Source organism: Myxocyprinus asiaticus, chromosome 15 (genome assembly GCF_019703515.2).
Source record: "Myxocyprinus asiaticus isolate MX2 ecotype Aquarium Trade chromosome 15, UBuf_Myxa_2, whole genome shotgun sequence".
Classification (NCBI taxonomy): Eukaryota; Metazoa; Chordata; class Actinopteri; order Cypriniformes; family Catostomidae; genus Myxocyprinus; species Myxocyprinus asiaticus.
Window position 1 is genome coordinate 32,620,580 of NC_059358.1, and position 111,891 is coordinate 32,732,470.

At 38.4% G+C, this 111,891-nt stretch overlaps 4 protein-coding genes and 1 long non-coding RNA gene across 7 annotated transcripts; 4 read left to right on the plus strand and 1 right to left on the minus strand.

Moving 5' to 3' along the window:
• The first annotated feature begins 2,928 nt into the window (after positions 1–2,928).
• LOC127452588 (inward rectifier potassium channel 2-like) lies at positions 2,929–33,064 on the plus strand. 2 transcript variants are annotated; one of them, XM_051718169.1, is made up of 6 exons: positions 2,929–3,111; positions 20,366–20,433; positions 20,997–21,039; positions 21,256–23,858; positions 28,448–28,765; positions 28,967–33,064. In XM_051718169.1, exons 4-6 carry the CDS (start codon positions 22,806–22,808, stop codon positions 29,237–29,239), a joined length of 1,644 nt encoding a protein of 547 aa, XP_051574129.1. In that variant the 5' UTR covers positions 2,929–3,111; positions 20,366–20,433; positions 20,997–21,039; positions 21,256–22,805; the 3' UTR covers positions 29,240–33,064. The 2 variants fall into 2 exon arrangements, with proteins under 2 accessions (XP_051574129.1, XP_051574130.1); XM_051718170.1 differs by having other exon boundaries at positions 20,369–20,433.
• Positions 33,065–33,879: 815 nt separating this feature from the next.
• On the plus strand, positions 33,880–90,462 carry myh14 (myosin, heavy chain 14, non-muscle). Of its 2 annotated transcripts, XM_051718914.1 has the most exons (44): positions 33,880–34,023; positions 41,893–42,061; positions 45,980–46,186; positions 48,959–49,115; positions 50,158–50,185; positions 52,748–52,859; positions 53,503–53,550; positions 56,350–56,442; positions 56,539–56,602; positions 56,782–56,880; positions 57,087–57,230; positions 57,327–57,541; positions 58,240–58,392; positions 58,480–58,653; positions 58,802–58,975; positions 59,900–60,014; positions 60,535–60,606; positions 61,268–61,473; positions 61,561–61,682; positions 62,475–62,544; positions 62,763–62,923; positions 63,006–63,114; positions 65,382–65,513; positions 67,639–67,845; positions 67,934–68,071; positions 68,183–68,306; positions 69,520–69,691; positions 69,795–70,007; positions 70,715–70,859; positions 70,991–71,197; positions 72,308–72,412; positions 72,683–72,835; positions 72,922–73,170; positions 73,268–73,480; positions 75,497–75,709; positions 75,785–75,946; positions 78,306–78,434; positions 79,236–79,324; positions 80,596–80,719; positions 81,809–82,017; positions 82,480–82,588; positions 83,646–83,818; positions 84,077–84,103; positions 85,208–90,462. In XM_051718914.1, the coding sequence occupies exons 2-44, from the start codon at positions 41,903–41,905 to the stop codon at positions 85,395–85,397; spliced, it is 6,165 nt and encodes a 2,054-aa protein (XP_051574874.1). In that variant the 5' UTR covers positions 33,880–34,023; positions 41,893–41,902; the 3' UTR covers positions 85,398–90,462. The 2 variants fall into 2 exon arrangements, with proteins under 2 accessions (XP_051574874.1, XP_051574875.1); XM_051718915.1 differs by lacking the exon at positions 84,077–84,103 and having other exon boundaries at positions 85,208–90,460.
• On the minus strand, positions 67,861–75,888 carry LOC127452972 (uncharacterized). The gene is made up of 4 exons (XR_007899342.1): positions 75,762–75,888; positions 75,489–75,638; positions 69,500–69,650; positions 67,861–67,999 (listed from the first exon to the last, which is right to left on the minus strand). It is a non-coding gene; the product is annotated as an uncharacterized LOC127452972 (long non-coding RNA).
• Positions 90,463–94,813: 4,351 nt separating the features above from the next.
• On the plus strand, positions 94,814–96,421 carry LOC127453026 (mpv17-like protein). The gene is made up of 5 exons (XM_051719013.1): positions 94,814–94,866; positions 95,030–95,542; positions 95,745–95,815; positions 95,917–95,946; positions 96,054–96,421. Exons 2-5 carry the CDS (start codon positions 95,038–95,040, stop codon positions 96,162–96,164), a joined length of 717 nt encoding a protein of 238 aa, XP_051574973.1. The 5' UTR covers positions 94,814–94,866; positions 95,030–95,037; the 3' UTR covers positions 96,165–96,421.
• A 2,492-nt stretch (positions 96,422–98,913) lies between these two features.
• Positions 98,914–108,054, plus strand: LOC127452683 (60S ribosomal protein L18-like; the record flags this gene model as incomplete). The annotated part of the gene is made up of 6 exons (XM_051718305.1): positions 98,914–99,006; positions 99,116–99,223; positions 100,115–100,213; positions 107,003–107,126; positions 107,736–107,805; positions 107,911–108,054. Coding segments are annotated over 6 exons (570 nt in total), but the record flags the coding sequence as incomplete, so codon positions are not given.
• Between the last annotated feature and the right edge of the window lie 3,837 nt (positions 108,055–111,891).

Here is a 111,891-nt window from a genome sequence, read left to right on the forward strand (position 1 = left end):
GTAGAGTTATAGTAAAATAGGACGTAAATTTTGACCTGTTTTTTTTGCCCACACTTGTCATATCGCTTCTGAAGACATGGATTAAACCACTGGAGTCTAATGGATTACTTTTAAATGCTTTGTGGAGCTTCAAAATTTTGGTACCCATACACTTGCATTGTATGGACCTACAGAGCTGAAATATTCTTTTAAAAATCTTTGTTTCTGTTCAGCAGAAGAAAAAAGTCATACATAGATGGGATGGAATGAGGGTGAGTAAATGATGAGAGAATGAATTCTGTGTGAACTATCACTTTAACACAGAAACTTTGTCTTTTGAAGAACATCTTTATATGTCACATCAAGTTAAGTTCACAATGCAATAAGCCTACATATTGTTTCAAACCAGCATTACAGAAAGTCATGCCTTAATGCCCCCAGTGAGCAAGCCAAAGGCGACTAGGGAAAAGGAAAAAAACCAAAAAAACAACAACTCTAAAAGATATTTAGGTAGTGGAAGGAGAAAAAGCCTGGAAAGAATCAGACTTAACTGTGGAAGCCCATCCTCTTTTAGTAAGGAGCACATTGTCATAAATGTACATATGCCTTCTATAGTAACATAGTATGTGTAATCCATGTGTGCACATAATAAAGCATTTATAAGCATTTATAAATCTTTGCTAATGTTAGTTAATAAAAATACAATTGTTCATTGTTAGTTCATGTTAGTTCATAGTGCATTAACTAATGTTAACAAATACAACTTTTGATTTTCAAAATGTATTAGTATATGTTGAAATTAAAATGAACTAAGATTCATAAATGCTTAATAAGTATTGTTCATTGTTAGTTCAGGTTGTTAACTAATGTTAACAAATGGAATCTCATTGTAAAGTGTTACCACAACATGTTATGTTATACAAATATACAAAATAGAGCATGCAAAAAAACAAAACAAAAAAAAAACATTTTGATGTTAAGAAATTGGTTGACGGTTAAAGGTAATTGTACACTTGTATTTGACTGTAATCTGTCTCTTTTTTTACCCCCAAACTGTGTAGTTTTGGAAGTGTGTTCCACTGCATGAGCACTAGTGATGAAAAGCCAAACCCTTTGTAAATCTGACTTTCAGTTCAGCGTTTTACAGATCTGGCAACCCAAGTATACAGCCAGTGGATCAGACTCCAGTTGAGATTGGCATTTGTACAGTTGGATGTTTATCTCCAGGACCACACTGAACATGTGTGCTGAAAGGTAACATGATTAACTCTGCATTCATGAAAGTTAAATTATATACAGTAATTCCAGTTTCCATGAATATTGCCAATCATGCTTCCAAAGAACTGAGACATATGTTGCAACACGTGGTTGATAGAACCTAAAACTGGTCTTTTGTTGAACACTGAATGTGTAATTCCTCTCTGATTTATTACAGTAATTGGTTATTTTCAAATCGTGTATTGATTCGTATCCTTTCTTTGACGCTAGAGACATAATACCCAAAAGCAATCTGTATGTGTGCCCTTGTCTGACATCACTGTACTTAAGCACATCCAGAAAGAACAAAGTGTTCAGACAATCCTGAGTAGGAAGGATGCTTTGTTCCATGCCCCTTCAGGGATGAAAAATAGTATTGTAACATCATAATAATGTATTCTTTTAAACAATGATTTAATATAATCTTCCTTATATTAAACTGATATAGGAAATAATTCCAAAGCTTTCCAATCAGGAAGAATTAATTAGATTGATGAGACCACAAAGATAAACAACAAGCCGAAAATTGTACAAAATTACGAAGGAGAGAATTTCTTAGCAAAAAAAAAAAAAAAAAAAAAAATTAAACAACAAAGCCAGATGTCCTAAAGTTTAAAAAGCTAATAAAAATTACAGTGCGTGGTAACATTATAAATGGGTGTTTAAAACTGCACAAGATGGTTAATAAGGCCTCCTTTGAATCTAAGCCAGTCACAGCACGAGCATAACCATCTCCATGCGTGTTTCTTTTCACGCTTATATGATGAGACACTTTTTTCCCATTTACATTGGAACGTGTAAGCTGTCAACATTTACATCGGTTCATCTGAGTGGCCAACTTCTCTGTATGAAAACAGAATGAGAACCCTAACAATGCTTCCAGTGTGAAAAAATAGAAACATTCTGCCATCTAGTGGTTGATTTGTTCAATGACATGAAAATAAATGAAGCTGACTTTAGGGTGACCTAACCCAGACTTAATTTAGTTAATTAAATTTAATTTAATTAAACTTAATTTAATTCAACTCATCCAATCACTTCATAAATGTGAGCAATACATGTGGACCATACCATAATAACCACATATGTTATCAGTCATCAACATACAGTATGCGAATGCGAAATATTACTGAACATATGGTTACCAATCTCTCTCTCTCTCTCTCTCTCTCTCTCTCTCTCTCTCTCTCTCTCTCTCTCTCTCTCTCTCTCTGTTTCCGTGCCTGGAGAGCATTTTCCATTGATCAATCTCATTTTTTTTTCTTTTGACACGTGCAAGAAAAAGGGAAAAGGGCATCTTACTACTCATTTCAAGCGAAATTAATTATTATTATTTATTATTATTCCTTTTTTTCACTTACACATTACCACTTGCTGTTATACTTTGTACAAGTGCTGCATATGTCATATCCAGTTGCCAGTTTTAAAGCACTAATTCTGAAACTTACTTATCATGGTGTTTTTGATCCATATCATGAAACAGTGTTTTATTTAAATTATTTCTGTTCAAATATAGGTTTGAGTGCTGCAATGACACGAACCCGAGTAAAGCATCACACAAAGGGAGAGTCAGATTGAGCGGATGCAGAGGGAGAGAGGATGATGCATCTCTCTCGCATCATCACGCAGCTCTCACTGAAGTTTGTTCCTGCCTGCTGGTGAGCGCGCGTGGAGCAGAGCACGAGGAAAGCACCCACGCAAGTCCACTTTCACGCGCCGCTAAGCGTTTTAATGCGACGCAGCCTCAAACAGCATTTGATCGGAGTTGTGCTTTAAAAATGAATGGAGGTAAAACAATTTAGTGGAATGAAACTGACATGGAGTATAAACCACTTTCAGCCGGACTATAATGTGATGACAGTTGTGCACGAGCCGGTGAGTGTTTTGATTTTGGTTCTTGAAACTTAAAATTTGACTTCAAATGGTGTAATGTCAGTGCTTTTCATGTAGGAACACATACATTTGCCATGTGGGCTAATTTAGTTCTGAAAATCTGATGTAGTTCATTATAACACAAAACTAACTCAGATGTGTCTATGATTATCGACTGGCCTATATAAAAGGTCTGATATCACGAACATTAAATACACAAAACAGTATTTGACTATGACTAACTCAAAATGTAGCCAAATCTAAAACACTTGTGTGATATTAAATAGTAGGCTACAAAAATATACAATTAATATCGACACTTTTTTAGTTTAGATTCCATAATGGTCTTTATTAGATCACAAAGATAAATGGTTTATGTGAATATCGATAAAATTTGTTAAAAATCAGCTGTTACTAAGTTGACCTGTGACCAGGTCAAGGTGACACATGGCATTTCAATCAGGCCTCATGCACAGCAACTAATGTCAGAGCAAAACAACAAGACTTGATAACACTTTATAACAACTAACATACACCGATCAGCCACAACATTAAAACCACCTGCCTAATATTGTGTAGGTTCCCCCCGTGCTGCCAAAACAGCACCAGAATAGGATTCTGAGATTATATTCTTCTCACCACAGTTGTACAGAGCGGTTATCTGAGTTACCGTAGACTTTGTCAGTTCGAACCGGTCTGGCCATTCTCTGTTGACCTCTCTCATCAACAAGGCATTTCCATCCACAGAACTGCCGCTCACTGGATCTTTTTTGTTTTTGGCACCATTCGGAGTAAATTCTAGAGACTGTTGTGCATGAAAATCCCAGAAGATCAGCAGTTACAGAACCAACAATCATCCATACGATTATCTAATCAGCCAATCATGTGGCAACAGTGCATAAAATCATGCAGATAGGGGTCAGGAGTTTCAGTTAATGTTCACATCAACCATCAGAATGGGGAATGACATGATTGTTGGTGCCAGACAGCTGGTTTGAATTGACAAAGTCTACGGTAACTCAGATAACCGCTCTGTACAATTGTAGTGAGAAGAATATAATCTCAGAAAGCTATTCTGAGATGCGGGTTGGCGCTGTTTTTGCAGCACGAGGGGGATCTACACAATATTAGACATATAGGTGGTTTTAATGTTGTGGTTGATCGGCGTATAGGCCTAAGTGATATAACTATAATATAATACATTACTAACAAACAAACAAAATATGTGTGATAGTTTAGAAGCAGGCACTGAAAATGTTTCATCAGCAAGTCATGAACAAACATTATTCAAATATGAATATGAAAATGTATGATTCAAACTTTCATGACAGTTCTAACCATTTGAATATATTTTAAGTAATATATTTAACATTAGGGCTATACATTGTAATAATGTTTGTTGATTATATAATTGAAAGTTATTAAAATGTGTTACCCAAGGCATATACCGGTACATATAACAATGGCTAATTTTTATACATGAATAGCTGAAGAGAGTGCAGATTTTTGGTTAACAGTGGTCTTTGAATTTAATCCTGCATTAATGTCATAGTCTCACTGCAAAATTGTTAACCTACAAATTGTGTTTCAAGTGGTGACATCTAAATTAACTGTTTTGATTCAAGCCTATATATTGTTTATAATTTTAAACACAGAATAAACCTGAATACAAAAACTAATTTTAAGGGTTTGATCAGTTAGAAATAGCTACATTTGCAGGTTACCATTTTACAGTGTGTAGCATTACATTACAGTACAGACATTTCAATGTCTATCAGTGGTGGGTTAAAAAAATTAACAACCCAAAGCAGGTTATTGTTTTAAGACAGCTACCTTAAGTTCTTAGCAAACCACAAGGAGAGGCGATTGTATGCTAAATTGGTATTTTTTTGTGATAAGATCGATGTAACAGTCCTCCTTTCGAGTCACCGCAAAGAGGATTTTCGTTTAATTTCTTTTTCTTTCAACTAGTGCTGTTTGGAGTATTACTATTTTGTAGTTAAGTGAGATTATCCTTGGGGTCATTAGTTCAGTTCTTTTTTCACGAGGAGAGTGAATAGGTTGATTTAATGCAGTTATTTCTGTATAAATGACACTACAGCAACATCATGATCACTTTCTCTAGGAATATCAGTGTTTAAGTGAATGTAGTGATGTGCAAATGAACAGTTAATCTTAAACTGAAGGACTGTCTTTTTATTTTTCATCCTCCATGTAATGGATTGGAGAGAGAGAGAGAGAGAGGGGGGGGGGTCTTGAGAGAGAGAGAGAGAGAGAGATCCCATTAAATCTAAAGGGTTACATTTTTCATTATGTACCAATTTAACTTTGGATGCATCATTGGAAAGTGAATCTTTCATATGTGTCTGATAAACTACATTTTATTTATTTTTCTTGAGTGCAGAGGTTGAAAGGGGGAAAGACTGGGGGAGAGAAAAGGGAGACATAACAATGAGATAAAAAGATTTATGCATTATTCCAGTCCAGTGATTAATCTTCAAGAAAGAGAGAGAGAGGCAGTGCTGTAGGAGGTATAGAGAAAATGGAGTCAGAAATGATGGATATTTGAAAAGAGATATTTCCATTAAAACATGCTTGAGGAGACTCAGCAAATTATCTCAGATGTCTGGACTGTGGAAAGATATTATCCACTCCAAATATCATCAAACAAATTTACATACTAGAGGGTAGTTGCCATAAAATACTGTGGGAAAAGTTGATGGCCTGTGTTGTAACCTGTTGCACTGAAAAAGATGTTAACCTTAAAAATGTGCTTCATGTCACATCTAAATTAACTGGTTTGATTTAAGTCCAAAATGTTATTTAACATAACTGAATGTTATTTAACAACATGAATACATTAGGTTACACCAACAAAACAAAATCTTTAAGGGTACATTGATGAAAAAGAAATAGCTCCTTAAAGTAGCTAACAATTGCAGGTTGTCACTTTTTGCTGTGTACTGTAATCTTAAACTATTTTAAACAGCATTTTGCTTATTACTTTATAGTGATTAGAAATGGTTGGAAAACTGCACAGCACCTTAAATATACACTTTCCCTTACAAGCATTTAAAAAAAAACATAAACCCCCCCCCCCCCCCCCAAGATGAACCCAAGTGCAGTTGAATTTACAACTGTGGAAACCAAAAAAAAGAAACCTGACTACAAACGTGAAACATAAACATGAACTTGAATATAAACTTGACTTAACATAAACCAAACTAAACTTGGCTTGGCTTGGTTAGAACAAAAATTACAAAAAAGTTACATAAAAAATACCTGATGAGAGGCAATGGCAAACATGAGGGCTTAAATACACAGACATGGGTAACAAGACAACCAATGAACAGACAGAACTATAAACAATATAACAAGACTAATAAACTTAAACTAATGACAAACTAGAACTGATAACAAAGTAATCAAACAATGAACCAATGAAAACAAGACACATGAACAGGGGAAAACACATGACAAGATCACATGAGGGAACAGGAAATCACATGACAGCAACTAAACTTGAAATTAAAAGACATGAATAAACATGAACAAAACACATAAACGTGACATATCCCCCCTCTCTAGGGGTGGCTCCCGACGCCCCAAAACATCATTGCAAAGTTAATAGGGAGCTGGGCAAGAGGGGGGTGGTTGGGTCCTTGAAACGTGGCCTGGCAAGATATGGCATGGGCATGGCCTGGCGAGACAGGGCATGGAACATGGGAACAGGGCAAAGTCAATGGAAAGTTGGGGCCCTGAGAGGCTTGAGGGGCGGAGCAGATGGGGATGAGGACCAAGGCAGAGCCGCAGGGATGGAGGTCCCCGGTGGAGCAGAGGCGGGCCTGGACCGTGGAGCAGAGGCTTGCTTGTGACATGGCATGGAGCAGTCTGGGGCTTGGCTGAGACATGGCATGGAGCAGACTGAGGCTTGGCTATGACATGGCATGGAGCAGACTGAAGCTTGGCTGTGACATGGCATGGAGCAGACTGAAGCTTGGCTGTGACATGGCATGGAGCAGTCTGGGGCTTGGCTGAGACATGGCATGGAGCAGACTGAGGCTTGGCTATGACATGGCATGGAGCAGACTGAAGCTTGGCTGTGACATGGCATGGAGCAGACTGAAGCTTGGCTGTGACATGGCATGGAGCAGACTGAAGCTTGGCTGTGACATGGCATGGAGCAGACTGAAGCTTGGCTGTGACATGGCATGGAGCAGACTGAGGCTTGGCTATGACATGGCATGGAGCAGACTGAAGCTTGGCTGTGACATGGCATGGAGCAGACTGAAGCTTGGCTGAGACATGGCATGGAGCAGACTGAGGCTTGGCTATGACATGGCATGGAGCAGACTGAAGCTTGGCTGTGACATGGCATGGAGCAGACTGAAGCTTGGCTGTGACATGGCATGGAGCAGACTGAAGCTTGGCTGTGACATGGCATGGAGCAGTCTGGGGCTTGGCTGAGACATGGCATGGAGCAGGCTGAGGTTCGGCTGTGACATGACATGGAGCAGGCTGAGGCGTGGCTGTGACATGGCATGGAGCAGTCTGGGGCTTGGCTGAAACATGGCATGGAGCAGGCTGAGGTTCGGCTGTGACATGGCATGGAGCAGGCTGAGGTTTAGCCGTGACATGGCATGGAGCAGGCTGAGGCGTGGCTGTGACATGGCATGGAGCAGGCTGAGGCGTGGCTATGACATGGCATGGAGCAGGCTGAGGCGTAACATGTCATGGGGCAGACTCAGGCGTGGCTGTGGCTGTGACGTGGCCTGGAGCTGACTCTGGCGTGGCGGTGACGTGGCCTGGAGCTGACTCTGGCGTGGGGGTGACGTGGCCTGGAGCTGACTCTGGCATGGCTGTGACGTGGCTGTGACGTGGCCTGGAGCTGACTCTGCTGTGGCTGTGACATGGCCTGGAGCTGACTCTGCTGTGGCTGTGACGTGGCCTGGAGCTGACTCTGCCATGGCTGTGACATGGCCTGGAGCTGACTCCAGGCGTGGAACTCTGGCTTGGCGGCCATGACGTGGGGCAAAGTCGTGGATGGCGGCGCTGTGGTAGACTCGAGGAGCAAAGCCGTAGAAGGAAGAGCCATGGTAGGCTCGAGATTAAGAGTCCTGGATGATTGGGAAAAGACCTCAGTGGTCGTGAACATGAACAGAGTCTTGGGAGCAACCTCTGTGGTTGTAAACATGGGCAGAGACTCGGAGACGACCTCTGTGGTTGTGAACATGGGCAGAGACTTGGAAACGACCTCCGTGGTTGTGTACATGGGCAGAGACTTGGAAAAGACCTCCGTGGTTGGGTACATGGGCAGAGACTTGGAAACAAAAGCCTTTCTCCTCCTCTGGGAGGCCGAAGTTGCAGGCTCTGGGATGGACGAGGCTGGCGGTGCAGGGTCTGAGATGGACTAGGCTGGCGGTGCAGGCTCTGGGATGGACAAGTCTGGCAACGCAGGCTCTGGGATGGACGAGGGTGGCAACGCAGGCTCTGGGACGGACATTGTGAATAAATCCAATTTAGCAGAGTAGCAAACAGCAGGGGAGTAATATCCAGAGTTCCAGACAGGGTATAGACACGATGAACAGATAACTCACAACAGTCTTATGATACTTGCAGGCAATAATGAAGACACGGGTATGTTTGACATAGTAGAAAGGTCTGGAGTCTCAGAGATACTATTGATGAGAACAGACAAAGAATGTGTGTGAAAGCTGGGTATATATGCAGTCCTTGATTAGCCACTAATGATATGCAGGTGTGTGTAATCAGAACTCAGGGGAGAGTGAGCCTGTGACTGCAGTGAGGAAGAAAGAGAGGCAAAAGGTGCACGATTGAGATATATTACTATATATTACTATTATAATATATTATTATTATTATCATTTGTTTACAAAATGATATCTTACAACTAAATTGAACAAAAAAGAGATCTGAATCCTTTAATTTCCAGATACAAGTTGGAAATTTTTTTCTTCAAGTTTCCTACTGATGACTTATACTGGAATTACTGTTAATTTTGCTGCTACATTATCCAGTATACTAGTTAATAATAAAGTGTTTCTTAATAAGTTATACATTTATATTGAAATAATGTGTAGTTAGAGGTTTGTGTTTCTTTACATATTAAAGAGCACACCCAATTAGTTCCACACAGTAATGTAAAGATATTCTAAACTGATTATGCAAAAAAAAAACACTGGGATCAGATCGGCCGATATTGAGATTTCCGATATCGGAATCAGATCGGAAGAGAAAAAGTGGTATCGGTGCATCCCTAATTTAGATATAGCAAATCCCCACAAGGTGTCAGTGAATGTTTCTATTTCACTTGTAGAAGCCGCTTTCATACTGTAGAACGAAGCTGTTCTAACTGTAGAATCATCCAGTATAGTAAAATAATACAAAAAATAAAAATCACCATAGATTTGTCAATAACCATGGATAGTTTCAAAAAGGAACTATCGGCACTGATTAATCAGTAAAACTGATATATCAATCTACCTCTATTTTTTTATACATTCTCATTGGCAGAGAGAGGTCACATGTGCCAATCATTATTATCATTAAGGTACAACGGGGCTAAAGGCACTTGTAATGGACTCGATATGGAGATGAAGGTAGAATCCATATGCAAGACGTTTATTACAATCAGCAGACAAATCCAAGACACAAGGCAGAGACGTAATCGTTGAAGCAGGCAAAGTAGTCGTTACACAGGTAATCAGTCCAACCAGGCAAACAGAGCAAAACAGTAATCCAAAATCAGTAATCCAGTAAAGCAGGCACAATGGTCATAACAAGTAGGCAATAAAAAGGCAATGAGAATAACGCTTGGTAAGGCAGTGAAACTGGCAATACTTCGCAAAGTCATAATGGAAGAGCATGGCTATTTATATGGTTCAAACAGGAAGTAACCACAGAAGAAATGGTACAGTGTCAGTATTCGGGAGAGGGTTCCCTCTGGTGGTCGGCTGAAGGGATACCAGCCTCATTCGTTGGCCTCTGGTCCATAACCTTCCCAGTCTACCAGATACTGCATCTGGCCCCCTTGACGACGTGAGTCAATGATCTCTCTGACCATGTAAGCAGGTGATTCGTCTATCTCCAATGGAGTAGGAGGCTCAGGATCTGTGGTTCCGGGGCCAGATGTCGGGTGGACAGGTTTCAACAATGACACATGAAAGGAAGGAGAGATGCGATAGTTAGCAGGTAGCTCCAGTCGGTAAGTTACAGAATTAATTTGTCTTACAATTCTGAATGGACCAACATACCTGGGGCTGAGTTTCCTGCAGGGTAGCCGCAACTTAAGGTCTTGTGTAGATAGCCAGACTATCTGGCCAGGTTGATAGTCGGGGTGGGGACGCCTCCGTCGATCAGCTTGGATCTGTTGGGCCCAAATGGCCTGCTGCAATCTGACGTGCACACTATCCCACACTTGCTCTCTCCGCCTGATCCAATCATCCACCGCTGGCACCATAGAGGGTTCACCCGACCAAGGGAACATAGGAGGTTGGTAGCCCAACACACACTGGAAGGGAGTGAGTCCAGTAGATGAGTGCGTGAGGGAGTTCTGGGTGTATTCAGCCCATGGGAGGAAGTCGCTCCACCTCTGTTGTTCTCGACTGCAGTAAGACCTGAGGTATCTGCCGATTTCCTGGTTTAGTCTCTCCACCTGTCCATTTGCCTGAGGATGACAACCAGACGTGAGGCTGATGTTGATGTCCAGCTGTTTACAGAAAGCCTGCCAGACTCTGGAAGTGAACTGTGGTCCCCAGTCAGACAGTGTCTTCTGGCAGACCATAGATCCTGAAAACTTGGTGGAACAGAGCATTAGCGGTTTCCATGGCAGTGGGTAGACCTTTCATGCGGATTAGTCTGCATGACTTAGAGAAACAATCAGTGATAACAAAGATGGTGGTATACCTATTGGAGTTTGGTAGATCGGTGATGAATTCGACGGACAGGTGGGACCAGGGTCTCTGAGGGATAGGCAGTGGCTATAGCAGGCCGACTGGCAATTTTCTGGGGGTTTTAGACTTTGCACAAACTTGACATGCTTTAACGTATGCAGTGACATCATTAATGATTGAAGGCCACCAAAATGAGTTATGTACCAGGCTTATAGTTTTCTGGATGCCAGGGTGTCTAGTGCTGAGGGAGGTATGGATCCATTGGATTATTCTATGGTGTAGAGTGCGTGGTACATACTGTTTTGTTGGAGGGCATTCAGGTGGTGCAGGGTCTGCTTGTTGGGCTCTTTGGATCTCTTCCATGATGTCCCAGCTTATGGGTGCAATGATGACACAAGGTGGGAGTATAGATTCATTTTGACGTGTGTTGTGAAGGGGATCATGATGACGGGAGAGAGCATCAGCTTTGCAGTTCTTACTGCCAGGGCGGTAGGTGACTGTGAATTGGAACCTTGTGAAGAAGAGTGACCATCGGGCTTGTCGTGGATTAAGACGTTTTGCTCCCTTGATGTAATCGAGGTTCTTATGGTCGGTGATTACTTGGAATGGATGGACAGAACCTTCAAGCCAGTGGCACCACTCTTCTAGCGCAGCCATCATGGAGAGTAGTTCTTTGTTTCCAACATCATAGTTCCTTTCAGCTGAGTTCAGTTTACGGGAAAAGAAAGCACAAGGATAAAGTTTTCCAGGGTTACTGTGGCATTGAGAGAGAACCGCCCCTATGCCGTAGTCTAAGGCATCCACTTCCACAATGAACGGTTGGTTAGGATCTGGGTGCTTGAGAATGTGGGCGGTCGTGAAACTTGTCTTGAGGGTGTCGAAGGCTTTTTTGAGCAGAGTCACTCCATGGTAGCTTGGATGGTTTTCCTTTGAGCAAAGACGTTAAGGGGGCAGAGATGAGACTGTAGTTGTGGATAAACCTCCTGTAGAAGTTTGCAAAACCCAGGAAACGTTGTAGCTCCTTAACAGTGTTGGGTCTTGGCCACTCCGTGACTGCCTTGATCTTGGAGTCATCCATCTCAACACCTCTATGGCTAATGATATACCCTAAGAACATTGTATGGGTAACATGGAACTCACATTTCTCTGCTTCCACGTAGAGTTGGTGTTTCCGCAGGCGGGAGAGAACCATTTTAAAGTCTTTGTGTTGTGCTTTATCTTGAGAGTAAATTAGTATATTGTCAATGTAGGCGATGACACATCTGTTGAGGAGGTCTCTGAAGATCTCATTGATGAATGACTGGAACACAGCTGGTGCGTTGACCAGGCCATAAGGCATCACCTGGTATTCATAGTGCCCCCTAGTGGTGATAAATGCGGTTTTCCACTCGTCTCCCTCTCTGATACGAATCAGGTTGTATGCACTTCTCAGATCCAGTTTTGTGTAGATGTGTGCTTCACGTAGTTGTTCCAGGCAGACAGAACAAGAGGGAGTGGGTACCTGTACTTGATTGTAACTGTATCCAATCCACGGTAGTCAATGCATGGACGGAGCCCTCTATCTTTCTTCTCAACGAAGAAGAAGCCTGCTGCAGCTGGTGAGGTGGAAGGACGAATGAACCCCGAAGCTAAAGCCTCTTCGACATAAGTCTCCATGGCCATGGTTTCAGGTCTTGACAATGGTTAGGCTTTGTTCCTAGGAGGTGCCATATTAGGTAGTAACTCAACAGCGCAGTCCCATGGACGATGAGGGGGTAATTGTGTAGCCTTGATTTTGCTGAATACCTCTGAGAATTCAGAATATTCCCTCGGGACCTGGATCTGAGCTTGGTTCTCAGGACTTTTGACGCTGGTAGTCCAACATGGCATGGTGACTATGACATGAAGACAATTAGACTGACAATAATCTGACCATTGTTTTAACTCACCCTGGTTCCAGAAGATGATGGGATCATGGATAGCCAGCCATGGATGACCCAGGATGAGAGGATACTTGGGTGAGTTGATGATATTAAGAGATGTGATCTCTGTATGAAACAATCCAATCCGTAGTGTCACTGGAACTGTTTGGTGAGTGATGCCTGTGCCTATAAGTGCATTATTCACAGCAGTAATGTTAATGGTGGGTATACAAGGTACTGTAGGGATATGGAGTTCCCGTACTAGACCTTGGTGAATTAAATTCGCCAAGAGTCGACGAGTGCAGAAACACATTTCAGTGTATCACCAAAGGAGAGCTCAATGGGAAAAGTGAAACTGTGTTGTGTGGGAGATGAAATATTCATGGTATTCACAATAGTCCTGGACTCTTGATATTTCTTGCCTTTGTGAGGGCATGTGGAGTTTCGATGATTCCTTTCACCACATTAATAACACAGTCGCTCCTTATGACGACGATCGTGTTCTTCATCAGAATCTCTGGTATAGGTGATCTGCATTGGTTCAGGAGCTTCGGGGCATGCCTGGACTTGACTATGGACTGATGGTTGTGACTTGGAGCTTATCCTTGTGCGTGGTGAATTACGCAGTAAATTATCAATCCTTACTGCCAATGAAATGAATTCAGTGAGTGTTGAATCCTCAACCTTACATGCGAGTTCAGCCTGCAGATTGTAGTTCAGTCCCTCTCTGAACACAGTCTTGATTGCAATCTCATTACATCCACTTTGGGCTGCTAATGTCCTGAAGTGTATGGCAAAGTCAGCTGCAGAACGTGAACACTGGCGTACATGAAGCAGCTGAACAGAGACATCTTTACCTCCCTCTGTGTATTCAAACACTTCATGGATCTGGGAAGCGTAGTAATCAAATGACATTTGAAGCCGATTATCACTCTCCCAAACAGCTGAGGCCCAGTCTAGTGCTTTACCGGTAAGTAATGTCATCATAAATGCACATTTCTTGGACTCCTGACTGAATGACTCTTGTTGATTGGAGAAATATACTTTACATTGACGTAAAAATCCCTTACATTTCTCTGGCGAGCCATCAAACTTATCAGGAAGAGCGAATCTTACCGGTGTAGCTTGTGGAGATGGAAGAGAACGGAGATAGCCGGTGAGGTTCTCATTTTCAGCTCTTAGGTAGTTCACAAAATGTATCGAGGTCAAATTTTTTTCTTTTTTTAAAATTGAAAATTGATGGAGCACCATAAATTGTGTGAAAAGAAATAACAGAAATTTAAATTTAGTTTTTTTTTAAAAAGGTGAAAATAAATTTGAGACACCAAGATGCTTTTTTGAGTGACAATCAAAAGATGATGTTTACTCAAAATAACTACTTCAGAAAAAGTCAACCATTTCCTGTTCATTTCAAACACATTTGGCATTTTATTACATCTAAAGTATTCTATAAACAAACTTTCTCTATTATGCTTGGATGAGTCAATGTGAGCCCACTTTGAAAATTTTTCATTACAAATCAATTTGCCCCACGTAAAAAAAAAACAAAAACCTGTGTTTAATAGGGGTCTTTAGCCCCTGCAACGGGGGCTTTTTACCCCAAAAACTGTCCTCACACTTACTGGACAGTTATTGGAAAATGTTTCCTTAATGACCTTAAACAAAACTGAAAATGATAAATGAGTATTTCATCTCAAAAGAAATATGTTAATTTCAGGGATTTTCATTAGCTACATAAATTTACAACATTTAAAAAAAAATTATATCAAATTGCCTTAAAATCAACCTATAGACACCACATGTGAAGATCTCATGGATCAGGACAATTTTGCAGTGTATAGTGACAAACAGGTGTTTAGGAAGGTGCTGTGGTAGTTTTGTTGCTATTTAGTGTTTTTGGAGAAAATAAAATCAATGGAGCCTTTAGCCCTGTTGTATCCTATATGTTGCTTAATCTTTACATGTGCCAAGTTCTGCCAACCATACTTAAGTCAAGTTATGTATACCATAGACAGATGCTTTAGATCTGTCTACTCTGACACTGTCACAAATGATGCACTTTATGTGGACTTAATGTGGTCTTGTAGACTTCACAAGACCGTATATGGTGTCCCATTTGTCATTTTATGATTCAGAAGAATGCTCATGAGTTTTTCCTTTGCAGTCGGGGTATTCCCTCGATATCACCTTTTGCAAAGCCCGCACTAGGGTGGACTTCACCATGGACCACTACCCAACATTATTGAGCTTATAACCCATAACTGGTCAAAGAGTCATTATAGTGTCCTATAGAAATGGACAGGATCAGGGTGAATAGAACAAGTTCTATAAGTGCATACTATCTAATGTCTGTAAATGCTGGCTCATCAATGGTACTGCAACAACAGGTAATTTCAAACAAATAAGGCACTCCCACGCATGTTTAGGTAACACAACACTTTATTAGCTCTTGAGGTTGAAGTGTTGCTGTCTCAGCAGTGAGAAACCAGTGATTCATAAGAGTATGGGGCTGAGTGTGATATTATTTTCAGGATTTTGGCTGGAGACAGCACATGTCACAATCTGAAGAAAAACAGGCATACAGATTGATAAAAGAAGGTTACTAGACCAACGTCTCTTTAAGTAGTGTAGGTTGATTCCCCTGAAAAGTGTAAACAACACCATAGCTAAGTTCAGTATATACAGTAGTAAGAGTAGAGTATATGCTGTTCCGAACAAAGCTTGTGGCTCTGTTTGTTTGACTAGTTCAACATAGTTGTATCGGTTCAACCAAGTTTGCCACTGTGTGTTTGGCTGACCAACGACAGAAAGGGGCGTTGCTCGGGAAACCTGTTGTAAAACAGTTGTAATTTTTTGCACAATTATGTTTGGTAATGCTAGTGGTGCAGAAATTACACACTTCAGCTTTAGGTGAAATCCCTGTTAAATAGGACATAACTTTTGTCTTTCTGCTTCACACACATTTGTGGGGGATTGTACTGAAGTCTATTTTGGAGAGATGCAGTGATGTTATCTGTTGTTAATACTTTGTAATTTCTGCACTCAGATTAACATGAGTTAGTTTTAAGGACTGAGGAGGAAGGCTGATTCACAATATTCTCATCTCATGCCTCTGGCATACCTAGAGATATAGGAGACAGAATACCAGACAATAAAAGGGAGAGAGAGTACTAAAGATATATGGGGAGAATGAGCCAATTGAGAGCTCGGCCATGTAAATGCATGGACATGAAGACACACTTTGTGGCCCCATTTTGTGGCATAGGGGAATCGATGACACTATGGATTGGTTGTGCAGTATGTGGGCTGTTGTATTATTGCCTGAATTCTGCTGCTGGTGGCATAGCATACACTTCCACCACTGTACATAGACTACAGTATATGCAAGCAGTCACTGGGATCGTTAGCTTACATCAGAATTATAATTGAAAACAGTAACTTGTGTTGTGTTGTGTTAATGTTGATAAGAAGATTATTCTCAGAATGAGACTATATTTTTCACATTCATCAATTTATTTTTCTTATAGACTTTTTGTCTTTTATGGGATATGACAGGAGAAATGTTGTATGTATGTATGTTTTTTGTTTATTCAATTATTTATTCAGTAATCTTGCATTTTAGGTACATATTCATAGCTAATCTGATTTTATGTGCTGCCCAATCATATTAAGTGTAAATACTGTATAGAAAAGATATAAAACATTTGTATTTTCTTTTACTAAAGACTAAAAATCTTTTAACATTTACTAAAGTTTACCATTTAGAATGGTAAATTGTCTGTATATTGACAACAGGCACAAGAAATTCGTTTACAGTTCTGTGCACAGTAAAAAGTTGTAACATGTCACAAGTACCAAGGTTGTGCACCATTCAGAACTGAATTGAGAATGCCTTATAAATTCCAGTTCAGTTTCTGAATTTTAATGGATGTAAAAAAATTTTTTTAATAATATACAGTAATTGATGTGTACTCTAATAATCCATATTAACCAGTGACAATAGAAATGTTATCATGCATAGAACATATGATATGTTTGATGATGAGTTGATAGTATTCCATTATAAATGTTTGAAATTGAAGTATTGCACCTATACATTTTTTATTTAATTGTATATGTTATATACTCCATTATATTTAATAAACTGTCTTTAATTTTATGAACCATTGTGGAAGAACACTTCTTTTTCCAATACGCTCTAATTCAGGGGTTTTCATTCACTCACAATGTGTGAGTTTCAGACACAGGACTATCTGTTTGAGTGACCAGTGGCAGAAGGGGTGTTCAGCAAACCTGAATTTTGGCCAACTTTGACACTTGCCCATATAAATCAGCATGACATCAGCCTTGTGATGCTGTGGTGTAATAACAGAGTATGTCAAGACTTTCTAGATAAGATTATCCCCATCAGATTTCTGAAAAGGTGAAACATAGAGCGTGTGTGAGAGGAAGAGATCGAAAGGTTATTCACTGCATTGCATGTAATTGAAATGATTTTCATAGGGAACTTTAATCTGCCTTCATAACATTTGAACATTGAAATACTGAATAATCTGGGAATGGGATGGAAAAAGACAAGGAGAGAGAGAGAGAATACAGGATGGATAGAGTTGACGGACAAACACAATCTGTCTATTGGTGAGTCCGAAAGATAGAGTTAAAGTTCAAATCCGGGACATATTTTTAAAGAACAATGATGGTGATATTAGTGCAATAGTTTACACTTCCAGTACATTTTCACTTTCATCCTACATCCTTCCTTTATTTAAATAGTCTGGAGTCATATGGAGGATGAAGGTTAAGCTTTTAACCCTGTTATGTAGATTGACAATGTTGATCTTTTGTTTCATCTTGTTGTGTAACTTTTAACCTGATTTGGATAGACTTCGATAGTTGTCTGTTAATTGCAGTCTGTGAGAGGTACACCCTTAAATAAGCCTGGCACTGCTGCTCTGGCTCTTTGCCAGCAATTATTCTAGAGTGTCCCCATATCACACTGACCTTGAATCTGTGGCGGTCTCTTATCTCACAACTCTGAATGCTGCACACGCTGGAGAAGATCAGCGGTGTTTGAGTAGCACTCAGTTCTCATAAGCACCATGGGAGCTTTCACCTGACACCTCCAACATGAAGACGAGAAAGAGATAAGGAGGGAGAATTTAAGAGAGAGGGAGAGAGAGACATGTACACACTATTAATACACGTGAATTCCACTGTTGATAACTCCAACAAGTTTTATAGGTGGTTGACATATTAAAATTAAATTAAAATTAAATTTCAAAAAAATAATAAATTAATAGAAATGCATGTTTCTGTGTGTTTCTCAATTAAGAATACATTGCTTAAGTATTTTTAAAAAGGGCACTACTGAAATCTGTTTTATTTTTTCCCATATCCTTTATTTTTTCCTTTTAAAGTTTTAAGTTTAATTTCATTTCATCATCAAAATGGTGTCTATCAAATTCATTCTTAAAACTTTTAAAACGTAAAAATAGAACAGTTAAAACATACCATTGCATTTTTTAACAAACTTTTATTTAGTACAAAAGCACTCTTTCTTGTGATATATTGCTTATTTTTTTATACTTTTTTATCATTATTCATTAATCATTATTATTTATTATTATTAATATTACTAAATTGAATACTACATTTTACTATACAGTTGTAATATATTTCTGTTGCAATTTCTTCAATTTCAGGCATTTAGCTTTTATTTTGAATCATGCTTTTATTTTGACGAGAACATTTATTTTGATGTGTGGTTTTGATGGAAGCTTCACTTCTGACGGATAAACTGTTTGCTACATGGCTCAGTCAGTGTGATCATTAAAGCGCAAATGCTGTGATTTAATTATATACATTTACTACATGTCTACATGTAATACGCGCTTCAAAGTGAATGAGTGCTCTGCTTTGTCATTTCATACAATGCAAATGATTCTCAATGTCTGTGGAGTTTCCAGTGTATCAGTGGTATGCTTCACACATTAATTTAAAGCACACAGCTCGAATGCAGACGAAGATTGCAGCCTTTTGCAGTTTAATAATTACACTAGGACATATCACTGTGTTAATTTGATTAATTGTCCATTTCAATGTTAAAAGAGTAATAGAGCGAACGCTCAAATAAGCGTTTGAGCATTTGAAAGCAGTCGTGTGTCAGTCAGACAATGTGCGGGTATTGGATTAAGTTTGTTCTCTGTACTACCAGTACTGTAGAAACACACTGGTATCGTGACATCTTTTTTATTTTAGTACAGACTTGGTACCAAAGTACTGGTACTTTTGACAACACTACATCCAATTAAAGCTGAAGTGTGTCATTTCTACACCACTTAACAGATTTTCAAAAAAAAATGGCTGTTTTCAAACATATTCCAGAAAACTCTCTGTGTCCCCAAACTGAGTTTTGAAAATGATTTTCAGACAAGTTTCCAGAACACTCCCTCTGTCTTCCATTGGATAAACCTACAAATTCCATTCCATCAACCTACAAATGACTTACAATTGTCTCTGCATATTATTGGAAACAAGCGACTTTTTATCTTTTTATTGGGGTCTGATCTATGGAGTTGTTTTATTACAAGAAATATGAAATGGTGATAACTGGTGATAAATATAGAATCATGACAGCTGCATGTTTCAAAAAAACAACCAAGAGCATACAACACAAGGGAAATGAGGGAAATATGAATGATGTCATTCAGCTGAATGGCTCCTAGTCAGTGGTGTATTTACAGCAGTGCTGGTTTATGTGTTAATCAATAAGGTCGGTGCTCTAATGAGATCCAGGCAGACATAGATAAACAGAATATTTATACACAGACAGTCCTGCATTAGTTTTATAGTATGTTGAGTTTAAAGTCAGAAGCCACAGGCTGGTGGTGAAGTAAGGTATGATACAAACAATACATGGTGTCCAGATCGCTCAGTGAGGAACACAATTTCTGACTTCTAAGCTTCTGAAAAGCTTTACATTTTTGGTTTAGCGAGCATAATATGTATTTCACTCTATTTATTTACCTTATTATTAATTGTTCAAGGCAAAAGCCAGTGCAGGTTCCAAATGGAAAAGAAATTAACAAAATATTAGGGGTTATGAGATTTTCAGAGGTTCTTGCTATGAGTCTTTCTTAGTTTTGGAAAATGTGTTGCATGTTGATGTTAACTGTTTCCAATAGAGAAAATGTTTTTGAATTAATTTAATAGTTTTATATTTAGCAGCATTTTACCATGATGCTTCCATAAATTTCTCAGCTTAATAATTTGATTATTTGGGGCTTTGATTTAATGCTCTCCCACTCTGTTCATGTATGGCTACATGGATGGGTAGCAAGTTTGCCTAGAACAGAACCACATTGCTTAAATAGTCAGTGGTGAATATAGTTAAACATTTGACAAAAGTCATCCTGACTGAACTTTTATTGATCTCTTTTGTAGCAGATTTCTGCTGACTAAAAGGGGAAAGACAGAAGATGACCTGTGCCTTTCGTTAACTGCCAGGATTGGTAATTACCCATATGTCTAAATTAGAGGTCGACCGATAGTGGATTTTGCCGATATCAATAACTAAGGTGGTGGGAAAGACCAATAACCGATTAATTGGCCGATAGTTTTTAAAATCGATTTATAGAATGGCAAAAAAAATAAAAATAAAAATAATAATAATTCTATGGCGGGCACAGAAAAAGAGTCCAAAATGAATAAAATCCCAGATGCGGTTTATTGTTCCAAAATCCCAATAATAACCAGACACAATTAAGATTTGGTGCATAAAGTGGGACTTTTATGTATATACAAGCCCGAAACACACCAGGGACTCTTATTTTGAAATGACTAAATTATGAAAAAACAAGCAGCTATTGGCATAGATTTTTGACCGATAACTAATAGTTCCAAAAAGCAACTATTGGCACTGATTAATCGGTAAAACCGATATATCGGTCTACCTCTAGTCTAAATATCAATCTTATTTTCTCTTCTCATCCTTTGCATCTGTTCCTTTGAAAGTGGACTTTTCACAGTACAAACCACTTTCTGAAAAAGATTCTCTTTTTTTTCATTCATTCAGTGAGCTTCAAACGGCAGGTTTCCAAAAGGAGATACATGAAAAGGTAACATCATATATCCAGACTGAGCTTTAGTTTCCTCTCCCAAATCACTGTATTTTAATCCTGATATAATCCTATCAAATGCATACATGAAAAGTTTAATATCCTATAAAGGTCTTCTTGAGTACAGTAGAGAAAATACAGAACTAAATACTGTTTATAAATCTGTAAAGTTAATGATTTGTACTTCAGCTAACACTGCCTAATGTTCACTTTTAGAGATATTTCAAAACCATGTTTTGTTGACATCCAAACTGGACTTGGATTTGAGGAAAATCTTAAATGCCATGGAGACAGCCAATGAAAATCACCACCGTGGTTCTATTTTCTTAAGGTCAAGGTTCATCTAAATATCATAATTCAACCTCACTCTAAACCTCTTCCCACAGTAAAGTATGCATGGAGTCTTGCACTGCATTATTCCTTTAGCACTTCAATCAGAAGTGCTTTCTAAAGCAAAATTACCCATTTATGTGGAGAACTAAGCTCATGCTATGAGACTGGGAAATCTGTTGAAACCACCTGAACGAGGACAGTAATCCACTGGACATGAAAATGAGACTGTGACAGAATGTCACTTGAGACTGCTTGAATTGTTTTCTAAGTGTGTTATTGGATCATTTGATTATTGAAATGGACCTGTCTTGTGTTCTAGGGTTATATTTGCTCTATAATGAAGACAAATACATGCAAGACACAGTTGTGGACATTTTTTAAATGTTGGCACATACAGTCATTAAGGGTTTTCATATTAACGTCATGTCTCTCTTGTGTCTTTAAACATCCCTCCATTTAAATAAGGAAATGTGAAGAAGTCCTAAAGGGAAAGATTGGTCTGTATATGCATGCTATTATTTTCATTTGCTTCATAATTTGCTATAGATGTGTAATAGACTGTTTTTAAGCATGTCAAACATTTGCTCTATTTAATTACTTTGACTTTCCCCTACTTGTTCTAAAACTTAAGACTAATTTCTGCATTTGCTTATGTTTTTCCTTTATGTTATATAAGTTTTCAGCTAAACTTTTCCCCTGCATTCTAGACTCTCTGCACTCTAAGCTTTGCCTTTTTTTTTTTTTGGTACCTTTTAGTTGCTTGCTTTCTTGTTTGGATATAAGTTACACATAGGCATAAAGCAGTCTCTACAATTTTCCTCTCTCAGCTTTGAAAATCCTCACAGCCCTTCCCACCATATGACCTCATCAAAACTGTTGCTAAAGCTAAGAAAATGCATTGACTGATGATGATCAATAATATTTTCTTCATTTACTGCATCTAACAATTCTGGAAAATTACGTTTCATAAAATCAGTCAAGGACTGACAACTGGTTAATCTTTATTGATAGTTGGACAGTTATCTAACAAGTAGAGACACTACTCGAATCTTCAAAAGAGGCACAATTATCGTCATTGCTACTTTACAGATGATGTCAGAGATGATCTCTATTGCGATTGTGTTCCATTTCTGGGCAATGATTGGCTGCCGGGATTTGAATGACAAACAGGACTCTTTCGGGCCAAAAGGCTTGCTGTGGAACAGAAGTTAAGACTCATATTAAGCATATATCACTGGAGAATTCTCACAAAAGCATATTTTCATCATACAGTTTTTGTATCATTTCTACACTGGATTTATCAGACAGTGTCTCTGTCTGGCAAACTCTTGAACTGAGCTCTTTTTGACACCAACTCTAAGAAGTGTTTGCATTAGACAGCTGCTTAGTTGGTTGTCTAAACACTCAAACACGGACGTCTGTAGTCACCAGTTATGGGCGCTGCTCGGGTGAAGCGACGCTTCAGTGCAGTTGTGGACACCCCCCTGGATGAGGAGGAAGTCATAAGGCTGGCCCAAAGCGAAGAAGTTACTTCCTCCCATGCAGGAGCGCTTCCCTCTCACAGCTGCAACGGCGAAGTGCTTAACTTTCAACATAGCAATGGAGGAAGGAGTGAAGAGAGGGATGAGGAAGATGGTGATGATGATGATGAGGAGGAGGAGGAGGATGATGTTGGAGAAGGGGGAGGAAGGAGTAGAGGAGGAAAACGTGGCTCAGTGCTCAGGGGTGAGGCTGGGGCAGAAGGGAGATGGGAGAAGAACAAGAGAGCACCCTGTCCTTCTCTCTTGCTCTCACCACTCCGTGATCGCCGTGGCCAGGGCTGCCGGCCCCGACGGCGCTTTGTAGGCAAGGACGGGCGCTGCAACGTCAGCTTTGTCAACATGAGCGACAGGGGCCAGCGCTACCTCACCGACCTCTTCACCACCTGCGTGGACATCCGCTGGCGCTGGATGCTAGTTGTCTTCACCCTCTCCTTCTTGCTCTCCTGGCTTCTCTTTGGTTTCACTTTCTGGCTCATCGCCACTGCTCATGGGGATCTGGCTCTCCCACCATCATCCTCTTCCTCTTCATCTATTCCTTCTTCTCTGGCTCCTATGGAACCTGCAGAGGATTCTGGCCCAGTGCAGACTGTAGTAGAGACAGAGGAACGCTGCTTTCAGCAGGTGAACAGCTTTATGGCAGCCTTCCTCTTTTCTCTGGAGACGCAAACGTCTATAGGCTATGGCTTCCGGAGTGTTACCGAAGCCTGCCCCCTGGCGGTGCTGGCTGTCGTCTTGCAGTGCATTGTGGGCTGCATCATCGACGCTTTCATCATCGGGGCGGTAATGGCTAAGATCGCCAAGCCCAAGAAGCGCAATGAGACACTGGTGTTCTCTGACATGGCCATAGTGGCAATGAGGGACGGGAAACTCTGCATGATGTGGCGAGTGGGAAACCTGCGCAAGAGCCACCTGGTGGAGGCCCATGTACGAGCACAGCTACTGAAGGTGAGCAATATTGACAGTGTGTTTGTGTCTTGTTAATGTTGTGCTGGCTGATATGGCAGTTGTTACTTATATTGACACCTTGGGTTGTGAATGCAGTATCACGCTAAAGCAAAGGTTTTCACTTACTGATATGATTGTAGATATGCAGTGTAGACATGCAGTGAGCCATGACTGATTTATTCCACAAGTCCAGTAACAGTGTAATAACATGTTTTGTTTTTTGTTTTTGTTTTTTTCACCCAATTTGGAATACCCAATTCCCAATGCGCTTTTAAGTCCTCATGGTCGCGGAGTGATTCGCCTCAATCCGGGTGGCGGAGGACAAATCCCAGCTGAGACCATCAACCCGCGCATCTTATCACGTGGCTTGTTGAGCGCATTGCCATGTAGACATAGCGCGTGTGGAGGCTTCACGCCATCCACCGCGGCATCCACGCTCAACTCACCACGCGCCCCACCGAGAACGAACCACATTATAGCAACCACGAGGAGGTTACCCCATGTGACTCTACCTTCCCTAGCAACCGGGCCAATTTGGTTGCGTAGGAGACCTGGCTGGAGTCACTCAGCACGCCCTGGGATTCAAATTCGTGAACTAGCGAACTCCAGGGGTGATAGCTAGCATCTTTACCACTGAGCTACCCAGGCCCCCTGAGCTACCCAGGCCCCTCAACTGAGATTAAGGGCCCTTTTTTTCGTTTCTGTGGTAGGCGCAGGGCTATGTTCTATGACAGTGTGCTACGTCCATTCCAATATTCATGAAAAACACAAAATCAAAGTGCATTTTTCATGCCTGGGAAATGCACAATTGGGTGGAAGTAGTTCCCGCTGTCTGTGGGCAAACATTCAGTGTGTTTGCAAAAATATATAGGAGGTCCAAATGGATGAAGTGGCGCAAGGCTTTATTTGCTATTTTTGTGAGAAATAAGTCAGTGTGCTTATGATGTTTGAAAACCACATCTGTTTTCAGCATAAACTTATCTAAAGTTTGTGTATTTGCAGTTTGGGAATTTTACCAGCAGATGCTATCAAAGTGCATGTCCAAACAAATTAGTCGAACAAGGAATTGTTCACCCAAAAATGAAAATTCTCTCAACATTTACTCACCCTTATGCCATCCCAGATGTGTATGACTTTCTTTCATCTGCTGAACTCAAATGAAGATTTTTAGAAGAATTTCTCAGCTCTTTTGGTCCATACAATGCAAAATTTTGAAGCTCCAAAAATCACAGAAGTCAGCATAATAGTAATCTATACGACTCCAGTAGTTAAATCCATGTCTTCAGAAGTGATATGATAAGTGTGGGTGAGAAACAGATCAATATTTAAGTTTTTTTTACTATAAATTCTCCTCCCTGCTCATTCAATCTCCACTTTAACTTTCACATTCTTCTTCTTGTGTTTTTGGTGATTCACATTCTTCATGAATATCGCCCCTACTGGGCAGGGAGAAGAATTTCTATAGAAAAAAGACTTAAATATTTATCTGTTTCTCACCCACACCTATTATATCACCTCTGAAGATATGGATTAAAACACTGGAGTTAATGTGTATTACTTTTATGATGCCTTTATGTGCTTTTTGGAGTGTCAAAGTTTTGGCATCCATTCACTTGCATTTTATGGACCTACAGAGCTGAAATATTCTTCTAAAAACCATCATTTGTGTTCTGCAGAAGAAAGAAAGTCATACACATCTGGGATGGCATGATGGTGAGTAAATGATGAGAGAATGTTAATTTTTTGGTGAACTAACCCTCTAATATTGTTGTGTGTCAGTGGATCAGTATGATTAATCTTATTACATTTTAACGGAGCCAAATTTAAGTAGTCCTGATGAGCACCACCATTTCCATGTATATATTAAGAGTATGTCATAGAGGTTTACCTGACATTCTAAATAACACAGTTACTTTTCAAAATAAAATGTGTAAGACACAAATGGCCGATGTTTCTATTGTCACCTAATGTATTGCATACAGCCCATTTGGCACCAGCTACCAACTTCTTATAAATGGTCTATATTAATTTATATCACTTGCACTTTGTGCGCACAATTTCGCCAACCCACTTACGCCTAGACTAAGTGCATGCTTACATTAAAATATATGTATTTTTTAAAACGGCGATCCCCACTGACTTTGCACATGTGGTGTAATGCATAACACTGCGCTTAAAACATAGTGGTCTTAAAGTAGGGCCCAAAGTGAGTAGTACTTGGCTGGTCATGTGATCTCAACATGTTGGCTTCATGTAAAATAATTTGCTTTTATTAGGCTATTAATATGACTGGAGTCTCATGTGAGGGTACATGCTTTTATACTGTATATGTTTTTCTGTTTCATAATACATATTTATATACAAATTTACTGAGTGTACTTTTATTTTAGGGATTTTATAGATAAAATGAGCAAGAGACCGGTTGTTTCATTGAAATTAAGAGCATGTAAGCAGTTTCTTTTAGTAACATGCTTAACTTACCACAATTCTGTAGGAAATGTTATGATGGCTGTTAATTTTGCCTTTAGAACAGAGAGGGCCTGAGTAGCTCAGCGAGTAAAGATGCTGACTACTACCCATGGAGTCACAAGTTCAAATCCAGGGTGTGCTGAGTGACTCCAGCCAGGTCTCCTAAGCAACCAAATTGGCCCGGAGTCACATGGGGTAACCTCCTCGTGGTCGCTATAATGTGGTTCTCGTTCTCGGTGGGGTGCGTGGTGAGTTGTGCATGGATGCCACGGAGAATAGCTTGGGCCTCCACACGCGCTATGTCTCCGCGGTAATGCGCTCAACAAGCCACGTGTTAAGATGCGTGGATTGATGGTCTCAGACGCGGAGGCAACTGAGATTTGTCCTCCGCCACCCGGATTGAGGTGAGTCACTACGCCACCAAAAGGACTTAGAGCACATTGGGAATTGGGGAGAAAAGGGGAGAAAAAAAAAAAAGAAGAGGAACAGAAAAGTCTTTAAAAAAGGACAGTACCATGGTACAGTGATTGCAACAGATGGTAATACTATGGTATTTTGATATATACTATGGTGAATGATTAACATATTCATGTACCATGCTATACGCTATGCACATGGTACTTCCATGGTACTACCACTTGCCATTGCACATGTCCAAAACAATACCATGGTACCATGAAAATAAATACCAGGCATAAAGGTAGAATACATAACAGGATGGGAGGGAGAGAGAGAGAGAGAGTACTAGAGTAAATTCGAGAAAGATGGACATCTGGACAGTTGGTTTGTTTAATGAGGGCTTATTTTGTTCCGCTTCATATCAAAGGTTTATAAGATTTGCAGAGAGGATTAATTTTACCAGGGCAAACCATTGTCTTTCTAAGCTTTCCTGTGCATGTGTGTTTATTTGACTTAATTTAATGGTCTGATTAAATGTATTTGTGTCATTATGTTTTTACTCAACGGTGACTGAAATTCTTTTGTCTTAAACATGGATGAGTGATCTGTATGTTTCTCAGTGTGATGCGCATGAAAGTCTCTGACTCTCTATGGCGGCTGTAGGAATGGAAGTCCCACCTTGCAGTTAAAAAAAAAACAATCACCTTTTTATAGAGACATTGCCTGTCAGTTTTCTTCTAGAACGTGCTGCGCATTAGCTAACCCAGCCTGAAAAATAGCGCCTCTTACCTTGATGTGATCTAAAGAAGCACAATTTATGATACGATTGTTGTATTTTATTGCTGATTAAATATGTTATTTGCTCATGATCTTGACCAACTGCACAGAGGCTTTACATACATGGTCACCTAGTGAAATGACTTGCCTTAAGGGGCCAATGGTTATGTGTGCGTGTGCCTGAAAATCCATCTGATCACAATAAATTGTTTTATGACAATGACACGCTATAGTTGTGTTGCAAGTTCAGTCTTGATAATTTGTTTCATCATTGGAAAGATGTTATATTATTTTTAAAATGTAGTGGGCTAGTAGGCACTGGGCAGGTTAAAAACCACTGTGATAGAGGTTAGTCAGGGGTTGAACATGGATATGAAGACTTATCCATTTCCCTTGTTATTGCTAAGTCTGGATAAAATACTGGAGACTAAAGACATAAAGACATGTCATGTCACACAACCATAAACATATTGTTATGTATAAAGACTTGACTTACAGCAGTGTTTCTACAATGTAGTAAATTTTTTGTCACTGTCATTTTACTGATATGCGAAACAATAGAATGAAACCAGGAGCAAAATGACAAGATTCCAGCAACAAGTCTGCAGTCACTGATAGCCAAATTACAGCAAATAAGAAATATTTTATGTTTTAGTTATTTGGAGGTGGATTTTGGACCAATGAGATGTCACTGTGGGTGGGGATACCCTGCACCTGCTACCCTGGTAAAAAAAACTGACAAAACAGTTGGTTGCTCATCACTTATCACAACTATGCCCTTACTAACTTTATCTAGTTAGGACATGAAGTGAGAATTACATTGAAGAAATTTTATCATAAGGCGTTTTATCGCATCATGCCTTGTTAGGACACAGTCATCAAAAAAAATTCTATTACTATGACAGCTACCTGAAACTGCTATAAAACAATAACCTTTCCTGCAGCCACGGTTGACCCCTGAGGGTGAGTTCCTGCCATTGGACAACGAGGACATCAATGTTGGCTTTGACACAGGAACAGATCGCATCTTCTTGGTGTCACCTGTGACCATTGTGCATGAGATCAATGAAGAGAGTCCGTTCTTCGAGATGGACAGATGCACACTAGAGGGAGACAAAGAGCTGGAGGTGGTGGTGATTCTGGAGGGCATGGTGGAGGCCACTGCCATGACAACCCAATGTCGGTCTTCATACCTGGCCTCTGAGATCCTCTGGGGTCACCGCTTTGAGCCTGTGCTCTTCAAAAGGAAGAACTGCTACCAGGTGAGAGACAGGGAGGTAGGGAAAGGGAAATAGGACTATTGAGAGGAAATGCATTGGTTGAAATGTAATGTCTGCTGAATTTCCATTACCTGAACCTTAAACACTATTCTTTTGCTTTCTTTCTAACACTGTTATTTCCTTCAGAAAATGCAAATGTATTAATGCTTGGCACTTGTCATGTCCTCCCCTCCCCACTTCTAGGTGGACTACTCCTACTTCAACAGGACATATGAGGTTACGGACACGCCCACTTGCAGCGCTAAGGAGTTAGCAGAGAAAAAATACATCCAGGGGTCCCGTTCCTCCTTTTGTTATGAGAACGAGGTGGCTCTGCAGCTCTCCTCCTCTGTCCCTTCCTGTCCTGACCGATTCTCTCCATCCCCCTATACTTGCCCATCTCCCTCACCCTCTTTTGTATGCCCGACACCTCCGCCCCAACGGGAGTCCTGTAGTGAGCACGCGCACATACACTGAGCCGTGCGGCTGGCATTAAAGGGCATAGGGCATGGAGAAAGCAGTGGTCAAAGAAAGAAAGAGGGAAAGAGAAAGACAAAATGGCAAGGGGTCAGGATGGAGGGAGGAGTTTGAACAGGGGGTAGGGAGAGAGAGAGAGAACGATGGTATGGACAAAGGGCTGGATAGAGAGACTTGTACAGGGGACTAGGGTAAAGAGGACCATAAAGGGACAATGTAAGACATTGGACTGATTAATGACAATAGGTCATGCTTAAGATAGAGAGGGCTGAGAAAAGAAAGAAAGCACAAAATATGGAGAGTAGGGGAGGGAGAGGGGCCTCTCGCTGCCTGGGACACAGAGAACGAAAAAGATAACGAACGAAAGAGAGACAGAGGGGCGAATTCACTAAACATTTGTGCCACTTTTGTATGCGGTGTTTTGATGCAATCACCTGTGTCTTATGCACTAACCACCCACAATCCAGTTGCACTGTATGGGTTAGTGCCACGCCATGCATATTTAAATTAAGTCATTGTCATTCTTTTCTGAGCAAACACCTCCTTTCTATGTAAATTAGGCTTGTTGTAAATTGTGTCTTATTCACAAAAGTCAGCGCTATTTCACTACTACTCCCCATGGAAAGCAGGCGGTAAGTGGAATTTGATTTAAAAGAGATAGTGTACATTTTCTAATAATCATAGCAGAAGTAATTTATCAAATAATGATGGAGAAGAGCGTTATAAACTGGCGTAAATCTGCACATGTGATATGATTCAGGTGCCTGGATCACAGTGGTGAAGTGATGCAGTACAATCCCAGCAATGTACACCAGATCACAGTAGTCTGCTGCATCAGTGACAACCTAGCACTAAGAACCACAAATGCGAATGGCTTTCAGCACTAAGATATTGGCCGTATTTGCGCCTTCCTTTTGTAAAGATGGGTACTAAAACAACACAGACAGTGCTTGCAAATAAATGATGATCTCATTGTTAGTGAATTCCCCCTATGAACTTAAAAACTAGAAGCTTTGTGGAGAAGGAACTGTTTAGAATGGGGCAAACAAGAGGTAAAGAAATGCTTAGGAAGCTAAAGATTGAGTTGTTGAAGTTTGAGTCAGAGCCAGGGACTGTTTAGCAGAGACGGGTCACTTCTATTTAAATGAATGGGAGAAATTGGAGTGCCCAACCAAGAAGCTCTACTACCCAAAGGATGTAGAGTCTCGCCTTACAGGGAAAAGAGCCAGTCACCTTTTAGATACAGACATCTGTCAATCATGCACATTTGTTATACAAGGCGGGAACATTGCATTTTTTTGGCATAATGTGAGGTAAAGTAGCATAATTTATGATTCCAGTATTAGCAAATTTTATTGCTGATTTGAAATATCTTCTTTGATTGTAATCTTGACCAACCGTTTTTGAGATTTTGGTCTTTCCCCATTCAAGTAGATAGGAGCTGCACTGTCATTACTGGAAATAGCCTCCCGAGTGCGTTTCAAAGATGGCCGACAGGGACTGACTTGCTAGAAAGACTTTGATCAGAGCGCAGGGGAATGTAGTGGCACAGGAGATTCAGGTCAAATGCATTGAATGCGGTCGAAGACCCACTGACCAAAACACAAAGTGAATTAGACATTGGGGAGAGGATCGAACAGAGAAATTGACAGAAAAGCTCATTTTGACATGAGGAGGGCTGCAACACTGATCCAGTGAGCTGACTGGACCTGGCAATCTTTTTGAATCATCCCTGATCTGCAGTGGCTCCAGCATGTACCTGACAGAGACACAACAGTGGTCCCTAGTGGCTGCAACAAATATGAGTGATTTCAGAGTTTAGAATTCAGAGAATGTAGATAGAAACAACTATTAAACATTACGTCCTATGGCAATATCATCAGTCAGTGATTATGAATTTCCTCTCTGAAAATAAATCTAATTACTTGTTGCAAGAATGTTTGTCTTGAATTGAATGTCGGAGTATCTGCTAGAGTCACTGCAAAACAAGAAACTACTGAAAAGATGCAGCGTTTTCAAGTTGTTTCTCTCATGTACTGTATTTTTAATTTTCTATTTATTCAAGTCAAAGTTTTGTATCATGGTACACACAGAAGTCAGGTGACCACAAATTGTGTGAAGCACTTTGTAACATATGACACATTTGTCACAATTACACAAAAAAGAATCACTTAGTTTTTAGTTGTATGTATGGAATATTACATTGCATGACAAATACATTGATATATATATATTTTGAAGGTTGTGGCTTGAAAGTAAGAGAAAATACTGTCTGATCTGGCTGGTTCGACTCATTGGGCAGCATAGCTGTCAGGATCTGTCATCAACACTATTAGGAATGTAGACTTTCATCTTTTGTTTTCCTTCAGTGTTTCATCACTGTGTTAGAAACTTGTAGTAGGAACTATGGTAACTGATTTATTTACACTGTAGTGTACACCCATGACTGAGGCATATATCTTTTTTATGTCTTTCCTTCATTCTTATACAACTACACAACCTACAACATGTTGCTGAACAGGTTTCTTTTTGTTGTTTTTTTGTAATTACTTTGCCAGTGGTGTGCCTTTGAAAGTGAGCCTGCTTGTTTTGAGGTTTTAGGGTATAATGGAGTAATTTAGGATGGTGATATTATACTGATGTTAAAGGGAAAGTTCACCCTAAAACTAAAATTCTGTCATCATTTACTCACCCTTATGTTGTTCCAAACCTGTAAGACTTTTTCTTACATGGAACACAGAGATATTAGGCACCATTGAGACTTTTTTCTCCATACAGTGAAATTGAATGGTGAATAAAGCTGTCATTCCACCAAACATTTGCTTTTGTTCCGTGGAATAATGAAAGTCGAACAGGTTTTGACCAACATGAGGATGAGTAAATGATGACTGAATTTTCATTTTTGGGTGAACTATCCCTTTAAAGTCCTGAAAACTGATGACATGTAGGCTAATGATTCTGTGTTGATATTGACAGAAGAACACCTGTAATGTACTGTGTGCAGTTATGCTTAGATATGCATGGTATTAGTATTAGAGACACCGTTTTGTTGTTGGCTCAGAGGTGTGTATATGGCCAAATTAAAATGCATTTTCTGGGCAGAAGATGAAACGTATTCCGTAACAGTTCAAGACTGTATAAAACTTTCCTATCTGTCCAGTCCAACTGATGGTAGTATTTTGGTGTGGACTAAAATAAACATGCACTGGATTGAACCCTATTCAGATATCACAGGATACATTTAAATCTACATACTGTATAGTTGTTACTATAATAGGAAAGTAATAGTCTTATAGTAATATAATAGTCTTAGATATGTAGCCCTGAGCTCTATTTGAATAAATTATTATTATTTTAAATTATTCACTCAATTTGCTATTGACATCTGTTTTATGTATTCACCTATTTCTATTTGTGTGTGTGTGTGTGTGTGTGTGTGTGTGTGTGTGTGTGTGAGAGAGAGAGAGAGAGAGAGAGAGAGAGAGTGACTGAAGGCTTTTGTGTGTTTCTGGTTACCCAGTTTGACATCTCTGCCATAACTCCACCTCAATCACATGCACTTGGACCTCACCTTTGTTTTTAAACACTTAAAAAAACCATTACCCCGACTAATTATCAGACTTTAAGCACTCCATTATTTGGTAATGCCTGAGATCACCATGGCATCCAGTGGCTCATTTTTATTTTATTTTTTTATTTTTTTCTTAATGCAATGAAGTTATTGGTGAATCAGTGTCCAGGCCTCAGTGCTGTTCCTTTTCTCACATTACTGTGTAAGAAAAAACGTTCTTTATAAACATTTGTAGAATAAACGTGTTTTCTTGACTTGTCTCCATTTCTGTTGCATTGCCATTTTTTTTTATTTTTTATTTATTTATTTATTTTTTTATTTGAGCTTGAAAAGGTAAGAGATTTAAGCAATGATAATTATGGAAGAGTAGTAATAACTGTGAAGCAATTAATGTTTCATAATAATAATAATAATAAAAATACGTTTCCATTTTAAAAATAACAATAGCACTAATATAATAATAATATTTTTTTATTATTATTGCACGTGCTTTTTTCTTTTTTTTAATGCTACACCAAGAACGATAATCCCCTCGTATCCTGTTCTAATTCTGGCAGTTATTGTGAGGTGCGGCCATCCAGACCTCGATCTTCAGATTTCTCGACATTAATGCTGAATCTGGGGCGTCCAGCTTCAGGCATCAATCTCGCGTCAGACTGCGCTGCTGTCAACAAAGAGCGCGCAGCTCTCTACCCCACCGCGCGACAGTCCTGTAGCGGCACCTGCTACTCTTCTTCGATTGGCCTCAATCCACGTCCATTTGGCCAAGCCTCGCCCATTCCACTCGCTTCATTGGTCATTCTGCCCTGTCGATCTTATTATCACGAAAATGATTGGCTGTCAAGTGAGAATCTGCCAGTACAAAGGCGTGTCCTTTCTGCCCTATTCACTGGGCGGGTTTAAAAGGATTCTCCGGACTTTGATTGGCTGCCATTTTCTTTAAGGCGGGACTTTGAGCGTCAGTCCCAAACGCTATTGGTCAATAGTGAGGAAGCTTCTGTGCTGCGGTGAAGTCCTCCGCGTGCCCTCACTTCGCTATACTGTATATTTTATTCCCAGTGTGAATGAGTTTGCGGCTTCACGGGAGCGCTGTAATGTGAAAAGCCGCATTTGCACTATTTATACTCACACACTGAAAAGAAAAACAAGAGGGCACCCTTCCTTTCATCTCACTGCTCTAGTCATATCCAGAGTGTGGATTAACACATTTAAGGTAAGACACGCGTTGTCTTGTATTATGTCCATTATTCTGCGCCGTGCGCGTGATCGTGTTTCAGCGGCTTTAAAAGGCCTCGAAATAAAGCCGAAAATGACACCGGAGAGGGAAAGTCCCCCTAAAAGCGTGTACAGGAGACCTGCACAAAAATGCATTATAGAAAACAGTTACATGCTGGAAGATTGACAGGCATATGCTGTAATACAACGTTTTATAAATTATGCATTAAGTGTTTCCTAACTGCACGTTCTTTAGGATGTCGTACCGCAGTTAAATGCCTTTATTTAGTTGGTCATTATTAACTATATCGACATCTCATTTTTATATAGAAATATAGAAATATAGTAATCACCGTTAAAGGGTGTTTCCCCTGAGCCATCTTAAGAATGTATAGCTAAACGGTGCATGCGGTCTACACCTTAACCTATTGTATGGTATATTAGCCGCGCATTTCACAGCTGCTGCTGCTCTACGTGTTTGCCACATATAGTCTTTTACTACTTCATTGTAAGTCTTCTATTATTGAAATAGATACGCTTTGAAACCACCGCGTTACGCAGAGCAGATACAGACAGTCACCCTGCCCGGCCACCGGCACGATGACACAAGATGTGTCTCAAAACCTAGTGAACTGCCTACCTAGGCAGCATTTTGAAGCATCATGTGCGCATTCTCACAGCTCGGAACGCGCTTATAATACCCAATACGTTTCAAGCAGTATTAATAATGTTACCATGGTAACAGAAGAAGAAAACGGGCTTTGTTTTTTCCGCGTAAGGGGCCGTTTAGACCGAATGTGTTCTTGCGCTAAAATACGAATGGAAAACAACGCTAGTGTCTCGAGACGCGTTTTAAAAAAGCAGAAGTTGTTTTTAGCTAGACGCGCCGTCTAAAAAACACGATCGCAACGGTCAAAGTCGTCCGTCTTGCGCATAATTACGTATGAAAGCGATTAAAAACAGCGCGACAGGACGCTGAAACGCGTCGGTGTGAACGACCCCTAAAGTGGTGTTCCTCGAAATTATGGGCTGCAGGAGTGAAGGAAAAATCAAGACACATACACTATGTTGATTCTTTTTCATTTAGCATTTTCTGTTCATGTGTATGCTTATCTCACTATTTAGGAAAAAAATTTAAAAAAAAATAAATAAACGAAAGATCAGCATTATGCTTCCCTTATTTGTCTGTGAGAGAGGAAGAAAGAGAATAGACCCTCATATATAGACTGTCATATTTCTCAAACACAAGCCCCTCCACACACTCAAGACAGGTTCAGCTCTTCTCAGTAATTTGAGTCACTGAGTGTGTATCTCGTAATCACTGTGACAGTGAAGTTTTTGATGGGTAAGGGGTGCCACCCGTGCCCCTTGCTTTAATGAACACACTCACATGCATACCATCATTGCGTATACTGTAAATACTGAAAAAAGAGGTAACCTGCAATTGTTACTTCAATGATGTATTTCTAATTGATCTAATCTAACCCATTAAATGGGTTTCGTTAGTGTAACCAACGTTGTCAAGTTGATTTAGACAAATTAAATAACATTTTTGACTTGAATTAAACCAGTTAATTTTACGCCACAGGGTCAGAAATGTACTTTTCCATTAAGGGGCAATATTTGCCCTCTGGATTTGATTTTCAGAGACATTTTGTACCTTTTTATTGGCCATTTTTTCCAAAAAAAAAAAAAAAAAAAAAAAAAAAAGATATATATATATATATATATATATATATATATATATATATATATATATATATATATATATATATATATATGTTAGATTTAGAATGTATTACCTCTAGCCCTCTACCATTATTGCTGTCAGGTAGTTTTAGCAAGTCTTAACTTGCTAACTGACACACAGGGTCTAAAATTAATCAAAATATTATTAAACTCATTATAATATTACGAATTATAAAAATATTAATATATATATATATATATATATATATATATATATATATATATATATATATATATATATATATATATATAAATCTTGCCATAAAACTGAGTTTTAGTTAGTTTTATTCAAATGTATTTTTTCCTTATTACTGTGGAATTATTTAGCCGTTTTATCCTTGTAAATCAGTGAAAAACAGCACAGTTTATTCATTTAGTAAATAAACCTCTCTGCACTAAATTCTGCATCTCTCAGAAAAAGTAAGATACATCGTCATCATTTTGTTCCACACATATTCTTTTGGTGGCTTAATCTGAGGAATATTTCACATGTATCTCATGGAGTTCTGGAGGGGAAAAAACTTTAGGCATCAGACATAAATATCTGATGGTATAAAAATGGTAAACTGTAAATGGTAAATACAAAATGGATCATCAAAGTGGTACATTTTCCACTGAGGTAAAAGATGTTTAGTTGCTCAAGTCTTGGCAGATGTTTCCTTTAACAAACAGTTTGATTTGAATCATGCACGTCACTTTATTTTGCAAGGGTGATATTGTTGTTCTCACAGTTCAGTGAGAAGCATGTAATGATGCAGTTGCTAATAATGTTTCCGGCTAACTGGTGAATATTTCAGTTTTTATTTACTTGGTAAAGGAAATTTTTTCTTGCATTTGTCGCATGTCGAGTGTTAATTTTGGACCCTGTTTTCATTGATATAGTATCTAATGAATATTTACATAAGTAGTTACGATGACACGTATGGCTGACTTTTCTTCTGAAACTCGTAAATTATCTGCTGCATCTCACTCTTTCTCCATTCCTTTCTTTTTTGAACATCCATTCTCAGGTTTATTTCTGTAGATACATTAATGGACTAAGTAGTAACGTCCATGACGTGTACTTAGTTTGCACCGCGCAGTGGCTGATGTACCAGACCACTTTTGTTGCGTTGAGAGTAGGGAGGGAGTTGCTAACACTGGAGGAGACAAGGCAGATTATAGGGGGAACTCCCCATCTTTACGAATGGAAAAGAGAGTCTTACAATGTTTTATTCCTACCAATAGCATGTTATTACTAAATATAACGTTTTCATGATAAAACGTGGGATAGTCTTTCTGTGGGCCCCCCTCCAGTGAGGGCCCATGTTACTCAGGTCCACCATTACCCCTGGTCTGATGCCCTTGATGTTACCACATGAACCACATCTTTAAGTTATCTAACAAACACTTTTTTTACAGTGTGCTGCAGGCATTTATGCCTAATACATCTTACCAGTGATATATTCAGTATTGGGTTCTTTTGTTTTCTTCTTTTTATTCTCATGAGTCTCATGAGGTTACAGCAAGATGACATTACAGTAGCTTGTAATGTAATCTAAAATGAACTATTTTACAATGACAAAGCAGGTTAAATATACAGTATAACAGCCTGATCCTGTTTGCAAAACGAAATTACGTGCCTTGCAGTGGCGGTTCTAGCTTGTATGGTGCCCTGGGCGAACCCCGCCTTCAGCTGCCCAAGTCGCCCATGCCTAAATCCGCCACTGGTGTCTTGTTACACGTTTGACTGCAGTTTCCCAGTGAAATGTCCAACGGTGGCCTCGAAACAACATTCTTCAGAGTCCATACTCCAACACTCCATCAGGTTAGCTACCGTGGAAGCTAATCACGTTATAATAAGTGTGTAAATGTAGGTGAGTCTGTAATACAATTGTTAAAATATATAATTTTTCAAATTATGCGTTATAGTAAGTGTTTCAATATCATAACATAGCAGTTTGTGAGTAAAAGTGTGAAAAATAAATGTTTTTAAAGTCATAATCAGCCGTTGTAGTCGTGATTTGTGTGAAAGTGATTAAAAGGCACAGTTGTCATAGCGCCTCTAGTGTTAATTTCACCTAAAATTTGCAGCGAAATGTTGAATTCTGTATGTTAAAGTCAGTTTGCAAAAATGTATTTATAGTAACGTTCATTCTAAGAGACTAGGTTGATATATAAAAATATCAGTTCTCACTTTAAATATATCTTGTAAAAATTATATGTCAGTATTTTCAAAGCTGTGTTTTATATTATGGTGGGCATGAATGGAATGGAATGATGATTGAGAGATATATCTCAAAAGTCTGTTGTATCATATTTGATACAGATGAAGTCAGAAGTTTACATACACTTAGGTTGAAGTCATTAAAACTAATTTTTTAACCACTCCACAGATTTAATATTAGCAAACTATAGTTTTGGCAAGTCGTTTAGGACATCTACTTTGTGCATGACACAAGTTATTTTTCCAACAATTGTTTACAGACAGATTGTTTCACTTTTAATTGACTGTATCACAATTCCAGTGGGTCAGAAATATACATATACAAAGTTAACTGTGCCTTTAAGCAGCTTGGAAAATTCCAGAAAATGATGTCAAGCCTTTAGACATTTAGCCAGTTAGCTTCTGACAGGAGGTGTACTGAATTGGAGGTACCTGTGGATGTATTTAAGGCCTACCTTCAAACTCAGTGCCTCTTATGCTTGAATCAAAAGAAATCAGCTAAGACCTCAGAAAAAAAAAAAAAATTGTGGACCTCCTCAGGTTTGGTTCATCATTGGGAGCAGTTTCCAAACACCTGAAGGTACCACGTTCATCTGTACATACAATAGTACGCAAGTATAAACACCATGGGACCACGCAGCCATCATACTGCTCAGGAACGAGACGCATTCTGTCTCCTGGAGATGAACGTAGTTTGGTGCAAAAAGAGCAAATAAATCACAGAACAACAGCAAAGAACCCTGTGAAGATGCTGGAGGAAACAGGTAGACAAGTATCTATATCCACAGTAAAACAAGTCCTATATCGACATAACCTGAAAGGCTGCTCAGCAAGGAAGAACCCAATGCCCCAAAACTGCCATAAAAAAAGCCAGACTACAGTTTGCAAGTGCACATGGAGAGAAAGATCTTACTTTTTGGAGAAATTTCCTCTGTTCTGATGAAACAAAAATTGAACTTTTTGGCCGTAATGACCATCGTTATGTTTAGAGGAAAAAGGGTGAGGCTTGCAAGTTGAAGAACACCATCCCAACCATGAAGCATGGGGGTGGCAACATCATGTTGTGGGGGCACTTTGCTGCATGAGGGACTGGTGCACTTTACAAAATAGATGGTATCATGAGGATGGAAAATTATGTGGATATTTTGAAGCAACATCTCAAGACATCAGCCAGGAAGTTAAAGCTTGGTCGCAAATGGGTCTTCCAAATAGACAATGACCCCAAGCATAGCTATAAAGTTGTAGCAAAATGGCTTAAGGACAACGAAGTCAAGGTATTGGAGTGGCCATCACAAATCCCTGACCTCAGTCCGATAGAAAATTTGTGGGCAGAACTGAAAAAGCGTGTGCGAGCAAGGAGGCCTACAAACCTGACTCAGTAACACCAGTTCTGTCTGGAGGAATGGATCAAAATTCCAGCAACTTATTGTGAGAAGCTTGTGGAAGGCTACCCAAAATGTTTGACCCAAGTTAAAAAATGTAAAGGCAATGCTACCAAATACTAACAAAGTGTATGTAAACTTCTGACCCACTGGGAATGTGATGAAAGAAATAAAAGCTGAAATAAGTAACTCTCTCTACTATTATTCTGACATTTCACATTCTTATTATAAAGTAGTGAGCCTAACTGACCTAAGACAGGCAATGTATTCTACGATTAAATGTCAGGACTTGTGAAAAACTGTGTTTAAATGTATTTGGATAAGGTGTATGTACATTTCTGACTTCAATTGTACATGCATTTTAACATGATTTTTCTATAAAATAATGAATGCAATTTTAACCAAGCGCACGTTGCTTCAGTTCAGCAAATGCTAATTTTTAAATATCAGTAACATCATAAATTATATTGTTACTGTTACTTTATCAAAATCAGCAAAGATTTCTCAGCAAAAATATATGTGCATGACGTTTATCATTGGGAGGACTTATCCCCCTTTATGGTGGTTATGACTTTGTATCATACACAGGGATAATTTACCAGAAATGTTCCCCACCTCCCCATAATGCAATAATGTAGAACGGCCCGTCTGAAAGTATGTATACCACTTTAGTCAAAGGCATAATGTAGAATGGCCTGTTTTTCCATGTAAGGTTATGTGTGTAGACCTCATTCCCACTCTTTTCTTTCTGGCCTGGTTGTCACTTCACTGATCCATCAAATTCAGAACATGTACATTGTCCTTCTATCCTCTCCAGAAATACACTACATGCTTGCACTGAAGCACATTCACACACAGAGAAACACAGATGCACCAAACACACAGATAAAAAAACAACAACAAAAAAACCCGCATACTTTATGTATTCACACAGTCAGATTTGAACAGCTTATGCACATATGCACACACTCTCACTCTCATCTACATACTGTTTGCTGAGGTTGACTTGCTCAATTTGGCCATCCGTTAGTATAACTGCAGTATTAAATGTCACATTACTGTAATCCTCTCCCGATTTCTCTCTCTAACGCTCTCTGTCTGTCGATTTGTCTCTCACAATCACTCTTTATTTCCCTGTAGCACCTCTGTGATTGATGGACTGCCTGATTGCCTCAGTCGTGTGATATTATTCTGATATTATTGAGAACATTATGATAATGGTTATGATTATATTAAGGGTAATGATCTGTCTCTCTGCTGTGTTTTCTCCTTGAACAGTTACAAAATAGGGCCTACTCTTAAAAAATGAAGATGTTTTTCTTTTTCAACAAATAGTCAGCAAAAGGATGTGCTTAAAGGAATAGTTCACCCAAAAAGGATAATTCTCTCATCATTTACTCACCCTTATTACTTATATTACCTAGTGAAAAAGAGTTACATTTTGGTCTGTTTCTCACCTCAGACTGATCGTATCGCTTCAGAAGGCATGGATTAAACCACTCAAGTATTATGCTGCCATTTTTGGAGCTTGAAAGTTTGGACCCCATTGACTTGTGTGGAAAAAAACACCTCATATCTCCTCCAAAATATCTTAGAAAGTCAAACGAGTTTGAGATGGCATAAAGGTGAGCAAATGATAAGACAGTTTTAATTTTTGGGTAAACAATTCCTTTGATCATTACTGCATAGTTCACCCAAAAATGACAATTCTGTCATCATTAATTCACTTTTATGTTGTTCCAAAGCTGTTATGTCTGTCTTTCTTCCGTGAAACACCAGGCAAGATTTAGCAGAATGTTTAGGTCTCACTGCCTCAGTCCCCTTTCACTTTCATTGTATGGAAAAAAAAGATCAGCATTTCAGAATTTCTCCTTTTGTGTTCCATGGAAGAAAGTCAATAGCAATAAGTAATAGACAAAATGTAGGACTAAAATAAAAATAGATAATTTAAATAAATTATCCTAAATTAAACTGTCACACAGTAGAGGCTAGCTATTGTCACCAAACACATATTTCACATAAATTAAAGGAAAGTATTTGATTGAAATTTTCTTACAATAACTTCAGTAACAGGGTTGAAGCTTAAGAATGACAAATGTAGTCAACACAATTGGATTTTTTGATTATTTACACGTCTTCCTGCCATGCTGTAAAAAGGGTCAATGCTTGTTATTTCTTGGGTGTCAAAATTTAAAGAAATGTTAAATTGATTTGTAATTGAGGGGAAACCATGCAGTAACAGAGTTGCTCTTAAATTATGTGACACTACTAAATATATTGTGTTAGGTAATTCAAATGTTATTAATGAAAAATAGTTTTTACTACAATTAATTAAATGTCAAATAAATAGTTTATGACAAAATGATGACATTGTTGTACAGTATGATTTTAATTGTTGTATGATTGTAATAGTACAATTGAGAATGTAAAAACCTCTGAGGTGGGCCGAAAATCATTATTTTAAGGGGGTGAGGGTGTTGGGTGAATGTGCCAGCTACAACTTTTCTCTCTCTCTCTTTCTGCTACACAGTGCTACAACCATGTCCAAGCCAGCGGGGGGCGGTGCTAATGATGTCACCCGCTTCCTCTCTACGGGGGCGGGGCCTGGGTCACCAACCTCTACGTTCTCTGCCTCCAGCCAAGCTGATTGGGCGGTTAAGAGGCTTGTCTGGGTGCCTTCAGAGAAACATGGGTTTGAGGTAAGATGGGCAGTGAGAGGGAATTTCCTGTCTAACTGGAGTATTTGTCCACCTTTTTTTTTCATTGTGTTCTTGTATCTTTTCACCCAAGGTTCTTACTTGTAAAGTAAAATCATTGGGGCAATTTGACATATTAGACGCCTTTTGACTTTGTTGGGGTGCTTGACTCACGTCACTGTTTCTGTTGCTCATAGTTGAGGTCAGGGGTTTGAACAAACTCATCCTGCATGTTTAGCAATGCCCTGGCAACCACCCAGAACACTCTAGCAACCACGGTGATACCCTGGCAACCATCCAGAGCCCCCTAGAATACCTACAAGACAACATCATTAAGTCATGTGCACCCCACCCACGTGGCTGAATCAGGCCTTGAGTACTTTGATATGACACACTATGAATAGCACAATACACTTGTTGCTGCAGTGGTTGATAAATGCTAAACGGCACTGCAATGCAAATCTAGGCCTCGTTATAATGTGTCCCATGTTGAGATTCAGAATGTGACTGGCAGTGAGAGAGAGTGAGAGAAAGATCTCAGTACTTCCTGTTAGATGTCATTCTCTCTCTCTCTCTCTCTCTCTCTCTCTCTCTCTCTTTCTCAATGTCTCAGAATATCTATTTCTGTTTCTCAACCCCTGACACACTCCCCCTCAGACTCTCTGTCTCCATCAAACATGAATGTATTCTCTGTTTCCTGCAAAGCAAGTGTGTTTGGGTGTGTGTGTATGTGTGTGTGTGTGTGAATGAGAGAGTGAAAGAGGGAGTCAGTGCCCTGTCGAAGAACATTAAAGACCCCAATGAAATCTGTCAAAGGGACATTCACTAACATGTGACTTGCAGTGTCAAAGCAACCAGAAGTCAATAATTTTCAATAAGAGTTGGCGATTACTGGCGACATGAGCGACAGCAACCATTGATGAATCAACAGAGTTGAGCCGAGTTCAACTTTATAAAAATGAGTAGTGAGAAAATGCAGCAACTACCAATGGAAGTGCAGACAGTGACCAGGTAGGAATGCCAACTCGAAACCAACAGCACTTGGCGACCTCCAGCGTTTAATCGCTAAATCGTTTTAATCTTTATGCTAGTTTATTCCTAAAAGCTGACAAAATTAACTTTGAGCAGAAATGTAAAATTTACAGTCTTTCTTTTCCAGGAAAATGGACCGAAAATTTTGATGACTCATCTTTGCACTCACAAATTTTTGTCCAATAGAAAGCTCTCTAGAATGAGAATGTTAGGGTTAAGCCTAATTTATACTATGGAAAACCTAAAGCAGCACTACATGTGCGGACCTCCGCTTTTAATTCCGGGAACGAGGAGGAGCAAAAACAAGCCAGTTATTCCCTCCGTAAAACCATAAGAGCAGCAAAACATCAGGTACAAGGAAAAAGTGGAGGCACCGTTCAACACCAGCAATACTAGAAGCTTGTGGCAGGGAATCAGGAACATCACAGACTTCAAAAAGAATAGACAAAACACTGCCGCCTCTCTTCCGGATGAGCTTAACATGTCTACGTTCACTTTGAGGTGAACAACACCACCATCGTGGAGAGAGCTCCCGCGGCCAACACAGCAGAGGTTAGTTCACTTACTGTATCTGTAGCGGATGTAACCCGATTGCTCAAAAGGTGAACATGTGTAAGGCCGTAGGTCCAGACAGCATCCCGTGTCGCGTCCTCAGAGCATGCGCGAGCTAACTAGCGGGTGTTTTCACAGACATTTTCAACCTCTCCCTACCCCTGTCTACAGTTCCTACATGCTTCGAAATGTCCACCATTGTGCCTGTACTGAAGCAAACTAAAATCACCTGCTTAAATGACGGGGTCCTGTTGCTCTGACTCCCATAATCAGCAAATGCTTTGAGAGACTAATCAGGGATCACATTTGCTCTTTGCTGCCTGCCTCTCTGGATCCTCTACAGTTTGCTTACCGTGGCAACCGCTCCACTGATGATGCCATCGCTTTCACTCTACACTCTCCCACCTGAACAAAAGGAACACATATGTGAGAATGCTGTTTGTAGACTACAATTCAGCATTCAACACCATAGTGCCCTCCGAGCTTGACAATAAGCTCCGGGCTCTGGGCTTGAACAACCTGCTGTGCCGCTGTGTCCTGCCAGGTGGTCAGAATGGGCAGCAACATCTCTACTCCTCTGACCCTCAACACTGGAGCTCTGCAGGGCTGCATTCTCAGCCCACTCCTGTACTCTCTCTACACCCACGACTGCATGGCCACACACAGCTCCAACGTCATCGTCAAGTTTGCAGATGACACAACGGTGGTATGCCTGATCACTGATGATGACGAAATGGCCTACAAAGGGGAGGTGCGTTCCCTAACATGCTGGTGCCAGGAAAACAACCTCTCTCACAACGTTGACAAGACCAAGGAGCTTGTGGTGGGCTTCAGGAGACTGGACAAAGAACACAGGCCCATCACTGTTGATGGAACACCGGTGGAGAGGTTCAGCAGCTTCGAATCCCTGAGTTCACATCTCTGATGACTTCACATGGTCCGTCCACACAGAGGCCGTAGTGAAGAAGACGAATGAGGAAGTTTGGGATGAGTCACAACATCCTCAGATCGGTCTACACATGCAATGTGGAGAGCATTCTGACTGGCTGCATCACCGTCTGGTATGGGAACAGTAATTCTCTCAACCGCAAAGCACTGCAGAGGGTAGTACGAACATCCCAGCATATCATTGGAGGTAAGCTTCCCTCCCTCCAGGACATCTATACAAGGTGATGTGTAAGGAAAGCACAGAGGATCATCAGAGACGCCAACCATCCAAGCCATGGACTGCTATTACTGCTACCATCTCGCAGATGGTACCGCAGCATCAGGGCATGCACCAGCTATATATAGATATCACATCTATCATTATTAATATCTACCCTTTCATACACATCTGAGAATTAATGGCAACACAATAGTATATGCCAAACACCGCTGCACGTTATGTATACTATGTATTCTGTGCATGTATACTGTGCTTAATTCAATTCAGTGCAATTGCCGCTAACTGTTCAGTTTATATATTGTGTAATATGTATTGTGTAACATGCAAACTGTGTAAACATCTGTGTATTGTTATTCTGTATAGTGTTATATTGTTATTCTCTTTACTGTTATATTGTAATTCTGTACATTGTTATTGTGTTGAGTGTACTTATAGTGTACTTATACTTATTGTATTTGCATGTATGGCTGCAATGTCTAGACCACGCACATAAGCTTTTCACACATCATTTCAGTCTTTGTAGAGTTTGTGTTGCAAATCATGTAAAAAAGTATACTTCTGCACAATCTCTGACAGGCAGGCTTCAAAGTTTTAATTTTAACGACAGTAACCTTCTCCTCAGCTGGCACACACGACTGTAAATAAAAAATGTCACATCCAAACCACACACACGATTAGTTTTAACCAGTCATCAACGCTCTTCGACCAGCCGAGTTCTCCTAGGTCAAGAATTTCACAGATGTGCGCGAACAGGAGAAATATCACTAAACGAATACATTGACAGGACATAAAGATCACTGCATTTCGCCATCATTTGAAGGCGAACTAAGCGAAGCGTGTTCGCCCAGTAAGTATAAATTAGCCTATGAGAATGACAATGTCCCTCCCCCTGAGACCACCTGCCTCTAACTTGCAAAAGCACTCTCAATATGGCTTGAGTCCTACTAGAGTTTTTTCATACTGATGTCAGACATTTGACATCAGGGAATATGACTGCAATAATGGATTACTGGTCAGACGAGTAGCAAAATGACGGAAACGCTGTTCACAGTGACACATCGGCTGCAAATGTGGAGTTGATACTATGTGTTTCATTAAAGGCACTAGACAATGAATGCTTTCATTCTGTCTCCATCTTTCATGTTTTTCTCTGTCTCTCCTGCCGTCAGTCTGCAAGTGTGCGTGAGGAGCGGGGTGACGAGGTGGAGGTGGAGCTAACGGACAGTGGGCGTAAACTGACACTTTCGAGGGAGGAGCTCCAGCGGATGAACCCGCCCCGTTTCAGTAAAGTTGAAGACATGGCCGATCTCACATGCCTCAACGAGGCCTCTGTCTTACACAACCTACGAGAGAGATACTATTCAGGACTGATATATGTGAGTGTGTTTTCCCCTCTGGACAAGCTTTGGTTTTGAGTTCTTCCCCACATGTATTAAAGGAACAGGTCTCCCAAAAATGAATATTTTGTCATTATTTACTCACTCTCATGTCATTGCAGTCCTGTATGACTTACTTTCTTCTATTGAACACAAAAGCTGTATTTTTGGAGAATATCTTGGTCACTCTTTTCTATGTAATGAAAGTGAATGAGGACTGGGGGTGTCAAACTCCAAATAAAAAAAAAGAAAAAAAAAAGCACCATAAAAGAGGTCCATATGTCTTCTGAAGCCATTTGATATTTTTTTTTTTGTGAGTAACAGACCAAAATTTAAGTCGTTATTTACTGAAAATCTTGAAATCTGCCTTCGTCCGCCTTTGCAAAGTAGCTGTGTCCAGTTCATGAAAGAATTGCTCTTTTGAGTCCGGTTGTTTCAATTAATTGATTTATCCAATTTGTTAATTGAATAATTCTTTATGAATATGACTGATTCATGGAGGTTCTTGAGTTCTCTGGTTCAGCTCACTGAATCAGTGACCCTATCAGGGAAACTGGAGGGTAAGATTATCAGTAAATAATGATTTAAATTTCTGTCTGTTCCTCACACAAAGCAATTGCATGACTTGAGAAGACTTGGAATGTAGTGCACAAGTTGTATAGACTACTTTTATGATACTTTAATGTTGTTGTTTTTTTATCAGTTTGGACCTTAACAGCCCCCAGCTCTCATTCACTTTCATTACATGGAAAACACTGGCCAGGATATTTTTCAGAAACTCACCTTTTCTGTTCCATGGAAGAAAGAAAGTCATATCGGTTTTGAACGATATGAAGGTGAGTAAATAATTGCAGAACTTTATTTTTTGGGTGATCTATTCCTTTAAGAAATCAACATTTTCTGCACAGAATTTTAAGGAAAAACCTTCGGAACTCTGCAGAAGGTTGTAAACATAAAATGTATTAAATGGACCTCAGAATACTACACACTTATTGATAGCTAAAAGCATAAGTCAATTAACCAAACTATTTCATAAACAAACATACGAGGGACAGGGAATGTGTAGAACTTTCATGATTGACAGATGTCACAATTCTGTGGTTTTCTGTGGATTTCTGCCCACGCAGATACCATCTTGGCCTGAAACACATGACTGTGCCCTGCCATCACATGAGTGTGTGTGTGGTTCTCTCTGAGTAAGCGAGAAGTGTAGTGTTACACACACGCGCACATGTGTTTGTTCATCACATGCTCACGGTTCAAGTTTCTGCTCAGGTTTCATGCAGAAAGCAGCCAAGCAAGTACAAATACACATGCACAGCTACAATCATATACACAAACTCACACACACAGAAGATCAAGGGCCATTATTCATCGCATCTGTCAATCATCTGAGTGACCTGAGTCCAGTTTTTAGTCTGTTTACTACTCTCGACTTGGTTAAGTGATCAAGTTTGAATCAATATATAAGATAATTTGTATGTAAATGTTTGAATATGTTACATGATTTTCAGTTTTTGTTAATTTCTTAATAATTTTCAAAACCAGCAGGGGTTCTTAACTGGTTAGTTGTGACCCAAAAATGTTTTCTGATATGCTTGCAACAGGATGGAAAAGACAACACTAAATGCAAATAATAAAATGCAACTATAGTCATGTACATTTAAGATAGTTTGATGGAACTAATGCCTCCCTTGTCATTTGGAGGGAAGCGTGTGCTTCTGCCGACCCCGTCGATTACCTAGACCAAACCCTCTGAAACTCCTCCACCTTTACCTTTGCTCACCCCACCACAATAGCAAAATAAGTAGCTTAATCAACTTTGAAAGATAACACTGCTCAAACTCATCTGTCAGTTGGTAGACACGTGGCAGCCCATGCTGGCTAGCCAAATTAGGCAGATGCCAACACTAGGCGGTAAGATGGCATACAGGTATGGTAAAATTTTGCTATATTAGGTCGCCACTTGGTGTTAAATGTAAAATGTAGGTCCATGCAGGAATCATTGTTCTGGACAGCTCTAGTTTTTCAAAGCCAGGATTTAATAATTGGCATAACGTCTCGTCCACTTTGCAACTTATTCTGAGTAAGAACCAGCCACTTAGACATGTAAAGGAACCAACAACTGTTTTTTTTGTTTTTTTATGTGCCATTTAGAGGCAGGTAAATCTGAAATCAGTGACATCTCAATAACTGGCCACTGTGGAATAAAAATCTCCAGAAAAAAAAACAATCAAATAATGCCGTAGTAGCCTATGGATAGCAGAAATATTTGTACGCTTTTTTATTTGTCTGTGCAAAAGCAATAAGTACCAATTAATTCACTGGCATAACTCAGCAAAATAAAACATAATATACAGTTCTGCTCATAAATATCAAGTTTACTTGCTTCAGTATTTTTCAAAGATTTATTTAGCATTAACCTTGCAAACTTACAAACGCAACTGACAAATCCACTGATTAGTTCTTTCTTAAAAGAGCTTATTGGATCCACCCATTTCATTTGTTTCAAAAGATAATGTGGTGCTTTGTGTCCAAGCAAACTGATACAATTTTGTTCACCCCTCTCCCAGAAGTTGTGTGAATGCAGCCAATTAATTTGAAACTTGTGATTTTGGCAAGTGCTTGCCAGTTAAGAGTACAAAATGTATCAGACTGTTAGTGATCAGACAGTGGGCATGCGTCTGAAGCTGAAACTAGGGCAGCTATTTCACGAAAAGGACATTATTTCTATCCTTGTGAATTCTTGTGTTTGTGTGTGATGTCCCACAGACGTACTCTGGCCTGTTTTGTGTGGTGATAAACCCCTATAAGAACCTGCCCATGTATACAGAATCCATCATAGAGATGTATCGTGGGAAAAAACGTCATGAGATGCCACCACATATCTATGCCATATCGGAGGCCGCCTACAGGAGCATGCTGCAAGGTACCATGGCAACCAACTAACCTGCTGTGGGCTGCTTCAGTTTTTGTGAATTTATTCATACACCTCTGCATCGAAATTTTGCAAAAGAGCCAGTTTCATGTTTGTGCTTGAAGACGGATCAGGTCTTTCACATACTAACTAAGAGTGAGCAACCCCTGGCACAACTGAGACACTGAGATTTAGCAATTTCACCCTCCATCCTACTCTTCAGGGGGTGTCAAGCCAACCAGGGTGTGTGTATGTGTGTGGGGGGTGGGGGATTCAAAGAAAGAGGACCACGCCAATTATGTCACTGGGATTTACTCATTTCTGATTAATGACATAACATTAATAACTGTGTCAGAGAGGTGATTCACTGTCCTTCTCTTTTGAGTCTTATTTAAAGACTTACTTACCTGACTTAGAGGCGAATTCGGTAAATAGTTACACCACCGTAGCGCACAGTATTTCAGCGCACACAAACGCACAAAAAAAATTGGGTGGGTGTTACTAATTAAACACCCATGATCCAGTTTAACCAAGTGTTGAACGCGCTTAAATAGCACTGCATCATGAGTGTTCAGATTAAAGTCATTTTAGTTACTGTATTTTCAATCTACGTTGTGCTATTACAGCTAGCTGAAAAGAAAAACTAATTTTGGTGCTAACTGTGTTCAGTACTAATTTTGTTGATGTATTTATGCCAATACCTGATATGCATAATTTCTTTAGCGAATTGATCGCTGAAACCACGCATGTGCAAATAAATTATGCTATTAGAAGCTGCAAATCATTCTAAGTGAGTTCCTTCTTTACCGCACAAATACTGGATACAGCAAACGTAAACATAAAAAAGTTTATGAACATTATTTATTTAATTGAATTGAGATTTGGAGATTTTTAGACACAATATGACATTATTTTGTAATTGCCTAAGGAAGTTTATTAAATATGTTGATACTTTTTTCTCTCACTTAATGTTCTATATTGGCATAATCATTGAAACTAATAGTTAATTTGTCTTGCTAATGTCCCTCTTCATGTGTTTTTGTTCCTCCTACAGATAGAGAAGATCAGTCCATCCTGTGCACGTGAGTTTCATGCTGTGTGTCAGTCTGTGTGTGACAGCATGTTTGCGTTTGTGTGTTAGTGGAATAAAAAAAAGACTGAAGGAGTAATATCATGAGAAATGTAATTTTCTTAGCTCTATGTTTTTTTTTCTACCCTTTTCTCCCCAATTTGGAATGCCCAATTCCCAGTGCGCTCTAAGTCCTTGTGGTGGCGTAGTGACTTGCCACAATCCGGGTGGTGGATTACGAATCTCAGTTGCCTCCACATCTGAGACCGTAAGTCCACGCATCTTATCACGTGGCTTGTTGAGCGCATTACCGCGGAGACATAGCGTGTGTGGAGGCTTCATGCTATTCTCCACGGCATCCAAGCACAACTCACCACGCACCCCACCGAGAGCGAGAACCACATTATAGTGGAGGTTACCCCATGTGACTCTACCCTCCCTAGCAACCAGGCCAAATTTGGTTGCTTAGGAGACCTGGCTGGAGTCACTCAGCGCGCCCTGGATTTGAACTCGTGACTCCAGGGGTGGTAGTTAGTGTCAATACTTGCTGAGCTACCCAGGCCCCCAGAGATGTTGTATGTAAACATACTGTAACTTTTAGAAATCAAAACGGCCTCCAAAATAGTCTAAACAGACCATTTATTGAAAATAAGCTTAAAAATGTCTCCTTCTGAACGTCTTTTCAATGTCTTTCTGAAATCAGAAAGCTGAATATACTATCATAGATGAATATCACCCACATTTACTTATCAACAACACCTAATTGTTTTAACAAGATCCCTGACAATTTTGGTATTCTAAGGCACATTAAATTAGACTAAGACTAATATTAGAAGTGGACCTCATGGAAGTAAAAAAGTATGATATGACCCCCTTTAAACTTCAGATCTATTTAGACACATTTTAGATCTTTAGCTCTTTCAGAGCATCAAAAACCTCTATAGTGTATAAAAATAAATAATAATTTAATATATTCTGCAGTGTGTGGACATGTGGACCACAGCTGTGTGAGATTGTGCTGTGGCTATTTTACCTGGCTATAAATCTTATTAGAAGCAGCAGATGCCACAAAACATGTTACTTTTGTGTTAGTCCTTCAGAACTGATCAGAGCTCAACAGTGAGGATTATTTTAGATTTGTACTTGCCTTATTTTCATTGTCAATATTTTTACTGACCCCACAATAAAAATTATAAATGGTTTTTGTTTTTTGTTTTTTCTTGCCACAAATTTTAAAGGGATATTTCACCCAAAAATGAAAATTTTCTAATCATTTACTCATGCTCGTGCCATCCCAGATGTGTATGACTTTCTTTTTTTCTGTGGAAAACATACGGTTTGTAGAAGAATATTTCAGCTCTGCAGGTCCATACAAAGTGAATGGTGGCCAGAACTTTGAAGGTCCAAAAAGGATATAAAGGCAGCATAAAAGTAATCCATAAGACTCCAGTGGTTAAATCCATGTCTTCTGAAGGGATATGATAAGTGTGGGTGAAAAATAGATTAATATTTAAGGCCTTTTTTACTATAAATCTCCACATTTGACCAGCCCCAACCAGTAGGTGGTGATATGCACAAAGAATGCGAACTGCCAAAAAAACAAAAGATGAAGAATAAGGAAGTGAAAGTGAAAATGGAGATTTATGGTATAAAATGACTTAAATATTGATCTTTTTCTCACCCACACTTATCACCTCTGAAGACATAGATTAAAAAAACAGATTACTTTTATGCTGCCTTTTATGTGATTTTGGAGCTTCAAAGTTCTGGTCACCATTCACTTGCATTGTATGAATCTACAGAGCTGAGATAGTCTTCCAAAAATCTTTGTTTGTGTTCTGAAGGAGAAGTCATACACATCTGGTATGGCATGAGGGTGAGTAAATGATGAGAGAATCTTAATTTTTGGGTGAATTATCTCTTTAATATGTGTCAGAAGGAAATATTTACATTTCATGAAACATTTTTGTTTTTTACAAGAAAAGATACAGAACGTAGTTTATAAGGTTTTACTTTTCCAAAAATAGATGGAGATGATACAGCTATAATGGAACTCCATGACATCTATAAATTCCTAAACACATTTGGCATTTGTATGGTGATTTATTTTATTTATTATTTTCAGCCCATCTAACTGATACAACAACAATTTTCAACACAAAACCACACAAGTCTGCAACAAGTTTAAGTACAGCATGCAACAACATATGATGTAGTAACAACATACTGTAGCACTGGCTTGATAGGGCAAATGATGGTTTTCGTCAGCTGGCTCGAAACTCTCTCGCACCTGAGTCATCCTTATTGTTGAGCCTTGCTGATATATACAGTATGAATACTTCATTCAGCTAGTGTAAACCTCATTATTTTTCCCTCTTTATTGGCATGTGTTGCTAATATTGTTCCAGCTTATGTGTGTAGGGTTTGTGTTTACCTGTTTAAGAGGAGAAGGGATTCCGGCTGAGTCATTTCATCTCCAGCCAGTATTTGTTTGAAGACCTTGTAGTCTAAACTTATTTTTACAGCAGAACATGGTTTATTTGTTCTGTTTGTGTGTGTGTTTGTGTTTGTTCAGAGGGGAGTCTGGTGCAGGAAAGACAGAGAACACTAAGAAAGTGATTCAGTATCTGGCACATGTGGCATCTTCACACAAGTCCGGCTCTCTGGGTCGGTCCAAAGACATACAGGTGAGGACAGAGGACTGAAAATGTAACAGAAGGTATTACGTAATCCTCATCAGGCGTGCTTAGGACACAAGCTCTACCACGTAAATCGGAGTATTTTTTGTGTGTGTGTGTGTGTGTGTGTGTGCATCAAATATGTTCTGATTGGCTGCTATTATGCAACATTATCACTTTCATTGTGTTACAAGACAGACACATTTTTTATGCTTAACCTGTCAGAACTTAAAGAGATAGTTTACCTAAAACTTAAAATAAGATAGAAGATCATACGGGTTGGGAATAACAAGAGGATGAATAAATGATGACAGAATTTTCTTTTTTGGGTGAACTAACCTTTTAATGCTCACATCTACTTACGACACAATGTTAAGGAGAGAAAAAGTTATTATTTCTGCTTTTCTGATGTAACTCATGCTTACTTTTCTATTCAGTTTTTCTCTCTGCTGTCACTGTTGCTCTAATAAGTCATAACTTAAAAAAATATCTTCATTGTTTGGCCTTTGGTTTACATCTTGGTCTCTAATATTTCAATTTTCCCTCTTCTTGCTCACAATATTCTCCTGGTCTCCTCTCTTTCCTGGGTCCTGCTGGTTCTTTCTTGTCTTCTTTTATGTTCTCTCCCTCTCTGTCCTCTGCTCTGCTGAAGATGGAAGGTACACGCTCTCTGGGTCGTGGCAGTAGTGCTGTGAACAGGGTGAGTGGGGGGCTTGAATGATGCATCCACTTCACAGGGAGGAGTTTACAGCAATTCTAATCCACATCCTGCCATGTTAACCTCATAATGTTTGATATACCATACAGTATGTTTAATAAATGTGTGTAGATTTATTTGTGTTAGTGCTTATGTTTTTTAACATGTTTTTTTATGTTTTCACTCATCTACATGTTCTTTTCTTTTTTATCCCTTGTGTGTCCTGTGCACCTGTTCGCCCACCTCATCTCTTTCTCTTTTTGTGGACTCACAGATTGTACAGTATGTGAGTATTGCCTGCAAATGAATTTGGAGATGGTAGTGCTTTAATATTTCCACTGTGGGCCTACAGAGGGCGCTGCATGCATATTAAAAAGCTTTGCAATGAAATTCGTTGACCTATATAGAACATATAAGTCCATATGGGGTGAGAGCAGAACCTCAGTGCTTTTTTTTTTTTTTTTTTCCTTCAGCTAAAGGCTTTTGCTGAGTTGCATTTTGCAGAGTTTGTTCTTTGTGTGTGTACAGGTTTGGGTGGTTTACAAGGAATTTTTTTAGGTTACAAACTGGTAATTACAAGGGTATTATGCTATAAATGTGGTTTATGAGGACATTTCTAGTGCCCCCATAATTCAAATCACTTACAAAATCATGATTTGTAGTGACTATTTGCACCCTGTTGTTTATATGTGTACTGGTGTAAGTATTGCATTTGTTTTGATATTTTGTGTGGTGGCACTTATGTGTGGGCGACCCGAGTCTGTATCCGGCTTGTGACATTTTTGAATACCACTCTCCCCATTGTTTTATGTCTCCTCTCTCACTATCTATTAATAATGGCAAAAATCACAAAATAAAATAGAAAAATATGCAAATTATATAGTATGTTATTATTATACTATTATAAGAGTAGGCTATGTGTCATGTTATATAATGTACTATACTATAAATATTATTATATTATACGTATACTAGTATATGTAGTAAGACAAAATGCTAATAGTATGCTATTATGCTATAGACTGTAATATAATGAATATAATTAAAAATATTGTTATATTTTATGCGATTTTATAATAGGGTATGTTACAAGCCAAAAAACAATTACTTTTTACACTGGGGTGCAAATAACACCTGCAAAAATGTTTTCTTTTAGGGGTACAGGCACTGGCCTATCCATGGGTGGGCCTTGGTGGGCCAGTGCCACCCATTGGCATTCACCCAATCATTGTCTTATGCCCCTATTCCACCAACAGCCAAAAGCTTGCTGGCCTCGAACCGCTAACGTCAGAGTCTGTTGTGCTTTCAAAACAACAGCAACTCCAAAAAAACAAACAAACAAAAAAAACTAGATAGATCATTATAACAAAGCTATTCACACTGTAAACACCCGATACGACAATGAGATGCAAGTTCATATTAACGGGCATGCCATATCCTGCAACGGCACCAACCTTTATTTTCCACGACTTTTAAAATATTTGTAACAAATGTCATTTATGTGAATTAATTGCAATGAATTGTATTAATTAGACTATATACTTAAGTAACTTCTAACCTGGTCATCAAAACCAGATAGAGTGATAGAGACAAAAGATGCTGAATTAAATAATTTTGGATGTTAAAATGCTCTCAAAATTCCTAAAACTCTAACTCCATCCACTTTATTTTTTAAGATAAAATAATGTTAATTACAAAATCATATGAATGAATTGATTATGCATTGCACTTTATTCGTTAGGCTTTAACTTCTATATTCGTTGCATCAAAAGCAGCTTGTTATGGTATAATTAAGCTACCTTGAATAAATTATTTTGGATGATAAAAAATACGCTTTCAAAACTCCAGCCTCTTTTTTTCCCGCATGACTAAAATAAAATTATATTATTTCCAAATATCATATGCAGGAATTTTTTGCTATAAATTTTGTTGTCATAACTTTGGGAAAACCTGATTCCTTTATGCTTTTTCTCTCTTACCTCGCTAACTCTGCAACGTCGTCTCTCCCCTCTTAATGAGAGTAGAGTTGCGACGCGACACGATCAGAGACAAAAAATAATTTTAGTGCCAGTAAACCAGTGGAGACATAGTGACAATACCCATTTGCATCATTTTCATCCATCCAAAAACATGTCAGCAAATTGTGCAGGGAAAATAATTACCAAAATTGGTCCATTCTATGGTTAATTTGTCCATTCTGTTTTTAAATTTTCAAAAAATTTCAATGGTAAGCTAAATCCCCCGAATCCCCATATAATAATTCCAATATCATTCCATATGTTACGCATATAAAAAAACAAAAACAACAATGTACTCAAACACTAATATTTTGTGATTTTGTGACCTTTTAATATTCTTAAAGTAGGCAACCTTAGCTATATGTCCTAATTACGCCCCTGGAAACAATTAACTAAATATAAAAAATACAATAAATAAAAAGTTTACCGATCTCATGCAATCAATCACTTCTCTTGGCCCACCCACCCAAAAAGTTTCTGCCTATGCTCCTGGGTACATGGTTAGTGTTTGGGTTATGGTTAGTCTGCAGTAATAATAATCAGCTTAATTTGAAAACAGTAGAAGTCAACGGAAAGTCCTCATTTAGATAGCAAAGTCAAAAAAGTCTGGTGTGTGTTTGTGAAAGAGTGAGTGAGAGTTTTTTGGCTGCACCCCTCTCTTCTCTCTGTATAATTTCAAATGCTGATGTTGGTGCTGGGTTCTTTTATTGCAGTGCTTTCCTGTGGGCTTTTAGCTGTAGTTTGGGTAATATTCCTGCACTGATGTTCTATTCTTTCTGTGCAGGGGGAGCTGGAGAGACAGTTACTGCAGGCTAACCCCATTCTAGAGGCCTTCGGCAATGCAAAGACAGTCAAAAACGACAACTCTTCCAGATTTGTAAGCTCTACAACATTTGTCATCATAAAGACTTGTGTGTAATCTCTTAGCACGGTTTGACATAATCTTTGTTTTGTATGTTTTTTTCTTTTTTAGGGCAAATTCATCAGGATCAATTTTGATGTTGCTGGATATATTGTTGGTGCAAACATTGAGACCTGTATCCTTTAACAATGGTGAATCATGCATTTGCAGAACTTTGAGCTTAGCAAAATTACACTTAATCAGATAAATTCCCCATTCAGTAGATCATCAGACAAGGAATATGTATAAGGTGGAGGTGCATCCCATCTGGGTGTGTTGGTGCATTTTTTTTTTTTTAACCTGAGTGTGAATCAGATCTGCTTGAAAAGTCTCGAGCCATTCGCCAGGCAAAAGACGAGAGGACCTTCCATATCTTCTACCAGCTCCTTTCTGGTGCTTCAGAGACCATGAGAAGTCAGTAGACTCATACAAACACATATATACACAGAAAACACACACCTAATAAATTCTCACCTACATATTAAACCTTAAATACTTTAAGTGTTGACCTCCTCTGTCACACATATTGAAATTCCCAAAGACACAGACATCTTTCTCTATTAAGTTTAATTTTATTCTCTTAACTTATTTATGCTAGCTTGTTTGTGCCCTTTCTGTAGAGGAGCTTCTGCTTAGCAGTGCGGATCAGTACCGCTTCCTTTGTGGGGGATCACTTCCTGTCCCGGGCCAGAGTGACTCAGAAAACTTCATTCAGACAATGGACTCTGTGACCATCATGGGCTTCACCCAGGAAGAATCCACCTGTAAGAGAGAGGGGGGTTTAAACAATATGTTGACTCTTTTACTGTTTTTTCCATCCTTTGGTCCTTCCTGATTGCTCTCTCTCTCTCTCTCTTCAGCTATGTTAAAGGTGATTTCTGCAGTGCTGCAGTTTGGGAACATCACGTTTCACAAAGAGAAGAACACAGATCAGGCCTCTATGCCGGACGACACGGCTGCACAGAAACTCTGCCACCTGCTAGGCATCAGTGTGCTGGAGTTCAGCCGAGCCATTCTCACTCCCCGTATTAAAGTGGGCCGCGAGTATGTCCAGAAGGCCCAGACCAAGCAGCAGGTGTGTGTGTGTGTGTGTGAGTGTATCTCTATTTGGTCCAAATTCTCACTCCTCATAGCTGTATATTAAAATGTATATTAAATATGATCTGGTTGACTGTAATTTTGTCACTTTATGCAACATTTTACTCTTAAAATGTTTACTCGCACTCATTCCCACGGCTCGGCATTGCTTATGTGTAGATTGCATCACTGCATTACTATAGTAATATTGTAGTAACCATGTTTTTTGGCAGAAACCATAGTTTTAATGCAATTAACCATGGTGTTACTACACTAATATAGTGGTAATATAGTAGCCATGGTTAATATTTTGGTTTACTGTAAATTTACAACAAAATACCATGGTGAAACTATGGTTACTGAAGTAAAACCAAGGTTATTGTTTCTAAGGTAAGGTTAAGGTTAGGTTTAGGGTTAAGAGTTAATATAGTGTGTCTGTGGGACTCTAAATAAACACAATAAACACACTGCAGTGATGCCCATACTGTATGTTAATATTTAAATATGAGTGCAAATAGTATCTGATAATATTTGCACCAGGGTTGGGGTGCAAATAATATCTGCCACTATTTGCACTGGGGTGTATAAATCAAAAATCAAATAGAATCTGCCTTAAATTAAACATCAATGATGCTGTGATTATGACGTGAAAATGAAACACATATCATTGTGGTTGTTTTTGGTCGGCGTGCACAGGCGGATTTTGCAGTGGAGGCTTTAGCAAAGGCCACTTATGAGCGTTTATTCCGCTGGCTGGTGCACCGGATCAACAGAGCCCTGGACCGCAGACAGAGACAGGGTGCCTCATTCATTGGGATCCTGGACATCGCAGGATTTGAGATCTTCCAGGTGGGAGAGGTGACATTCTTGTCTTAATGACTGTTCATTATTCAGATTATAAATATTAATGACTCTTTCTCTCTCTCTCTGTTGTAGCTGAACTCGTTTGAGCAGTTGTGTATTAATTACACTAACGAGAAGCTGCAGCAATTGTTCAATCACACCATGTTTGTTCTGGAGCAAGAAGAGTACCAGCGTGAGGGCATCGAGTGGAACTTTATCGACTTTGGTCTGGATCTTCAGCCCTGTATCGACCTCATTGAGAGACCGGTCAGTGTGTGTGTGTGTGTGTGTGTGTGTGTGTGTGTGTAGCTGTAGACCTTCATTCAAATCATGTAGGATCAGATTGCAGTTTGGTTCAATATGTGGATGGGTTCTGTAGTATTTACATTGTGTTTTTGATTGGTTGGTTCCACAGGCCCATCCTCCTGGCGTGTTGGCATTATTGGACGAGGAGTGTTGGTTTCCGAGGGCGACAGATCGCTCATTTGTGGACAAGCTGTCAGCTGAGCAGGGATCACACCCGAAGTTTATGCGGCCGCGACAGCTTAAAGCAGAGGCTGACTTCTCCATCATGCACTACGCTGGCAAGGTCAGAGATACTCATCTGTTTTACCTTTTTTCTCTACATTGCTCCTCTTTCTCTATTAAGGTCAACAAAATATCATCATCCATCTTACTTTTTTTAAAGGAACAGTTCATCAGAGAATGAAAATTTTCCCATTATTTACCCTTCATCATGTCGTTCCAAAACTATATGAATTTCTTTCTTATACGAAGCTCAAAATGATGAATTGTGAGAATTCTGGGTCTTTGATTTTCATACAAGTTGATAGTCACTCACTTTAAAGCTTAAAAAGGACCCAAATGTACCATAAAACTAGTCTATGCAACTTATGCACTATATTCTATGTCTTCTGAAGGCACACGATAGATTTTGGTAAGAAATAACCCCAAAAAATGTTTTTTTAACTTGTAAATTGTGTCTTCCTCCATAGTCTATAAGTTGCATACTCTGTATTTGTCTAACATTTAAATTTGCTCAGTCTGCATGGAAGCCGGTTACACTGTAGCACACTGTGAGTTTTCTCTAAAACCCTCCACCTCCCTGGCACCAAATGTCTAGATCTGCAATATGGGGATTGTATTTATGTTTATACATGCTCAATGCAGCATGTCTTTTTTTCTCTCTAATTGTGCAGCAGCAGCAGCATGTTCACATGCTAACACAGAATGTCTATGTTCTAGCAGTAGCAAGTCTCCATACTTTCTGTGCAGCAGCAGCAGTGTTGCAGATCTAGTCCGCCAAGAACAATATCCTATTAATATGTCATACCCACTTTAACATCTTTCAGAGAGTTGTCATAACTAAAATTAGATTACATCAATGAAAATAATTTTAATGGGTTAGATTAAGTAGAAATAGATCCTTGAGGTATCAATTGCAGGGTACCACTTTTTTCACTGCACTAGACATCCATTTTTTTGTCTCTCTACTCTATCTCTTTCTCGTCAGGTTGATTATAAGGCAGATGAGTGGCTGGTGAAGAACATGGATCCATTAAATGATAATATTGCATCTCTTCTGCATCAGTCATCTGATCCCTTCATCTCTGAGCTCTGGAGAGAGGGTAAGAAGCAGTGATATTGTGTGTGTGGTTATTCAGGTTTTTGCTCTGGGAGGTGTTTAATTCATGCTATGCTGTAATTATTTATCTCAAGATTAAGAAGTGGGACAAAAAAAAACTTGATAAAATATTTTTGGTTTTAAATAGGTTTAATCAAGCACATCAATCAAGCTTTATTTGTTAGTTTGTACTAAATCATTAATTCATTTTAATAGTTGTTTGTAATTTTATTACTAATGTTCAGCACTACTATGGACTAATAATTTGCTTTATGATCTCTCTCTATTTCTCTCTCTCTCTCTCTCTATCTATCTATCTGTCTGTCTGTGTCTATCTATCTCTCTGTCTCTCTGTCTGTCTGTCTGTGTGTCTGTCTGTCTATCTATCTATCTCTCTGTCTGTCTGTCTGTCTGTCTGTCTATCTGTCTACTCTCTCTCTCTCTCTCTCTCTCTCTCGGGACCTCTTTTGGTACCCTACCTGGGATCTCTCCTCTCATCTTCTCCTCTTGTCCTCTCCTCTCAGATATTCAAACACTTCCTCGTGTGTACTTCTTTGATTCCTATGCCACGCTGCAAACCAATGGCACTGACAGCAGTAGGTTTTTCTACCCTACCATCATGCACGAGTTACATACACTCCTTTCCTTTTAACCTCTCCATCCATCTCTCTGTCATTCTCTCCAACTCACCCCAGCTGTTAAAGAGTAACAAAAGTGTGTCCATTAGAAAACTCACAACTGCCCCGCATTCCTGTCTTACAGTTCTTCTCTTTCTCTCTTTCATTGTATTTGGTGTGATGTGTGGGTTGTAGTTTTGTGCAGTAGTTTAGTAGTTTATGTAGTTTCCCTTGTGTAGATCTGTATAGAGCTCATATAGTATCTCTTTTATTGAGGATGAAGTGATTGCTTGTTTGTGGTTTATACTTTCAAAAGTGTCTTTCTTAGTGTGCTTTGGTTTGTACTAATGTTATCAGCGCATATTGTATGTTAAATTAGTTTCTGTTTGGATAGTATTAAAGGAAGAATACCCATTTACACTAATACTGAGTCATAGCATTTGGATTCAACAGCTGTGAACTGATATTGACTTCTACCCAAACGGAAAATAATCCTGTAGATTCTCTCTTTTTGTTTTATGGTTTTAACAGCACTTACATAGATTACATGTAATAAACACGTAATACAGATGTCATGACTGTGTAATAACATCATTATTGTGACTAATCGTGTATGTGTTTGTGTATGTGTGTCCATCAGTGGAGAGGATTGTGGGTCTGGATCAGGTGTCGTCTGGTGAGGGCAGTGGCACAGTGAGTTTTGGGGCAGCTGGATTGAAGACAAAGAAGGGCATGTTCCGCACGGTGGGGCAACTCTACAAAGAGTCCCTCACTAAACTAATGGCCACCCTCCGCAACACCAACCCCAACTTCCTGCGCTGCATCATCCCCAACCATGAGAAACGGGTAAGGAAGAAGTAAATGATAAATATGTTAAATCAAACATTGAGGGTTTTTTTTGCTGTTCTTTCCATTTCTGTTTGTCTGTCTCAGGCTGGGAAGTTGAGTCCTCATTTAGTTCTGGATCAACTGAGGTGTAATGGAGTTCTAGAGGGGATCAGGATCTGCAGACAGGGCTTCCCGAACCGCATCCCATTCCAGGAGTTCAGACAGAGGTCTGTGTGTGTGCGTGCGTGCGTGCGTGTGTGTGTGTGTGTGTGTGTGTGACAATATATGTAGGAAAGTTGTATTTGGCACAATACATTGTTTTCAGTAGTGCTTACAGTAGTACATTTACACTATACATGTAGCTATAAATTACATACAGTAAGTGTGTCTTTAAAAAAAGCTGAAGATACACTTCTTCCTGAAGCCTTTTTGCACTTAAAAAAAAAAAAAACATTAAACAAATTTTTCTGTACTTGATTCAATGACAAATAAGGATGTCTAAGAGGATAAAAAGGAGAAAAAAATAAAAATCTAGTTTAAAGTCCACATGCCAAGTTCTGCAATCTAATCTTTGTATCCATATTTCATGGATGTTTATTCAGTTTTCTAAAAAAAAGTTTAAAAAAATTAATACCTTTAGAAAATTCAAATAAAATCAAATAAAAAGTACTAAAATATTTCCCTTGTACCTTGAATAAATGAGATAGTACATAACTTTTACATCACCTGGCCATTTTTGACTTTTTTGGTATTTATGTTATGAATGATTTGCTTTTTTGTGCAGTTTTGTACTATTTTAGATAAATAGTAAAATATTGAATGGCATGTCTTTGACCCACTTACACTTTTAATCTAGTGTTGTACTTCTCTTGTACTTGCAGACATTTGGTATGTAATGAGACACTGTGTTCTCCCTTGGATTAATTGCCTCTGCTTACATTATTCTCATTTGTAAGTTGCTTTGGATAAAAAGTTTTTGCTAAATGAATAAATCTCAATGTTCTCTTTGTCCATCTCAGGTATGAGATATTGACTCCTAATGCTATTCCTCGAACATTTATGGATGGGAAACAGGCATGTGAGCTCATGGTAAGTGATGTCACTCAAACTCATTAACCAGGTCAGTGTTTGATGATCTATTTTCAGGTATCTGATCTGTGGAATGTGTTCTGCTCTTTTTTTAGATCAATCTTCTAGAATAATAATATCAGTGCCATGTATCTGAGCCTGTAATGGTGTTTGTAAAATATGTATTGTTACTGTATGGTAAATATGATTTGGTGAGTATATTTCATTGCTGTTCTCAGATCAGTGCTTTAGAGCTAGACAAGAACCTTTTCCGGGTGGGACAGAGTAAAGTGTTCTTTCGGGCTGGAGTTCTGGCTCACTTGGAAGAGGAACGAGACCTGAAGATCACTGACACCATCATCCGATTCCAGAGTGCCGCACGTGGATACCTCGCCAGGAGGTACACATCTGCGTGCGTATAGTGTGGTAAGCCAGTGGTTATGTATATATTTGTGTGTATTAATTGGTGTGTGTTCTTTCAGGGCCTTCCATAAGAAACAGCAGCAGCTCAGTGCTCTACGTGTGATGCAGAGGAACTGTGCAGCGTACCTGAAGCTCAGAAACTGGCAGTGGTGGAGACTCTTCACCAAGGTAACACACAACATAACACACTCATGAAACATGACAACACTTTTTGAATTTGTTAACTACCAGGAAATAAGATATATAATTTTATATAAAATTATAATTATAAAAAAATAACATATAAAGTTTATATGATATATAATTTCTCTTGTCGAAGAGGTCGTAGCTGTGCTTTATCGTGAATAAAGCATGGCTATTGGCCAATCAGCATTCAGGACTGGAACTATCAATTTGTATATATATATATATATACACTACCGGTCAAAAGTTTTGAAACACTTAATAGTAAAGTATTAGAATAATAGTAAAGTCATCAGAACTATGGAATAACATAAATGGAACTATGGGAATTATGTTGTGACTAAACAAAATCCAAAATAAATCAAAACTGTGTTATTATTTTAGCACCTTCAAAGTAGTCACCCTTTGCCTAGAATTTGCAGACATGTACTCTTGACATTTTCTCAACCAACTTCTTGAGGTATCACCCTGGGATGCTTTTTAAACAGTATTGAAGGAGTTCCCATCTATGTTGGGCACTTATTGGCTGCTTTTCTTTATTATTTGGTCCAAGTCATCAATTTCAAAAACATTTTTTTTTAATTACATTTTAGTTTTATAATGAAATAAATTAATATGGTGACACAATTATATTTTTGTCTACAAAACTAATTTCAAACATTTAAGCATACGCCTTCAGATCAAAAGATTTTTAAGATCATGATAAACATTTCAGTCAAGTGTTTCAAAACTTTTGACCAGTAGTGTGTGTATATATACATATATATACACTGGCAGCCAAAAGTTTGGAATATTGTACAAATTTTGTTGTTTTGGAAGGAAATTGGTACTTTAATTCACCAAAGTGGCATTCAACTGATCACAAAGTTTAAGTCAGGATATTACTGATGTAAAAAACAGCACCATCACTATTTGAAAAAGTCATTTTTGATCAAATCTAGACAGGCCCCATTTCCAGCAGCCATCACTCCAACACCTTATCCTTGAGTAATCATGCTAAATTGCTAATTTGGTACTAGAAAATCACTTGCCAATATATCAAACACAGCTGAAAGCTATTTGGTTCATTAAATGAAGCTTAACATTGTCTTTGTGTTTGTTTTTGAGTTGCCACAGTATGCAATAAACTGGCATGTCTTAAGGTCAATATTAGGTCAAAAATGGCAAAAAAGAAACAGCTTTCTCTAGAAACTCGTAAGTCAATCATTGTTTTGAGGAATGAAGGCTATACGATGCTTGAAATAGCTAAAGAAACTGAAGACTTCATACAAAGGTGTACACTACAGTCTTCAAAGACAAAGGACAACTGGCTCTAACAAGGACACAGTGAGATGTGGAAGGTCCAGATGTACAACTAAACAAGAGAATAAGTACATCAGAGTCTCTAGTTTGAGAAATAGATGCCTCACATGTCCTCAGCTGACAGCTTCATTGAATTCTATCCGCTCAACACCAGTTTCATATGCAACAGTTAAGAGAAGACTCAGGGGTGCAGGTCTTATGGGAAGAATTGCAAAGAAAAAGCCACTTTTGAAACAGAAAAACAAAAAGAAAAGGTTAGAGTGGGCAAAGAAACACAGACATTGGACAACAGATAATTGGAAAAAGTTTTATGGATCTTAACCCCATTGAGCTTTTGTGGGATCAGCTAGACTGTAAGGTGCGTGAAAAGTGCCCGACAATACAGCCACATCTATGGCAAGTGCTACAGGAAGTGTGGGGTGAAATGTCACCTGAGTATCTGGACAAACTGACAGCTAGAATGTCAAGGATCTGCAAAGCTGTCATTGCTGCACATGGAGGATTTTTTGATGAGAAATCTTTGAAGTAGTTTAAGAAATTCTGAAAAAAATTTCAAATTGTAATAGTAATTTTTCACATTATTAATGTCCTGACTATACATTGTGATCAGTTGAATGCCACTTTGGTGAATAAAAGTACCAATTTCTTTCCATAAGAGCAAAATCTGTACACTATTCTAAACTTTTGGCCACCAGTATATATATATATATATATATATATATATATATATATACACATACATATATACATATATATACATATATATACATACATATATACATATATATATATACATATACACACACAGTATACATGCATACTTATGCAATAATACTATATTACCCAACATCTGGCATGTACCTACTTTTAGTGCAAAGTAGAAGGATGCGAAATGGGATAGTCACATCTTTTGTGTTCATTTGCCTTTTGAACTTTGACCACTCCTCCAGGTGAAGCCATTGCTGCAGGTGACCCGTCAGGATGAGGAGATTCAAGCTCGTGAAGCTCAGCTACAGAAAGCCAAAGACCAGCTGAGCAAACTGGAGCTTGACTTTACTGAACTGGACAAAAAAACCCAACAGGTACATTGATTATTGATCTCTTTCCAAAATATGTGTACTTACTTTTTCTTTCCTTGTTTCCCTCAACTTTTGTTGCACATGATGGTATTTTAGTATCATCTTATTGAAACTAATGCTGTAATTTAGAAATTAATTTAATTATGAAAAAATCTTAAAAAATTATGTTACTCCATTAATATTCAATATACACTCACTGGCCACTTAATTAGGTACATCTGTACATCTACTTATTCATTGATTATCTAATCAGCTAATCATGTGGATGCAGTGTAATGCATAAAATCATGCAGATATGGGTCAGGAGTTTCAGTTAATGTTCTTATCATGCATCAGAATGGGAAAAAAATATGATCTCAGTGATTTTAACCGTGGCATGATTGTTGGTGCCAGACGGGCTGGTTTGAGTATTTCTGTAACTGCTGATCTCCTGGGACTTTCACACACAACATTCTCTAGAGTGTAAAAAGCATTGTGCGAAAAACAGAAAACAACCATCGGGTGGCAGTTCTGTGGACGAATACGCCTTGTTGATGAGAGAGGTCAGTGGAGAATGGCCAGACTGGTTCGAGCTGACAGAAAGGCTACGGTAACTCAGATAACCCCTCTGTACAATTGTAGTGAGCAGAATAGCATCTCAGAATGCACAACATGTTGAACCTTGAGGCGGATGAGCTACAACAGCAGAAGACCATGTCGGGTTCCACTTCTGTCAGCGAAGAAACAGAAAACTGAGGCTGCAGTGGGCCTACCATCTGTGTACCTCAGCAGAAATCCAGCTTTTTCAGACCAGGTGATGTTTTTCCAATCATCTACTGTCCAGTTTTAGTGAGCTTGTGCCCACTGCAGCCTCAGTTTCCTGTTCTAAGCTGACAGTAGTGGTACCCGGAGGGGTCTTCTGCTGCTGTAGCCCATCCGCCTCAATGTTCGATGTGTTGTATGTTCAGAAATGCTTTTCTACATAGAACTGTTGTAACGTGTGGTTATTTGTGTTACTGTCACCTTCCTGTCAGCTTGGACCAGTCTGGCCATTCTAGGTTGACCTCTGTCAGTAACAATCCGTTTTCACCCACAGAACTGCAGCTGGATGTTTTTTGTTTTTTGCACCATTCTTTACATTTGAGAGATTGTTGTGCGTGAAAATCCCAGGAAATCAGCAGTTACAGAAATACTCAAACCAGCATGTCTGGCACCTACAATCATACCATAGTCTAAATCACTGACATCACATTTTTCCCCATTCTGTTGGTTGATGTGAACATAACTGAAGCTCCTGACTCGTATCTGCATGATTTTATACATTACACTGCTGCCACACAATTGGCTGATTAGATAATCGCATGAATAAGTAGATGTACAGGTGTACCTAATAAAGTGGCCGGTGAGTGTATATCTTTTTTCCCCTATATCATTTTACACTTTAGGACCACAATAAAATAGATTTAAGAGGGGTCTTTAGTGCCATTGTACAATAACTGGTTTTCAATACGGGTCCATAGGCACATACACAATCTGAAGCCATATAATAGACCTTATTCACAGTAGCACCATCTTTAATTATTAATGGGAAAATAAATTACAGAACTGAATGCAGAAGTATCGAGATGTTTTTAAAAGTTTAACTACTTTTAACTTGACACTGCGTCTGAAAAGCGAGAACTCATGGCACAAGACATTAAAAAAACAGCATGATGCAATGCAATGACCAAAGACGTCTCTCTGCGGGTGTATACATATACACCAACAATTAAAAAGTAATCCAAGGACACAATCTGTGTGAACAGCCTCAGATAGATTGACAAACTCATTTGCATAATGGATTGCTGTGAACTGTAGGCCAATGATATGCTTCTGTTCAGTGATATAGAAATAAACAATATATTTACTTCTAAAGCCACTTTTTTTTAATGTATATTCAGTGATATTTACTCATCTGCCACAACAATGTAATGGTGTCTCTCACAAAAGGAAGGCAATTAATATGTAACTATTAGCAATTAATTTGATTAATGTATGAGCTTGTTATGTACTTAATTTGATTTCATTCTTTAATGAATTGACAGCCTTAAGGAAAACCAAAGCAAGAAACTGTTTGTTTGATTTGCGTATTCATCTTTGTACATGTCAGCTGATGGAGGAGAAGGCGGTGCTGACCGACCAACTGCAGGCGGAAGCGGAGTTATTTGCAGAAGCAGAGGAAATGAGAGCACGGCTGGCCAATCGCAAACAGGAGCTTGAAGATGTGTTGGGAGAGCTCGAGAGCCGATTGGAGGAGGAAGAGGAGAGGGCTGTCCAGCTGACCAATGAGAAGAAGAAGATGCAGCAACATATCCAGGTGAGGAGGATGGTGGTTTCAGTCAGTGTGGAGTGTCTCATGTCCAGGATGAATGCCTTCTGTCAACATCTCTGTGTTTCCTCTCAAGGATCTGGAAGAGCAGCTCGAAGAGGAGGAGGGGACACGCCAGCGCCTCCAGCTGGAGAAAGTCACTCTGGAAAGTAAAGTGAAGAGTCTGGAGGCCGAGAACTTGACTCTGGGAGAGCAGAGAGACCGATTAAGCAAGGTATTTAGAAAGAAAAGAGGGTTGAGTACCATAAACCATTAGAGTAAACTCAGCTAACTAGATTACAATACTACAGCGGTTCATGAATCTCTTTCTCTGTCACTTTCACAGGAGAAGAAACAGCTGGAAGAGAGACTGAATGAAGTGACAGATCAACTCACAGAGGAAGAGGAGAAAGTGAAGAGTCTCAACAAGCTGAAAAACAAACAGGAAGCTGTCATTGCTGATATAGAAGGTATGATGTTATCCTAGGAATATGAGGAATTGTTCACCCAAAAGTTTTCATCATTTACTCACTCTGATATTGTTCCAAAACCATATTACTTAATTTTTTTCTGTGGAGCACAAAAGGTGATTTATTTCTTTTTTTAAGAATATGGCCACTCTTTTTCATACAATGAAAGTGAATTAGTACTGGATCTGTCAAGCTCCGAAATGACAAAAAAGCACCATAAAATTTTGTAAAAGTAGTCATTTTGTGACTTGTGCATCATATTCCAAGTCTTCCAAAGACATAAAATAGCTTTCAGTGAGGACCAGTCCAAAACTGAAGTCATTCTTAGCTGAAAGTCTTTTCCTTCTCTGTAGCCCTCAAATAAAATATTGCGACAGTATGGTGTTTGTCTTCAGTGGCATTGAGTCCATACATCAGCAAGTCCAAATAGTGCATTTCACATCATCAGCATAGGGGAAGATTATCAGTGAATAACAACTTTTAATTTCGGTCTGTTCCTCTCATAAAGCTATTATATGGCTTTAGATTGTGTACGTGTCATATAACCCTCCTATTGTCTTAAAAAACTGCACCCTCTTCCTTCAGGTCATTTTTGACTTGTATTGAAAATCATTCAAAATGCACAAATTCTTAATTAGTGTACTAATTGCACTAAAGACCCCCCTTGACGAAAGGGGGGGAATATATACTTTATATTGAATATTAATGAAGTAACATATTTTTTTAAGAATTAACAAAACAAAATACTCAGTGTGTGTGTTTGTGTGTGTGGACATATGCATGTGTGCACAAACCCTGTTTGAGAGGAATGTCTGCAATTTGTGGGAAAGATGCAGTACTCAGTGGAGTAGGTGGAAGCAGAGAACAGTATGGGGCTAGGGTCTAAATTTGAACTTTTTATATATATATTTTTAGGTCAAATTTGATTATTAGTTATTAGCTATTTAATATATATATTTAATTTGTTCTGATGGTCTTGACAAAGTCACAATGTTTGGTTCCAGTACCAAAAACTATGTGTTATTTATAACATATTCTTTAACTGTCCCAATAGAAGGGTTAATGATACTTACTGTATATGGTGCATTTTGGAGCTTAACAGATCCAGTCCCTATCCCAGTACAGGTTTTGAACGATTCTGTTTCTCTCTGACACTTTTATGAGAAAAGCTCAAACAGGTAATAAAGTCATACATTGCATTATCTTCCATTAGAGCGTCTGAAGAGGGAAGAGCAGGGTCGTCTGGAGCAGGAGAAGTGGAAGAGACGGATGGAGGGAGAAGCAGTGGACGCACAAGAGCAGCTGTCTGACCTCGGCTTACTCGTCACAGAGCTGAGAGGAAGCCTGAGCCAGAGAGAGAAAGAGATCACCACACTACAGACACGGTACAAACACACAAACACAAGTCTAAGCTGGAGTCAATATGGGCCAATCACTTTACTTTGAGACAATACATTCAAAATTGCTCTTCCATTGTTTCTCTCTCAGCCTGGAGGAAGAGGGTGCCCGGCGTACAGAAGCTCAGAGGGCTCTGAGAGAGGCCATGTCTCAGGTGTCTGAGCTCAAGGAGGAGGTGGAGAATGAACGAGGGATGAGGGAAAGAGCTGAGAAACAGAAGAGAGACCTGGGAGAGGAGTTAGAAGCTCTGAGGACTGAACTAGAAGATACACTGGACACCACAGCTGCTCAGCAAGAACTCAGGTGTGTACGTGTGTGTGTGTGTGTGTCTGTGTGTGCGTGTGTATAATGTTTAGATGAGCATCTTACTTCACTCATGGCCTAAATAGACATTTGATTCTGGTAAATGGCAATACTTGTATTTCTGGTAAATCTTAAAAAATGTGACTGTAATTTTAAAACTTATGATAGGTCCAATGGAGATTACCGTTTCAGAAAATGAGTGTCAGCATATTTTATATTTATTTATTTATTTATTCATTTTTTCAGGACCAACAGCTAGATATTTCTACAGAAACTATGCAACTTTATATCTGGAAAATGAGAGGAAATTGGGGCTGGGCATCTGCTCTAATTTCCTTATTCTGTTATGATCCATAAGTCCTCAATATGGCCCGATTTGATTCTGATTTCCAGTTTCATTCCGATTCTGATTCTAATTCGATATTGATTCAGTTAGGAATAGTACAGATACAATGCCAATTTTTCAGAGATATAGTATGGATAGTAAGGATATTCAGTCTAAACTAATGTAAACAGCTCCATTGTTCATTCATTTGTACAAAAACATGCTTTTATTTGGCATATAATGGCAAAGTTGATATTGAATCACTCAAGTGATGATTGCAACTAATCAGAAAATCTCTATTTTAATCCAGAAAGACAGTTAACCACAGGCATTTTTGACAGCTTTGTTTAACCAGTTTAAATGTGTGTGTGTTTGTGTGTAGGTCTCGCCGTGAGGCTGAATTAGGAGAGCTTCAGAGGTGTTTAGAGGAGGAGACGCGTCGTCATGAAGCCCAGCTCTCAGAACTTCGCATCAAACACACTGCTGCTGTTGACTCCCTACAGGAGCAGCTGGACAACACCAAGAGAGTGAGTCTGTTTGTGTTTGTGTTGAATACATGTGCATATGCAAGTTATTGTTATACTGCAGGTTACATGGGTAGCTATGTAGCGTTTTCTGCACTGATGTTTAATCTGTGTGTATGTGTGTGTGTCCACAGTCCCGTCAGTCTCTAGAGAAGGCGAAGGCTATGCTGGAGGAGGAGCGCTTGAACCTGAGTGCTGAGCTGAAGACGCTGCAGGGAGGGAAGATGGAGAGCGAGAGGGGCAGGAAGAGAGCAGAGGGACAATTACAGGAACTCAATGCACGCCTCTCACAGGCTGAGAGAGAAAGAGAAGAGAGAGAGGAACGACTCAGTAAACTACAGGTAGAAATGGGGATAGAAAAAGGGAAGGAAATGGGCTTAATTGATGTATGACTTTATTTTGAAGACTTTGGGGTAAATTAGAGCATTCTGGGAAAGTGTTCTTTTTACCATAAAATTTAATTTATATGATTACATAATAATATACGTAATAACAGCACGATTGCAAGAGCGACACTGCTTTTGTGGTGGTGTAGTGGGCTAAAGCACATAACTGGTAATCAGAAGGTTGCTGGATCAGTCCCCACAGCCACCACCATTGTGTCCTTGAGCAAGGCACTTAACTCCAGGTTGCTCCAGGGGTATTGTCCCTGTAATAAGTTCACTGTAAGTCACTTTGGATAAAAGCGTCTGCCAAATGCATAAATGTAAATGTAAATGTTGTACAAGAAACAATCAAAAATTGGCCAGTGACAGTAGTTCATGCATTTCTTCTCTGCCAGCTAAAAAAGCTCTAAAAGAAGCCAAAAGGCATCAAGCACAACTCCGCTCCCTGCACTCCTCTCATACTCTGGTTTTAAACTAGTGGGGTTTAGTTCCTAAACAAATCAGTGTTTTTGAAAAAACTGTGAAAAATTGTTCTCATTAACTTCCATTGTTTCGGTGGTGAAAGACTCTTTGTTTTTTAACGAATCATTTGAGTCAATTATCGAATGACTCATCATAACATAAAAGACGCACATTTGTCACCTACTGGCAGAAATATGCAATCTCCAGATATGAATCAGTAAATTAAATCAAAATTAAAATCAGCACTATTGGAACGCCTCTTGTCCAGTTAGATATTAGGACCAGAACTAACTGTAGTATAAAGTGAAATACTGTATATACAAAATAAATAAAAATGTATTTTGATGACATATAATTTAATGTTTTTGGAAACAACTCATTCCGTATGTCGTGTGTATAGTAACATGTTTTTGATTCATTCATACTGAAAAATGAAATTTATTAGTAAAAACTACACAGTTATATGAATATACCTCCTTAAATTAAAATTTGACTTTAAATTCTGTATCCAGGTGGGTCCTGTTTACTATCTCAAATCAAATTCAATTTTGAATGGGGCAAATCTTTCTCTAACTTCTCTCTCTTTCTCTTTCTCTCTTTCAGTCAGAGCTTGAGTCTTTATCCAGCTCTCTCTCCTCATCTGACTCAAAATCTCTTCGTTTGAAGAAGGAGGTCAGCAGTCTGGAGAGTCAACTACATGATGTGCAGGTAACTGTGTGTGTGTGTGTGTGTGTGTATTTTTTATCTAATAGCTTCTGCTTTATATTAATAGGCTCACAGGGCTAACCTGAAGAGCTATTGAAGAAACCATTTTGGCATCATGCTTGGATGGATGTACAGAAAATGAAATCCTCCCGAGATTCTCCACCAACACTAATTGTTGTTCCGTTTAACAGCAGATCAGTGAGAAGCCCTGAATGTGATGGCTTAATATCTTAGCATACTTAATTTGGGTGTGTTTGTGTGTGCGTGTTACAGGAGCTCCTGCAGGAAGAGACACGGCAGAAGTTAGCATTGGGCTCACGTGTTCGCGCTCTAGAGGAGGAGAAAGCTGGACTGATGGAGCGATTAGATGAGGAGGAAGAGAAGACCAGAGAACTCACACGGCAAATTCAGAACCATACACAACAGGTATTTTCAAACAAAGAATGTAAATTAAAAGTATGTGTAAAAACTATTCACTAAGGGAAAGACAACTTTTTGTTGTGTCTGCGCAGCTGGCTGATTTAAAAAGGCAGACAGAGGAAGTGAACACTGCTGTGGAGGCCGGGGAGGAGGCCAGGAGGAAGATGCAGAGAGAGCTGGAGAATGCTATACAGAGAGAGAGAACCAAAGAGGAAGAGAAAGAACGAGTAGACAGACAGAAAGAACGACTGAGAGAAGAGATAGAGGACATGACCATTGCTCTGCAGAGAGAGAGACAGAACTGTACTGCTCTGGAGAAGAGACAGAAGAAATTCGATCAGGTGAGGAACAGACAGGAGAAACTGATGGATGGATGGAAGAGTGAAGAGTCCAATTATTTAAGTTCATCACTCTTTGTCTTTGATATTTGACCTTCAGAGTTTAGCAGAGGAGAAGGCAGTGAGTGCTCGGCTGTTGGAGGAACGGGACCGTGCAGAAGCAGAGAGTCGAGAGAAAGAGACACGCTTCTTGTCTCTCTCTAGAGCGCTGCAGGAAGCCACAGAGCAGAGAGATGAGCTGGAGAGAACCAATAAGCAACTCCGCCTTGAGATGGAACAGCTCGTCAACGCCCAAGATGACGTGGGCAAAAATGTACAGTTTGTTTTGTACCAATGCTCTTATATAGGGATTGTTCATATGTAATAACATGCATATTAAGTTTATTAATATGTAATAACATGTGTATTGAGTTTATTAATATGTAATAATTAGAGCTATCAATTGATTAATCGATTTTTTAAATAGTAATAATTACATGACATACCAAATAATTAATTGAATTAATCACAATTTATTACATACATCATTATTTGCTGAGAAAGGCCCCCAAATATACACTGAGCCACATTATTAGGTACACCTGTACATCTGCTGTACTTATTCGTGTGATTATCTAATCAGCCAATCGTGTGACAGTAGTGTATAAAATCATGCAATATGGGTCAGGAGCTTCAGTTAATGTTCACATCAACCATCAGAATGATTTAGACCATGGCATAATTGTTGGTGCCAGACGGGCTGGTTTGAGTATTTCTGTAACTGCTGATCTCGTTGGGTATTTTCACACACAACAGTCTCTAGAGTGTAAAGAGAATGGTGTGAGAAAAAAAAAACATCCAGCGAGTGGCAGTTCTGTGGGCGAAAAGGTTAACGATGAATGGCCAGACTGGTCCAAGCTGACAGGACAAACAAAAAACATCCAGCGGCAGTTCTGTGGGCAAAAACAGATTGTTAATGACAGAGGTCAACGGAGAATGGCCAGACAGGTCCAAGCTGACAGGAAGGTGGCAGTAACCCAAATAACCACACGTTACAACAGTTCTATGTAGAAAAGCATTTCTGAACATACAACACATCGAAAATTGAGGTGGATGGGCTACAGCAGCAGAAGACCCCTCCGGGTACCACAGCTGTCAGCTTAGAACAGGAAACTGAGGCTGCAGTGGGCACAGGCTCACCAAAACTGGACAGTAGATGATTGGAAAAACATCACCTGGTCTGACAAATCTGGATTTCTGCTGAGGTACACAGATGGTAGGCCCACTGCAGCCTCAGTTTTCTGTTCTTGGCTGACAGAAGTGGAACCCAACATGGTCTTCTGCTGTTGTAGCCCATCCGCCTCAAGGTTCAACATGTTGTGCATTCTGAGATGCTATTCTACTCACTACAATTGTACAGAGGGGTTATCTGAGTTACCATAGCCTTTCTGTCAGCTCGAACCAGTCTGGCCATTCTCCGTTGACCTCTCTCATCAACAAGGCGTTTTCATCCACAGAACTGCTGCTCATTGGTTGTTTTTTGTTTTTCACACCATTCTCTTTACACTTTAGAGACTGTTGTGTGTGAAAGTCCCAGGAGATAAGCAGTTACAGAAATACTCAAACCAGCCCATCTGGCACCAACAATCATGCCATGGTCGAAATCACTGAGATCACATTTTTCCCCATTCTAATGGTTGAAGTGAAAATTAACTAAAGCTCCTGGCCCATATCTGCATGATTTTATACATTACATATGCTACCAAACGATTGGCTGATTTGACAATCGCATGAATATGTAGATGTACAGATGTACCTAATAAAGTGGCAGGTGAGTGTATTTCATTCATATAATGCATATTAATTCAAAGATTTATAAATGTAATATTTATGGCCTATAATAAATATGTAATACTAATTAAAATTCAGTTTAAAATAAATTGCATTACTGTGGCAGATGAATAAAGCATTGATTAAACAATACAAAAAGTGGCTTTAGAACTCAATATATTGTTTGGTTTATTCTCATATCATTGAACAGCAATCTGTTTTGAGTTTGTCAATGTGTCCAGTTCTCACAGTAGGCGTTCTTGCGTTCTGTCTGTGCTGTTTTTAATTGCCACCTATTGACGCAGCTTGTAAAAACAGATGTGCTTCAAGCTGAATTTATGTATGCGTCAGGGGGCATTATTTTTTATATAAGTAATCACACTAAATTAATGCATTCAATTTACAGCCCTAGTAATAATGCAATAATGTGGCTATTATTAAAAAATAATGCAATTGTCTTTATTGATTTCTTTATCTCTCTCTTTCTTTGTTTCTTTCTTTCTCTGTCTCACCTCCTCAGGTTCTTGAGCTTGAGCGTTCCCGACGGGCTTTGGAAACAGAAGCCCAGTCTCTGAAAGAACAGACCCAGGAGCTGGAGGATGAGCTGACAGAGGCAGAGAATGCTCGTCTGAGACTGGAGGTTATGCTTCAAGCCCTCAGAGCTCAGTTTGAGAGAGAGATCAGCGCCAAGGAGGAGAAAGGAGAAGAAAAGAGAAGAGCACTCAACAAACAGGTACCTGCCCATTACAAAACAATTCTTTCCATGATTTTACTCATTGTCTTACTCAATCTCTTGGATCTCGTTCAGGTACGAGAGCTGGAAGTAATGCTTGAAGAGGAGAAGACTCAGAGAGCTCAGACTCTTACGTTCAAGAAACAACTAGAGACAGAGCTGCAGGAGGCGGAGTCTCAGGTGGAAGCAGCCAATCGGGGCAGAGAGGAGGCAATCAGGCAGATGAAACGTCTCCAGGTTTGTCTGTTGAAATAATCAAGAATAAACTGCACCATATTTGTAGAATACATGTTGCTGAGAGCTGTTATGTAAGTAGTCACTTGTCAGGAGTGATGCTTTGAAAATGTATAGATACTCAGTGAGGATGTTATTACTCATGGGTGCGAATTACACAGTGACCTATGTCACTTTACGTTAAGGTTGTATACGTTACCACATGCACATGTAACATGTATTACATTCCAAATTAGGTTGAAGAAATAACAGTGAATACTTTTTCACGCATTTGTTCATCTTGTTTTATGTTAATTTATACATACATATTGTTCATTGTTAGTTCATGTTAGTTCTTAATGGTGTTACATTACTAATTTTTACTATTAAACTGTATTAGTGTATGTAGAAATTGACATATACCATGATAAAAAATAGTGTAAAAATATAGTTCATTCTTCATTTTAATGTATACACAAGACACAATAAGTATTTGATCGATTGGAGTACATGACGCGCCAGGGGCAGGCCCCTGCCCGGTCATTTCGGCCGCTATGGGCAGACGGTTCCTCCCCACTCAGCGCATCGACTTCCAGGGGCACTCCCTTGTCGGAGCGCCCTGAACCCTCTCCTTGGGAGACTCAGATGGCCGGTCTACCTCGAAGGCACAAGCACAGCGGCTGCAGCGGGAGCCGCGAGGGTGCTCTGGGGGCGCCGGCCTTGAGAAACGCACCTTTCCCGGTTACATGGCTCGAGGGCCATACCCCCGCAACAGCCAGAGGACGGTCCGCATTGCGAGACCCGGGTGTAGGACCCCAGAGCACATTCGCCAGTCACGTTGGCTACCTGGTTGATCCAGTAACATATGCTTGTCTTAAAGATAAAGCCACGCAGGTCTAAGTGCACAAGTGAAACTGCGAATGGCTCATTAAATAAGTTATGGTTCCTTTGAACGCTCCCCACGTACTTGGATAACTGTGGCAATTCCAGAGCTAATACATGCAAATGAGCGCTGACCTCCGGGGGTCGGGAGGGTTGCGTGTATTTATTAGACCCCACACCCATCCGTGACAGGCCTCTTGTCCGCCCTGGCCGCTTTGGTGACTGTAGATAACTTCGGGCCAACTTTCGATAGTACTTTAGGCGCCTACCATGGTGACCACGGGTAACGGGGAATCTGGGTTCGATTCCGGAGAGGGAGCCTGAGAAATGGCTACCACATCCAAGGAAGGCAGCAGGCGCGCAAATTACCCACTCCCGACTCGGGGAGGTAGTGACGAAAAATAACAATACAGGTCTCTTTCGAGGTCCTGTAATTGGAATGAGCCTATCCTAAACCCATGGGTGAGGACCCATTTGAGGGCAAGTCTGGTGCCAGCAGCCACGGTAATTCCAGCTCCAATAGCGTATATTTAAGCTGCTGCAGTTTAAATGACAAGACACAGGAATGTTAATGTATACACAAGACACAACCTTATTGTAACGAGTTACCGATATATTTATAAAAAAATTTATCAAATGATACTTCCATGGATAGACTACCTAAATGTAAATATTATCATGCACTTTCTCAACTACTCCTAAACTAACTTTTCTTCACTAAATAGTGAAAAACTTCCCTCTTTGTTCTGTTTCTCTGGCTCTTGTGGTCTTCACTGGTGATTGAAATCTCAATACAAAAGGAAGGATTTATTTATTTGTTGCTTATAAATCACTCCGTGTTGCTATAATTTGCTATCAATATAGGGCTTAATTGAACTTTTTCTTGGTTCAAACAATGCATATTTGTTTCCTACACTGCCATCAGGATATTTAAAACAAAAAATTAGTTGATTTTATTTATTCATTATTCTTAATAGTGTTATTCTATCTGACATGAGAACATTTATCTTATTTTCATTTAAAATCAAGCACTACAGTTTTCTTTTTTTTTTCTACCGGCCAATGATGATTCTGAGAAAACGCACCCACAACCTATTATTGTTGCTATAGTAACGAACGCAACTTCCAAGTGTGTCTGACTGTCAGGTAAAACGCAAACATTTATTTCAGCTTTGTTGTTAGTTTTGTGGTTATTTTCCGTAATTTCAGCAGACATCTTACTTCATACATTTGAATCATCAGCATTAGGTTACTTGGACCGCTCAGGCAATGTCAATGGTATAGTCCGTTTTAGGGGTGGCCTAGATTACAACTTAAAATCAAGCAGAGCTATAGAAATGTACATATTTAAAAATAAAGCTTCATATTACGAGTACATTCTACGACCCCCCCAACATCTTGTTTTGACATCCTTTGGGGAGGTTCAAGCCTTGATTAGGGGGTCTTACCCACCCAACCCCCCACCACCGTAATTCGCACCCTGACTCATGTGTGTTTTCAGGTTCAATTGAAGGAGCTTCTTCGTGAGCTGGATGAGACCAAACTGGCTCGAGAAGAGATTGTCTCCCAATCAAAGGACACCGAAAAACGCCTGCAGACACTGGAGGCAGAACTATTACAGCTAACAGAGGTGAGTTACAATAAATATATCTCTGACAGATTGACAAATTAAACTGCAAATTGGATTGCTGTGCACTGTAGGCCAATGATAGGCTTATTATTAATAATATGGAAATAAATATATTGCCTTCTAAAGCCACTTTTTGTATTATCAATGCTTTACTTGTCTGCCACAATAATGTAATTGTAATGTAGGCTGGCAAGCAATGACAGGCAGGAACAGACGATGACGATGAAGCGTGCTAAATCCAGAAACATGAATCCAAACAAACAGACTTGACTTAACTTGACTTGACTTGACTTGAGTACGCCAACACAAACAAACCTTCAAACAATACCTGACCCTGATACAATGGAAACATGAGACATAGACACGGGTAACATCAACCAATGAACAGAACTATAAACAAGATAAACAAGACAATGACCATGAACCAATGACATAACAGAACTAATAACAAGACTATAGCCTGAGGGAAACAGGACTCACATGACTTGACATGGAAACAGGAAATAACATGACATGGAACTACTTTTCAAAATAAAAGACATAAGCACAAAACATGAACACATCTAGATGTGACAGTAATGCATTTTAATTATCTGAATTATTATTTTGTAATATATATTATATTTATAATTATAATAGTTAAATATACAGTTATATATTATATTTGTAATTATTTGATCATTATATATTGAATTATTGTTATTTTTGTTTTTTTGCGATTAATTGCGATTAAACATCATGTAATTAATTCTATTAAACAGCCCTATTTTTATCTATTTTTTTTTTCACCCTCTTTAACAGGAACTGGCTGTTTCTGAGAGGCAACGAAGGCAAGCTCAGCAGGAGCGAGATGAAATGGCGGATGAAATCGTCAACAGCTCAAGTGGAAAGTCAGTATCTGTGTGTTGAGGTTTAATGCTCCTGTAGAGCTACTCTGTGTTAGTGAGCAAGGGGATGGGTCTTTGTGTATATACGCTTGAAAGCATTCACATTTTGAACCAGAATTCACAACATATTTAACATCCGTAATATAATGTATTTCCGACTAAATCATAAATTCTGCTGGAAATAATGGTGGGTCCATCAGAATGTAATTGGCTGGAAACATGCTAGGCTATGATTAGGGATTTGCGATATATTGAGTAGTCACGCTATATTTCCAAAGACTTTGCTGACAATATAAAACAAGAACATCTCATATATTGTGATAATTTTAAAATGGCTTTTATTTTGCTATTAAGTTTCCTAAAGATTGTATCATTCGTGATTTGTAAGTATTAAAGCATTAAGACAGAGATGTTTTAATAACATCTCTGATTTAAACTTCAGTAGAAAAAAACTGCGTTAGAGTTGGTAAGTTTGATTCATTTCTGTGAATCAGTTCAAACTGTCCATTTCAGTAAATTTAATCAAAACTCTGATTCAACAATTTGTTTGCGTCATCACTCAAAATGCTCAGAGAAGTTCCCATGTGGCATTTTTCATGTATTAATTTGTTTTAGAAAAAATATAAATGTAGGTAAATATTACTATTTACTGCTGTATTGGTGCAAATAAACGAAAAAAATAAATAAATAAATTATATATATATATATATATATATATATATATATATATATATATATATATATATATATATATATATTCTATTATATTTATGTATATATTTATAATTTATTGTATTTATAATATAATTTTATTTATAATATAGATGAAAGTACAGTATATAAATATATGGAAGTATTATAAATATATATAATTTATAATTAAATTGCTTATGTTCCTCATTTTGAAACTCACTTTGAAAGACTAAATGTAAATGTAATAATATTAAATATAAAAATCACCATTTTAAGCCATTTCAGAGCAAATACAAAAAAAAAAACAAGATGTCGAATATCATTAAAAGGCTAAAAAATTAAATAATATTATTTTTATTTGATTATTTTTAGTTATATAGCCAAACCTTGTCTATGGTAGTTTACATTATTTTTGCCTGCCCATGTGGAATTGTTTGTGTCAGAGGAAGTTTGTATTGTGATGAAAAATTGTGAAATTATTTTTATACTAATTGTGCACTGATGACATTTAGACTTAAGAAGGGAGTTAATAGAGTCAGTCAATATGAAATTCAAACTTTACCATGTTTTTTCCCCTGCAGATCTGCCCTGTTTGAGGAGAAACGGCGTCTGGAGGCCAGAATCACTCAGCTGGAGGAAGAATTAGAGGAGGAACAGATTAATGCTGAACTACTTGTCGAGAGACAGAGGAAGAGCACCTTACAGGTACATATAACAGCACGCACACACACACACACACACACACACACACACACACAAACACACATACACACACACACTGTACTATTTTTTACTTTAAACACAAGTACTTTATTGATTGTTGATTGTGATAATGGTTTTACATACAAAAAATGGTGACAGGAAAATAATGTGCCAGTAATTGAAATACAAATAATAATGTACAATAAAATACAAAGACAGAAAAAAACATTCAACAAGACATTAAAGGGATAGTTCACCCAAAAATGAAAATTCTCTCATTATGTACTCACCCTCATGCCATCCCAGATGTGTATGACTTTCTTCTTCTTCTGAACACAAACAAATATGTTTAGAAGAATATCTCACTTCTGTGGGTCCATACAATGGTCCATACAAAGTGAATGGGGACCAAAAACTTGAAGCTCCGAAAAGCATATTAAGGCAGCATAAAAGTAATCCATATGACTCCAGTGGTTACATCCATGTCCTCTGAGGTTATATAATATATGTGGGTGAGAAACAGATCAATATTATAGTCCTTTTTTACTATAACTCTCCACTTTCACTTCATATCGCCACCTAGTCGTCGGTGCTGGTCAAAAGTGGAGATTTATAGTAAAAAAGGCCTTAAATATTGATCTGTTTCTCACCCACACTTATCATATTGCTATTGAAAAGACATGGATTTAAACACTGGAGTCTTATGGATTACTTTTATGCTGCTTATGGATTTTACTTTTATGGTTTTGAATATTTAAAGTTCTGGCCACCATTCACTTGCATTTTGAGGACCTACAGAGCTGAGATAGTCTTCTAAAAATCTTCATTTGTGTTCAGCAGACGAAAGAAAGTCAAACACATCTGGGATGGCATAAGGGTGAGTAAACGATGAGAGAATTTTCATTTTTGGGTGAACTATTCCTTTAATAAACATTAAGAATACTCTAATAAATATATACACAGACACAGATATACGCAGTACACAGAGTGTGCTGCTCAAATATGAGTTTTGATAGTATACATGCGCTTGTATACTATCCTACTCACAGATACATCAATAGAGCACCCTGTCTATTTCTCTCTTTCGGTTAGGTTGAGACACTCACAGTCCAGTTGTCAGGCGAGAAGACACTGGCACAGAAGAGCGAGAGCGCACGTGAGAGCCTTGAGAGGCAGAATAAAGAGCTGAAAACTCGTCTCAGCGAGCTGGAGGGGGCTGTGAAGGGCAAACATCGGCTCAGCGTTGCCGCTCTGGAAGCCAAGATAGAATCTATGGAGGAACAACTGGAGCAAGAGAGACAGTAAGACACAGGGAGAGTGGGGGTTGCTGAAGAAAAACAACTCAGTTCAAATGGATGGATAACATGTAAGGGTTAATGTAAAGTCAGCTAGTCATTATCAGAAGGAGTTTGTTTTGTAATAATAAACAGCTGGCTGTAGATTATCCAACTTTTGTACACATTGGCGTGAAATATTGACTTGAATATAAATTATTTTATTTTGTGAGAAGAAAGAAACTGAAGAGTGATATTGGAAACATGAAACTAGCAAAGCTTTGGATGAAAATCAGTTTTCTGGGGTAAGGATCAGTTGAAGAGTTTAGCAGTCATTATACAAAAATAATTAAACGCAGAATGACCAATTAACCAAGCATTCCAGAGACCGTTGTTATAAGACATCAATATTAAGATTCTACATTCACTGTGAAGATCCACCATATCTCTTGAGTCTGATCTCACCATCTCCCCTCTGTCCCTCCACAGAGAGCGCACCGTAGCCAGTAAACTGGTGAGGAAAACAGAAAAGAAACTGAAAGAGGTTTTGATGCAGGTGGAAGATGAACGGAGACACGCAGATCAGTACCGAGAGCAGGTACTCCTCCACATCCCTCATCCTTCAACATCTCCAATGCTTCTTGATCTATAAAGCTCAACAGTCATCATCCTAGGTTTTGGAACTATATTTCCCATTCACTCTCTCCAAAAGTAATTCAGTAAAGCATTTCCCCTTAAGCAGTTCATCAATAAAGATTTCCAAAATTTGAACCGAATCTACCAGCTTTGAGATTAATCACATCATAACATTTGATTTGAAATCATAATGATTATTACCACAAAAAATTAATTTCGACTAGTCCCTCCTTTTCTTTAAAAAAGCAAAAATGTGGGTTCCAGTGAGGCACTTACAATGGAAGCGAATGGTGCGAATCTGTAAACATTAAAATACTCACTGTATCAAAAGTATAGCCACAAGACATATACAATATGCATGTTAAACTGATTTTAGTGTGATAAAATCACTTACTAACCTTTTCTGTGTAAAGATATAGGCAATTTTGTTGCCATGAGAACCTAGTGCCATAAACCCTAAAGCCCTAAATGACCATAAAAATTACGACTTAATAGTATAATCCCAAAAACCCTAAAACTAAGATTTTAACAACTTCACATCTCAAATATTACGAGTTTTAACAGAAGAATTAATGTGTGCTTTTATAAAATTACAAGCTTCACATTTCTGCCTTTAAACCTTTGAAAAATTTGCCAAATTCACTTTCATTGTAAGTGCCTCATTGTAACCTCCCTTTTTGCTTTTTAAAGAAAAGGAGGGATGAGTCTAAATTAATTTTTGTGGTAATCAACATTATGCCACAAATGCTGTAGACTGAGCTTAACTTGTCTTGAACCCGAAATTTTTTTATTTTTTTTTGCAAGAATGTAGAAAACTTGAATTGCTGTTGTACTCACGCTGACTTCTCCGTGATATTTTTAAATAATCCATTGTGATTGGTTGGCCATGATTGGGAGCAAAGTTGCACACATTCCCTGTTCCCATTTCCACTGTAACAGCGACTTCAGGATTGCGGGTAGTGTAGTACTTTACCAGAATTTCACCAATTAAAAACAGCTTTTTAAATCTTTGTCTGTAGTTGGATAAGTCTATGGGTCGCCTCCGTCAACTGAAGAGGCAGTTAGAGGAGGTGGAGGAGGAGAACTCTCGCTCCAACGCTCAGCGCAGGAAACTACAGCGAGAACTGGAGGAAATGAGTGACAGTATGCAAAGCATGAACCGCGAGCTCAACACTCTACGCTCACAACTCAGGTAAATGTACAGAAAAGTGTGAGCTGGTTATGACTGTTTTATGTAGTTTGCCTTTTTGTTTATCAGGATTCACAGTGAGTGAGAGCCACGCATTCATTTGTTTTCTGTTATCTAATTGCTTATGCATAAATACATTTGCAAAATGAACAATCCATTTCTTGAATTGTAAGTGCATGTTTCATTCACCCATTGACTCTTCTAATGCGTCTGATTGTATGTGCATCCTTGTTTGTTTGTTTGTCTCCTACACCCATTCAGCGCCACAGAACGGCAGAAGTCAGAACAGTAGGTGTTTCATGTGTATAAAGGGCTCAGACTGTGTGTTGTGTGGTCCTCTCTAAGCAATTCCCGTCCTCTTTTGATTCTGGTGGTGTGTAGAGGTGCCCTGGGAGATTAGAAACTGTTTCTTTGTTCTTTGCAGGTGGTTTATGTAATCAAGATTCGATTTTGATTATCTCGTGTTTATTGACAGTGTAATGTGATTGACAGTTTCTCTGTTCCACCAATCACAGTTTTTTCTCCTTCAGTTTCCTCTTTCTTCCAGTTCATAAATACAGTATATACAGTGGGGTCCATAAGTCTTGAGACCACTAGTGAAAATACTTCTGTTTTGCATTTTTCTAATTTAATAAAAAAAATTATAATAATAATTCTAACTTATACTATCAACATAACAATTTAGTGAAAAAATAAATTATATGCTCCCCATTTGCTTTAATAACAGCATGCACTGGAGCTGGCGTGGACTCCACAAGTTTGTGTAAAACCTGGTGATTCATGCTATCTAGCATGATTTGATATTGTTTCAAATAGCATCTCGTGTGCTTCAGTGGAAGCAAGGAACTCTGTCCTTTTGTACAAAGAAGTTAAAGGAATAGTTCACCCAAAAATTAAAATTCTATCATAATTTATTTACCCTCATGTTGCTCCAAACCTGTATGCATTTCTTTCTTCTGTGGAACACAAAAGAAGTTATTTTGAAGAATGTTTTTGTCCATACAATGAAAGTCAGTGGGGTGCAAAATCAAAATTGGACTTCTTTTGTGTTCTGCAGAAGAAAGAAATGCATTCGGGTTTGGAGCAACATGGGGGTGAGTAAATTATGATAGAATTGTCATTTTTGAGTAACTATCCCTTTCAAATGTCACAAATTTGCTTGCATTTGATAAGTGACCTAGAAGTAATGCAGAATCTTTATTTTACATCATAACTTTTCAATGTTTGACATTTTTCAAAATCCTAAAATTGTGTTAATTTTCAGGTTTAAATAAAAAAATCCCAGATTTTCAATGTGATCTTAGATTTTGGGACCCAACTTTGTATGTATATTTTATGTATGTTGTGTAAAATCGCATATCAATACATTCTCTATTACTTTCCCATTCTTAGGCGAGCTCCACTGCCTATTTCCATGCGTGCTGGCCGCAGGGCTCTGGTGGATGATCTCTCTCAGGAGAACTCTGATTCGGAGGATCCAGGTGCTTCTCCCACCCCGTCCAGCGGCCCACCGGGGACCCCCACAACCTCAGACAACGCCCTGGGCCCCCCGCCCCCCTACAGTCTTACAGATGCTGAATAAGAAGGGGAGAGTGTGAAAGATGGACAGATTTAATCGCATAGCTTTGCAATCGTACACTCAATGCTGCAGAACATCCGTGCAGTCACAGACAACAACAGAACTAGAACACAGAAAACTAGTTAATGAAACTAGTTAGTGATTTATCAATGTATTATGAACAGAAGAATTAGCATGCAAGATGGAGAAAATCAGATTCAGTACTCTTACTTTTTAAACCAACCAAGCAGTGAGTAAACACTGTGGTTTTTGTTTTAAGTGGGGGAGAAAAAAAACACTACTGTACTGTATATTGGCTGAGCCTCATATCAGTGCAGTATATATATCAGGCTTGTTGTGGCGCAATTGCGATGGCCACATTAAGCTCTCGATCAATTAATCATAAGCCATTTATTTAAGGAAAATTTGCATGTTGATGGCAATCAAATGGAAAAGGCCATCAGGTCAAATTCATCAGCTTTGCTAGCATAAGCCATTGAACCTTCAAAGCACCGAGAACCTTTCTCTCTCTCACTCCTAAAGTCATGTTTCAAGAAACTGAGAATTGAACAGGTACAAGAGTATCTCTGGTATTTAAAAAAAAATCTTTGTTTAAAATTTTTAGCAGTGATAGCAGATTCAGATTAATAGAACATTACTTTTCATCAAACATGAATTGGCAAAGCTGATGCTAATGCACCAAGCTATGATTGTATAAAACATAAATGAGAAAGAGAGAAATGCGGTAACACTTTACAATAAGGTTCTATTCGTTAGCATTAGTTAATGGTTTAGGGATCATGAACTAACAATGAACAATATATTTTTTTTACAGCTTTTGTTAGTTAATAAAAATACAATTGTTCATTGTTAGTTAGTTAGTGATTTAACTAATGTTAACAAATACAACGTTTGATTTAAAAAATGTAGGCCTATATATGTTGAAATGAACATTTACTAAGATTAATAAATGCTGAAAAAGTATTGTTCATTATTAGTTCTTGTTAACTAATGTTGTTAACAAATGGACCAAACCTCTTTGTAAAGTGTTATCAGAAATGCTTTCTATTAGATGAGTATGTAACAAATTTGAGCCAAACATGCTAGCTTTTATATCTTAGCCATAAACTGATATCAAAGGTCATAAGAAAAGAATTGGCATATAGAAACTAAAATATAAATAAAAGGTAAACCATACTATGGTACACAAACAAATCCTGGATTTTAAGCAGAAAACAAAGAAAAGCAGCCAGTGCTGACAGATTTCACTTCCATGTAGATTTAGCAGTAATAATTCTTAGATATTTTTAATTTTCCTGCTATATAATCTCATCAAAGAATTAGTAGTATTCCACTCAACTTCTCATTAAGTTTAGGGTATCCTTACCTTCTTAGATACTGTGCTTCGATAGTTACCTAGATAGCTAGGCTTTTGTTGGTATAGTGAAATATAAGTAGTTAGGATTTCTTAATTTATGTTTTAACACACCGGCTCCAGTTTCAGACTACTGACTTGTTGTAATTGTAATCAAATAAGAAAATTCCAGTATGCAGTCTATTTATTTTGTTTTGTATTCTTTTTGTGTCTGCACATAGACATGTCATGTTTGTTGTATAGTTTGCAATTTTGTTGAAAACAGGACTAAGTTAAAGGCAATACAAAGGGTAAGGATGGGTTTATACCTTAACAGGGTATAGTTTTAGTCAAGAACACTGGACAGAAATCTAACCAGAAGCTGCATCTGCTGAAAATCACACATCTGTAAATGCTTTAGAGACCGTTTTGAGACAATGGACACAAAAGTATAGAGTAAGAAATCTGTATTGAGATTTCAAGGAGTTTCTTTGTCATGGTGTGAAAGACATGGACATACAGTATGATTCTTATTACATGTTTTTCCCTGGGGTTGGAGGCTGCTAGTTACTTTACTCCTTAATTATCTAAACAATATCAATGTAACATTGTTTTTATAAAAATGATATTGTTTTCTATTTTCTTTTTTTGGAATGTGGTAAATACTGTATTTACGGAACAAAGCTTTTATGTTGAACACAATCTAGGGCAAAGAGATGACTAAAGGCACATTATTTTAGTTGTATGCATACAGTGCCTGTAGTTTAGGCTCAGAAAGGAGGACATACAGTACCTGCAAAAAATTACAATGGAGTCCATTGAAAACCATTGAATGAATTAAAGAACTAGGAGGGTTGAAATCTGATATATATATTGCATATTTACACTACTGGTCAAAAATTTTGAAACACTTGACTGAAATGTTTCTCATGATCTTAAAAATCTTTTGATCTGAAGGCGTATGATTAAATGTTTGAAATTAGTTTTGTAGACAAAATATAATTGTGCCACCATATTAATTTATTTCATTATAAATCTAAAATGTAATTAAAAATTTTTTTTGTTTTTTAAATTGATGACTTGGACCAAATAATAAAGAAAAGCAGCCAATAAGTGCCCAACATAGACGGGAACTCCTTCAATACTGTTTAAAAAGCATCCCAGGGTGATACCTCAAGAAGTTGGTTGAGAAAATGTCAAGAGTACATGTCTGCAAATTCTAGGCAAAGGGTGACTACTTTCAAGATGCTAAAATATAACACAATTTTGATTTTTTTAATATTTTGTTTAGTCACAACATAATTCCCATATTTCCATTTATGTTATTCCATAGTTCTGATGACTTTATTATTATTCTAAAATGCGAAGAAAAAAATTATAATAAAGAATGAGTGTTTCAAAACTTTTCACCGGTAGTGTACGTCTCCCTAAACACAAACAATACAACTTTAGACTTCCTACTCATTGATCCTTTTTTCATACAGAGAGTAATGTAATGCATTTTAAATGGCAATTGGGCAATTATTATTATTATTTTAGAAAATAGTAGGAGTTGTGGAATGGTTAACACAAGGCTTGATATTTCAGCCGTTGTTACAGGAGAGTAATTATCTGGCTTACAATATTCAGCATACTGAAGTGTTTTCTTTTAATTAACAAATTATTGGCCACATCAAGTGAAAGTTTTTCTTCAGTGTAGTTTTGTCTTGATCATTTGATCATTTTGATACATTGCTCCTGGCATACAAGCTAGTTTTTAACATTATACATTTTCTTGAACTTTTAACAGCGTTAAAGTGTGAATAATAATTGTGTACCAGCATTCTAGAATTAGAAGAAATGTCTGGCCTGCTCAGTGTGCCACTGACCTTCAAAATGTTTTAGCAAATAATGTATTTGTTGACATCTTGTTAAGGCACAAAATGTGCTTATTCTCTAACAAGGTTTACTGATTTACTGATGTGTTGAAAGGTTTATTATTACACTGTTATTACTGCAGTTATTACGTATTTTCTGGTCCAGACACAGTTTTTGTCATCTACATAAATCAATAAGCAGGGCTGCATATCACATGATCAGATTCCACTGTACCGATGTAGATTGCACTTTACTTTTACTTTACTTGAATTGTTTGACTTGCACTAATAATCTTTGGTTTTAAATTTGGTGTGTTTTTGTTCGCCGTACTCTAAAATCAAGACAATGTTATGCAGTTGTAAAATGTTGATTAAAAGGGAGGAAACCATGCTGTTAAAGACAAACAAATCTGAATGAATTGCATAAAGAAGCCAACAGAATCTCCTGAGCCTTGTACAAAAGACGTTTGATTCTACTTCTTTGTCCATGTTAGAACATTTTTCCTAAATTACAACAGCCTATAATTTTTCTGATTTATCTGACTGTTTGTCTTTAAAGCGACTCAACATTGCTGCTATTTTTTTTGTTTGTTTGTTTGTTTGTTATTTTTTTTGCATTTTGTCACTGACAAATGTACACAGACATTTCATTGTAATTTATTTGTACATTTAATAGATGCATTTGCAGAGCTGTTCAAATCTCCAAAGCTCAGATTTGGAAAAACATTCAAATTCAGAAACCACTCATATTTCTCTGAATTCTAAATTCCAGTTAAATTAATGAGCCTTGTTATACTTAGCCTGTGCTTTTTTAATGCAGCTTTTAACAAGTGTAAGAGAAGTGGATTATAGCATGTATGAAAAGGAATCAAAAACCCAGTGGAGATACTTGTATGTAATTAAGGTTTGTTTCTGAAGAGGATTGTGTGCTTTTTTGCATCTGTGGAACTTGAATTTTTAACCATGTCGTTTATTTGATCTTATGGTTTACTTAATGATAAAATGAGACTGGGGTGAATTTTAATATACCTTTGGTTTTGAAGTCATTGTGGTTTATTTTTAATCACTTGAAAAAGCACACACTATCAACTATTCACCTTCAACACAGAGCATATTCAAATTCAGAAATATATTATGTAACAAAACTTTACTCATACATTTCCTTTCATTGCAGACACTCCATTTAACTTTAATTAAACATTAATTAAAAACTAATTTCACAACACAGACAAGAAAATTTCACAGAAATTATTAATAAAATCACATCATGGTCTTTCAGTTAGCATAAGAATTAAACAACCCCAAATATAATCAAATTCATGAATGCAGTTAACAATTACAGTACTGTTCATTTATCAGCAGCCTACTTTACAAATGTGTTAGTCATGCTATTTACCTCTTCATCTGCCACAATATTACTGAACAACCAATCATCATCTAGAGGTGGAGTTGGAATTAGAGTGGGGTGGATCATATGAAGTGTAGCAGGGAAAGATCTAGCCACGCCCTCGAAGTTGTGCCTGCTCAGATTGCCCCTAAATTTAGAGTAAGAACAAAATTCTCCTTTATGGTAACAAAAGCCTTCAAGGCAAGAGCCATGCATTACTGGGCACTGGAGACCTGATCCACTCCTGTTGCGATTCTCAAGCGGTACAATATTTTTTTCAGCATTTCTGATATCTGTTTCTTGCAACATAAGAAACCGATCTGTTTCTTGACTTTGCGAATGGCTTTTGTATGTGTCAAATAGAATCCTTTTTGACTGGGAGTCCAGCTGATTCTCAAGCTCTGGGAATATGTGGTGGTCAAGAGAATGGCTTGAAATGATACAATCTGAGACAGTTTGGCTGCTTACAGACAAACCTGTAGCTGAATAACAAGCCTCCTTTCCATTTGTCATCATGCTTGGTTCAAGCTGATCAAAATGGTCTTCTAGGATATTATTGTTACTCGTAGAATAGTTTATTTGATTCTGATGGAAACTGCGCCCAAGTGGCTCTTGATTGTAGAGAAGATTAGCACTGAATCCTTGAGCGTTTTGGTCCAAACTGGACATGGAGTTTTCTAGAAATGTAATAATTCGTGAGTAATTCTGAAACTCTTGTGTGCTAGTCCCACCATCAGAACTCGTTAGGTTGCCCATGTCATATCCTGATTCAAGAGAGCTTGGAAATATGTTGCCATGCTCTACACAGCTCTGAGCCTCTTCATTGTGAACATGGATCTTCAGATCTTGATTTTCACAGCAATCTAGTAGGTCAAAGCTGTCCACTGTATCCATTTGCAGAGCTTCTGCGATGGTGCTGTCTAGTGTTCGGGCACTGTGTTCAGCATCTATGAGCATTTGAACCTCAAAATCACATGAATCCAAAGACAATAGTGAAATCACTGGAGAAGGGGGTGACAGGTCTGGATCTTCAACCTCTGCGTGGTGGAGCTTCATGTCAGAATATTTGGTAGTGTATGGTTTTGAATTTGTTCTCATTCTTTCAATACTTCCAAACCAGGTGGACACGCTGTCTTCTATATGATTGCTGGTCATCTGTGTTAAGCTTTCTGAATCAGTGGATGCTGGTTGCCTTTCAAAACTGAAGTCATTGTCCTTGTCCGTTGAGCTTCCAGGGTTGTGTTCCAGTTGATTCCTATTTTTCAAAGACTTGTGGTCTTTTTCAGTTCTCAAATTTAAGTCTCTACAATTCTGTGATGTGCACTTTAGGAAACTTTTATCAGTTACTTGGGCCTCCACAAGACTTTCCAATGTCCAGAGGTCGCACACATCTTCTTGTTGTTCAAGATGTGCTTTGGTTTTGTCAGCGTTTATAAAAGTGTCAATAGCTGCAGAAAATAGATGGATCAATGATCAGTACATTGGTATACACATTAACCTTATTAACTCCGTTGAAGGCATCAGTTTTATTTAAATAAACAATATCAATAATATTAATACTTGTTTTCAGAGAACAGACCTATCTTGACATATTTTTCTTTCCTCATTGGCAAATTGATTTTCTTCTTTTAAGCAGAAATGTAAAACAATTTGGTGAGGTTTATACTTAAAAAATTTTTTTTATTATATATATATATTTTAACCTTTTTTTTAACCTTTTTTTGAAGCTCTGGGTGATTTGTCTGTGATTTCTGTTGCAATTTGAGATGCTTCTTCTGGTAGATGATTTTGTGATTTGTCTGTTGTAAATAAAGCAGAGGCGAGCTGATGGTTGGCTGCCTCTATTTCAGCAAATTTCCTGTGTGGAGGCAGAGGTATGTGAATTATTATTAATTGAAGAAAATAATTACAAATCTTCTCAACTTTCTCCTTAACTGTACATGATTTGACAATGGGATATATCTAAAAACCTACCTCTGTATCATGTTGTGCAGAAACCTGCGATGATTGACTTGACGTTTTGATGGCTTTTTTTTGCGTGGTCTTTGCAAAGTCCTCATCATGTGACCGGCTGCTGAGGTCACAAAAGTAAAAAGATCACGACCCCATGGCACTCCATGCTCAAACTCCGGTTCAAAGGTCAAAATACTGGATGGACGCATAGCTTAGGGGATAAGATAAGAGCAAGACAAAAATATGAGTTTGGTAAAAAATTAATTATATCACACCAGATGCAGTACAGCCATCAATATGACACATTAAAAATACAGTATTTGCAGGACACTTAGAAGCACTACAGGTTTCGGTATTACATAAAGATTTAGATCTCTACAGCTTTCTAAATGAAAACACTATTACTCTTCACTTACTTTCTGCCACTCAGAAAGAGTCCACTTTGAAAAGACTCACAGAAAGGAGCAGAAGGATTTGCACAGGTGTCCTGTCATACACAAGAATATAAATGCATCCTCACTGACAGAAAGAGAGAGAGAGAGAGAGAGAGAGAGAGAGAGAGAGTGAAAGAATAAGTCAGGGGAGGGTGGTATTGGTTCAATGATGATGCCACAGGAGGACCGATTCTTTGTCCTCTTCGATAAAGGGTGGCAAGACAGCACCATTAAAGAGGACAGAGAAAGGCAGTCCTCAGAGCAAGAAAGAAAAGCAATTACCTGGAAGTCAACTGGTTCTGGCCGTGTGGTCTCTTTGTGCATTGTCAAAAACAGCGCTTGTTAAGTGTTAGCAAACAGAGCGCACCAGTTAAGCACTGAACGGGCCTTCAATTGATCTCTTTAATCTCTGATCCTCATTAACACATTCTCCTGTCTGAGAGCTCTGCTGGTTGCCACAGATAAATTGCTTTTACATTTCAGACGTCAGACGTCAAAGTGTTGTTTTTACAAATCTATGGGGACATTCGACATAATAGAACATGGTCCAGAAATAAAGGACATAATGGGATTCAGAGCAACGAGCATATGAACTATAGCTTTAAATGGTTAATGACTTTAATGGGGGAAAAATACAAGGATAGTTGACGCATTACATGTCCATTGACATTTTTTTAATCAGCACCAAGATTTTTGTTTAATATTTATGTTCAACTATAAGGGAAAGTGTATATTTTAAGTGGTGTCTCTGTATCATTTCTCTTAAATTTAAAAAAAAAAATGAATCACCCTTTTGTCTTCACTAGTTCATTTTAATTGTCCTGCATGGTGCAATATTCCATGTTGTCTCTCAAATAATATGGTCACAAAATCAACATGCATATTAAAATGTAAAAGAATTTGCAAAATGTTGTTTAAAATTGTTTTAGATGTAGTATAGCATGTGTGTGGGTGTATGTATAAACATACAGGGAGACCAGGGCTAGTTCAGGTTAGATTCATTTTTCAATTTCTGTCTGGCTACAAAAAAAGTTATAAAAAAAGACAAGAAAGTTAAGAAAAAATATTAAAGGAATATTACAGGTTCAGTACAAATTAAGCTTAATCAACAGCATTTGTAGCATAATGTTGATTACCACAAAAAAATACTTTTCATGTGTCCCTCCTTTTCTTTAAAAAAAGCAAAAATCTGGGTTACAGTGAGGTACTTACAATGGAAGTGAGTGGGGCCAATCTGTAAACGCTAAAATACTCACTCTTTCAAAAGTATAGCCACAAGATGTAAAAATATAAATGTTAACATGATTTTAGTGTGATAAATCTTCGAGACATGACATGTAATGAAACAACAAAAATATCAAATAATTGTTTTTAACATTTAAAACACGTGACATTTTGCCCCAACTAGACATTTATGAACAATACTCTTATTCTGAGAACACAGTTCAACCTGTTAATTAAAATCCACTTTCATTATATTCTTTCATTATACTGTATATCTTTCATTAGTTTCTTGCCTGAATGTAGCAAAAATATGATGACATTGACATTTTAGTTTGGAGGATGTGATTAGAAAAGATAGAAATGAGAAAAAATATTCTAATTTAAGGGGGTTTTGAACTAGGTGTTCAAACCAACGCTGTACAAATCCAATGCCACATATAGTTTACATACTATACTATAACATCAATATCACATACAATTATGCATCTATTTAAACTACATTTTGAAACATTATAAGTTTTAAACTGCCACTTGTTTGAATTTGTATTGAAATTCATTGGGAATATTAATTACCATTGGTCTATTATCATTAAAGCACAGTGGTAACATAAGCTGTGAGGCATGGAGAGAAGAGTCCTCACTATATTTAGTGCAGCTACACACATGTCCCTGTCATTGCAGATCATGTTTCCTTGGGTTTTGAAGAACCTCTACTTGCAGCCCAATATTAGATTGTGTGGATGTGTGAGTAAGTTCAAGAGCATGCTAGCAAATACAACTCTATCTTATTCTCTTGAGTTTATAATCTTTGAGCCTCATACTTCATGTTTGGGCAATATTTCAAATATGTTGTACAATATATATCTGTCAGGAATACACATTTCTTATTTGTGCATTATATTTGATTGTCTTGTGAATGGATTTCAACAAAAAGCTGCATTTCAATTGGGACTGAAATATTTTGGAGTACAGCAGAATCTTCTTGGATCCCTTTATTAGCCAAGCACATATTTTCCTTTTCCCTAACTTATACATGACCTCATATATTCTCATGTTCTAACCATGTGTTCTTTTCTCATGTTCTTGTATTGACTGATAAACGCTATCATAAACATTCATTCTTGCTCCAAAGAACTTTGTACCACAGAACAAATGGTTCTGATTGGTCTATGTTTGACCAATCATCCTTATTTATTTTTTCAAGAATCAATCCATGGGAGTGAACCTTGTGATTTGTCAGTCACATGTAAAACAGGACAGCTACATGGTGAGTTAAGCCTACATGGTGAGTTAAGTTTTTCTTTGCACTCTTATAAACTAAAGATTAGTGAAAATATACAGTATAATATATATTTTATATATACACTTTGATTGACATTTGTCAACATCAGGCCATACCAATGTACATACTTCATTATAATAAAATTTGCTTTCTCGTCCCTGTCCAGGAGTCATCATGAACAGAGCCTGGGCTATGTTCAAATCCTATCCATACATCTGCAATGTGGTGGGATACACAACACTGTTTGCAACAGCAGACCTCATTCAGCAAAGCATGATGGGAACAGCACTGCGCAAAGGGACTGTGCACAAGCAAGATGAGGTGGGACGGGATATATCCAAGAAATATAATGAGGGATTTACTGTGGCTGGAAAGGCAGAGACAGATGCTCTGACACTGTATAATACAGAAATTATTGACTCAGAAGGCAGTAAAAAGGGTTTGGAAGAAAAGGAAACGTTAGCTCCAGAACAACATGTTTCACAATTTCACAGCATTGACTGGGCCCAGACTGCTCGGGTGGCACTGGTTGGGTTCTGTTTCCATGCCAACTTCAATTACCATTGGCTACGGGGACTGGAGAGGATATTTCCAGGGGGAGGGACCAAGAGAGTATCGCTTAAAGTGTTTCTGGACCAATTAATTGCAGCCCCCACAACAATAAGTGCTTTCTACATAGGTGAGAATCAGGATTTCTGCAGCCATGAACATATTTTTAGATGTGCACGACGAAGTGAATAACTAATAACTAAAATCAGTAGAGAAACGTACATGTATGACTGATTGATTGACTGACTGACTGCATGAACGAACGAATAAATGAATCAATCGATCAATGAATGAATGGCAACAACTGTTTTAACAAAGCATTTATCAAAAAGGGCTGAGCACATTGGAAGGTGCAGAAGATCCCCTTGAAGACTGGAGAAATAAATTCTGGACTTCTTATAAGGTAAGTTCTGGAGAGAACAACAGCCATTTGAGTACTTTAGTGTGTGTATTAAAGGTCTAAAATTATTTACTTAATTTAGTCTTTGTTTCCCCCTCCGGTAGACTGGAGTGGTGTACTGGACAACAATGCAGGTAGGGCCATATTAGTCTATTCATCTGTCCATCCATCCATCTATTAGGCCTACCTGTTTCTAAGATGTTTCCTGATATTCTCCCATTTTTTATTTTTTACCTCTCAGGCTGTGAATTTCTCTCTGGTCCCACCAGTGGCTCGTACGGTCTATGTTGGAGGAGTCGCTCTTGCCTGGACTGTCTTCCTGTGTCATTTCAGGCAGCAGAGGATTCTCTGAGTTAGGCTTTATACAGCTGCTTGCCATAGAAGTCAATATAAATATGGACTTGCTACGGTAATTTCTAAATATGCAAAAGGACAAATGGATGTGTATGTACAAATATTCCATATAAGATGTGCAGCAGAGCTGGCTGATATTTCAAACTGCTCTAAGAGATTTGAACAAACCTTTTTCCTTTGTCTCCATTTTGGAATAAATAAGATGCAAATTTTTACATCCACAAAATAAACATACATTTATTCCATAACTCAGTTTTCATGCCTTATCTGTTTACTTTAATTTAAGAAGTAACCTTCCAGAAATGTTTTTTTTTCTTTTGAGTGAAAACATCATGACTTATTAGGTTTTTAAAATCATTTGAAAGTGTATTTCAGTCTGAGGTGGCTCAAAAAACAAAAAGCTTTTACTTGCTGTACTAAAGTAAATCTTTTATGACGGCACCAAATTCTCTTAAAAGATTTATTTTCTAAGATGGTAATTAATAGTGTTAATAGAGTTAATAGGCATTGCATTATGATGTGCATCTGGTCTGATACTTCATTGTGTGTGCACGCATATTTGCATTGCTTTAACCCGTCTTTGTAAGTCCCGCCTTCTCGCACACCAATTGGTCGATTATAAGAGGCTTGAAGCAACTATTGGCCAAATTCCTGCCTGTCAATCTCTCTTGAACGCGCAAAGCAACTCTCTCTTGACAATAGCAGCAAATAACAGCTGAGTGGATAAAATGCCCAAATGAAAGTGCAAATTTACACAAGATTTGCACAAAAAATTCCCATGCTTTTGTCCAGGTCGAGATCTGTGGGAAGCAGAATGTATGACATGTAAAGCTGACACTTATGTGTCAGTTGCCAATAAAGGTGCAAGTGATTTAGAAGCACACATTAGCTCTGCAAAGCATAAAGGGTCAGCAAAAGGTGAAAGTTCATCAGGTAAATTATTGGGCTACTTTTTGCGACCAGGTAAAATTGTTATCACATTGCTTCATTTTCCATGGCCATTCAAAATAATAGTAATAGTAAATGAAGGTACACTCATGGCATCAAATATTTTATTTTAGTACATGGACATTCAAAAGAATGTTGGAAATGTTTATATATATATATATATATATATATATATATATATATATATATATATATATATATATATATATATATATATATATATATATATATATTTTATGTTCTGCTAATAGAGTGTCCCCCTAACAAAAATCACATATATGCACATTTGAGCAGCCTCTACTTCCTCTGAACTTTGACCTTGTAATTTCCTTACCACAACTTTTTGTATTTTCAAAATACACGTTTTTAACTTTGATAACACCAATGTCATGAAATCAAGCAACACACGTTCTTTTAAAATTATTTAAATTATTAATTACTTTTTTGTTTTGCATTATTGCACACTTGTCAGGCCTTGCACTAATGCTTGACCTGAGAAAACAAAATGAGTAAAAAATAAACACGTAAATAACTGTAAATTATATAGATGTGGTATACCAAATGAAGGGAAAAGGGGTTTTTCGGTCGATTGACAAATTCAAATATATTTTCTAAAAAAAATAAAAAAATAAAAAAATAAAAAAAGGGCAAATCAATACACAAAGCATTTCATATAATTTAATAAAAGCTTAGGTAATAGATTGATGCCTTTTAAATGGGGTTGGACTATTTGAAATCTTTTTCAGAAAAGTCAAGGGACATGTTTGTCACCATATTTTGATCATGATAACCGACGTTCATAATTTAGGCTAGTTGCTTCAATCAAAAATCCGGTTAAGTACAACTATTTAGTATAGTCGATGAAAAGCGTTTAGTTTGTTTTAAAATGTCTGCATGACAAACTCTTGCTTGGACTCTTGCTACCATAGTTCTCTGGTAGAAGCAACTTATCACGCTACTAGCACACTATACTGTACAGTGTACACTACAGTACGTGTGGATCTTTAGAGGTTTGAGCGACAGGAAGTCCGGACCTTCGTGTGACCAATCAGCGTGCATTATAACAGTCACATGATTCAAAGCGTCCCATAATCTCGCTATACGAACTCTCGCGAGATTTTTTACCCCCCTTTTCACTTTGAGTCCAAAATGGTAGGTGGCTTGAGTTTTTAGCGAATGTACCAGTGGCCAAAATCTCCCTCCATCGTCAGTCATATCTGCTATAATTTTGCCACAGATAACTTTTAGGAATATTAAATAGCGTTACGAGTGGATAAATATGTGTATTTTGTGGATTCGGTGTAAATTTGATAAGTAATTGCAAGCTAACGCATATCCGGCATCATAGCCAAGACTTCCATTCTCGTGTCATATGTGGACAAATGCTTAGGAATATCTGAAGAACATGTGGTATTTTTATTCGTTTTTATACATCAAAGTATAGATACAAATGGATATAAGTTTTATTTAGCCGTCTGGGCAGAAGTACAATCCTTCAGTAGACTCGTGTTGGCTAAGCTAGCTGCAATAGTTCTAGCTCTAAGAAACCACGAGTTACAACCTGAGATTATAAATATAGATGGTTTTAAACAGTAAACTTTCCTTTCACATTGTGTATTGGAACCATCGCTGTCCAAAAATATGTAAACGTAGCCAGTGAATGTGTGTAGCCCTTTAATAATTACTCTTTGCTAATGTAATCTCTAGAATAAGCGTTAATTATGACACTTGATTCATTCTCTGGCTTATAATGACACCTTTAGTGGGGTGTATTGATGATTATTTTCTTTGCGTGATGTTACCAGGGAGTTGACATCAGACACAACAAGGACCGCAAGGTTCACAGGAAGGAGCCCAAAAGTCAGGATATTTACCTGAGGCTCCTGGTCAAGGTAAAGACCATCATGAAAAGCATCAGTTTTCACTTCTACAAGTTTTGTCTCTCCATTCCTTGACTTCCATTGTGTGATATTAATGCAGTATTTGTGTGTGTGGATGTAGTTGTACAGATTCCTGGCTCGTCGTTCTGATGCTCCCTTCAACAAGGTCATCCTGCGGAGACTCTTTATGAGCAAGACCAACCGTCCCCCTCTGGCCCTGTCCCGTCTGGTGAGTCTGCATCCCAACATGTTTTTGCACATATCTCTTGCTTAGATTGGACCTGTTTGCTCTCCTCGGTTTCTTTATATGTTAAGAAGGGCTGTCAGTTTAATAATAAATTGCATTTTGTTTAAAACAAGGCATTTAATCATGCCATCTGACCTGTATGTAAATTCTGTTATAAGGGATCCGGTTTGTTCTGCTAGACCTTACATGGTGGTATTAGTCACCTAAGATCATCTTAAATCATATTTGTCCTCATATCTGTCACAGCAATTGCACTTTGGAAATTAAAAACAGATGTTTGTGCCATTTCTGAGTAAAATGTTAAAATCTACCAACACCAGCTGCAGGGCAATTGGGACTTAATAGAGTAGATGTAGTGGTGTGATACTAGAAATACGATCATTTATAGAATTGTCTGAGTTTGTACTGATCCCAATAAAAATGTAAAGAAGCCCAAATCACTGGTAATCTCTTGGAAATGGTATGTTTTAACCCCACAAACAACACTTTTGGGGTATTTTTTTAGCACAATTGGAATGAAGTGCCCATCGAAAGCAGTTTTCTGGGGTGCTAAAAGAACCTGGAAGTGCTGTCGCCAAGCGTTTATTTGTAAACGGTAACTTTATTTTCTACTGGACTCTGCGGACTCATGCAGTGCTCATGACCAGATACGATATGTGTACATTCATATATATATATATATATATATATATATATATATATATATATATATACACACACACACACACACGCACGATTTGATTAATTAGCATATCAAGTAATTCAACTATTGTTAAGCCTTGACAGTTCAGAAAGCAGCACAAACATGCTTTTTTTTTACCATTTTTCTTTCTTGAGGTCTCATGCAAAGTTTTCTTTGTTTTGGCTCTGCAGATCCGTAAGATGAAGCTTCCAGGCCGTGACAACCAGATCGCTGTTGTTGTGGGAAACATTACTGATGACATCAGGATTCAGGATGTTCCTAAACTGAAGGTAAGGACAAACGTTGAAAGTGTTCAATGCTCGTGCATAGTTGGAACTTGGGCTGGATTACTTTTGACCAAAATTAAATTAGGTCATTGGCAAACATTCTCTCCTGCTAGAAATACTCTTCAAGAAAGGGTGTTCACACTTGAGTCATCTTTAAAAGAACCAGACTAAATAAATTAAAAATACAGTGAAATGTAGAGGGTAAAAACAGATTCACATCATCTTCACATTGTCTACTGTTCACTGTGTACCTGTTTTTGTCAACTCTGTGATAGGGTTGTAGCTAGGGCTGGGTGGTGTGGCAATATACAATACTGTGCAAAAGTTTTAGGCACTGGTGAAAAATGTTGCATAGTTTTGAGTGTCTTCAAATATAATGCCATAAATAGTTTTCATTTATCAGTTAATGTCATGCAAAGTCCAGTAAACATAAAAAAAGCTAAATCAATATTTGATGTGACCACCTTTGCCTTCAAAACAGCCCCAATTCTCCTAGGTACACCTGGGCACAATTTTTCATGGTTGTTGGCAGAGAGGATGTTCCAAGCTACTTGGAGAATTCGCCACAGTTCTTCTATCTATTTAGGCTGTCTCAATTGCTTCCATCTCTTTATGTAATCTCAGACTGACAAGATGTTCAGTGGGGGGCTTTGTGGAGGCCATGACATCTGTTGCAGGGCTCCCTGTTCTTCTATTCTAATCTTTTCTATTTACAAAAGTAATGTTTGAGAGTCTAAAATTTATGTTTCCTTTTGACACACTAAAGCTGAAGATATAAATAACCATCTTAAGACAAATGTTTTTGTGAAACATCTTATGTGCCTAAGACTTTTGCACAGTACTGTATATCGTGGTGACGACAAAGTGTGAACCGGTAGAGATTTTTCAGTAACGTCTATATCGCCCATCTGGTTGCACGTGAGACTAGGGTTGCTCTGATACCAAAATTTTGGCTTCGGTACGATACCAGCCCTGGTACCTCAGTGTCAATACTAACTTAATACTTAGGCAACAAATAAAAATAAAAAACTCAGATTTTTTTATGAAATTACACAGAAAATTATTGACAAAAAGAACTGCACAAAGTCACATAGATAAAAATTATGCCTTTTCTGTTTAAATTTTTCTTGATTCCATATTAAATGTTTTAATTAAATGTTATGATCATTGTTTAATCAAATACATAATGTACAGCTTTAATCAAATATAAATATAATAATTTATAAATTATTTTTGGTAAAAAACAAAAAAGATGCACAACAGAGTTTTACAGTATTAATAGAAACATTAAATGAAAACAAGCTGATTACTTGAGGCTGCCATGGCTGAATCACGACATGCTGATATTCAGTACTTGTATTCAGGTTTTGTGATATTGCTTAAAGAAAGATAATAATACTAATAATATAACCATTTAATATTGTATTATTGTTACTATGAGTATTATTGCTACTACATTGAATAATACACTTTTATACAGTAGTAATACGTTTCTGTCGTAATAGCTTCAATTTCACACAATCAGTTGAATAGAGCTCTCATTTCAGTGGGACTTTTATTTTGAAAGACCATTGAAGTTCTTCCTGATTTTGAAGGGTTCGTTATATCAAACTTCCCGTGACTAGCAAGCTGAAATCTCCGGTGAAAAAGGTCATTTGAGGGTTCACAGCCATTTATACACTAAACGCTGCTCTGCAGATGGATACTATTGGACACACTGCATGAAAATCAAGCAGTAAGAGTGTGTGTTGCATGTGTTTGAGCGTGCCTTTGTGTGTGGAGATCAGAGCATAGAGGCGCCTCTTATTCTGTGGCGCGAAGCGCATGTGACTGTATATTGATTAAAAGACATCCTTCTGCTGTTTATTGATCACACTTGGCCATATTGAGACTTTTTTGTTATTATTTTCAAATAGTCTTTGATTTCATCTCAAAACTCTCATATTACATGTTGCTAATGGCAGCATACTTTAATATGGTACCGAAATTAACGACAAGATGATATTGCACCAGTTTAAATTTTTTTGGTATCGCGATATTTCGTTAGTATTGGTATACCGCGCAACCCTACGTGAGACTTTCAGTGAGAGAGGTGAATGGATTTGGAGAAAGAGGAACACACAGAATGCGGGACTACTCCTAATCAAGTTAAACGCAGCAGGAAGAATTTATTATTGCATTTACAGATTTAGTATGATTGCTTCTCTCTTATGGATAGCAGGCAGCATTACACAAGTAGGAAGGCGTTAGCAACTTTTTGGCAGATAATGACTAATTTTGTATGTGGCTTCACTCTTTCTGCTGTGTGTACGCGCGCACGTGAGACGGGTTGAGCTCTGTGACCGCGAGAAAAGGCAGTTTAATGCAAATACTGCAAAAGCAATTAATGACAGAAAAATAACCATGCCATAATTTTACAACTCACTTCTATCCGAATAACGGAAATCGTTTATTCGCCAGGCAACCTCTGAATGGAACGCGCATTCTATATGGTGCAATGACTTTTTGCCTAACCGTGACAAACAATGCTCAATTTTGTAACAGTTGACTAATCTTTATAGGTATGTAATTTTAACCGGCTAAATACCAGAACAGCGCACAAACATTGACTACATTTACATGGACACCAGAAAGCGGCTTATTGCGAGAAAGCGGGTTATTATAAGAAAACAGCGTTCCCGTTTACATGCACTGTATTGGTTTGGTCAGTAAGCAGCTTTCTTCACAGCGACAATTTCCTGCTACACTTGTGTAAAAAACAAACATGGCATCTGAGGAAGACTTTGGTATTTTATTATCTGTTGCTTTGCTAAATTTCTAGATATTCCAGAGTTGTTTCTGTCTGTTTCCTTCACATTCTATCGCAAACTGCAGGGGAATTGCGCTGCAATAGTGGAATTTCCCTCTTACATAAAATTCCTGGATTCCCCAAAAGGATGAGAGCATGTAGAGCTTAACACTAGCGCCATCTTTGATTTTTAATGGAAATTACATTGAGGCTGTGAGGGATAGACTTACCATCTCTTCAATGGCACGAACTGTATAAAGCTCCTAGATCACATCTGATTTTCCACAACTCGTGTTGTCTAGAATTGTTTGTATACTGAATGTTCTTGGACAGATATTTGATCAATGTTTTGTCCGTGGAAAGATTCAAAAACACAAACTGCAGTACAGCCCAATGAAGAGATGGAAAGTCTATTCCTCACAGACTCGTTGTCATTCCCATTAAAAATCAAAGATGGCGCTAGCGTGAATAAGGTCTATAGGTGAACATGAGACAGTCAGTATTTTACATTGGTGTGTATAAATGGGTGTAGTTGATTGTGTATGTGATTTTTTTTTTCCTCTGTACTCAAAGAAATTTTGAATTCTTTCTGCTGTGTTAACATGTTGTTGGGCTCCATGATGCTATGATGTTTGTGTCCGGTCTGTTCCACGCATGTGCACTCTTCAAACACTGATCAGAACACGGCTTATGTGTTTACATGGACCCAGCAAGCCGCCTTCTCCTAGAGAAACCTATATGTGTTAAACCGCTTAAGCGGCATAAGGAAATCAGCGTTCTAGGTTACATGGCGTTTCAGAACGCAGCTTTTTGCAAAAACCCTGGAATAATTTTTCTTATGTGCATGTATACTAGGGGTGAGTAAATATATTGATTTTCTGATTGAACGCAATCTTCATTTGAACAATCTTGATATCGATTCTTAAATCCCAAGGTCGATCATTTACAATCTGTGCAACCCTCTACTACAATGAGAGGAAATCACAAGCATTTGCAACCAAATTTCACACTGTGACAAATGTACAGTGCATCCAGAAAGTATTCACAGCGCTTCACTTTTTCCACATTTTATGTTACAGCCTTATTCCAAAATGGATTAAATTATTTTCCTCACAATTCTACAGACAATACCCCATAATGACAACGTGAAAGAAGTTTGTTTGAAATCTTTGCAAATTTATTAAAAATAAAAAATAAATAAAAAAATCACGTACATAAGTATTCACAGCCTTTGCCATGACACTCAAAATTGAGCTCAGGTGCATCCTGTTTCCACTGATCATCCTTGAGATGTTTCTACAACTTGATTGGAGTCCACCTGTGGTAAATTCAGTTGATTGGACATGATTTGGAAAGGCACACACCTGTCTATATAAGGTCCCACAGTTAACAGTGTATGTCAGAGAACAAAACAAGCCATGAAGTCAAAGGAATTGTCTGTAACCTCCGAGACAGGATTGTATTGAAGCACAGATCTGGGGAAGGGTACAGAAACATTTCTGCAGCATTGAAGGTCCCAATGAGCACAGTGGCCTCCATCATCCGTAAATGGAAGAAGTTTGGAACCACCAGGATTCTTCCTAGAGCTGGCCGCCTGGCCAAACTGAGCGATCGGGGGAGAAGGGCCTTAGTCAGGGAGGTGACCAAGAACCCGGTCGTCACTCTGACAGAGCTCCAGCATTTCTCTGTGGAGAGCGGAGAACCTCCCAGAAGTACAACCATCTCTGCAGCACTCCAACAATCAGGCCTGTGTGGTGGAGTGGCCAGACGGCAGCCACTCCTCAGTAAAAGGCACATGACAGCCCACCTGGAGTTTGCCAAAAGGCACCTGAAGGACTCTCAGACCATGAGAAACAAAATTCTCTGGTCTGATGAAACAAAGATTGAACTCTTTGGCCTGAATGGCAAGCGTCATGTCTGGAGGAAACCAGGCACCGCTCATCACCTGGCCAATACCATCGCTATAGTGAAGCATGGTGGTGGCAGCATCATGCTGTGGGGATGTTTTTCAGCGGCAGGAACTGGGAGACTAGTCAGGATCAAGGGAAAGATGAATGCAGCAATGTACAGAGACATCCTTGATGAAAACCTGCTCCAGAGCACTCTGGACCTCAGACTGGGGCGAAGGTTCATCTTCCAACAGGACAATGACCCTAAGCACACAGCCAAGATATCAAAGGAGTGGCTACGGGACAACTCTGTGAATGTCCTTGAGTGGCCCAGCCAGAGCCCAGACTTGAACCCGATTGAACATCTCTGGAGAGATCTGAAAATAGCTGTGCACCGACGCTCCCCATCCAACCTGATGGAGCTTGAGAGGTCCTGCAAAGAAGAATGGGAGAAACTGCCCAAAAATAGGTGTGCCAAGCTTGTAGCATCATACTCAAAAAGACTTGAGGCTGTAATTGGTGCCAAAGGTGCTTCAACAAAGTATTGAGCAAAGGCTGTGAATACTTAAGTACATGTGATTTTTTTCATTTTTTATTTTTAATAAATTTGCAAAGATTTCAAACAAACTTCTTTCACGTTGTCATTATGGGGTATTGTTTGTAGAATTTAGAGGAAAATAATTAATTTAATCCATTTTGGAATAAGGCTGAAACATAACAAAATGTGGAAAAAGTGAAGCGCTGTGAATACTTTCCGGATGCACTGTATATGCTTGGCAACTGGTTGGTAAATGTTTAGATTTCATTCACCAGTGATTGTGTCGTTTAGTTATGAAATGTTCAGCAGCGAGATCCTTTCACAGCGTGTTGAGTGTAAAAGTTGTTCCGTGTAATGTGTGTCCAAAGACGAGATCCACGCAACCCATTTGTCATTGAATGTCTCTGTTCTTTACAGTCAGTTGTTGATCAAAAACGACAAAAAATAAACATTTAATTCTAATCTTGTATAGCACAGATGAGATAAAGCCGTTCGAGTGTCTCGTTAACGTGCTCATTTACAGATGCTCTTTACAGAAATGCCGGTGTTGTTAGTTTTTAACAAATCAGTGTAAATACTTGTAAATAGTACAAATTATGCAATTAAACAATAAATATGTAACAAAAAAAAAATATATATATATATGAAATATAATCTCATTTATTGATTGAATACATTTTATTTTATTTTTAAAAAGCCAAAATGTGACCAAAATGACAAAAAAGTAATAAAATAGAATGTATATTTTCCTAATGTACCTAGTTAGAAGGTCTCCTATGTAATTAACAGCATTAGCTGTGAGAATTTATTTCATGTGTAATCAAAAGGGACATTATAACTAAAATAAACTCGTATGAATTGAATCAAGAGCTTGTGAATCGGAATTGGGAAATGTGTATCAATACCCAGCCCTAATGTAAGCATAGTCATTGTGACCAATGAGGGGAAAGCATGCTCACAAGTAACTTTTATTAACACCGTTTTAGTTCTTTTTGAAATAATGCCTTGTGAAATTGAATCAAAATAAGGGGAAAACAATGCAACATTGTAACAATTTTAGCCCGTTTCATCCATGATGCATCTTATTCTGGCATTATTTGTGTGCAAATGTTGCAGTCAAGAGCTGCATATATTGAAACTTATTTATTGTCTTAGAATCAAAAAGAGCAAGCAATTGTTATTCTCCTGATAATTTAAAATTGTTTACTTTTCACGCTTTATCTTGCTCTAATTTTTATATCAAAATGTAATCTGGAGTCTGTTACCTTTTTGCATTAATTATTTTTGTCTCTCTGCTTTGTGTGATTGTGGTTGTGCTTGTTAGTGTTATGTGAGTGCATAAAGATTAAAGTTAATAAGTTAAAGATGCAGCAAAAGCAAGATGATTTTTTTTTTTTTTTTTAATGCAATTTACTATGTAAATAACTGATATACAGTGGTTCTGAAATTGTTCACTTGCAGTAATTGTTAAACCAGGATGTTGATGCAAGGCTAGGGATTTTTAAGGGGAATACTTAGACTTCTACAAAAAAATTTGTTGTTGATTTCTTTTGTGTAAATAAACATGTTTCACTCAGGTGTGTGCCCTGAAGGTGACTGCAGGTGCTCGCCGCAGGATCTTGAAGGCCGGTGGACAGATCATGACCTTTGACCAGCTAGCCCTTACAGCCCCTAGAGGACAGGGCACAGTTCTGTTGTCAGGTGAGCATGTGTGCACGAAATTGATTTAAACGTTTATTCTTCAGATAATTAACTTAATATAAATATGTAGCACGTGCATACAATCTCACATGTTCACAAAATAACCAACTAGCAAACATTTAAACTTATTTTTACTGTTGTTAATTGTCAATTGTTAAATTGATCGTAAATTATTTGCTTAATTGTTAAGGAAAGGTAAAAAAAAAAAAAAACGTAATTCCTTAGGGAGTTTTCTGTGCCAGACGTCACTCACATTAAACACGGATCCACAATAAATAAGCAATAATAAATGCATATAAACCAATATAACAATGTAGGACAATATAATTGTTTTTTAAAAGAATAAAGTTATGTATTGCACTTCTTAGTATGGTACTGCACAAGAATGCGTGTGTAATAAAAGCAAATATATGACCAGTTTTCAAAGTCCAAATTGCAGCTATTCTACCTGCAATAGGAGGATTTATACAAGTTCAGGGCCACTGGTAAAAAAAAAAAAAAAAAAAAAAGACATCCTGTGATGTTCAGTGGTACATGTTCATATTTAGATTAAGGTTTAAATTTAACTTGACTAAAGGTTGTTAATCCCCTTGTTCTGTTTGTATGCAGGACCCCGTAAGGCCAGAGAGGTGTACAGGCATTTCGGTAAAGCTCCTGGAACCCCCCACAGCCACACCAAGTAAGACATCATCATGTGCTTTTAATTTAAGCCATCATGAGCTCTTAGATAAAAATGTTGTTTTGACGTTTTACAGTTTAACTCAGACATCTCTTTCCTCCTCAGGCCCTATGTGCGTTCCAAAGGCAGGAAGTTCGAGCGCGCCCGTGGTCGCAGAGCCAGCCGAGGCTACAAGAACTAGATGGCTGTCTTTGTTTTGTGTTCAATATTGTAATGCAAATAAAGATTGGATAATATTCAAAATTCTAATGAATCTCTTGTCACTTTTTCTTGATCTGAATGCATGCTTTGTCCAGGGGGATAGACCTTTTCTCATTTGTCTATACTTCTTTAGTAGTATTTGGAAGTACTTATATTCTTGTTTCGTTTTTACCACAAGCAACCATTTAGTTTCCAATGACCTACATTTTTAAAGCTTTTACATATGTACAAACTGATAGCGAATGAATAGTTGCTAAAATACTAATATTGAATAGCAAAAATTATTTCAGCATTGTTTTTATAACCATTACTGCAAAATTTTCACCTTATATGAACCTGAAGCACAGAAATGAATGTGACTTGCCCACATCAAGTGGAAAATGCAACCCAATGTCAATTATGAATGTATATTGTGTACAACTGTAGGGACATGTGCAGACGTACATATTTCCAATACAGTTTCAGAATTAACTCAAGATCATTAATGAATTGTAAAGAGTTATAAGAACATTAAAAGAACTCTACGTCATTGGAAAAATGAGCTAACCTTAATTAAACTTGTTTGGAATTTTCCACTATTTTTGCACAACACAATCTAACTTGAAATATTTTTAAAGTTGACACTTAAGATACATAAATATTTAAGATAAAACTAAAATGTCTGAGGGTTGCAACCTGTTGATTTATTTGGCTCTGATCATTTGTATAAATGTAGTATTTTTTGTAGTATTGCTTGACATATCTATGAACTATTTTATATACAAATTCAAGGTTAAACGAGATTTACGTATGTAGCCGGTTCTATGAATTCTGTATGACCACCAGAGGCAGTTCTTCACACTGGATATTATCTCTCTTTGCTCATGCTCAGGTCGAGTCTAGTCTAGTCACCTCGTGACCCAGGATGACACGGGGTCCTCTCCTATTTAACCTCGTGACTTCCAGCAAACTGTTCCTACGGAATCTTCTTGCCCAGAACTCATAAAACCGCAGTTACATAACTCTCGTTCTTTTTCGATCTTACTGACCACCAGAGGAAGTGCTTCACACTGGATGACTCATAACAAGGTCACGAGGTGGCATGCTTACCCCTAAGAGGAAGTTGAAGGTCCCAATAGGACGGCTGTTTCAATAGCGCCCGGGGCAGCCACATTAACTATAATATCTTGAGAAAGTATCTGTAGATGACCACGCCTAAATCTGCTACTGCTTAGGGGGATGCCCCTCAGTGCTGCCCAAGACGTGGAGATAACGCTAGCCAAGTGTTGGCATTGGATGGTTGTTAATCTTATAAGCCTGGGTGATTATATAAACCACCCAGTGCAACAACCTCTGCTTCAAAAGAGGCTGACCCTTTTTTGACCCACCGTAGCAAAGAAAGAGTTGGTCTGATTGCCTCAATCTTTCTGTGGCCCTTAGGTAGCCACAAAGGGCTCGCACTGGGCATAATAGTTCGATTCGACTGCTCTGCTGTATCTTTGACATAGGAGGATTAAACACTGCCAGCTTGATTATCTGGTTCCTAAATAAGGTTGGGAGCCTCTTGGGGAGGAATGTTGGGTTAGGCCACAATGTCACTACTGAGCCATCTGCATTCCAGCGCATGCAAGATGCATTAACTGATAATGTGTGAAGCTCACTTACGTGTTTAGCTGAAGTAGTATCCATGATAAATGCAGTCTTTAATGAAAGCCACTTCAGGTTACTCTGCTCCATGGGCTCTAAAGGGTGCTGTGTAAGTGACCTTAAATCCAGACTCAGATCCTATGAGGGCACCCGAATGGTCTGAGTGGGACGCAACACTGAGTACCACTAAAAAACGAGTAATTAAAATGTGAGACCCCACTGGTTGACCGTCTACCTTTATGTGTTGTGCCGAAATTGCAGCCACATATACTCTTAGGGTAGAGGCTGTCCTGTTGCTTTCTAGAAGGGACTGCAGAAAACATAATACAAAGGGTATGGAGCAGGATTCTGGGACCATTTTTAGTTTCCTACACCAATAAGAATCTGCCTCCTGCATTGCAGTCAAGGACCTGCTCATGCTGGTATGGTGTGTAAGAGATTTGGGATTCACCCAGCACTTCTGTAGTTCCACGATGTAGTCCTTGGATGGGGGAAAACTAAGAGCAGAAGGTTGCGAGGCTTTTCTGAAAAAGACACTGGTGGGGGCTGCCACTGTAGGGGCTATGTCTATGCTTAAACATGCCAATGCAATACGGAGAGCTTGCTTTACTATGTCCTGATCTGACTCTAGTCCTTCAGCAGACCCGTGCATGGTGTCCTGGGAACCATCATGAGAGAGGTGAGACTGAAGTTCAGATAAGACCTCCTCCCTTTCCTCCTCACAAAACTGGCTATGAGAGGCCGCCATCGATAGGACATCATCCTCTGAGATGGATGGTTCCATTGATGGGGTTTCCCACTGCAGATTCATATTTAATATCAGAGACTTAATCTGAGCAAACTCAGAAGTAAATGCATCAACTTTCTTGGTTAAGGGGTCCTCCTTAATCTCTTGCTCGTGGAGGCACAAATTGCTTCCACGCTTATTCCCTGCTTTACGTGGCGGGGTAATGCTTCCGTCAAGAGTCCTTCTACTGAAGCAAACCTGAAAGCCCTATGCTCCCATGACATGGTGGTACAGTTCATGCAGGCCTCTTCTGTGAGGCCCTGTTTCAGGTGCTCTAAGCCCAAGCAGGTGGGACAGCAGTCATGTCAATCATCCTGCTGGAGAGTGGCCCTGCACACGGTGCAGTCGTGGATTAATTGTTCCATTCTGACACGTACAGCACTTCCTGGAGAACGAGTGAAAACACTTTGTGACTCCTTGAACAAGCCCAAAACCAGGATGTCCTATACAAATATATAATCTAATTAGCTAATGTAGTAATAGAATGAATGAAATGTGATTTATTTTCTTTTTTGCAATGCTAACTAATATGCTACTTACCCAATTGTTCGTTAAGTCACACGAGCTTAACATGGACAGCTACACAGAGCGCAAACACTCTAAATCAGTATTGTACAGCTGATGGATCTGGTATCCTAGCAAACAGGCTGTTAGCAAACTCTGTATGGTTGTGAATATATAAAAACCACACTCAAGCCATTTTTTCCCATATACCGTCTCCGGAATACACACAGATGAACGTAGCACAGTTACTCACTTGGTTTCGCAGCTGTATCAACTCACTAACCATAATGACCCAGATAACAAATGCATGTAATGAAATTCAACAATACTGATATTTATACACTGATACAGTGTAGTTAAATAAACCAACAGTTTGAGTACAGAACTTCTCATTCAAAATGTATGCTTTGACACACGCAGATTATGTCAGGGTTGTCCTCAATTAAAAATGCAAAAATGCCATCAAATGTCATAATAACTTGAGGTACAATGCATCCGGAAAGTATTCACAGCGCTTCACTTTTTCCACATTTTGCTATGTTACAGCCTTATTCCAAAATTGATTAAATTCATTATTTTCCTCAATTCTACAAACAATACCCCATAATGACAACGTGAAAGTAGTTTGTTTGAAATCTTTGCAAATTTATTAAACAAAAAAAAAAAAAAAAAAAAAAATTACATGTACATAAGTGTTCACAGCCTTTGCTCAATACTTTGTTGAAGCACCTTAGGCACCAATTACAGCCTCAAGTCTTTCTGAGTATGATGCTACAAGCTTGGCACACCTATTTTTGGGCAGTTCCTCCCATTCTTCTTTGCAGGACCTCTCAAGCTCCATCAGGTTGGATGGGGAGTGTCGGTGCACAGCCATTTTCAGATCTCTCCAGAGATGTTCAGTCGGGTTCAAGTCTGGGCTCTGGCTGGGCCACTCAAGGTCATTCACAGAGTTGTCCTGGAGCCACTCC

What these genes read in the sequence shown, in the direction of transcription:
- LOC127452588 (XM_051718169.1), top strand. Translation starts at nt 22,806, where the DNA reads ATGGGCGCTGCTCGGGTGAAGCGACGCTTCAGTGCAGTTGTGGACACC. An exon ending in TACGAGCACAGCTACTGAAG is followed by an intron (nt 23,859 to 28,447) that starts GTGAGCAATATT and finishes CCTTTCCTGCAG; the next exon opens with CCACGGTTGACCCCTGAGGG. An exon ending in AAAGGAAGAACTGCTACCAG is followed by an intron (nt 28,766 to 28,966) that starts GTGAGAGACAGG and finishes CCCCACTTCTAG; the next exon opens with GTGGACTACTCCTACTTCAA.
- myh14 (XM_051718914.1), top strand. Translation starts at nt 41,903, where the DNA reads ATGTCCAAGCCAGCGGGGGGCGGTGCTAATGATGTCACCCGCTTCCTC. An exon ending in ACGACAACTCTTCCAGATTT is followed by an intron (nt 56,443 to 56,538) that starts GTAAGCTCTACA and finishes TTTCTTTTTTAG; the next exon opens with GGCAAATTCATCAGGATCAA. An exon ending in GTCAACTACATGATGTGCAG is followed by an intron (nt 72,413 to 72,682) that starts GTAACTGTGTGT and finishes TGCGTGTTACAG; the next exon opens with GAGCTCCTGCAGGAAGAGAC.
- LOC127453026 (XM_051719013.1), top strand. Translation starts at nt 95,038, where the DNA reads ATGAACAGAGCCTGGGCTATGTTCAAATCCTATCCATACATCTGCAAT. An exon ending in AATAAGTGCTTTCTACATAG is followed by an intron (nt 95,543 to 95,744) that starts GTGAGAATCAGG and finishes TTTATCAAAAAG; the next exon opens with GGCTGAGCACATTGGAAGGT. An exon ending in AATTCTGGACTTCTTATAAG is followed by an intron (nt 95,816 to 95,916) that starts GTAAGTTCTGGA and finishes CCCCTCCGGTAG; the next exon opens with ACTGGAGTGGTGTACTGGAC.